The sequence below is a fragment of the Chiloscyllium punctatum genome, chromosome 1 (genome assembly GCF_047496795.1).
Source record: "Chiloscyllium punctatum isolate Juve2018m chromosome 1, sChiPun1.3, whole genome shotgun sequence".
NCBI lineage: Eukaryota > Metazoa > Chordata > Chondrichthyes > Orectolobiformes > Hemiscylliidae > Chiloscyllium > Chiloscyllium punctatum.
The window spans coordinates 98,290,601-98,409,170 of NC_092739.1; the positions used below are offsets into that span (position 1 = coordinate 98,290,601).

At 40.2% G+C, this 118,570-nt stretch overlaps 2 protein-coding genes across 2 annotated transcripts; both read right to left on the bottom strand.

Annotated features, from left to right (window-relative positions):
- Positions 1-10,740: 10,740 nt before the first annotated feature.
- Positions 10,741-24,107, bottom strand: LOC140477617 (granzyme A-like). Its single transcript, XM_072571615.1, has 5 exons — positions 24,047-24,107; positions 20,127-20,289; positions 17,291-17,429; positions 12,924-13,199; positions 10,741-11,038 (listed from the first exon to the last, which is right to left on the bottom strand). The coding sequence occupies exons 1-5, from the start codon at positions 24,105-24,107 to the stop codon at positions 10,856-10,858; spliced, it is 822 nt and encodes a 273-aa protein (XP_072427716.1). The 3' UTR covers positions 10,741-10,855.
- Positions 24,108-43,803: 19,696 nt separating this feature from the next.
- On the bottom strand, positions 43,804-112,302 carry LOC140479280 (transmembrane protease serine 9-like). Its single transcript, XM_072573246.1, has 11 exons — positions 112,239-112,302; positions 112,013-112,157; positions 102,728-102,878; positions 100,633-100,905; positions 97,327-97,519; positions 88,870-88,882; positions 60,846-60,916; positions 53,366-53,528; positions 49,766-49,907; positions 47,906-48,181; positions 43,804-44,071 (listed from the first exon to the last, which is right to left on the bottom strand). The coding sequence occupies exons 1-11, from the start codon at positions 112,300-112,302 to the stop codon at positions 43,859-43,861; spliced, it is 1,704 nt and encodes a 567-aa protein (XP_072429347.1). The 3' UTR covers positions 43,804-43,858.
- Between the last annotated feature and the right edge of the window lie 6,268 nt (positions 112,303-118,570).

Consider the following 118,570-nt stretch of genomic DNA (forward strand, 5'->3'; position numbering starts at 1 on the left):
AGAGTACTGTGGGTCTGCAATTACATGCAGGCCAGACCAGATAAGGATGCCAGATTTCGTTTCCAAAAAGAAATCGGTGAACCTGGTGGGTTTTGTTATGATAATTGGCAGTAGTTACTTGGTTGTTATTTGATTAGCTTTTTGTTCTTGATTGGACTTGATGGGCCGAATAGCCTGCTTCTGCACTGTAGCGATTCTATAATAGCTATGTAAAATATTGAATTGTGATACTTATTGAGGAAGTCTTGCCTTTATTTCTTCTGAAAATTGTATGTTAGATGAATCACAATTTTAAGCTACAATAGTAGGCTGTAGGATGGCCTAAATGGAGACCCACATATTAAAACTTATGTAATATTGAACTAGAAATAGGTGGAAGAATGGCTCTGTTAATAAAACATGATGTGAGTCCAATACAGAGGGATGACCAAAATTCAGGAAATGGGATACAGAAGCAATCTGGGTAGACAAGAGACTGATTAAGGCAAGAGGTCACTCGTGAAAGTTGTGTACAGGTTCCCTAACAGCAACCACACTTTAAGATCATGTACGAGGGAATATAGAATGGTAGGTTGTCAATAGTGTACAGAAATTATCGTGGAAGGTTTTATCCTAAATGCAGACAGAAAATGGGGTAAATGTTGGGGAATGGGTCTGGGTGGGTTGTTCTTCGGAGGGTTGGTGTGGACTTGTTGGGTAGAAGGTGTAAGTAATCTATTCTAATCTAAACACCAAAATTGCCAAAGCATGTTTTGTACACAAAATGTAGTCCAAATTGACCATGGACAATCACCTCTACATTAGTTTACTCTCATTCATTGGTAAAATGATGGAAGAGGTCAGGTGTTAAGTTGCACTTACTCAATGATAACCCACTCACTGACATTCAGTTTGGATTCAACCAGACCTACTCAGCTCCTGACCTCCTTGCAGCATTGATTCAAACCTAGAAAAAAACGCAAAGAGATGAGGTAAAAGTGACTGCCCTTGATGTCAAAATCCCAGCTGATAGATTGTGATTGCAAGGACCTGACAAAACTGGAATTTAATGAGAATCACTTTGCTGGCTGGAGTTATACCTGGCAATTAGGGAAATGGATGTGGTTGTTGGAGGTTGGTCATCTCAGCTCCAGCACACCTCTGCAAGAGTTCTTCAGGGTAATGATCTAGACTCAACCATCTTCTGCTGCTTCATCAATGACCTTCCCTCCATCATATGGTCAGGAGTGGGGATTTTTTCTGTTGATTACATAATGTTCAGCATCATTCAGGATCCTTCAGGTACTGAAGCAGGCCATATTCAAATGCTGCAAGACCTGGTCAACAACAGGCTTGGAATGGTAAATCACAAATAATCTTTTTGTCACAGAATCATCAGCCAGTGACCATCCCCAATGAGACAGAATCATCAGCCATTGCCCATGAATTTTCTTTGGCATTGCCATGGCTGAATTGCCCCACTATTAACTTAGGGGTTCTTACTGAGCAGAAATTGAACTGAACCAGCCATATGAATATTGTGGCTACAAGAGCAGGTCAGTTGCTAGGAATTCTTTAGTGAACAACTCGTCATTTGACCCCCAAAACATGACCACTACCAACAAAGTAGTTATTCAGTCACCTCAAACCATTTTTCGGAAAATTCAAAAGAGAAAAACCTTTAAACAGATGCAGAAAATACTTTATGTCTAGCACTAAAGGAGGGAGATGAGTTGCCTTTATTTGAAAAACCTCGATGCATTTGTTAGCAATGATTTACACTCTCTACAATAACACTTAGTTAAACTGCAACATGATGCGTTGTAGCATGTGGTTTTCAATGCTGCTTGTAGATAAACTTGCCATTTTTTAAGAAACCCACCAAATGTACAATGCCAGCCTTTCTCATGTGTGACTCTTGCAATAAATGTGGTTCAAGATAAAATCTTCTTCACAACATTTGTTGAAGTTTCCACTTTTCATTGCTTTGTTAAAATTTTTTGCGTACCTGTTCACACTTTTAGTACAACAAACTCAGTGATGCCTATAGATCTATACATGGGTTAGCACCTGCAACATCATTGCATTGCAAATCAACTAAGCACATGAGCTAGGATGTTGTTTTAATTTTAATTATAAAGGTAAATCAGGAACTTGGAATATGATTCATGTGGGCACCATTTCTAAACTTACTGCAGTTTCATAACTTCACTTTATCACCTCTAACATATGATCATCATGTCTACACATTGAAATTTGAATGAACTTCAAGTAATCAAGCTGTTGATTAGGTCAAATTTGTTTCTGAATGCATGGTCTCAGCTTCCAGCTTCACAGTATTCTGTAACAGCAGTTTGGGTTGTGCTAAAAATCAGTGATGTGCACACCATGCATACAATGTTGATTTCAGTTGTTGCAGTAGCTGCAATTTGTAAGAATTTAAAGATAATTAGAAAAGAAAATATGCATGCATTTATCTAAGTGTAATGTTCCATTTAAAACAAACATTTTCAATCATATTACTTTTGCACAGAAAGTGAGGAGGACTTTCTCTATTGTAGACAATTATGGAAGCTCAATCATTGTGCACGAATGATATGGAGAGAGTGCAGCAAAGCAGCATTGATGTCGATGGTCAGGATGATCTAACTGAATGGTGTAGCAGGCTCGATGGGCTGAATAATCTCCTCCTGTTTCTATGTTCCTAACTGTAGATGTGTGCAATACTTTGAATAATTGGATTAGAAATATCAGGCTGACTAGAGCAATTATCAAAGGATACTGGAGTTTTCAACCTGACATCACACAAAAGGGGATTGTGCTTGTATAGAATGAGGAAGTGGTGGAGGCTGGTACAATTACAACATTTATAACATCTGGATGGGTATATGAATGGGAAAGGTTTAGAGCAATATCGGCCATGTGCTGGCAAATGGGAATATAGTATTTTAGGATTTTTGGCATGGACGAGTGGGACTGAAGGGTCTGTTTCCGTGCTATGACAGAGAAATGGAACTATTGGTGAGCTGGGAGAAACTATGAAGCTATTCTTATAATTCTACATATCTGCCAGAAGGAAAGCGATCTGTGAAAGTGTTTTGTAAAGCACATTCTTATTGATAATGCAAAATTCATCTATTTCTTAGTTTGATGTATTAGGTTCTAGATAAATGATATTTGTTTTTCATCAGTTTTCATTTGTATGTTACAGTAAAAGTGATAAAACTTGCGATCTTGTTATTGTCTGTTCCTATTGGTGTTGGGAAATGGCGTTCTTTTTCAACATGATTGGTTTCAGTGGGGATTTAGAGCAATACCAATTTGCGTTTTATTATTGGTTCAGGGCATGTGAGCATTGTTGGCCAGGCATTTTTTATCCATCCCTAATTATCCTTTAAATTAGACACCGCCTTGGGGAGGTGACATTTTGGGGTGTTTAATGAGGGAGTGACGGCTATTATAAGGTTCCCTTGCTCCAACTGATGATCCAGGAAGCACATTTCCACCATGGCAGTGATATCATCACTCCTTTTCTAATTGTTCCTGCATTTAGAAACATCAATGCCAGGAAGCAGCCATTAATTGGGACACTAGGCTTGTTCCAACATGGTGGCAGTGGAGTAGTCATACTCGTGCCTTTGTTCTGAGCCAGGGGCCTATCTGCTTCCATCTGCCTTTCTTCTTTCTCTCTCTTTCATTTACTTTTGCTTCTTTTTTTTTCTTGTTTTTTTCCAATTGCTGGCATCAGTCTCACTCCTAGCATATCAGCAGTGGGGGGAGCGAGCCCCTTCCTGGAGTGTCAGCAGTGGGAGCAGTCCCCTTCCCAGAATGTTAGCAGAGGAGGGAGTGGTCCCGTTCCCAGAGTGTCAGTGGTGGGAGCAGTTCCTTTCCCGGAGTGTTAGCAGTGGGAACAGTACCTTTCCTGGAGTGTTTGCAGTGGGAAAGGTCCCTTTATCGGTGTGTTACCAGTGGGAGCAGTCCCTTTCCCGGAGTGTCAGTGGAGGGAGCGGTCCCCTTCCTGCAGTGTCAGCAGTTGGATTGTTCCCTTTCCCGGAGTGTCAGTGGAGGGAGCAGTCCCTTTCCCGGAGTGTCAGCAGTTGGATTGTTCCCTTTCCCGGAGTGTCAGTGGAGGGAGCGGTTCCTTTCCCGGAGTGTTAGCAGTAGGAGCAGTCCCTTTCCCGGAGTGTCAGCAGTGGGAAAGGTCCCTTTATCGGTGTGTTACCAGTGGGAGCAGTCCCTTTCCCGGAGTGTCAGTGGAGGGAGCGGTCCCCTTCCTGCAGTGTCAGCAGTTGGATTGTTCCCTTTCCCGGAGTGTCAGTGGAGGGAGCAGTCCCTTTCCCGGAGTGTCAGCAGTTGGATTGTTCCCTTTCCCGGAGTGTCAGTGGAGGGAGCGGTCCCCTTCCTGCAGTGTCAGCAGTTGGATTGTTCCCTTTCCCGGAGTGTCAGCAGTGGAGGGAGGGTCCCCTTCCCGGAGTGTCAGCATCTGCTATCACATTTTTATGACCCACAACTTGTACAGTTTGTGTATTCAATGTCTGTAACATAAGACTCAACAAAATAATCTCATATTTTTATCTTTAAATCTTTGCAGGAATGTAAGAGGATTGTGATTCATGTTCACAACCGTTTCAGATACGTTGTTCATCACATAAACATTAAAATGTTGTAAGACCAGTACCAGTCTCAACAATTCCTTTTCAATGGTAGAGTATTTTCTCTAGTGAGTGTTGAGTTTCTTTGAAATGTAGCCAATTGGCCATTCAATTCCGTCATCATCTTCCTGTAGTAGTACAGTTCCAACTCCTATATTGCTAGCATCGATTGCAACTTTGAAGGGCTTCAAAAAGTTTGTGTAGCTAAAACTGGTGTGGTGGTTAATACTGCTGTTAAATTCTCAAATACCTCCTGGCATTGTTCTTTCCAGCAAAGTTTTGTGTTTTTCTTCAGTAAATCCGTCAGAGATGCTACCACGCTGCTGAAATTCAAAACAAACTTCTAGTAGGATCCACTTAGTCCCAAACATTGATACACCTCTTTCTTCGTGGTTGTCTGCACATTCCTTGGGGTCAACCTTCCATGACCGATGTTATGTCTCAAGAACATTAACTCTGCCTTCATGAATTCTGTTTTCTTTAAGTTTATCACCAGTTTTGCTTCTTGTATTCATTCAAAGAGCTCTGCCAACTGTACCACGTGATCTTTCCATGACTTGCTAAAGATCACTACATCATCCAGGTAAACTGTACAGTTTGTTAATCCAGCCACAGCTCTGTTCACGAGTCTTTGGATTGTGGTCGGTGCATTCTTCATTCTAAAGGGCATTACCTTGAATTGATATAGCCCAAGTAGGGTTACAAATGCAGAAACCTCTTTCACCTTCTCTGATAAAGGTACTTGCCAATAACCACGTAGTAAGTCCAACTTTGTGATGTAAGTGGCTTGTCCAACTTTCTCTATACAGTTCTCCAATTTTGGCGTTGAGTATGAGTCTGATTTTATTACCGCATTGACCTTCTGATAGTCCACACAAAATCATTGAGTCCCACCAGGTTTGGGAACTAACATGATTGGCGAACTCCACTCAGACTCGGTTTGATGCTATCTTTGTTGAGCACGGATCCACTTCCTTCTCGGCCTGTGTGGCTTTGACAGGATTAATTCTGTAGGGGTGTTGTTTTATCAGAACAGCATTCCCTCGTTTTACCTCATGCACAATAGTATTAGTCCTCCCCATCTTATTCCTGAATATGTCTTTATACTGCTGAAACAAACCTTTCAACTGGATTCTTTGCTCTTCAGACAGATGGTTCACTCCTCAAGCACTTCCTCATTATTTAACGTATTTTTTGATGCACTTCAAACTCCATGACATCTGGATTTGATTCCTCACTCTGTGGGGCAGTAACTAACACCTGTTTCTCCAGTTCCCTGTCTCTATTCATGTTCATGTGACATACCCAATACAGTTGTTTTCTATCTGGCATCTTTACCAGATAGTTTACCTGACTCAACTTTTTCTCAATTAGATTGGGACCACGAAACCTGGCTTTGAAGGGATCTCCTACTACTGTTAACAATACTAACATGTCATCCCCACAGGAAAATGTCTGAATTTTAGAGTTTTTATCTGCCACCTGCTTCATTCCAAGTTGTGCCCTCTTCAGGTAGTGTTTAGCTAATTCACCGACACAATTTAATTTCTCTCTCACATTAGATACATAATCCAAATGTGAGATCTCTGACTTTGGTCCTGTAAATGTTTCTTTAATTAATTTCAAAGGCCGTCTCACTTCACGTCTGAATATTAACTCAAAGCTAATGAACTGAGTAGATTCATTTGGGGCATCTCTAATGGTAAATAATAACTTTTCGGTTACTTCCTTGAAAAACTCAATCAACTTTGTGAGACACTATTTCCCTCGCACGTTGACTGTCGCTAATCATTCCTTGCCTCTCCAAATGGATAAAATATCCCATTTCAGAATCAGTTCCAACAACTTACCTATCACTGAAGTAAGACTTACAGTTCTACAGAAATATTTGCATCCTTGGGTTAAATCTTGCATGTTTTCGACCATTGCGTTAAGCTTCTTGGAGGGATTTCAGGTACAAGGCGTGGTGTGATTTTTGCCAAAAAATACCTTCTGCCCACACCACATTTGAGAAGCTGCTGTGCATTTGGTCAAGGATTGACATGGCTAAATTTCTCTTTTACATGAACACTTGTCACTCTGCAATTACTACACAACACGCTGGATCTGATAGTAGCTACATCACATCCTTACTCCCTCTAGGTCATCACTACCCAGTCCATAAACCCACTGTTGGCCCAGAGCTTGTTATTGTCCAGGAGGGGAATATTCACATACAGGCAATCACTTGGACAATCCCAAACATGAATTACTGTTCACAGAAAGCAAAGGTGAACACAAACAAAATTCCTAGAAGCTGAGTCGCACCCTGACAATTTAAACCAGACTTTAGATACATGACCAGGTAATATTTGACAGAGAGCTGTTGTCTGCTGCACCCAACTCTCATTGACTTGATGAAGGTGTCAATCAGGTTCTGTCTGGTTTGAAATACCCAATGCAGCTGAGTTCAGCCATGGACAAGGTGAGCTTAGTCTATGCCAATCTCCTTGTCCTACTTGGAATACTGCGCCCCTTCCCCGGCTCCTCACTAACTATAACTTTGCTTTGTTGCCTGCTCTAATGGTGCAGGCCACAGTACACCAAGATGGTGCAGCACACTCTGTCCAGACCATACTGGGGGACACCAGCCCCTCCAGACAAGTTCAAGCAGCTCACGGCCCTCAACAGCCCAATACCTTGTTCCTGCATGAACCTGCTTCACCTCAGACCTGTGCTCCTCATCAGTCAGCGAATGGTGTAGTGTGCCATTAGCTATATTTGCTGTGGGTAGCCCTTGACCTCCAGTAACCAGTTTTATGAGGCACCTGGACTTTCAAAACGCTGCAGAGTACTCCAGGATGTAGGAGTCATGGAATCTAGATTAGATTCCCTACAGTGTGGAAACAGGCCCATCGGCCCAACGAGTCCACACCGACCCTCCAAAGAGTAACCCACCCAGACCGACCTCCCTCTGACTAATACACCTAACACTATGGGCCATTTAGCATGGCCAATTCACCTAACCTGCACATCTTTGGACTGTGGGAGGAAACTGGAGCACCCGGAGGAAACCCACACAGACACGGGGAGAATGTGCAAACTCCACACAGACAGTCGCCTCAGGCTGGAATTGAACCTGGGACCCTGGTACTGTGAGGCAGCAGTGCTAACCACTGAGCCACCATGCTGCCCCTAGTAGGGTAGCGGGCACACTCTTCCAGGAAATAGTAACAGGGATGACAGGATCACCTGAACGTTAATGGAATGAAGACCCTTCCATTAATGAATTCTGCAGCATGGTGATAAGCCCTTCTCAGTGCCACGTGTTTAGAGCTGATGGTGCCCAGGACCTGGAGGGATGCCAGCTATATTCCTGAATCCTATTGCCTGGGATACAGCACTGACCTCATCATTGGAAATGCAATGTTCTGGTTGACCTTACACAGATGGCATCAGTCACTGTTCTGATGTACTTATGGGATCCCACACAGATCTCCCATTGCTCCCAGGAAGGGACCAGTCACACGTAGACAGGGAGAGGATGGTCTCCCATTCCTACAGCCCTCTGGTACCACCTCAGCATCCAGCACAGTGTCCTGAGGCATACAGAGCTTGTGTTAGCACTGGATTTCTCCATTTTTAGGAAATAAAATTGTTGCTGGAAACTTCTGGCCCTCACATGCATCTTTCACATCCTGATGGAGCCTGTGTCTGTACCTGATGCTCCTTGTCCTTTGCAGCAGTCCCTTGTTGTTGCTGTATAACCTGTAGGTAGTTAAAAATCACACAACACCAGGTTATAGTCTAACAGGTTTAATTGGAAGCACACTAGCTTTCGGAACGCCGCTCCATCAGGTCATAGTGGAGGACTCAATCCCAACACACAGAATTTATAGCAAAAATTTATAGTGTGATGTAACTGAAATTATACATTGAAAAATTGATTGTCTGTTCAGCCTTTCATCTGTTAGAATACAGTGATAGTTTCACTTCTTTCATGTGTAAATCACAAAACCCTTTTTTTAAAAAGTTGCGTTCTCAGGTTAGCTGTTAACAATAGTGATAGCTAGACAATATATTGAAGGTGTTGGCCTCCTGTGTTCTCTGTCTATGCCATGATGTTTAGATTGATTCTAATCAAAAAAGTGAGATAATGGAGTTTTACATGAATGCATGCAGTTTTTGAGCAAAGAATGGATGAATGGGCACCACACAGCAATCAATAGACAGGAGTATTCCCTCCCAGTTGGGGAACACTTCAGTGGCATAGACAGAGAACACAGGGGCCAACACCTTCAACGTATTGTCTAGCTATCACCATTGTTAACAGCTAACCCGAGAAAGGTTTTGTCATTTACACATGAAAGAAGTGAAACTATCATGGTATTCTAACAGATGAAAGGCTTAAAAGACAATCAATTTTTCAATGTATAATTTCAGCTACATCACACTGTAAATTTTTGCTATAAATTCTGTGTTAGGATTGAGCCCTCCACTACCACCTGATGAAAGAGCAGTGCTCCGAAAGCTAGTGTGCTTCCAGTTAAACCTGTTGGACTATAACCTGGTGTTGTGTGATTTTTAACTTTGTACACCCCAGTCCAACACTGGCATCTCCAAATCATAACCTGTAGGTAAGCACTGAGTACACCATCCAGCCCTACAGTGAGACAAGCTGCTCATGGATAGCCTAGGGCCATGTCCCCACCACCCAGCCATGTTCGGGTTCAGCAAGTGCAGTGCCTTGGTGAAGCTGCCACTCTGGCTGAGTGCTCCCTCAATGTCTCCATTGTTAATGTTCAATCTGAGATCAATTACTTTTCCCTAAGCAAAAGTATTGGCCAAAGGTCACAGAAGTTAGGCCATAATCAGCCATGAACTCATGGAATGGTGGAACAGGTTTGATGGGCTGAATGACCTACTCTTTTTCTTATGTTTCTTTCGAGAAGATAGAGCCCACAGCTCTCCACATCTTGTCTCTCACAGTCCCACATCAGACAATCAACTCTTTACTGAATTCAGTACAGGACTCTCATTATACTTATTATGAAGATGCAGAATCGATCACACAGAATCCCAGGAAACTGTGATCTTACTGAATCCCCTTGCAGGTAGCATTGGCATTTTGTAACGTCATTGCTGCTAACTTTATTATGATTGATGTGCCAAAGTTCAATTTGCATGAACCATGTTGTAAATCTCCTTTGACCACAATCTGACCCCGAAGCACACTTATTCTACAACTGTAACAAATGGACAATGAAGCAATTACAAATGAAATTTAACTGGGCTTTGAAAATCATCGATTTATGTATTTTGTCCCATTAATATCATAGTGCCTAGCAAACATGCACACTCCATTTTTGCCCATCACTGACTCTGCCCATCTTGGTCAATGGTTTAGGTGTGTAGGACCAGCAGAGGGAATCTCTGGCAAAAGAGGCAGAAATCCCTCCAAAAAAAAAGGCACAGCTTAGATTTAGCCAAAATAAAAAACATAAAAATCAGCCCAATGTCTATGATCGACACATTCATGTCTATGTTTGTATGTTGTAATTTGCATTGTCTATCTGTGACCCTCAGTGTGACACAACACAGATGGCCCCATATTCACCAAACCCTGCAAAGTTTTGTTGAATGTTCCCTGCCATCAGTCAATCCCAACTGGTGACAGTGGCTGTTTCTGCTCATTACTTTGGGACTGTAGTTACCTCTGCTGTGAATAACTGTTTCTCTGGTAGCTGTAGGTGTAGGACTGGTAAAGATAGGGAGACACAATAATTGGTGCCAACTTATCTTCCCATCTGGAATCTCATATCACTTATGGTCTTGAGGTCTTCAATGCCTTGTAAGCTTTTGGAGGATTTTTAGCCCCCATATTATGAATCAATTTGCTGATATGTGATGGATGTCAGTTCAAAAGCTCAGAGATTTACAGAATCTATTAGATTCTATCTAATTAAAAACCAGGCCAAACCTATTACTAAAATTTCAATTGAAAACCTCACTTACCTATTTCACTTTGACCCATTTTCACAACTCACAACTCTTGCCTGAGGATTCAGTTAATGAAACGGGATGCATTTTATACTGAGAATTTCACATTTGAGTTTTTTATTATACCTGAATGTGCTACAGGGCATGCAAAGACATGAGTAAAGAGTATGCAGGTCCTTCCTGAAGCAAAGCAATTTAATGACAAGTTGATAAAAGCAAAACCAAGTAGCAGTAAGACTCAACACTCAGTAGAAACCTTCAGCTGTCATATTGGAAGTTTCAACACCAATTATATTTGCAATCCAGTCAAGATATTTCTTTGATATGCGAGTGTAAATCCCAGGCTCTTTGGTGGTTAGATCAGGAGGACCATACGACACAATGCCTTTGTACTTGTTATTACAAATTAAAGGACCACCTGAATCACCCTGGAAAAAGAGAAATGCAAAATACAATAATTAAGTCAAATTGGCTAAATTTGAATCTGATTATATTGCAATATATTCCTGTCATGTTGAACTGTGCTTAGTATGTATGTATACACTAAGCTTTACAACAATGTTAAAACATATACACAATTAAGTGAATAATTGTAATGGATCATGGATACTTCTCACTTCAAACAATCACAGAATCTTACAATACAATAGAGGCCATTTGATTTGATATACCTGTGAATGGGTTATTGGACTCCCATATCCCTGCTTTTCTTTGATAATCGTGTCACTTCCCATCCTCAAACAACAGTCCAACTCCTTTTTAAACGATTTATAGAATCAGCCTCCAGTAACTTTCCAATGTTCCACATATCGATAAATCATTAAATGAAAGAAATTTTCTTCTCCTCTCTTGATTGATTGCTAATCCTTGTGAATCGATGAATTCTTGCTATTGAGCAAAAATGTCACCATGGAGAACAGCTTTAATTTGGTTCCTCTATCAAAGATGTTTTGGACTAGGATGGACACAGTCAAAAATCAAATGACACTGAGTTAGATCCAACAGGCTTATTTGAAGCCACAAGCTTTCAGAGCCCTGGCTCCTTCCTCAACTGCCTAAGGAAGAAGGGGAGCTCAGAAAACCTGTAGTTTCAAATAGACCTGTTGGACTATCACCCAGTGTCTTTTGATTTTGATTTTGTCTTCTATCAAAGCTCTCATTATCTTGAAAACCACGGTGAGGTCACTCTTATGTTCACTGAAGAACATCCTAACTTTAATCTCTCCTCATAACTGAAATGTCTCATCCCTGATGACATCCTGGTTAACCTTTATTCAACATCTTGATCTTTTGCATCATGCCTGAATTTTGGTGCTAGAAATGTCCTCAGTTCTCCTGCAGAATTCTAAACAATGATGATTAATATTTCACCATGATCTCTTTCCTTTTGCATTCTATGCCACTGTTTATAAACAAAAGTAACCCATTTTGTTTTTTAAAAACATTATCAACACATAGGTCCCTTTGCTTATCAACAATTTTCAAAGTCATACCACTTATAGAAAATATTTCTTTCTGTTCTGGTCTTCGCAAAGTGTTCAACTTCACTTTTCTCTGCAGTCTCCATTGAAGTCTATCTGCCATTTCTGTGTCCATTTTAACTTCTTGCCTGTGACCTCCTGAATTCTGGAACCGTCCTTATCATTATTGGTTACAAGTTTTGTATCTCTGAACATTTTATAATGCTACTCCCTACATCTGAGTCGATGTCATGTGAAATGTAACAACAGTAAAGGATCCAAAAATAATCTTGGGGGACCATCACTGCACCCTATGACTTCTCTGAAAAGCATCAAAATAACATTACCGTTCCATATTCAATCCTTTACTTTCCTCTTAATTCCATGGCCTTTTATCATTTTAATAAGTTTTAAGTTGAATGCCTTTTAGAAAGGCTTTCTGTTTTAAACTGTTTTCTTTGCTCAGCTTATTATGTGGGAGATGGCACTTAATACCAGCTTCTTACACAAATTCCAAAAGCTTCATGATTCTTTAACCAGGAAACACAGCTTTAAAGTAAGGAGCTGCTTACTTTAGAGTGGATTGAAGGAAAAGGTTTTTCACCCAGAGGGTATTAGGTATCAGCCATTCACTGTCTAAAATGGTGGCAACATTCAAGGTATTGAAGAAGCATTTAGATGAACACTGAAATGGTATAGCATGCAAAGTTAAGGGTCAGGAATGGTATTAAATTGGATAAATGTTTGATGACTGGCATGCACATGATGGACGGAAGAACTTCTTTCCATTCTGTAAAACTTCAATTAGTTTATTCTTATGACTCTATGATATCAGCTACTACAGTATACTCACTTTGTATGAGTCTTTTTTGTGTTTGCTGTCACCAGCACAGATCATATCCTTAGTTATTACAAGCTCACAATTAGAAGAATGATCCTTAACTTTGCATTCTTTCCTATCTATTACACTTAGCTTCACTTCTTGAAGTGTGTCAGATGGAGGTTGTAATTTTGCTGTTGCTCCCCATCCTGCCACTGTACAGAGAGTTCCAGGTTTCACATCTTCACTGTCATTTTTCGGTAGTGCAAGCAGTTGCACATATTTGTTAAGCTTTGCTTTGCCGGAAAGCTGTGGTACAATATCAATAAATTAGCATTTTATGATTTTCAAAAGGTAAAGAGAGTTTTGTACTATTACTTTATTCCAAAGGAGGAGTGAAATTTTCAAGTTGTAAGAAACCTGCCCTATAATTGTTTTCTCCTTTGGTTTGAACATTCCCATGGTTTGGAGTAGATAGATTATACTATCATTCTTTTTTTAGAAAACTAAACATGGTATGCAGGAATAAGGGAGAAAATAATCAATAGAATTCAATGTCAGTTGAGTTTCAAAAAGATTGTAGGAATTATGAATTGAGTAGAAGTGTGCACAATACCACAAGACCAATGAAAGTATTTAGTTCACAGAACTTTAAAGCCTTTGGCCCCAATTTGGCCCTAAAAAGGTTAGAAGAAACTAATAAAATTCTAGATTTTATCTCACAACGTATAAAATTAAAAACCAAGAGCTAATAATGAGTCAATATAAAACAATAATAAGACTATGATTAGAGAACAGCAGAATTGTGTTGCACACTATGGCAAGTATATTAAGGCTTTAGAGGGGCAACAATGGGGAAGCAAGTGTTACACAACTACCTAGTGCAAGAATCATCACAAAAACTAAATTATTTTTTGAAGTATGAAGGAATTAACAAATGAAGGCACTTCTATTAGATAGATTATTGGGTGGATTATAATAAATGTTGTGAAGGGAGTTATGAGCCGTGAAGGGACCAAACAAAATAGAAGGCAGCAGTCTTTCTAATAATTGAAAGAATAAAAGCTAAACATAAAAAAAAATCAGTAAGCAAGGTTGGTGGAACTTGCTTACAGAGAGCTGTGGAACTGAGAGACAACAGGTTTCACAATTTCAGGTTTAGTTGTTGATGCAGAAAATATTCTGCCCTTCAATATTAAATTGGGTAGGTCGATGAAGAAAAAGACAATGTGGGGATTTGGTCAGAATATACAAATGTGGTTAGGATTGGGTTAGCTTGCACTGAGAAGGACTCTCCTCAAACTACATGGCTGCCAGGGGAGCACAACATTTACACTGCTTTACTGCCTATTATGCTGACTAAATATCTTACAGTTTCTTTAACCTACGGACGGCATGGTGACACAGTGGTTGCCTCACAGTACCAGAGACCCAGGTTCAATTCCCGCCTCAGGTGACTGACTGTATGGAGTTTACACATTCTCCCCGTGTCTGCGTGGGTTTCCTCCGGGTGCTCTGGTTTCCTCCCACTGTCCAAAAATGTGCAGGTTAGGTGAATTAGCCATGCTAAATTGCCCATGGTGAAGGGGTGAAATGTAAGGGAATGGGTCTGGGTTGGTTGCGCTTCGGCTGGTCAGTGTGGACTCGTTAGGCTGAAAGGCCTGTTTCTACACTCTCAGTAATCTAATCTATGCCAATTTATAAAAACTGTCAAAAGCACACAGAAATCAATATAAATGATCAGGTACAAGAATAGCATGAAACTTAAATCAGATCTCTTCTCTAACTCCCTCATCATGTATAAAAATTAAAATTTGAAGCAATCCAACTATCATTTATGTATATTAGCCAGAGAACAATTAACAATTCACAAAATTCATTTAATGATATCTTGAACATTGTAAATTATATTTAGACAATATCAAAATATAAAGAAAATTGTGGAGAAATAAAAAAAGTTACCCAAACACAGTATAGAACATCAGAATTATTTTGGACATTGTTGCATTAGTAATGTTCCTGGAAGCTCTAAATTTTGACACCACATTAAATTTCATGCAATTTGATGATATCATTCCATCTTGGTTGGGGAAATCAGAGAGAATATCTCTGGATCTCAAAGGGGACAGATGTGTCACATAAATCCCATGATAGTCTTAATAATGTCTAACTTGTTCACTAATGTCCTTCAGAGAAGTAAATCTGTCATCTTCACCTGGTCTGGCCTACATGTGTCTCCAGTCAAGCAACGTGGTCAATGACTGCCCTGAAAAATGGCCACTAAATTATATAAATTGCTGAAAAGTCTCAATGAAGAAATTGGACAGACCACTTGGCATCAACCAGGCACTAGAAAAGACTGACAAATGATTGCTGGGCTCAAAAACTCTTTTTTTATCCACTGATGCTGTGAGATCTGCTCAGTTTCATCACTTTCAACTCTTATTTTACTCTCTTAACTGGATTTAAACCAAATAAGGTGTAGACCCATGTAGTCTAGATGGAACACAAACTGTGCATTAGTGAGCAAGTTATTACGGGTGTTGGAGATCCAAAACAAAAACAGGAAGTGCTGGAGAAACTCAACACGCCTGACAGCAAGTAGGAAAGATAAACAGAGTTAACACTTTGAGTCCAGTGACCCTTTTTCAGTTATTCTTGTCTATGTGTGCTAGATAGTGCTCCTGATAGAGCTGACAGACCTACCTGATGACAAAGATGTAGAAATTAAAATGAGAAATAAAAAGTGTGCTTATGACAGGTGTAAGATAGAAAATGCAATTGAAAACCATGAGGAATATGAAAAGTTGAGAAAGCAAATAAAAGGAGCAAAGAGGGATTATGAGAAAAGACTAGCAGCTAACATAAAGTTGAGTCCCATTGCCTTTTATGGCATATGAATATTACAAGAGTGTTTAAAGGAGGAATAGGGCGAATTAGAAATCAAAAAAGATTTATTAATGGTGGCAAGTGGCATGGCTGAGGTATAAAATGAATACTTTTTATTTGTCTTTACAAAAGTGGTGGCGCTGTCCAGGCCAGGGACAGAAGAGAAAACTTTGTCTCGAGAATCATTCAAAGTTAACAATAACATTGACATATATGGTGCTGGCCATAATCTTTTCTTCTTCCCTTGACTTTGGGGGGAGGTTAGAGAAGACTGGGGAACTGTAAATTTTTCAAGAAAGGTTGTAAGGATAATCCCAGCGATTGCAGACAAATCATTTCAACTTTGGTAGAAACAAATATGTAGGATAGAATTGAAAATCACATGGAAAAAAGTGAGTTGATTAGAAAACATTGGCATGAAGTTCTAACAAAATGCTGGAATTTTCTGAAGTGGTAACAGAAAAGGTCATTCATGGAGCTGTTGCTGTTGTGTGCACCACAAATACACAGAGGCATTTGATATGGGACCACACAACAGATTTATGAGTAAAGTTGAAGGTCACAGTATGGTACAGTAGCAACATGAATACAAAATTGACTAAGTAATAGGAAACAGAGACTAATGATCAATGGATATTTTTCTGCTGGAGGAATGTTTGTGATGCAGTTCCACAAGTGCCATTATTGAGATTCTTGTTTCTTTTAGATTAGATTTCCTACAGTGTGGAAACAGGCCCTTCATGCTGTGAGGCAGCAGTGCTAACCACTGAGCCACCATGCCTCCCCAGTGTATTTTCCTAATATATATTCATGATCTGAAGTTTGGCATGTACTGTTCTTCTTGGAGAGGAGGAGGCTGAAAGGAGATTTGATATATGGTTTCAAAATCACGTGTGGACTTGATGGACTGGATAGGAGAAACTGTTCCACTCATAAAGTAAAACAAAGCAGAGGGCATAAATTTGAAGTGATGTGTCAAAGAAGTGAGGGTGATATGAGAAAAATCTTTCTCACACAGTAAGGAGGTAGGGTATAAAATGCACTGTCTGGAAATATGGAGGAAGCATGTCTACTGGAAGCATCCAAATGGATATATAGCATGCAAGGTTATAGGAAAAAGCTGATGTTGGCACGAAGGAATGATGGTCATTTAAGAGCCAGTGCAGGCATGATAGCCTGATGGCCTCTTCCATTCTATAAAAGTTCTGTGTTTCTGTGACATAATCATGTTCAAATTTGATGCCCTTTCAGAGCTGCCAATCTTCATTATCAGTTCTCACGCATGAAAAAATACAGCACAAAACAATTTTTTGTGTGTGTCTGAATCTTAATGTTTGTTGTAACTTAACTGATAAAACTGGCAGACCTCAATTATTTGTATCGATTAAATTAACTCTAAGAATTAGATCACATAAAGCTGTTACTTTTCTATGAAATGAAATGCTTCTTTATCCAGATTAAAAGCTTGAAACACCACAAAAGAATTGGAACAAAATAATTAAAATTCATACTTTAAGTAGCATGATGTCATTGTCTGGAATTATATGGTCAAATTCTGGATGTGCATACTGCTTCTTGACCCGAAGTTTTTGTTGACTTTTCTCATTCTTAAGAGAATGTGCTCCAAGAACAACTTGAAACTGTCTATGCCTGCATTTCATCAGATGGACAGATCATTATACTTCACTTTCATCAAAACAAAACACACTTGAGGCAATCATGAGAAAAGAAACAATTGGGGTTTCAAACAGTATAAAAATGACAAGCTGAACAAAATTGAGCAACGCATTTTATTTACTATTTCTTTCATACTTAAGTCAAAGCTTGAGTGCACACTGCAGAAAAAGACCAGTTGGTTCAATTTGTCTCTGCCAATCTGAACCCAAGTGAATTTGCTATCATCTGCATCTATATCTTTACAATCTTTCTGTACCCCATTATACATTGTGTAGCTCTTGTGTAGCTCTGTGTTCCACCCCAACATACATTGATATTGCATTGAAAGAGCAGCTTAGTCAGTACCCGAAAAGTTGGCATTTTACTTAAATGCTTCATCAGATACTAACTAATTTGTTGAACATTTCCAAAATGTTCAGTTTTTATTTCAGACTTGCAGTAATTACATTTTTCGTTTGTTTAACATATATACAGTATTGTTAAATCTAAAGAAAAAGATACACACAATAGGAAGTGTGGTTTTTATCTAATCGGTAAAAATAAAATTGAAATCAGTTAAAAAATATTCAATGTGGAAATTCCAGCTGAGGTTGGGACAGCATATCTGGCCAGTAACTCTGTACAATTTGGGAGGTAGTTGGTCATTCCTTAGCCTCTGTGTCAGTGGTGTTCTCCCATACCACCAGGTGTACCACCATCAGTGATGTTAGCAATGCTGGATCTGAGGAATTCTCAATGTAGAGAATTCCAGTCTTCACCCACATCCTTCTGTTTCACGCACAGAAAGAAACTTGTCTATTCCAAAGCTCAGCATCAACCCAATACAATAGACAGTAGACAATTGGTGGAGGAGTAGGCCATTCTGCCCTTCGAGCCAGTACCACCATTCATTATGATCATGGCTGATCATCCTCAATCAGTATCCTTAAGAGACCTTGGAGTGCATGTTCATAGCTCCTTGAAAGTGGAGTCACAGGTTGATAGGATAGTGAAGAAGGTGTTTGGTGTGCTTTCCTTTATTGGTCAGAGTATTGAGTACAGGAGTTGGGAGGTCATGTTGCGGCTGTACAGGACATTGGTTAGGCTATTGTTGGAATATTGTATGCAATTCTGGTCTCCTTCCTATTGGAAAGATGTTGTGAAACTTGAAAGGGTTCAGAAAAGATTTACAAGGATGTTGCCAGGGTTGGAGGATTTGAGCTTTTGGGAGAGGCTGAACAGGCTTGAGCTGTTTTCTCTGGAGCATCGGAGGTTGAGGGGTGACCTTATAGAGGTTTACAAAATTATGAGGGGCATGGATAGGATAAATAGACAAAGTCTTTTCCCTGGGGTTAGGGAGTCCAGAACTAGAGGGCATAGGTTTAGGGTGAGAGGGAAAAGATATAAAAGATACCTAAGGGGCAACTTTTTCATGCAGAGGATGGTACATGTATGGAATGAGCTGCCAGAGGAAGTGGTGGAGGCTGGTACAATTGCAACATTTAAAAGGCATTTGGATGGGTATATGAATAGGAAGGGTTTGAAGGGAATTGGGCTGGGTGCTGGCAGGTGGTACTAGATTGGGTTGAGATATCTGGTTGGCATGGACGGGTTGGACCGAAGGGTCTGTTTCCATGCTGTACATCTCTATGACTCTATGACTCTATAATATCCAATATTATTGATTTATTGATTGATTTATTATCACATGTACCAAGGTACAGTGGAAAGCTTTGTTTACGACCAGAAAAAGAAGATAATAATAAGTAAGGATTTAAAAAGACTTCGAGGCATACAGGTTACGTTGCTAGGTTAGATCAGCGTGAGCAAGATCAGCATTGCTTGAGGCTAGAGAGTCTATTCATAGTCTAATAATGGCCAGGAAGAAGCTGTTCCCGAACCTGCTGGTGCATGTGTTTAGGCTTCTGTATCTTCTGCCTGATGGAAGAAGTTGAAGAAGATCATATATGCAGATGCCTAGCTAATTCCTGTTTCTAAAACTACAATCCCAATAAGCATTGCCCAAGTTGAGCTCTATTTTGTACAGTTCTGTCCTGGCCAATTTGCTTACTGTGAAAAAGATTCATTGGTGATTTTGTGATCCCTGCAGCTTATAGTAAGGCTTCAATAACAAGGCCATATTCATGAAAACAGACTCACTGTATTCTTATTGATACACGTTAGTTTGATAAGAGAACTTGACATTGGTGTCATCAAGCTATTATTCATGCAAGTTATACATGCAAGTATGTGCCATGGTCATTTTGTTTAAACAGTAAATTGCTCAGAAGATTATCAAAATAATCACGTTTCTCATAGCTGTGACATGTAAAAACACAGCAAAGTCATTAATAAATTGTTACTAGAATAGTATTTGTTCCTTTTAGATCTATACAATCCTGCAAACCAATGATCGAGCAAGCTTACAAACTGGACAAGTAGAAGGAGACAAAAATATTCTCAAAGGCACAACTGCGAGTTTTCATGAATTTCAGAGGAACAACTTATCAAATAAAACCATGCTCACATTAAAGAGCTATATCATGTTTGCCATCTAGCAATAAGATCATCTATAAAAGTAAACAATTAGAAGTAGTTAATGTGGTCTGGGTGTGGGGGACATACAATTTACAAAGTTGAGTCAATAAACATAATAAGACTTCATTTATAGCCATACACATGACAACTTACAATTTACAATGTGCTGCTGTCAGTATCCATTTGGGACTGATCAAAACCCCTCCACAATGATGTATGTAACACTTTGTTTTACAATTATAACCTTGGATAGAGACCATATAAGGTCTTGAATGGGGTTCAACTTCATGTCCTCCAATAATTTCCACACCATGATCTGTATTTTAAAGAAAGATGTTGTATGGTTATTAAGTTACTGAAATGGGCACTAAATTATTATAGATACATCTTTACATAGGATTCCTCCCATATTCACCTCCAGGATTTGTTCAAATGCGATATGGTTTCATATAATTGTAACATAACTAAAGCATAGTAATCAAATTGAGGTGACAGTAACAGGCTGTGATATCAAGGCAGCATTTGACTGATTGGGGCATCAAGGAACTTTAGTTAAAATTAACATCAGTGTTGTCAGGATAAATTTCTCAACAAGCTGCAGTCATATCTAATGCATAAGCAGATGGTTGTCATTTTTGAAGACATATTGTTTCGGTGCAAGCCATCAATATCAGAGTTCCTCAGGGTAGTGTCTTAGCCCCAACCATCTTCAGTTGTTTTAGTAATGGCATTTCCTCCATGATAAGGTTAGAATTCGAGATTTATAAAAATTTGATAGTGGGATGTTGGCTTAACTCGTTGGGTCAATGTTTATCGCCCATCCCTAGCACAGGTGTTGGGCTGCCTTCTTGAATCCTTCTGAAATCATAATAACACATTCATAATAATCTCTTGTCTCAGTTTTGCGAAATATGATCATTGTCACAATCATGAAATCTGTTCCTGAAATCAAAGGCAAATATTTCGAACCATGGTGACATTATACCACAAAAAATGGTTTATTTCAGGCTTTTTGCTAAAAAGGTCATTCAAAATTATTAAGCACAATATAATGATTAAGAGTGGTTTTGGAAGAGTTCAAAGTGGACTCACCATGTTAATGCTTTTTTATTCACAGGTGCTGCAAAGCTTTCTGTTATTCAGCACTTTCTATTTTTATAACTTAACTTTGTACTCTGTGCCTCAATGTATAAATCTAAAACTACTGTATTCTTGATTAATTATATCTCAACTTGTCCTGTCATCTTCTGTGATTATGCATATAAATCCTTCTGCTCCTGAACTCCCTACAAGAGTTGTACCTTTTATTTAATATTGTCTCTCTGCGTTCGTCTGACCAAAATTAATCATTTCGCAATTCTCTGCATTAGATGTTGACCGCTGCCTTTAAGCCCATTTTACCAACCTATGTTCATCTGAAGTTCTACACTACTTTCCTCTCAGTTCATAATTTTCAAGTTTTGTATCATCCACCAATGTCAATATTGTGACCTGTTCCCCAATGTCTAATGCATTATTTTATATCTGGAAAAACAGGGCTCTGAACATCAACATTGGGGAACTCCATTGCAAACCTCCAGTCCAAAATGCAGTGACCTCCACTTTTTGTCATTTGACTTTTCACAAAACTCTGCAGTGTGATGCCTTATTAAGTGCCTCTTCGAGGTCCTTGTGCATCACATCAACAAGATTACCATCAATCCTCTCCATTACATAATCAAAATCTCAACCAAGTTAGTAAAAAATGATTTGCTCTGTTCCTGGCTTTCCTTAATTAACCTACGTTCCTAAACTGATTGAAGTGAGACAATTCATAAAGTTTGACATTTAAGTGTACACTAATAGTTCAGAGTAGACATTTGTAGCTACAAACGCCTTTTCTACGCAAAATGGAAAATGTAGTCAATTTCCAAAGGAACCTAACTAAGAATGTAACCAATTCTGAGGGAACCCAAAACCATGAATGTCAGTTTGGTAAACTGAACAACCTTATCAGATTGAATCAACAGTCACAGGGTGGTAAGGGAGCAAGTAAGAGACATTGTTAGCAGTGTTGTCTCGCATCTTCTCTCCAGTGGCACGGGCTTCCAAGGTCCATGCATGGCAGGAACTGGATGCCGATCGCCGTACATGTAACTTTGCACTGATTGCTCACACACAGACATGCACCTTAGAAGGGCCATTGATATTAAGACTGACAGTGTTAACAAATATCCGGGAGCTAATGAAAGTATGAAAAGATTATGAGCAGAATCTGATTATTGATAAGGATGTGTGACATAAGTGCTTTTTAAAATTAAATTGTGATGGGATGTGGACATTGCTGGCTGGGTCAGCATTTATTGAACATCCCAAATTAATAACAGGCAGTAAACCAGAGTACTATGAGTCTGCAGTCATATGCAGGCCAGACCAGATAAGGATGAAAGATTTCTTACCCTAAAAAATATTAGAGAACCTGATGAGTTTTTTTTTAATGACAATTGGCAGTAGTTACATGGTCATTATTTGTTTAGTTTTTATTCCAGTTTTCTTTACTGCATTTAAACCCACATCCCAGCACATTACCCCAGGATTCTGGAATTCTAGCCCAGTGACATAAGATCATGAGTGACAAGAAAAATTGTACAAACATTATAATGAAGTGTAAGAAATGTATGAATTAAGGCTGGAAATTGTCAATATGACCAGGGAGACCTTAGTGCATTTTTATTGTGTATATCCCAGCTAAGGTTTATAAAATAAAGCCTGTAATTGTTGAACCCAAACACGAAGTGACTGTTTTGCCTGGAGTATTATTCAAAAAGCTTTTCCAAAGGCAAAGAAAACTGACTAGCCAGTAATTGCTGGGTTGATCTTTATACCTTCTTTGGAACAAGTGTGTAAGACTTGTAATTATAATCCTCTGGAACAGTCCCTGAGTCTAAGGCAGATTTAAAACTATGGTCAGTGCCTCTGTACCTTTTACTCTTCTCTTTCAGTCTCCTGGGATGCATCTCATCTGGACCTGGCATCTTATCAATATTAAATCTAGTCAGCTTATCCAATACATATAAAAGTAGGAAGACCTGGAGCAACTCAACAGATATGGTATCATCTGTGGAGAGAGAAACAGTGAGTGTTTCAAGACCAGCACGACTTTCTTGCTCCAAAGTTAAATCATATTGGCTTTGAAATACTAACTCTGTTTCTCTCTCTACCGATGCGGCTAGACCTGTTGATTTTCTCCAGGCCTTTCTGGTCTATTTCCAATTTCCAGCATCCATGTGTTGTTTTAATTTAAACCTATGCAATACTCCTTCCTTATCAATTTTAAAACTTTCACCCTATTGAGGAAGTTTAGAATAGGATGCTGTATATCATCCTTTATTTTATACAATCTCCCAAAGTTAAATTTGTCTCTATGAACTTCAAATCTGAAATTTCATGAGCATTTGAAATAAATAGACTTGCAGCAATATGGGACCAGAATGAGGAATGGAAGTGGCACAATTGCTATGAGCCAGAGATTCTTTCTGTGAAGCATGATTCAAGTGGACAACAGAAACCACTGTTTGTTTCTGCTCATTATTACGAATGGAATAATGTTGGTAGCAATTTATTTGTATTTCTTAAGATTAAGAAATGAAAGTAAATCAAATTGTCTTGAAGTAGATATCTGCTGCAAAAATACAGAAGCAAAAGACTGCAGATGCTGGAAATATGAATTAAAAATAAAACAACAAAATGTTAGAATAACTCAGCAGGTCCGGAATCATCTGTGGTGAGAAACTGCATTAATGTTCAAGGTCAAGATGCCTTTTAAGTCAGAATTCAGAACGTGAAGAGGTGATTAAAGGTCATCTTAACTTCAAACATTCACTCCAGATAATTAACAAATATTGTCAAGAAGAAATATTAACATGTCAATCATTGAACATTTCGATTAATCTCCAGACACACTTATTGCCACATAAGAATTATTAGAATAAGTTAAATTGTTTGAGACAAACATTTTACCATACAATAATTACTAAAATAAATCTGAATATAAATCTGTGCTAAGTATAAAAGTTGTGGATTTTGCTACTTACAAGTTGGAGATCGGGAAAGAACGATCAAATAAATAAACAGATTGTATTGTAATGATTTCATTGTTGCCTCTTTTGTGGTGACAAATAAAACTCACATTCAATTTATAATGAGCTCAAAGGGATGTGGTTTGTTCCCTTTGATGTCATCTCGAAAAACTTTTTCATTGTGCATCAATTCTGCCTACAGCAAGTCACGTGATACTAGCTGAAGCTGATCAGGTATCGTAGTAAATATTCAGACATTGGTCAGAAGAAATGCATGATTCACTAAAATCATTTATGAAACTTGAAAGGATTAAAAAAGATTTTCAATGATATTGCCAGGGTTGGAGACTTTGAGCTATAGGGAGAGACTGAATAGACTGGGGCTATTTTCCCTTGAACATTGGAGGCTGAGATGTGACCTTCCAGAGGTTTATAAAATCATGAGAGTCATGGATAGGATAAATAGCTAAGGTCTTTCTCCAGGGGTGGGGGAATTGAAAACTTGAGGGCATAGGTTTAAGGTGAGAGGGGAAGGATTTAAAACGGATCTAAGGGGCTGGTGTTTCACATTGAGGAAATCAGAAAATGAGTTAGTCATCTCAAAAGCTGCCAGAGGAAGTGGTGGAGGCTGGTACAAGTACAACATTTAAAAGACATCTGGATGGGTATATGAATAGGAAATGTTAAGAGGGATAAGGGCTAAATGCTGGCAAGTAGGACTGGATTTATTTAGGATATCTGGTCGGCATGGATGAGTTGGACTGAAGGGTCTGTTTCCATGCTGTACAGCTCCATGATTCTATGCCTCTATTTTTGGATATCTAGATCTATCAATTTATATGTAGCATGCATTTTCATTTAAACATTCAGATTACATATATGACATACTTAGAATCAGTTTCATTCTTAACTCAGTTGTGTGAGATTTGAACAAATTAAAGCTTGGTTTGATAAGGGCAAGTAACATTTGTATCACAAAATGACCATAACCAATGACAATAATAAAGTATCTTTACTTGATGTTAAATGATACAGTTGTCATCATTATCTTCCACTGGCAACATCCTGGGAATTACCATTAACCAGAAGCTTAATTGGATCAACTATATAAATATAATGGCTGCAAAAGCAGGAGAGATGTTAGGCCTTTTGAGATGACTAACTCATTTTCTTATTTCCAAAACCCTTTCCACCATCTCAAGACACCAGTCAGGAGAGTGGTGGAATAATCTCCACTTCCCCAGACGAGTGCAATTCCAACAAAACTCAGGTTGTGTGACACCTTCCAGGGTATATCAGTCAGCTTGATTCCTGCTTCCCCATTCACTACGTTAACCACTCGTTCTTGCCACTATTGGTACACATTTGAGAGAGCACTTTCTGTGGGCGTAGTCTGAGAATCAGGGCCAGACCATTCAGGAGACATGTGGAAGCTAGGTCAGTGGTTACATTTAAATCTGAGACACATATCAGATATACTCGAGTAATAGTCGATCTCTTGTAAAAGTCAATGTCCTAATAACCTGGCATTTTCCATGTATCTCATGTAAAAGTCAATCCTAGTTCTTTACAGAAAGCAGATCAATGTTTATGAGTCAATGTGCCAGCCATCATGTCGCGCTCCAGTTGCCAGTGTACCGGTTGTTCTGCTCTGCTCCCAGTCTTCCGGTCGGCTGGCTGCTATGTTCCCCTCCGGGTTTTCAGAATTACCACAATTCATTTCTTTATTCGCTTAGAGATCAAATGGCTTCTGCTAATGATACGCTATGAATTTTGATGGGCATGCATTTTCACTATTCAAAAATGTGATATTTGACCCCGTATATTTAACCTTGAAAAGTAGGCTAAAAATAGACTATCACTCGAGTATATACTTTAAATATTTAATGATCGATGTTATTAAGGGATATGGACCAACAGCCGGTATACGGAGTTAGGCGGCAGATCAGTCATTTTCTCACTGAATGGCAGAACAGGCTCAAGGGCAGAATGACCTACTCCTGTTCCAATGTTCTTTACAGTTGCAGCAGTGTTCATCAGCTACAACATACACTGCAATAATTCAGCAAGGTTACAGAGAGCCGTACAGCACAGAAACAGACCCTTCAGTCCAACCCGTCCACGCCGACCAGATATCCCAACCCAATCTAGTCCCACTTGCCAGCACCCGGCCCAGGTCCCTCCAAACCCTTCCTATTCATATACCCATCCAGATGCCATTTAAATGTTGCAATTGTACCAGTCTCCACACTTCCTCTGGCAGCTCATTCCACACACGTACCACTCTCTGCGTGAAAAAGTTGCCCCTTAGGTCTCTTTTACATCTTTCCCCTCTCACCCTAAATCTATGCCCTTTAGTTCTGGACTCCCCGACCCCAGGGAAAAGACTTTGCCTATTTATCCTATCCATGCCCTTCATAATTTTGTAAACCTCTATAAGGTCACCCCTCAGCCTCCGAAGTCCCAAGGAAAACAGCCCCAGTCTGTTCAGCCTCTCCCTATCGCTCAAATCCTCCAACCCTGGCAACATCCTTGTAAGTCATTTCTGAACCCTTTCAAGTTTCACAACATCCTTCCGATAGGAAGGAGACCAGAATTACACACCATATTCCAACAGTGGCTGAACCAATGTCCTGTACAGCCACAGCATGACCTCCCAACTACTGTACTCAATACTCTGACCAATAAAGGAAAGCATACCAAATGCCTTCTTCACTATCCTAGCGACCTGCAACTCTACTTTCAAGGAGCTATGAACCTGCACTCCAAGGTCTCTTTGTTCAGCAACACTCCCTAGGACCTTACCATTAAGTGTATAAGTCCTTCTAACATTTTCTTTCCCAGAATGCAGCACCTCGCATTTATCTGAATTAAACTCCATCTGCCACTTCTCAGCCCATTGACCCATCTGATCAAGATCCTGTTGTAATCTGAGTTAACCTTCTTTGCTGTCCACTACACCTCCAATTTTGGTGTCATCTGCAAACTTACTAACTGTATCTCTTATGCTCACATCCAAATCATTTATATAAATGATGAAAAGTAGTGGACCCAGCACTGATCCTTGTGGCATTCCACTGGTCACAGGCCTCCAGTCTAAAGAAATAACCCTGTACCACCACCCTCTGTCTTCTACCTTTGAACCAGTTCTGTATCCAAGTGGCTAGTTCTCCCTGTATTCCGTGAGATCTAACCTTGCTAACCAGTCTTCCATGGGGAACCTTGTCGAACGACTTACTGAAGTCTATATAGATCACATCTACTGCTCTGCCCTCATCAAATCTCTTTGTTACTTCTTCAAAAAACTCAATCAAGTTTGTGAGACATGACTTCCTACACACAAAGCCATGTTGACCATCTTTATTCAGTCCTTGCCTTTCCAAATACATGTACATCCTGTCCCTCAGGATTCCCTCCAACAACTTGCCCACCACCAACGTCAGGCTCACTGGTCTATAGTTCCTTGGCTTGTCCTTGCCACCCTTCTTAAACAGTGGCACCACATTAGCCAACCTCCAGTTTTCCAGTACCTCACCTGTGACTATCGATGATACAAATATCTCAGCAAGAGGCCCAGCAATCACTTCCCTGGCTTCCCACATTATCGGGTAAACGCCAGTACTGTAGCTGTACTGGAAGAGGAGCAGAAAGTTCTGGAGCACAAATCGTTGGTGCAATTTCTAGAACATTGTCAGCGCCCATAGAGTTCTAGGGTACACCTGATCAGATCCTGGGGATTTATCCACCTTTATGCTTTTCAAGGCAATCCATCAAAGGTTTTCTGCAGGCTCACGATCATTTGCACATTCTGCTCCAAATTGCATGTCATCCTGACTTGAAAATAAATTGCTAATCCTTCACTGTCAGTGGGCTAAAATCTTCAGTTTCGTTCCCACAGCAGAACTATGGGTGAATTTCCACAACATGAACTTCTGCAATTTGTGAAGCTGGCTCAGCACTGCCATCTCAAAGCAAAATGTACAATGAACCTCTTTATGTTCAAAGTTAAATTAAGACCTAAATTAACAACAATGAGATATTGAAGGAGCTAAGCACCATGAGATGAATTATGACTGAAGTTAAACATTTTAAAAGCTTATGTGAAAACTTTAACAAGTTGAATTTCACTATCATCTTTATGTGCTTTCAGTAGAACAGTTATGCTCACTTATTTCAATTAATGAAACATTTTCAAAGCGAATGCTTTTCTATTAATATGTGGTTTGTGGACGTCATTTGGAAACCACGATTCTGCACGTCTTTAACTGAAACCACAGTCACTCATCTTGGTCAATGAAAGCAATTTGTAGCTTCAGAGCTGATGGATGACCAACTGTCCTATACTCAGTAAATAACTACCCTTTTGCACAGAAGAACCACATACATATTTCCATCAAGAGAGATAGTAATGTTTCCTAGAAATCATTAGACTCTAGGGTTTAATTTTTGCAGCAAGCTACGGAATTCAAGTCATCATACTATCTTTCTTCAGTGAGTTGTTTGATTGTCCACCACCAATTAAGGCTGGATGTGGTATGAATGCAGCACCTATATCTGAGGGTGAGCAATCAAACAACTCGCCGGATGAGGAGACTTCACAAATATCCCAACCTTCAATGACAGCAAGAGCCCAGCACTTCAGTGCAAAAGATAAGGCCAAAACTTTCACAGTGATCATCACCCAGACCAATTCATCTTGGTCTTCTCCAGGTTTCCAGCTTTACAGATACCAGTCTTCCTCCAATTTGATACAATCCACATGATGTCAAGAAATGGCTGGAGACACTGGATACTGCAAAGGCTATGGGCGCTGACAATGTTCTGGCAATAGCACTGAAGACTTGTGCTCTAGAACTTGCTGCTCCTCTTCCAGTACAGCTACAGCACTGGCGTTTACCTGATACTGTGGAAAATTGCCCCTGTATATCTTATACACAAAAAGCAGGACAAATCCAAACTCAGCAATTACCGCCCCATCAGTCTACTCTTGATCATCTGTGAACTGATAGAAGGTATGATCAAAAGTGCTATCAATCAGCACCTGGTCAGCAATAACCTGCACAGTGACACTCAGTTTGGGTTCTGCTGGGACCACTCAGCTCCAGGCTCATTTGAGCTTTGGCTCAAACGTAGACAGAAGAGCTGAATTTGAGACAAGCGGTGAGAGTGACAGCTATTGACATTAAGGCTGCATTGGCCAAATGTAGCATCAACAAGCCCGAGCAAAACTGGAATCAATGGGTATCAGGGGGCAAACTCTCTGCTGGTTGGAGTCATATCTGACACATAGGAAGATGTCCATGGTTTTTGGCGGTCAGTCACCTCAGCTCCAGAACATCCCTGCAAGAGTTTCTCAGGGTAGTATCCGGGGCCCAAACAGCTTCAGCTGCTTCATCAATGATCTTTCCTCCATTATTAAGCCAGAAGTGAGGATGTTCACCATTGATTGCACAACATTCAGCACCATTTGTGACTGTCGGATACTAAAGCAATCCAAGTTCAAATGTAACAACATCTGAACAATATCCAGGCTTGGGCTGACAAGCTGACAAGTGGCGAGTAACATTTGCATCACACAAATGCCAGACTCTGACCTGCACCAACAAGAGACAATCCAAAGACTGCCCTTTGACATTCAATGGTGCAACCATCGTTGAATCCCCTACTATCAACATCCTGAGGTTATCATTGATCAGAAACTCAACTGGACTCATCATACATTAAACATATCGGCTCCAAGAGGAGGTCAGAGGCTAGGAATACAGCAGCGATTCATCACCTCCTGACTCTCCAAAGCCTGTCCATTATCTACAAGGCAAAGTCAGGAATGTGATGAAATATTCTCCACTTGTCTGGATGAGTGCAGTGCCAACAACACTCAAGAAGTTTAACATCATTCAGGAGAAAGCAGTCTTGTGACTGGCACCACATCCACAAGCACCCACTCTCTCCACCACTGACACTCAGTAGCAGCAGTGTGTACTACCCACAAAATATACTGCAGAAATTCATCAAAGATCCTCAGTCAGCACCTTCTAAACCCTTCACAACCACTTCCATCTAGAAGGACAAGGGCAGCAGATAAATGGGAACACCATATCTTCAGGTTCCCCTCCAAGCCACTTGCCATCCTGACTTGGAAATATATCACCATTCCTTCACTGTTTCTGGATCAATATCCTGGAATTCCCTCCCTAAGGGCATTGTGGGTTAATCCACAGCAGGTGGACTGCTGCTGTTCAAGAAGGCAGCTTATCACCACCTTCTCAAAGGTACAGACAGCCAGCAAATGCTGGCCATTCAGCAATGCCTACATTCCACAACTGAATTTTTAAAGTTTTGTAACATAGCATAGGATCCCATCAATAAATACTTTCATTCTAATTTGTTTGGTACTTTTATCATTATTATTGTTATGAACATGTGTTTGTGAATTATTTATTTGTACATATGCATTGCCATTGAGTGTACAAAGATATATATATATATATATATATATATACATATTTTGAACATTTGAAAAGAATATTTCAAAGCAGAGGATATTAGCTATAACATTGCATTTTCAAGGAAAACAAACTGCCAGATAGAGGCTACGAGCATGCAACAAACTCAGGCAGGGGTCACACGTTATTGTTTGTGGGTATAACACAGCTTGGTTTTGAATGCAGACAGTTAGAAAGAACTTACCACAGGGACAACAGTCTCTGTACTCTCATTTTTCTTTAACCCCACGTATTACAGTTTGTTAGTTCAAAACCCACTAGATGACTTCATTATCCGAAGTGGGTTATTAAATGAGAAGACTGATAATTGCCCAGAGGGCAGATAAGAGTCACCCACATTGCTTTGGGTCTGGAGTCAAATATAGGCCAGACCAGGTAAAAATGACAGGTTTCCTTCCCTCAAAGTCATTAGTGAGCCAGATAGGTTTTTCACAACAATTGACAGTGGTTTCATTAGACTCTTAATTTTAGATTCTTTATTGACTTCAGATTCCACCATCTGCTGTGGTGAGATTTAAACCTAGGACCCCAGTATGTCAGCTGAATTTCTGGATTAGCTATGAAGGGCTTATGCCCAAAACATCTCCTGCTCCTCAGATGTTGCCTGACCTGCTGTGCTTTTCCAGCACCACACTCTCGACTCTGATCTCTAGCATCTGCAGTCCTCACTTTCTACTACTTTTTGGATTCACAGTCTAGTGATAATACTACAAAGCCATAGCTCCCCTAAATTACTATAATACCGACCTATATACCATCGACAATAAAATTTGACATTATCACCTTTCTATTTAAATTCAAATGTTGGTGCAGCCAGTGAAGATGTGGCTCAAGGAGAGGAATGTGCTCACTTGTCTTATACCATTAGGGCCTTTCTCTGCTATTTGTTCAATTATTTTTCAGCTATCATTCCATAATATTAGCAGTGTTCTTATATTTTATGCTCTGGCACAAAGTTCTGCAGTAGTGTGATTAATCTGGTAGATATTTTTCTCGCATCAGTCCAAGCCCATTCCTATTAATGTTCCAAGTCTCTTTGAGCAGGATGTGTCTGCAAGGAGGTCACTCAGCATTGGCTGACTCCCTTCATATCACAGAAAGAAAGGAAGACATGCCATGAGGTCAGGGAGGGATGAATGCCACCAGAGTTACTTTTCCTCCCTGACCATTCTGGATGCAAGGTAAAAACAATGACTGCAGATGTTGGAAACCAGATTCTGGATTAGTGGTGCTGGAAGAGCACAGCAGTTCAGGCAGCATCCAAGTTGCTTCGAAATCGACGTTTCGGGCAAAAGCCCTTCATGGATGCAAGGCTATATTCAACCCCAGGAACACGAGCTCTTTACATTAAGCAATAAGTAAGGGTGCCATCAAATGCTTCAACAAATATCAACAACCTTTCACAATCTAACACACCCCTCCTTCACACGAGCATTCTCAAATTCCCTAACTCTCACTTCTCCTTGCCCATCACAATTACCTTCCATTATCACACAGCATCTTCCTCTTTAAATGGAATAAATCTTTGCTGAGAACATCTAACCTTTGACCTATTTCCCCAATCCATTTTAACCTATTCTTATATTCTTGTAACTGCCTTTATTTAATTTTGAGATGTGATTTTATACGAGTTGGCTGAATCTCTTCTGCCCATTTTTTACTCCCAATTGAAGAGAATTTCATTATTTAACCTTATGCTACAATCAATGATCCGACATTCCAAAGATAATTTTGATTAATCTTCTAAATCTTTTGAATCTCAAATTTTATTTATGGTACAATGGATCTAGATCATAATTCTGCTGTGTCTCACCTTTTGGAATTTAACAACATCCAGCAATATCAACTTGTAATTAACTGTAATGAGAGAAAAAAAACAGGCTGAATTTTCCTAGCATCAAAATGCAGTGGGCAAAGATGAGTCAGACAGCAAAATCTGGTGCACAGATGAGTCAGATGGGAAAATTAGATTCACATTATTGAGAAAAATAGTTTTATTTTCCACAAAAGATTTTAATGATGAGACAAGATGAGACTCTCAGCAATGAGTGGCATGAGGCAATTTTTCATACTTTAGTATCTGTTATGGACCAGACCAAATCCCCTGCAAATATATCAAGCAGCTAGCCTAGATCCTAACACTTGTTCTTTTTAAAGGCAAGTATAAGTTACTGTGTTCCAGGTGTAATTTGATTGGTTACTCTACTTGTGAAGCAGCAGTGCTAACCATTGTACCACCAGGGAGTTGTGTTTGATTCCACCCTCAGGTGAGGTCTGTGTGGAGTTTGTCACATTCATCCCATGTCTGCCTCTGTTTCCTCAGCTTGCTCTGGTTTCTTTCCACAGTCCAAAGATGCATGAGTTATGTGGATTAGCCATGGCAAGTTGCCAATACTGTCCAGGGATGTGCAGGCTAGGTTGATTAGCAATGGGGAATACAACGTTATGGGGTGGGGTTGGTCTGGGTGGGTTGCTCTTCAGAGGATCAGATTGGACTTGATGGACTGAATGGCCTGCTTCTGTATTGTAGGGATTCTATGATAGCTATATAAAATATTGAATTGCGATACTTTTGAGGAAACCTTGCCTTTATTTCTTCTGAAAATTGTATGTTAGCTAAACTACAATTTTAAGCTACAATATTAGGCTGCAGGATGACTTAAACTGAGAACTTCATATTAAAATGTATGCAATATTGAGTTAGAAATAGAAGGAAGAGTGACTCTGTTAATTAAACATGATGTGAGCACAATACAGAGGGAAGACAATAATTTAGGAAATGGGATATCAAAGCAATCTGGGTAGAGATGAAACTGATTAAGGCAAGAGGTTACTTGTGAGAGGTGTATGCAGCAACCACATGTTCAGACTACCTACCAAGGAAGATATAATGGGAGATTGTCGATAGTGTGCAGAAATTATCGTGGGACATTTTATCTGAAGTACAGATGGAAAAATCAGTTGGTAGAAAGTAGTCTTGTGAGGGATTCATTGAATGTTTTGGATAATTTCTTAGGCCAGCATGTTATGGCGATAGTTGAGAAGAAGCTATACTAGACCTCGTTTTGGCCAATGAGATATGATTAATCGCTGACCTCATTGTTAAAGTGTGCCTGGGTAACAGCTACCATAATATCATCGATCTTACAAACAATTTAAGGCAGAGAAGTGGTTAGTATTTTGATTTTAAATGGGCAATTAGGTATGAAAGCAGATGTAGTGAAATTGAATTGGCAGTTTACCATAAGGGATATATATGTCAATAGAGTTATAGTGACAAATATTTAATCTAGGATATTCCAGAAACTGTGCAACAGATACATTCTAACAAATAAGAAAAATTCTAAAGGACATCATGTTTAAAAGAAAAAAATCAAAAATAACGTTAAACTCAAATAAAATCTCAAAAGAAAAGAATTGTCAAAGATAAGTGGCAGCTAAGAAGTTTGGACTGAACATGTAAGATAATTAAAAAGTACTACAAGGTTTATAAGGATGGAAAAGTTTGGGTACGAGAGAAATTTGGTCAAAAATATAAAAATAGAGAAGAACTGTTTCTTCAGATATTTAAAAAAAGGAAAGAGTTTAAAACAAGACTTGGTCCTTTCAAAAAAAAGATTCCAGGGAATTAGGAATGCAGGATCAAGAGATAGCAGACAAATTGAATGGATATTTTGCATTGGCTTTCAGTGGAAAGGTTAAGAATGGTATCCTGGAAGTAGCTTTAAGTCAGGAATTCAAAGAGAGGGAGGAACTCAAGAAAATTACAATTATTAGGGAAGTAGTACAAAGTAAATTGTTGGAACCCTGATGGATTTCATCCTAGGGTCTTATAAGGAGGAGCTAGTGAGATTATTAATGCATTGGTTTTAATTTTTCAAAACTCATGAGCTTTGGCATGGTTCCTTTAGACTGGAAAATAGCTAATGTAATTACTTTATTTAAAAAAGGAGGGAAGCAAAAGTAGGAAACTGCAGGCAGTTAGGTTAATATCTGTCACAGGTAAATGGTGGAAGTTGTTATTGAAGATGTTATAACAGGGCATAGGAAAGGTTCAAGGCAATCAGGCAAGCCAACATGGCTTTGGTGAATAATTAGAGTTTAAATAATCTTGTTTAAATCATTAGAGTTCTTTGAAGAAGTAACTTGTGCTGTGGATAAAGGGGAACCAATCAATGTACTTGACTCTCCCAGATGGCATGAGTATGGTGCCACATCAAAGGTTATTGTAGACATTAACATCTCATGGTGTTGTGGGGGTAACATTTTGTTTTGGAAACATGATTGGCTGCTGAATAAAAGCAGAGAGTGGGAATAAAGGAGTCATTATCACACTGGCAGGATGTCACACTGGTGTGCCACAGGATTTGATGCTGGGACCTCAACTATTTACAATGTATACAAATGATTTGGATTAAGGGTCCAATTGCTGATGACAGAAAGATAAAGAGAAAAGTGAGTTACGAAGACCATGTAAGGAATGTACAAAAGGCTATAGATAGTTTAAGTGAATGTGCAAAGATCTGGAAAATGGAGTATAAATTGGAAAAATATGAAATTGTACAATTTGGCAGAAAGAATTAAACCTGAAGATCACAATCTAAGTGGTGAAAGTTTGCAGAGATCTGAGATGAAGAGAGATCTGGGTAATCCTAGTGCATGAATTGCAGGAGGTTAATGTTCAGGGACAGCAAGTAATTGGAAAAGCCAGTAGAATGCTTTGTTTTATTGTGAGGGGAATCGAGTGCAAGAGCAGTCAGGGCATGCTTCAGTTATACAGGACATTGGCAGGACTGCATCAAGAGTATTGTGTGGAGTATTGTTTACCATATTTACAGGAGAATATTAATGCAGTGGAAACAATTCAGAGAATATTTACTAGAATAATAACTGGAAAGAGTGGATTGCCTTATGAGAAAGCCAACAGGTTAGATCTGTCTCCTCTAGAGGTACAAAAGTTGGGTGAATTACTGTAAACATATAATGTCCTGAGGGGGCTTGACTGGGTGGGTGTGGAAAGGATGTTTTCTGATGTGGAAGAATTGAGAACTAAGGACCTTAGTTTAAAAACAAGGGTTTGCCAATTTCAGACTGAGATGAAGATAATTTTCTCTCAGAGAGTTGAGTTTTGAAATTCCTTTCCTCGAAAAGCAATGGCTGCAGAACTGTTGTTTTTACTAAGAGGGGAATGAATTTTTGATTGTCAAGGGAATGAAAGATTACTGGGGTTATGAGGAATGTAGAGTTGAGTTAAAAGATCAGCCATGATCTCATTGAATGGTCTGGCAAGTTTGAAGATGCCCAGTGGTCTATTTTGATTCCTTGCTCGTATTTTAGACGGACGTTCATCTTTGGAAAACAAAAGTTGTGGTTCAATATGATGGGCAATTCAGCATGCCAGAAACAGCACCAGTTATAGCTAAATATGAGGGGACAGATTCCAGTATTGAGCCAATTTGATTCTCATAGCAATAAAAGTCTGAAGACATTGGATAAAGTAAAGACTGTGGGCCCTGACAACATTCTCGAAATCGTACTTAGGATTGGTGCTTCAAAATCAGTTGCGACCATTCCAAGCTGTCCCAATAGTTACAATACATCTCATAAACATGGCAATGTGGACAAATGCATGTTTTGTGTACAAATTAACCATGGACAATCACCTCTACATTAGTTTATTCTCATTCATTGGTAAAACGATGGAAGAGGTCAGCTAATTCAACGATAATCTGCTTACTGACACTCAGTTCAATCCTGAAGAAGGGCTCATGCCCAAAACATCGATTCTCCTGCTCCTTGGATGCTGCCTGACCTGCTGTGCTTTTCCAGCAACACATTTTCAGCTCTGACCTCCAGCATCTGCAGTCCTCACTTTCTCCTTCAGATACTGAAGCAGACCATGTTCAAATGCAGCAAAACCTGGTCAACAACAGGCTTGGACTGCTAAGTCACAAATAACCTTTGTGTCACAGAATCATCAGCCAATGACCATCCCCAATGGAAGAGAAATGAGCTATTGTCCATGAATATTCAATGGCATTGCCCCACTATTAACTTAGGGGTTCTTATTAAGCAGAAATTGAACTGAACCAGCCATATGAATATTGTGGCTACAAGAGGAGGTCAGATGTTAGGAATTCTTTAGTGAACAACTCATCATTTGACTCCCAAAACATGACCACTATCAACAAAGTAGTTATCAGTTATTCAGTCACCTCAAACCATTTTTCAGAATATTCAAAACAGAAAAACCCTTCAACAGATTCAGAAAATACTTTATGTCTGGCACTAAAGGAGGGAAATGAGTTGCGTTTGTTTGAAAAACCTCAATGCACTTGTTAGCAATGTTTTACACTCTCTAAAAATAACAACATGATGCGTTGTAGCATGTGGTTTTCAATGCTGCCTGTCGATAAACTTGCCATTTTTTAAGAAACCCACCAAATGTACAATGCGAGTCTTTCTCATGTGTGCCTCTTGCAATAAATGTGGTTCAAGATAAAATCCTTTTCACAACATTTGTTGAAGTTTCCACTTTTCATTGCTTTGTTAAGATTTTTCTAACTACCTGTTCACACTTTTAGTCCAAAAAAACTCCCTAAATACCAATGAAGCCTATACATCTATACATGGGATAGCACCTTCAAGAGCATTGCAGTGCAAATCAGCCAAGCACTAGAGTTAGGATGTTGATTTCATTTTAATTATAAAGGCAAATAAGGAATTTGGAATATGATTGATTTAGGCACCATTTCTAATCTTATTGCTCATAACTTCACTTTATCACCTCTAACATATGATCATCATGTCTACACATTGAAATTTGAATGAACTTCAAGTAATCAAGCTGTTGATTAGGTCAAATTTGTTTCTGAATGCATGGTCTCAGCTTCCAGCTTCACAGTATTCTGTAACAGCAGTTTGGGCTGTGCTAAAGATCAGTGATGTGCATACCATGCATGCAATGTTGATTTCAGTTGTTGCAGTAGCTGCATTTTGTAAGAATTTAAGGATAATTAGAAAAGAAAATATACAAGCATTTATCTCCATGTAATGTTCCATTTAAAGCAAACATTTTCAATCATATTTCAATTACTTTTGCACAGAAAGTGAGGAGGACTTTCTCTATTGTAGACAATTATGGAAGCTCAATTATTCTGCACGAATGATATGGAGAGAGTGCAGCAAAGCAGCATTGATGTCGATGGTCAGGATGATCTAACTGAATGATGTAGCAGGCTTGATGGGCTGAATAATCTCCTCCTGTTTCTATGTTCCTAACTGTAGATGTGTGCAATACTTTAGATAATAGAGCTGACTGGAGCTATTATCAAAGGATACTGGAGTTTTCAACCTGATATCATGCAAAGGGGGATTCTGCTTGTATGGAATGAGCTGCAAAAGAAAATGGTGAAACCTGGTACAGTTACAACATTTAAAAGGGATCTGGATTAGTATATGAATCACAAGGGTTATGAGGATAATGGCCAAGTGCTGGCAAATGGGACGAGATGAGTTTAGGATATCTGGTCAGCATGGACGAGTTGGATCGAAGAGAAATGAAACTGTTGGTGAAGTGAGAGAAACTATTAAACTATTCTTATAATTCTACATTTCTGCCAGAAGGAAAGCGATCTATGGAAGTGTTTTGTAAAGCACATTTTTATTGTATTAGTTAGCTCATGCAAAATTCATCTATGACTTAGTTTGATGCATTAGGTGTCAGATGAGTGATATTTGTTTTTCATCAATTTTCGTTTGTATGTTACAGTAAAAGTGATAAAACTTGCGATCTTGTTATTATCTGTTTCTATTGGTGTTGGGAAATTGTGTACTTTTTCAACATGCTTGGTTTCAGTGGGGATTTCGAGCAATACCAATTGTGTTTTATTATTCATTCAGGGCATGTGACATTTTGGGGTGTTTAGTGGGGGAGTGACAGCCATTATAAGGTTCCCTTGCTCCAGTTGATGAACCAGGAAGCACATTACCACCATGTCAGTGATGTCATCATTCTTTTGCTAATTATTTGAGACTCTAGGCTTGTTCCAAGATGGTGGCAATGGACTTGTAGCACTTGTGCCTTTGAACTGAGCCCAATGCCCATCTGCTTCCATCTGTCTTTCTTCTTTATCAATTTTGTGTGTTTTTTTTCTTTTTGGTGACATTAATCTCCCTCCTGGCATGTCAGCAGAGGTCTCCTTCCCAGAGTGTCAGCAGTGGAGAGAGCAGTACCCTTCCTCGTGTGTCAGCAGTGGGAGCAGTCCCCTTCCCAGAGTGTCAGCAGAGGGAGAGGTCCCCTTCCCGGAGTGTCAGCAGAGGGAGAGGTCCCCTTCCCAGAGTGTCAGCAGTGGAAACAGTCCCCTTCCCGGAGTGTCAGCACTGAATGCAGTCCCCTTCCCAGAGTGGCAGCGGAGGGAGAGGTCCCCTTCCTGGCGTGTCAGCAGTGGGAACAGTCCCCTTCCCAGAGTGGCAGCAGAGGGAGAGGTCCCCTTCCCAGAGTGTCAGCAGAGGGAGAGGTCCCCTTCCCAGAGTGTCAGCAGAGGGAATAGTCCCCTTCCCGGAGTGTCAGCAGAGGGAGAGGTCCCCTTCCTGGAGTGTCAGCAGTGAATGCAGTCCCCTTCCCAGAGTGGCAGCGGAGGGAGTGGTCCCCTTTCCAGAGTGTGAGCAGTGGGAACGGTCCCCTTCCTGGAGTGTCAGCAGTGGGAGCAGTCCCTTTCCTAGAGTGTGAGCAGTGAATGCGGTCCCCTTCCCAGAGTGGCAGCGGAGGGAGAGATCCCCTTTCCAGAGTGTGAGCAGTGGGAACGGTCCCCTTCCTGGAGTGTCAGCAGTGGGAGCAGTCCCTTTCCTAGAGTGTGAGCAGTGAATGCGGTCCCCTTCCCAGAGTGGCAGCGGAGGGAGAGGTCCCCTTCCTGGAGTGTCAGCAGTGGGAACAGTCCCCTTCCTGGAGCGTCGGCAGCGGAGGAAGTGGTCTCCATCCTGAAGTGACAGTAGTGGTGAGTTCCTTTACTGAAATGGTGATCTGAGGAGGTGGTAGTGGCAGCAAAGTAAGTCAGGAAAAGGCACCAGTGGATTTGGTATGGTGGGTCCAGCAGGGGTTTTTAACCTCGTTCGGGGCCCAGCAGCTTTCGCGATGGCTGCATTGCAGAGGTTTTCTCAGCGCAGACTCATGGTGGCAATGATGTTGGTGGAGGCAAGATGGTGCTGAAGAATGGCGACACAGTTCCAGGCCAAGGCTGGGCCCAGGAACCTAGCAGCAGCATGCCGGGATTAGGATTCCTGAATGTTCTCAGGCTGAGGGATGGACTCTGTAGCTTTATTTTTCTGGCAGCAAGGACTCATGGTGGAGGCGGGGGTGATCTGGGCAATTTCATTTTCTTTGGCTGTTTGTTTTATTTCTGCTATCTGTTTTTTAATCCTGTCTACTAAGATGGTGCCAGAGAATGTCAATTTTGTACACTTTTCACTGTACTCCTGTTTTCTTGCACTCAAGTACACTTGACAATAATATCTAGATTTCAATTGTCTCCCTGGCATCAATTATTTACAGTGGATGAATTGAAGAAAATGCAAGGAACATTTTTTGGTGCCGAGGGAGAATCTAACTTTATGTCAGAGGTCCCAACTTAACTTGACTTTTCCCCAGTTGGGGTCAGATTCACATAAGATATCTTTTTATCAAAAATGAAAATGTTTGGAATTGGGGTCATTCTATTGATTTTTTTCAGGAAATTTGTTGCATGCTAGGCAATAGAGAATACAGGTAATGGGTATCTAATTCAAAAGGCAGAATTTGACTGTGGTGTCCCATAGGAATGTTTTAGTGATCCCTCAGATTTTTTCTGTACTTACCAATGCCTTAGTTGCAATAAGAATTGCATATCCAAGTTTGATTTTGAAAGTTATGAGTTTAATAGATTGAGACTGTGAGGTACACCACAGGACTTGATATTTAATAAAGGAATCTGTGAGGTAAGAGCAAAGAAAGATATATTATTGTATTTTCATCATGGTAGAGCTGAGAGATTTAGAGGTAAATGAAGTGAAATTAGCATAAAAAGGTAATAGGTTCCAAAGTAAGTTCAAAAATTAAACAATGTAGATCTTCGTCTGAAGGGAATGGAACTCCAAGAGCTGCATGTTTTCCTACAATTGAGTAAAGCTCTAGTAAAACTGGAATCGGAACATTGGTTAATACTGGGTACCATGGAAAGGAGGTATTGATCTTGTTACAAAATCGAAAGAGTGTATGGTCACTTTCAGAGAGAGGAGCCTTTTCTGAGCAGACAGATGGTGACAGCACATGGGTCTGTGACTAGCTGACAGGTGCAGAGAGGGCTGAGAATGGACAATACATAACAATCAGCTTGGGGTTGTCATTTGATGTTAAGGCAACTGGATTAGAATTGGACCAATTAACTTAAATTATGCCCAGGATACCAAAAACCAATTAAGTTTGAATTTGATTGTATTGACAACATTGGACCAATGAGAGAGTACCCATCTTGGGGAGTTAACAACAAAGGGTATTTTAAAAATTAGTCAGAGCAAACTGTCCATCGAACAGGAGAGCATATGTTGTCTGAAAAGGGCTTTCAACGTTCTCAAAGAAATCTCTCAGAAGGTATTAAAGGTCCCAAGAAATTTTATACACAGACACTCGCAGTAAAAAAGAAAAAAAATCATAGAAGACGACCTAGGGACAAGATGTCAGATTTGGAAGGATAGAAGAAAACAGCAGATTGTGAAGACTGGAAGCAAGGCAGCATAAAAGACAATATGGATTTTGTGAGATAGGTTAATTTAATGTTTAATGATTGTGTTACTGGAGCCGCATTTTAATGGAATTGGGGGTCAGATAGTGATTAGTTAAGAAAAAGTTTTCTTAATAGGTTTTGGTCGTCTTTACTTTTAGAGTTAGGAAAATAAATTGTTTTTTTTTCTTTCAACAGTGGAAATCAGGGATTTTCTTTCATTTGCTCACACTTTTGGCAGATTATGAGATGAGGTGAGCTTTTCTGGGGTGTTACCTTGGTTAGCAGAGGGGTTTGAACTTTGTGTCATACAAAGTGGTGCAATACAGATTCACCAGGGCAAATAAAGGTTGAGCTATGAGGATATGTTACTAAGACCAGGATCATGTTTCCTTCAGTTTCGGAGAGAAGGAGTGTTCTAATTTAATTATTTAAGATGATTGAATAATTTTTTGGATTAGCGGGAGATAATATCTCTGGTGGAGAAGCCCAGACAAGGAATCAGCGCAATTGGTTCTGGTATAACTTGTGTTTCTTCAGCCCCCACATCCTGTTCTGCCTTTTATCAAGACCATGGCTGATCTGTGACCTAACTCCATATACCCCCCTTGGCCCATATCCCTTAATACATTCATGAAATAATAATCTCTCTCTTTCAGATTTAAAAGCCCTTCCTAACATCTCTCCTAAACAGTTTGGCACTAATTTTTAGTTTACTCCCTAGTTCTAGTTAAATGTGAAGAATAACAACATAAAGGAAATACTGTGGAGTACTTTAACTCGTGACATTGGACCTTAATAAGTAGAGGAGAACAGGAAGACTGGAAGCAGCCACATCACCTTCTATCATTTATGATCTGGACATTTTCAAAGTCCTGTTGGTGCACTGGGGAAATGTTGATTCAAAAATCAAGTGGTAAGACACAGCATCAAGTTCAAAAGCTTTCCATGGTATTTTTATCCAAACTCAAAGAACTTCTTCTTTGGCTGGGTTCTATACAGTAGAAAGCAAGGGCTGTAATTTCTCTCCATAAACCTTAGTGAGTTTTCTCACCTCATTCTGTATGCACCGTGTCTTCATGCTCCAGCTGTGAACTATATCAATCATTGTCAGCCTGGTCTGACATAGCCATCTGTGTCGGTGCACTAACCATGGGCTGGAGCAGTGTACAGCAGTGATGTAAGAAAGTTAATGACCTTTTGTGCATCACCAATGTAATTGGTAGCCTTTGTTATTTTCATTTTGGAAATTGTTGTCATTTCATTTCTGTTCATAGCCTGTACAAATAGCAAACTTCTTATAACTGAGGTGACAATAGCTACTAATGAGAGATTAATGCTTGCAAATAGGTTGCTCACCATTTGGCTAGGTTTGCTGACAATGAGGAGCATTGGTGCTATTCCCTGTGAATGCACATTGATGGATGTGTCTGTGAACGGAGAAGGACTGTGTTTTAGGTAAATTGATTGGGCTGGAGGAGGGGAGGAAGAAATTGGGCCAGGATTTGGGAGAGGAAGAGAATGGAAAAGGCTAGAGAGAGAGGGGTGTGAAAAGAGAGCTAGTGGGGCTGAGGGAAAGGGAGGAAGATTGTGGGGGTGGAGGGGGGTGGTGGAGATGGATGGGACAGATGTGGTTTAGAGAGAACAGATGCTGCTGGGGGAAGTGAAGAGAGACCGGATGGGGCTGAGAGGGGTGATTGAGCTTGCAAGGGGTGGAGAATGTCCTCCGTTTATTCTCTCTCCCTCATCTCCATTCTCTCTACTCATTCTCCCAGTCCCCCCACTCTCTTCCACCTCTCCCTATTCTGTCTCCCTGTCCCATTCTCTTCCTCTCGCAATTATTGTATCTGTTCTCTCCTGCCATATCCACTGTTTCATCCTTTCCTGTTCTCTCTTCCAGCATCCATTCATCCTCCACAGAGTCTGTTCTCTTTTCCCACGTTGTCCATTCTCTTGATCCCCTCCATCAGTTCTTCCCCTCCCCTCTAAGCCTGTTCTCTGGCCCCATTCGATTCCCATTTCAATGTTGAGCCTGTGCTGTGTACATGAGCAGTACTGACTTTTCTGCACAGCACATCGCTATCCAAGGCCTGGAAATGTTTACATGTACTTTGCCAGGTGAGCATCTATGTGCAGTCATTCTAAGGTTATGGCATCACAAAAACCTGCTTCACAGGTTGTCTCTAGTGAGGTTTTTGACTCATTGTTAAAGGCTTGAAGAGGAAATCATATTTCCTTTCTTGACGTCAAGAATCTCATTTTTCCATTCTCCCTATATTACACCAACTGGCTTATTATTTCTCATGTCACTTAGGGCTGAGAAAATTCTTCCCAAGTGTGTCCTGTCTCTCACATTTGAGTTGAAAATCTCACTGGAGCAGCTCAACTCATTTTCAGTTCATAGTCCTCTAAGAGAATTCAGTTAATAAATTGTAATACAGTTCATATTCAGAACACCACATTTCAGGTTTTTATTATATTCTGTCACATGACATTATACAATAAGCTTAAGACAAGGAAAATAGCAGGCTGGTCCTTCTCTGAGTAAAGCACTTCAACACAGATCATTAACGGTAAAACAGAGTGTCGGCGGGACTCTCAACATCCTCAACAGTGGTCATATTGAAAGCTTGCACACCAATTATTTTTGCAATCCAGTCAAGGTATTGCTTTGATATGAGAGTGTAAATCCCAGGCTTTTTGGGATCTGCACATCCTTTGCCATATGACACAATGCCTTTGTACTTCTTGTTGCAAATTAAAGGACCACCTGAATCACCCTGCAAGAAAGAAAATGGAAAAGACAATAATTAAGTAGAATTTGTTGATGTTGCACTATTCAGATTGCAATATTCTCTTGCTGTATTGAACTAAGAAGAGTAGTTATGTGCTTGTTAAAGATTACAAGCATGTAAACACCTGGAACATATTTCAATTCTTTGGGCAGTGCAGGAAATGTCATTTCCCATCATCCCTCCTGTATCCCAGCTATAAGCAATACATACTCACTTTTGAATTTTCTCTAATAATCCGCCCCTACAGTCATAACCTCCTTTGATATTGTGTAGAGATATAAACCACCTGTTCATGACCAAACAAATTTCTAGATATGGGGGAAAAGATGTTTACTTACAAAATCAGAGTTCAGTATAAGGTCTTTCTCCAGGGTCTGTACGACCCTGAACCTTTTCTGTCTGTTCATATCCAATCATACAGCAAACAGCAACTGGTTGGCTCCACAAATATACTCATTCTCAACAATGGGGGAGCCCAGCACATCAATGCAAAAGATATTTGCATCCACCTTCACCGGAAGGGACATGTGGTTGACCCATCTCCAGTCTCCTTTGAAGGTTCCCAACATCACAGTTGCTGGTATCTTCCAATATGATGCACTCCACATGATAACAAGGAATGGCTAAAAATACTGGATACTGGAAAGTCTGTACAATCTGTCAGCCTAAACTCACAAGTTGTGCTTTCTAGTGATAACTGTACGTTATTCTGTCTTGAATGTTTGCTGTCATGCTATATCTTCATCAATGCCTACAACATTGTTAAGGTTTTTATCTGCTACAAATGTTATAATGCTCTTCCTTAAACACTTCAAACAATAAGAGACCTAAAATCATTCTTGGGAAATCTCAGTGTGAACAAAGGCCCAGTCTAAAAAAGTCCATCCACTATTATTCTATACTTCCTGTCAATGAATCAAGTCTGACAATTTTCTCTCTATTACTACAAGTCTTAACTTCTCCACAAGCCTTCTGAAACATTTCAGACTTTCTTCTCTGCTTAAATTGCTATGTTGCTCTTCAATGTGAGGATCACCTAGTCTTAGTTTCAGAGCTAAGTCAGGACAATGCAAAACAACTTCACCTCTGCTGTTCATTGTAAAATCACCATCATGCCTTCTGGCATTGCAAAACAAAATTGCTTAATAATTACCTTCAGCATTAAAAGAGATTTTACCTTTGATCACTTAGTCTTTAAATAAATTTCTTTGAATGAAGGAACATGCATTCTGGTCACCAGTCTTTCATTCTAGTGCTGGCAGTCCAATACAATTATTAGTTGGCAATACATTTAGCCAAAATTTAGAGATTTGTATAATAGTTAAAGGAAGCCAATTTAATTTGGAACAGGGGTACAAAATTATTTTAAAAAGAATGAAATGAAGGGAGGATGATTCTTATATGATTAAGGTATCTTATATTCATAAAGTGGTGGACCATCGATTAGATATTGCTTTATTGTGTTTTTATTTATTCTCAGGTATCAGCTGTTGTTTTAAAATCCATGTATAAGTACCTTGAGAAAGTGAGAGGGGGGTCCACCTGGGATAAATTCAGAATTCAGTAATTGAGGAGTGAAAAGATAATAAAGAAAGAGAAACAAACTGCGAGGCCAATCTAGTTAGGAATACAAAAACTGACAATAAGAGTTTCTCTAAATATATAAAAAGAAGGAGAGAGGTCAAAGTGAACAGAGGCCTGTTAGAAAATGAATCAATGGAGAATGTTTGGGGGAAAACAAGAAAATGGCAGAGCAGTTAAACAGATCAGTCTTCATATTGAAAGATTCTTCAAGCATTCCTCCTTTAGTGCTAAACAATATGGGAAAAAATTAAGTACCATCACTAGAGAAGTAGTATGAGACAAACTAATGAGGCTAAAGGCATATCAGTCCTCTGGCCCTCTTGGCTTGCATCCTAGAATCCAAAAAGAAGTAGCGACAGAGATAGTGGTAGCAATTTTCCAAAAATCATTGTATTTTGGAAAATTACCAGATGATCGGAATATTGCCAATTGTACACCCCTATTTAAAAAAGGAAGGAAGACAAAAAGCAGGTAATTATTGGTTGATTAGCCTAACATCTATTGCTGGAAAAATATTCAAATCAATTATTAGGGAAATAATCATAGTGCATTTGGAAATTCATAATATAATCAAGTAAGTTCAGCATGACTGACTTAATAGAGTTGTTTGAGGAATTCTCAGCCAGAGTGAATAGAGGGGAACCAGGAGATGTTTTGTATTTGGACTTGCAGAAGGCATTAGACAAGGTTAATCACAAAAGGTTAATTTGTAAGAGAAGAGCCCTTGCTGTTGGATGTCATTTACTGGCATGAATAAAGAATTGCCTCAAGTGCAGGAAGCTGCAGATTGGAAAAGAGGACCTTTTTTTCAGGCAAACTTGTAAGCAGTGGGGTTCCTCAGGGATTCTCAGGAATTATAACTGTTTATAATTAATGATGTGGAAATGCTAGTGTTGGACTGGGGTGGACAAAGTCAGAAGTCACATGAAGCCAGGTTATAGTCCAATGGATTTATTTGAAATCACAAACTATCAGAGCGCTGCTCCTTTGTCAGGTGAAATCTTCACCTTGTGATTTCAAATAAAGTTGTTGAACTATAATTTGATGTCATGTGCCTTGGAGGAAGGAAGTGAATGTATTGGAGCCAAACCTGCAAATGACACAAAAATAGGTGGAAAGGCAGGTTGCAAAATGGATACAAATAGCTTACACAGAGAGTTTGATAGAAACATTAAGTGGGCAAATATGTTGGCAAATGGAGTATAATATAGGAAATGTGAAGTTTCTCATTTTGGAAGGGAGAAGAAAAGAGTAGTGTTATTTAAATGGAGAAAAACTGCAGGAAGCTGCAACACAAAGGGACTTGGTGGGTACTTGTTCACAAAACACAGCAAGTTGCAGCAGGCAATTAGGAAGACTAGTGGAATGTTGGCCCTTATTTTAAAGGGTTTGGAATATAAGAGTAGGGAAATCTTACTGCAACTGTGCGAGATGCTGTTAAGACCACATGTGAAGTACTGTGAACACGTTTAGTCTTCTTATTTAAGAAAATATATTATTTCATTGGACTCAGTTCAGACAATATTCACTAGGATGATCCTTAGTATGAAATTTTCTTATGAGCAAAGCTGAAACAAGCTGGGACTCTGCCAACTGGAGTTTAGATGACAGGCAATCTCATGGTAACATAGGATTCTTAAGGGCTTGACAGGGTAGATGCTGAAAGGAAGTTCCCATCATGGGAGAGTCTAGGACCAGAATGCATTGCCTCAGAATAAATGGGTGCTGATTTAACACTGGATAGAAAGAGAATTATCTTCTCTCAGAGGATTGTGAGTCTTCAGAACATCTTGTCATAGAAGGCGGTGGAGGAAGAGTCCTTACGTATATTAAGGCTGAAATAGATTCTTGATTAGCAGGGGAATAAAGGATTATGGGGAAAGGGCAAGAAAGTAGACGTGAGGAACATTGGATCAGCCATGATCCTATTGATTGGCAGAGCAGACCTGAGGAGCTAAATGGCCTACTCCTGTCCTTATTTCTTCTGGTCTTATCATAGTTTTCCTGAAACATGTTTTTGATACAACAGAGTGGTTTCCAAGGTCATGGACTTAGCACTCAAGGGAATTTAAGAGTCAGCCTTGATGATGGAAGATTGGAGTTGCATAGGATAAAAGATACTGGATAAGGATACAAGATTTCCTTCAGTAACTAAAATGAGAAAATCATATAGGATGGTGGAGAAAATACAAAAGCTTCATAGTTATTTTAACTGATACCAACTAGTATACTCACACTGCATGAGTCTCTTTGGGCTTTGCTGTCACCAACACAGATCATGTCCTTGGTTACTACAGGTTTATGATTGTAGTACTCCTTACTGTTGCATATACTCCGATCTATTACTTTCAGCTTCACTTGTTGAAGTGTGTCAGATGGAGACTTGGAGTATATAGATGTTATTCCCCATCCTGCCACCTTGCAGGAAGTTCCAGGTTTCACGTCTGTTTTCTTGTCATTTGGTAGTTTGAGCAAATTGACATATTTGTTGATTTTTGCTTCACTGGACAGCTGCAATAAAATAAGAGCAAATGAATACTTGCATTTTTTGAAATAGAAAGCAGATTTTCTACTTTATTGTATTCCAAAAGAGGGCTGTCATGTTCAAAATGTGAGAAATGTGCTCCTCAAATATTTCTACTTTTGGACCGAATATTGTGCGTCACAAAAACGTGTTGGGTCTTGGCTGTTGGGAGTTGGGATTTCTTGGCAGATGTAAAGGATTTTGGGGTTGAAGTCTTGTGGTGCAGTGATAGCACAAACAACTCTGGGTTCAACTCTGACTTTCAGAATTGATGGTCACCGAAGGTATATTCATAATATGGTCAGGTAGGTGGATCAGGCAATGGTTGGACAGGCACTGTCCACCCTCTGGGATGGGTATCATTGTTTGTCATCTACAACTTGATGGTGATTGTCGTTACCTGCAATTTCACAGCACACCCCAATCGAATTCCTATCATTGACCATCCACTTCACGCTACCCTTGATTTCACCCTCCAATGATTTCAGTGAAGAATACAATCAGACAGAGTACAAAACAAATGGTGGTCCAATCCCGACAGATTAAAATGACTGTATATCTCTGAGGTACTGTGGAGGTAGAACTCTTGTTACCTTCAGTGATCAATGTCAAGTGTGGGGAATGGAGCTGCGTATCGCAAAAATGTGTTGGATCTTGGCTGTTGGGAGTCAGGATATTTTTTGGCAGATGTAAAGGTGTTGGGGTTGAAGTCTTGTGGTGCAGTGATGCACTAACAACTCTGGGTTTCAGTCTCACTTTAGGAATTAATGGTCACTGAAGGTATATTCATAATGTGGTCAGGTAGGTTGATCATTTGTCTGTAAGTACTTCTAATATTCCTGACTGCAGGTTGTAAGTTGCTTGGAATTTTCTAAGCCAGCTATGATGCAGATGGCAACAGCAAACTACTGCAATGCTTTATCAAGCATAATCTAATAAATCACCAAATCCCTCTTAAGGCACAGTATCTGAGCAAGAGAGAATGGAAATGGCAGGAAGGACAAATATTGTTTGATTAGCTTTTGGACATTAGGAAATGTTTATACAGTTTCATTTAAGTGGGATTACATTTATAACTTTAAATTTTAATGTTTTCTTGATCAATAAAGGAAAGATTCTCCAGTGGCTTGATGATTAAATCTTGCTAAGAAGCCTCTGGATCTATGTAAAGGCAGGTGACTTTAGCTGAGGCAGCAGTCAGATTGCTACAGTTCAGCCAGAGTACCCCAGGCAAAAGACAAAAGATACTTGCATCTGATTGCTCACTGAAGACTTCCCATATGGAAAAATGATTACAAGAGTTAGGTTTGACTATGATGCCCCAATAGGCTTAAGCAGCTTATTGAAGTGAAGAATATTCCCCGTGACAACTGTATGCTTGAGTCTCAACTTATAGAAATATTTAAACTCAGAACACCATTAGTGGATTTCACAAGATATTTTGCATAATTTTTGCACAACAAGATTGACCTTATAACGTTGTTACATTTCGCAGAAGCAAAACACTACTGTCTTTCTAAATTACTAATTTTAAATACCACAAACAAAGCAGAAAGAATTGAAATCCATACTTCAAGTAGCATGATGTCATTTTGTTTAGTTCTTCTGTTAAACTGTGGATGGGGATACTGCTTCTTGACCTGAATTTTTTGTTGACTTTTCTCAATCTGTGACAAAGAATGGGCTCCAAGAACAACTTGAACACGTCCCATCCTACATTTCATCAGAAAGGTCGACAATTAATCTTTGCTTCTGTAAGAGCAGGCAATTTTCAGATTTTTGAGAAGAAGAACATTCAGGATTTCAAACGATGATAACAAACTGAACAATGAACTAAACCATACAATTTCCTGTTTCTTTCAGACCTAAATCAAACATTGAATCTATAAGGAAGAAAACATCTACTCAGTTTAGCTGCTGCCAACAAATGGATGGAAATTAATGGAGCTCCATTTTAATGGAATTCTTCTTCAGATACTGACTGATTTGTGTTACATTTTTAACAACTTTACCTCAGGATTTCTGGTAAGGGTCTTTTTCCTTTTTGATCTCCAGTATGAGTGCAGTTATAAAGCAAAATGCTGGTAGATAGAGGAGTGGTTTTTAACTCCAGAATGAATATAAGATGAAAACACATGGTGATAACCTCATTCTCAGGGAGGACCATGCAAAAAACGAACTCTGGCTAAAGGTTCGGTAAAGTTGATGAAGTCAATTAGTCATGCCTTAGTTTCTGTGCTACAAGCACCTCCCACATCATCACAGATGGATCTAAATATCGGCCATGCACGGAATTTATGTTCTACAGAAGATTGGCCAGCTAGGGGGCTATTTCAGTCCAATGGAAAAGAAGGAATCCCTCCCTCTGAAACAGAGCACCAGCACTTTGAAATCAAAGAGATTTCAGTTAAAAAGTCTGTGAAATATTTGTGCAGAGACCAAGTCCCGTCAATAAGCCAAACAGCTCGGAGTCACTTCTCAAAACTGGGGAGATTCTAATCTCTAGTTATACTTTATTCCTTCACACAGATCACTGTTGGCCTACACATGTGGAGCATCATCAGCCCACATATGGCACTGTCGGCTACATTGCTGCATTTCTGGAGTCACTTATCTATCAGAATAGGGTGAAGGCATTAAATTTATTTTCCTAAAGGGCATTAGTGAACAAGACAGTTCTTTAAAAGATGTCCAAGACTAGCTTTCCATTTTTGCAGATTTAGTTTAAAAAAAAACCCTTCTTTGTAAGATGTGAATCCATTTCTGCAGATCGTTAGTTGGGCATCTGGATGAGAAGCTTAGAAGCATTACCATTGTTCTATCATCTCTCCATCGATGAATGTGTGATGTGCTGTTGTCAGCAAATAATGAATTCATACAAGCTATTAACATCTGGAATCCTCCAGACATTTGATTATCCTGCAACTGGTTCAGGATGTTATTACAGTAATCATACTTCAGAAAATATTGACATGTAGTAAATGATTCTGGATTAGTGGTGCTGGAAGAGCACAGCAGTTCAGGCAGCATCCAAGAAGCTTTGAAATCGATGTTTTGGGCAAAAGCCCTTCATCAGGAATAAAGGCAGAGATCCTGAAGCGTGGAGAGATATGCTAGAGGAGGGTGGGGGTGGGGAGAAAGTAGCATAGAGTACAATGGGTGAGTGGGGGAGGGGATGAAGGTGATAGGTCAGGGAGGAGAGGGTGGAGTGGATAGGTGGAAAAGGAGATAGGCAGGTAGGACAAGTCCGGACAAGTCATGGGGACAGTGCTGAGCTGGAAGTTTAGAACTAGGGTGAGGTGGGGGAAGGGGAAATGAGGAAACTGTTGAAGTCCACATTGATGCCCTGGGGTTGAAGTGTTCCGAGGTGGAAGATGAGGCGTTCTTCCTCCAGGTGTCTGGTGGTGAGGGAGCGGCGGTGAAGGAGGCCTAGGACCTCCATGTCCTCGGCTGAGTGGGAGGGGGAGTTGAAATGTTGGGCCACGGGGCGGTGTGGTTGATTGGTGCAGGTGTCCCGGAGATGTTCCCTAAAGCGCTCTGCTAGGAGGCGCCCAGCCTCCCCAATGTAGAGGAGACCGCATCGGGAGCAACGGATACAATAAATGATATTAGTGGATGTGCAGGTAAAACTTTGATGGATGTGGAAGTCACCTTTAGAGCCTTGGATAGAGGTGAGGGAGGAGGTGTGGGCCCAGGTTTTACAGTTCCTGCGGTGGCAGGGGAAAGTGCCAGAATGGGAGGGTGGGTTGTAGGGGAACGTGGACCTGACCAGGTAGTCATGGAGGGAATGGTCTTTGTGGAAGGCGGAAAGGGGTGGGGAGGGAAATATATCCCTGGTGGTGGGGTCTGTTTGGAGGTGGCGGAAATGTCGGTGGATGATTTGGTTTATGTGAAGGTTTGTAGGATGGAAGGTGAGCACCAGGGGCGTTCTGTCCTTGTTAAGGTTGGAGGGGTGGGGTCTGAGGGCGGAGGTGCGGGATGTAGACGAGATGCATTGGAGGGCATCTTTAACCACGTGGGAAGGAAAATTGCGGTCTCTAAAGAAGGAGGCCATCTGGTGTGTTCTGTGGTGGAACTGGTCCTCCTGGGAGCAGATACAGCGGAGGCGGAGAAATTGGGAATATGGGATGGCATTTTTGCAAGAGGTAAGGTGGGAAAAGGTGTAATCCAGGTAGCTGTGGGAGTCGGTGCGTTTGTAAAAAATGTCAGTGTCAAGTCGGTCGTCATTAATGGAGATGGAGAGGTCCAGGAAGGGGAGGGAGGTGTCAGAGATGGTCCAGGTAAATTTAAGGTCAGGGTGGAATGTGTTGGTGAAGTTGATGAATTGCTCAACCTCCTCGCGGAAGCACGAGGTGGCGCCAATGCAGTCATCAATGTAGCAGAGGAAGAGGTGGGGAGTGGTGCTGGTGTATTGTTGGCTACGTAGAGCAGTTGACCTTCCGTAATTACACCGGCACCACTCCCCACCTCTTCCTCCGCTACATTGATGACTGAATTGGCGCCACCTCGTGCTCCCGCGAGGTGGTTGAGCAATTCATCAACTTCACCAACATATTCCACTGGACCTGAAATGTTAACTTTGCTTTCTGTCCAAAGGTACTGCATGACCTGCTGAGTTTCTCCAGTTTTTTTCCATTTTTGACCTAATAAATAGATTAAGTCTAGCCAGACAAGGAATAGGATGCCAGAAAAGCTCTTGAGGACACAGCTGTGAAAATCCCAACAATATATCTATTTGTGTTGGATTCTGATGCCTTAGCTTTGCATGGCTATCATAGAATCATAGAGTCATAGAGATGTACAGCATGGAAACAGACCCTTCGGTCCAACCGTCCATGCCGATCAGATATCCCAACCCAATCTAGTCCCACCTGCCAGCACCAGCAGAAGAAGGATAATAAAAAAAGTCACGTTTGCAACTGCAGAACTATATGGCATTTTCCATCTAACGACCAGACTATCTATGCAATCAAATAGTTAGATGTATTTTTAAAATATCACATCAACCATATGAAGAGAAATAGTTATCAATATCATGGTGCTCTGGGTATCAACAATTATGTGGTGTAACATTTGAAAGTAATTATTTGATGTGGTTAAAGTGTGGGAGTTAAGCTTAGGTTGATAAATACAATACTAAGTCAATTACAGATATACACATGATAACTTACCATTCACAGTGTGCTGCTGTCAGTATCCATTTATTTCTGATCAAAGCCCCTCCACAATTATGCAAATAACTCTTCAGTGTCTTGTTATAAAATTGAATAGATGCCATATAGGGTTTTGAATGGGGTTTAACTTCTTTGCCTCCAATAATTTCTGCACCATTATCTGTATAGAAAACAAATTAAAGATGCTGAATGCCAATTTAATCAGTTGACACATGTACACACAATCTTTGATTAAATGAACATAATTGTCATATAATTTATTGTACAGAAATATTCCAATGAAGGTGAGGTGAGAGTCACCGCACTTAACATTAAAGCAACATTTCGTGTCATAGAGACATAGAGATGTACAGCACGGAAACAGACCCTTCAGCCCAAATCATCCATGCTGACCAGATAACCCAATCTAATCTAGTCCCACTTGCCAGCACTTGGCCCATATCCCTTCAAACTCTTCCTATTGATATACCCATCAGATGCCTTTTAAATGTTGCAATTGTATTAGCCTCCACCACTTCCTCTGGCAGCTCATTCCATACACACACCACCCACTGCATGAAAAGTTGCCCCCTAGGTTCCTTTTATATCTTTCCCCTATAACCCTAAACCTATGCCCTCTAGTTCTGGACTCCCCTACCCCAGGAAAAAAGCTTTGTCTATTTATCCTATCCACGCCCCTCATGATTATATAAATGTCTATGAGATCACCCCAAGGCCTTCGACACTCCAGGGAAAACAGCCCCAGCCTATTCAGCCTCTCCCTATAACTCAAGTCCTCCAAACCTGGCAACATCCTTGTATGTCTTCTGAACCCTTTCAAGTTTCACAACATTCTTCCATTAGGAAGGAAACCAGAATTGCTCACAATTTTCCAAAAGTGGCCTAACCAACGTCCTGTAGAGCCGCAACATGACTTCCCAACTCCTATACTTAATGCTCTGACCAATAAAGGAAAGCATACCAAATGCCTTCTTCACTATCCTATCCACCTGCGACTCTACTTTCAAGGAGCTATGAACCTGCACTCTTTGTTCAGCAACACTTCCTAGGACCCGACTATTAAATGTATAAGTCCTGCTAAGATTTGCTTTCCCAAAAAGAAGCACCTCACATTTATCTGAATTAAACTCCATCTGCCACTCCTATTGGCCCATCTCATCATGATCCTGTTGTAATCTGAGATAACCCTCTTCGCAGTCCACTACACTTCCAATTTTGATGTCATCTACAAACTTACTAACTGTGCCTTTTATGCTTGCATCCAAATCATTTATGTAAATGACAAAAAGTAGAGGACCCAGCGCCGATCCTTGTGGCATTCCACTAGTCAAAGGCCTCCAGTCTGAAAAACAACCCTCCACCACCACTCTCTGTCTTCTACCTTGGAGCCAGGTTTGTATCCAAATGGCTAGTTCTCCCCGTATTCCATGAGATCTAACCTTGCTAATCAGTCTCCCATGGGGAACCTTGTTAAACACTTTACTGAAGTCCATATATGATTTGGAGATGCCGGTGTTGGACTGGGGTGTACAAAGTTAAAAATCACACAACACCAGGTTATAGTCCAACAGGTTTAATTGGAAGCACTAGCTTTCAGAGCGCTGCTCCTTCATGAGGTGGTTGTGGAGGACACAATTGTAAGGCACAGAATTTACAGCAAAAGTTTACAGCATCGTGTAATTTCAGTTACATCACACTGTAAATGTTTGCTGTAAATTCTGTGCCTTACAATTGTGTCCTCCACAACCCCCTGATGAAGGAGCGGTGCTCCGAAAGCTAGTGCTTCCAATTAAACCTGTTGGACTATAACCTGGTGTTGTATGATTTTTAACGAAGTCCATATAGATCATGTCCACAGCTTTGCCCTCATCAATCCTTTGTTGCTTTTTCAAAAAACTCAATCAAGTTTGTGAGACATGATTTCCCACGCACAAAAGCCATGTTGACGATCCCAAATCAGTCTTTGCCTTTCCAAATATGTGTAAATCCTGTCCCTCAGGATTCCCTCCATCAATCTGCCCACCACCAACATCGGTCAATAGTTCACTGGCTTGTCCTTACCACCTTTTCTTAAATAATGGTACCATGTTAGCCAATCTCCAGTCTTCTGGCACCTCATCTGTGACCACTGATGATTCAAATCTCTCAGCAAGGGGCCCAGCAATCACTTCCCTAGCTTCACACAGAGTTCTAGGTTGCACCTGATCAGGTCCTGTGGATTTATCCACCTTTATACATTTCAAGACATCCAGCACTTCCTCCTCTGTAATATGGACATTTTTCAAGATGTCACCATCTATTTCCCCATATTCTATATCTTCCATGTCCTTCTCCACAGTAAACACTGATGCAAAATACTCATTTAGTATTTCCCCCATCTCCTGCCGTTCCACACAAAAGCCACCTTGCTGATCTTTGAGGGGCCCTATTCACTCCGTACTCACCCTTTTGTCCTTAATATATTTGTAAAATCCCTCTGGATTCTCCTTTGCCCTATTTGCCAAAAAGCTATCTCATGTTCTCTTTTTTCACCTCCTGATTTCCCTCTTAAGTATATTCCTCCTGCCTTTATACTCTTCTAAGGATTCACTAGATCTCTTCTGTCTGTACCTGACTATGCTTCCTTCTTTTTCTTAACCAAATCTTCAATTTCTCTAGTCATCCAGCATTCCCTACACCTACTGGCTTTGCCTTTCACCCTGACAGGAATATATCTCTCTGCACTCTCTTTATCTCATTTCTGAAGGCTTCCCATTTTCCTTTACCTATGAACATCTGCCCCCCAATCAGCTTTTGAAAGTTCTTACTTAATGCCGTCAAAATTAGCCTCCCTCCAATTTAGAACTTAAACTTTTAGATCTGGTCTATCTTTTTCCATCACTATTTTCAAATTAATAGAATTATGGTCTATTAGTTTGAAAATAGTGATGGAAAAGGATAGACCAGATCTAACAACTGAAGTTCTAAATGTTGATCACAGAAAGGAAATTGGTTGTACTGTTAGAGGATGATCACTTTAATTCAAGGATATCACTGCAGGAGCAACTAAGGACAGTATTCTAGGCCAAACCATTTTCAGCTGCTGCATTAATGACCTACCCTCCGTTGTAAGATTAGAAGTGGAGATATTTACTGGTGGTTGCACAGTGTTTAGTTCTGACTTCAACTTCTCAAATAATTAAGCCATCTGTGCCCACATAGAGTAAGATGTGAATCATATCCAGGCTTTCAATTGTGTCTAGGTTCTTGCTGTGGGAAGTGAGTGCAGAAATATAAAGATAAAAGGGTATGTCTGGGAAGGTGGTACAGGTGGGAAGGTTTTAGATTGCTGGGACACTGAGACAGGCTCTCGGTCAACTCCACAAGCTCGACAGTTTGCATCTGAACAGATCTGGGACTGGGTTCCTTCAGTGGCATTATGCTATTGCCGTTCAAGAGGTTTCAAGTGAACTCAGCAGAGGTATGGGAATGAGTGGAGGATTTTAGGGAGTAATACCAGGATGCATGAAATGCAGAGAAAGGTAGATACACTAAAATAGAAATCAGGAAGTTAGCTAATGGAGTTGGAGTAAAGGAGAATCGACTGACATTTAAATCAAGGTTACAGTGCACGCAGGTCAACAGGCTGACATAGTGAATAATATTGGCATTACAGACAGTTTGACGTGAGACTATGATGATGTGGCAGTAACAGACACCTGGCATAAAGAAGGCCAGATTTGTCTGTTGAATATTGCTGGGTATAAGGTGTCAGAAATTCAGGAAAGGAAAGAAATTGAGTTATTTTTGCTTAAGGAATGTTTTGCAGTGCCGGAGAAAGATGTTTCACAAGGTTGAAAGACAGGGAGAAAGTGAGGACTGCAGATGCTGGAAATCAGAGCTGAAAAATGTGTTGCTGGAAAAGCACAGACAGGTTTGATTTAGTTAGAGCTAAGGAATGAGAAGGGTGTATTGTTATTGGTTTATCAGGACCACCAGCCAGTGAGACTGAACTGGAGAAACAAGGAAATTACAAAGAGATATAAACACCATAGAGTAGTTATAATGGGGGACTTTATCCTATCCATGCCTCTCATGATTTTATAAACCTCTATAAAATCACCCCTCAGCCTTTGACATTCCAGGAAAAACTACCCCAGCCTATTCAGCCTGTCCCTGTAGCTCAAATCCTGACAACATCCTTGTAAATCTTTTCTGAACTTTTTCAAGTTTCACAACATTCTTCCGATAGGAAGGAGGCCAGAATTGCTCGCAGTATTCCAAAGGTGGACTAACCCAACTCCTAACAGCCACAACATGCCCTCCCAACTCTTATACTCAATGTTCTGACCTATAAAGGAAAGCACACAAATGTCTTTTTCACTATCTTACCTATCTGCAACTCAACTTTCAAGGAGCAATGAACCTGCACTCCAAGGCCTTGTTATTCAGCAACACTCCCTAGGGCCTTACCATTAAGTGTATAAGTCCTGCTTTCCCAAAATGCAACACCTCACATTTATCTAAATTGAATGCCATCTGCCACTCCTCAGTCATTGGCCCAGCTGATCAAGATCCCATTGTAATCTGTGGTAAACTTCTTTGCTGTCCACTACACCTCCAATTTTGGTGTCTTCTGCAAACTTACTAACTATACCTCCTATGTTCACATCTAAATCATTTATCTAAATGATGAAACATAGTGGATTCAGCATGGATCTTGTGGCACACTACTGGTCATGGGACTGCAGTCTGAAAAGCAACCTCCACCACCACCCTCTGTCTTCTATCTTTGAGCCAGTTCTGTATCCAAATGGCTAGTTCTCCCTGTATTCCATGAGATCTAACCTTGAGGAGAATGTCTACAGCAGTGTATATCCAATCTAATGAGAAAGGGGGCACTGCTAGACCTGGTTCTTGGGAATGAGGTGGGCCAAGAAGACTAAGTGACAGCGAGGGAACATTTAAGAGACAGTAATCATTGTATTACAAGGGTTAGAATGACAATAGAAAATGATATCGGTCAATCCAGAATAAGAAGAATCAACTGGCAAACTTCAATTGGGCAATAACAGAAATGGTCAGATAGACTGAAAGAAAAGGTCAGCAGCGGTTGCTGATGTAGCTAAACAATGGGCTAGAGTGGAGATGGTTTGGGCCCAGTCAAGATATACAGGGCAAAGTGAAACAAATAAATCCAGAGCTCTCTGGATATCAAAGAAAAAAAAGTGTGCTTAATCCAGGTGTCAAGTTGAAGTGCAATTGAGAACCAAATGCTCAGAAGGGAGGTGAAGAAACAAATATGAGATGCAAAGAGCAATTATGATAAAAGTCTGACAGCTGATAGAAATCAAAATTGCAAAGTGTTCAATAAGCATATCAATAGACATAGATATAGAAGTGATTTAATTACTCCATCTCCAAAGCCTTCTGAGGCTGAGTTCTAAAGTCACAAATACTATGAAAAAGAACTTTCTCCTCATCTCTGTCCTAAAAGGTAATTTTAAAACCATGTCATCTAGTTCTGCGTTGACTCATGAGAGAAAATAGTCTTTCTACCTCAACTTTTTCATAACTAGTAAGAATTTTAATATACTTCCATCAATTAACCTCTTAATATTCTGAACCCCAGTGGAAACAAGCCCCACCTGTCCAACCCAACCTCATAAGACAATCCATTCATTCCAATATACATTATTTCTGAAATTGAATAGTGTACAAGTAACTGGAAGTTGGAGTAAGCAATTCAACCCTTCAAGCCTACTCCTCCATTTAATATGATCATGGTTGATCTTATCTCAGCCTCAACTCCATTTTCTTGCCTGCTCCCCACAACTAATTGACCCATTTCTAATTAAAAATCTATCTCGTCCTTAAATTTATTCTGTGTCCCAGTATTGCCCACAGTCTGGGGTAGTGAATTCTATAAATTCATGGCCCTTTGAAAGAAGTAATTTCCCCATACCTCTTTATCACTTTACTAATTAAAAATCTGTTTCCTCCTTAAATTTGTTCAGTGACCGTGTGTCCACCATCCTCTAAGGTAGTGAATTGCAAAGTTTCATAACTTTTGAGAGAATTAATTCTTTCTCATCTTTGTTTTAAACCTGCTATCCCTTAATTGAAAACTATGACATTGCTTTAGATTGTCCCACAAGGGGAACATTTAGTCCCTATCTACTTTGTTTATCTCTTGTTGCATCTTACATGCCTAACTTAGCTCATCTCTCATTCTGCTAAACTCGGGCGAGTATAAGCTACATTGCTCAATCTCACCTCATAACACATGCTTTTCAGGGGTGGAATTAATCACCTGAACCTTCTCAGGACTGCATTCAATGCAACTAAATTCTTCCTCAAGTAAAGAGACCAAAATAATAAATCAAATCAAATCAATCAGATCAAAAGTGTACACAGTACTCCAGCTACAGTCTTACTAATGCTTTGTATAACTGCAACACTTCTCTCCTTTTCATCCATTCCTTTAGCAATCAATAAGTGCCAAGATTCCTAACCTATCCATCGTCCATTTGTAAATGTCTTATATCTTTGTTGCAACTTACTTTCCCCTCTATTTTAGAGTCATCTGCAAATCTGGCTACAGTTCACATTCTATCTCTGTATTCAATGGGAGGCAATGACCAAGTAGTATCATAGCAGGACTATTAATCCAGAAACCTAGCCAATGTTCTGGGCACCAATGTTTAAATCCTGCCACAGCAGATGATGGCATTTAAATTTAATAAAGGTCTCACAATTAAGAGTCTAATGATGACAAAGAATCCATAGTTGATTATTAGGGGGAAAACATATCTGGTTCACTATTACCTTTCAAAGAAGGAAAATGCCATCCTTACTAGTTTAGACGGCATGTGACTCCAGACCAAAGCAATGTGGTTGACTCATAACTGCCTTCTAGGATGGATAATAAACACTGGCCTAGCCGGTGACCCCCCCTCATCCACTAATGAATGAAAAAAGAGTCCAAGACATTAATGTAGACTGTAGATAGCTGTGGCCTGAGGACCAAAGGTTATGTAACCCAGTGGTTACATCTTGACAACTAGAAAATAAGTGCCCATTTATTCTGACTATTGTTCATTAGTCCTCTGTCTAAGCTAATAAATTACTCCAATCTCATCTTGTAAGTTAATATTTTGTATGGCACCTTATCAAAAAGGTCTGGCATTGTCACTCAGATCTATCTGACAATTCGAGAAAAGAACAGATTTATACTCTTTACAAGTTGTTTTTGATTTGTTGTATTGGTTCAAAAGTATTCTATAATTCCTAAATACCTTAAAAAATACATGGGTCAAACACGGAGTAAAAATGAATCCAGAAAGAGATAACAATAATGTCTTGCTACATCAGAAATTGAGAATGCTGGCTAATCATGACAAAATGCTAAAGGTACACTGATTACTATTTAAACATTATAACAATAAATCTTATTGTCAATGTGCTAAGTATAAAAGTTGCTTATTTTGTTACTTACATGTTGGAGATAGGGAGGAAATAACCAAAGAAACGAATAACGTATGTTGCAATGATTTCATTGTCGCCTCTCTAATGCCAAGTGAAGATCTCGATTAATTTATAATAAACTCAGAGGGATGTGGTTTGTTCACTTTGATGTCATCTTTATGATGTTGACCTCATACTATTTTAAATTTATTTCATTTATGAGAAACCTTGAGACCGCACTCAAAGCTTACCAGGGTGTTGTTATAATTACTGAGACATTAACAAGTAGAACTTGTTGGAAACTGATAGCTCTTCTCAGTTTTGGAATTTCTCATTTTCAACTTAATTTGAATAGTTCAGTGAAGTGTTTCGGATTAAATATGTCACATTTATTGGGAATCCATAAGTCAGGCAAATTAAATAATGCAATAAGTGGAAGCTGACTAAAACTGAGAAAATATTAACAGAATGTAACACTTTCATGTGGTTTACCATCAAACAGAGGCAACCCAAGAAGAAAGAATATCATAGAACAGTTTCTGTTGTATTCTTCTGGGCCTTAGTGTCAAATTTTTATTTGTGTGCATTGATGTGAGAGCAAAACAATGCTAAATATTTGGTCAGGGAACAAATGACAAAATCTATAGCCAAATTAATAGCAAGCTGTGCTGTTTTCTGTGGTGAGTTAGCTGCCATGAACTTTGCGGAATGGCTTTTTAATATAACATCTCTTAGACTCTCTATCTGATTGCCACACAATAACTCCTATTGGAATTTACACATGAAGGGATGGTGGATAAGGACAGAATTGTAGAAATATCAGAAGCTAGTTCTTGGAACTTTAAATGGATGAGGGCTAAACTAGTTAGAAGCAGTAAAATTTATTAACTATTAAACTACATACAGGAGCATGACAAAGCAGGATTTCACTAGAACCTTCTTCCCTCAGGGCTTGCACCATCTAACAACAGTAATGAGACAAGTTGAATATTAGCATCTAGCTATCAATCCTATATACTACACTGATCCCAAGTTTGTTGACAAACTGACAATAGGGTCATAGAGTTATAGAGCTGTACAGCAAGAAACAGACCATTTAGTCCAACTCGTCCATGCTGAACAGATATCCTAACCTAATCTAGTCCCATTTGCCAGCATTTGGCCCATATCCCTCTAAACACTTCCTATTCACATATCCATCCAGATGCTTTTAAATATTGTAATTGTATCAGCCTCCACCACTTCCTCTGGCAGATCATGCCATGCATGCATCACCTCCTGTGTGAAAACATTGCCCCTTAGATCCCTTTTATATCTCACCTTAAACCTATGCCTCCCCCTTTCCACCCTGGGAAATTCACCCTTTCCATGGATATTCTCCCTTTCAGGGTCCCTCATGATTTTATAGACCTCTGCAAGGTCACCCCTCAGCCTCCGATACTCCACGGAAAACAGCCCTAGCCAATTCAGCCACTCCCTATAGCTCAAATCCTTCAATCCTGGCAACATTCTTGTAAATATTTTCTGAAACCTTTGTAGATTAACAACATCCTTCTGAGAGGAGATACCACTATTGCATGCAATATTCAAAAATGGCCTAACCAATGTCCTGTACAGCTGCACCACGATCTCCCAACTCCTACAATTAGGACAGATAGGACAGGTGAAGTCCACATTGATACCCTGGGGTTGAAGCCCGGGGCATCAATGTGGACTTCACCAGTTTCCTCATTTCCCCTCCCCCCACCTTACCTCAGTTCCAACCTTCCAGCTCAGCACCATCCCCATGACCTGTTCTACCTGCTAATCTCCCTTCCCACCTATCCACTCCAGCCTCCCTTCTGACCTATCACCTCCATCCCCACCTCCATTCGCCTATTATACTCTTTGCTACCTTCCCCCCCAGCCCCACCCCGCCCATTTGTCTCTCCACCCTGGAGTCTTCCTGCCTCTATTCCTGATGAAGGGCTTTTGCCCGAAACATCGATTTTTCCTGCACCTCGGATGCTGCCTGACCTGGTGTTCTTTTCCAGCACCACTCTGGTCTAAACTCTGGTCTCCAGCATCTGCAGTCCTCACGTTTGCCTAGTAGAATAGGTGGAGGCAATGCAAATGAACATTATATCTTCAGAATTACCTTTCACTAAATCTCTTCAATATATATGTATCTCTTTTTTTTATTTGTTAGAGGTGGGAGTTACTGGCCAGTATTTATTGCCCATCCCTATTTGTCTTTGAAAAAGTTCTTGAGCTGCTAAGTCCATTTGCTGTGGGCTGACCCACAATGCCATTAGAATGGGAATTCCAATATTACATGTAGCTTACATTACATTTATCACTACCTATCTTTCCAAACTTTTGTGTTCACAAGAACAATTAACATGGACACACAGCACACAGTCTCTTCAAACTGAGAAGGATGGTATGTCACTTACTTGAAGATTGTTGAATCTGGTTCAGAGCTGTGGATTATTTCTCTGCAGGAAGATCTTTATTCTCTCAGAAGTCTTCATAGACCTTGCTGTATATCCATTGCTTTATTTAGAGAATATTTCATCTCGTGAATTTCTCTCTTGGAGGAACACTTCCTAATAAACTCAGGTGGTTACCCCATAACATAAACTGGGAACCTTTTATCTTGTGACTGTCATTTTTGAAACACAGTCTTTTTGTTGAAATATGTACTTTCTTCCTCTCAGTATCCTGAATTTCTGGACCAGACTATAGCTTTCTAATTAAAAGAGGTTGCCTATTTTTAACACCATCCTGGACATTTAGAGCAAGCTATTTCTTCTTCTTGACCATATCCTGAATCTGTGAATGTTGATCCAGCTATCATGAATTGTTCTCAGTTTATCTAGATCAAATTATTGAGCAGGTGGGACACCTTCACTCACCTTTTGTTGTTGCTTCTCTGGTAAAATGTTTGTTTGCAATGTTGAGTCATATTACTGAAAGATTACTGCTTAGCCAGCACTCTCTGTCTCTGGTAGCAGATCTTCTGTTTTCTGAAGAAGAGCAGTGTAAGGTTCCTCACTGGGTTCAAATGGGTCGTTCTTTACTTTCTTCTTCTCAGAATTCACTTCTGACCAATTTCACTGATCTTTGTCAATTGCAGATGAGAAACCAATTTTCCAGGTTTATGATCTACAATTTTAGATTTCCCTATGAGGTATGAGACCATCAATCTGTTTTGAGATACCTGATCACCGCATTGTTGACTGACTCTACACCCAGCAATACCAAACTGTGCCCAATCTATCATTGGCAATGCATCTTTCTGACATGACGCTGAATAAACTAGACTTTGTCATACATTAGTAAGATTGTGAAATGTTGTTGGTGCTCAGAGCATATGTTCTTGACCGAAGATCTAGATTTTTGGTTTGACTATCCTATAACACAAAAAGATAACACAGGTTTGGTTATGCCTTTGTTCTTGTTGAATTTGGTTTGCTGGTCCCTGTTTCCTCTCAGGCATGTAATAGTATAGTATGAAGTCTTATGAGCCAGAGAACACTGATAAAATGTGAATGGCAAAAAACCCAACTGCAAAATGAGGAAGAAACTATTTTAAGCAGTGAATGGTTTGGATCTGGGATAGTTTGATTCAGAGTGTTGTGGATGCCAATTCAAGCATCCTTGAATGAGAGAATTTTCCAAGACAAAGAAATGCAGGTCTAGGGTTTAAAAATGGGAAGTGGGAGAAGTGAATGCCTGTTACAGAGTGAGAGCAAAGACATGATGAAAAGAATAGCGTCCGTGGTGCAGTCACCATTCTGTGAAACTCAATTTAAATGCTAATTGTCTGAATGGTGGTGAGTCGATTTGATTAGGAGCAAGCTAACCTGAACTTGAGGTGTTGTTGAAGTGATGAAAATTCCAACAGAAAGCTGTGGATTAATATAGAATCTATTTTCGCTACAGGTTTGGCTCATCTTGTGTTCCTGAATATTTCAAGACGCCCAGCTTGTTCGTTTCTCAGTTTTACTGGTTTTGTACTTCTCTTTTGTTCCCTCTATGATAATGAAACAATCACGAAGATTGCAGAGTCATACCACAGCTCTATTTAAAACATGCTGCAGTCAAGTAATGTGATTAAACACACGTACCAACAAATTCAAGAACAACTTCTTCCCCGCTGTTGTTAGACTTCTGAAGGAACCACTCACATCTTAAATGTAATGTTGATCTCACTCTTTGTGTACCTTCTCTGCAGCTGTAACATTGTATTCTTTGCTCTGTTCTATTGACTTAAAGCACCTTATATGATATGATCTGCCTGTACTGTGCACAAAACAAAACTTTTCACTGTAGCTATGTATCTATGACAATGATAAATCAAATCAAATCAAAGGACCTGGCACTAAGCAATAATCACCCCCTCAAATTTTACTTTTCAACACAGTGAATAATAGGTGAAAGGAATGCACTGCCTGAAGTGTGGTGGGAACAGGGTCAACTGAAGCATTCAAAATATTAGATGATCAATTAAATAGAAATGATGTGCAAGGTTTTGGGAGAAGGCAGGAAACTGTCAATGTCATAATGCTTAAAGAACCAGTGTAAAAAGAATGGGCTGAATGTCCCATTTCTGCACCACCACGATGATGTCCTTCTGTGAAATTTAACCGACAGAATTGACCCACTAGCACTGAGTGAGCTTTGCATAGTGAGATGTATTGTGATGAATGAAGGGAAACATTTCAAAAGGTTATATGGAGATATGAAATAGTTGCATTCCATCATAATCTTCAGGTTTCTACAGAAAAGCAGATATGCTCATTTTTGTTTCAATGAATAAAACACTAAGAAAGGGAAATGTTTCTCCACTCATATGTGTCATCCGGACATGTCTTGGAAGGAGTGACTCTGCAAATCATTGACTAAGACCATAATCATTTGTCATTGTCAACAAGAACAATTTATTGCATCAAAGCTGGTTCACAAATAACTCTCAGTAAATAACGATCCTTTTTCTCACCCAGAAAAACCACAGACTGGTTCCATCAAGAGAGACAACAATTTTTTTTGTATGAGTCATTTGTCTCAAGGGTTACCATTTACAGAAAGCTCTGACATTGAGTCATTTTACTCTCTTTCTAAGTTCTGTTCACTCTGGTTGAATGCCACAGCAACATGCTTCTATTCTACTTTATCCAGTCAGTTAAGTAATTATTAGAGACAATTATTTTTGTTCTTATTTCATTCCTTTTAAAGTGGCTTATATAAGTATAGAAGCAATGGAGATAACATTGCAGTCTGGGTTGTAGGGCACCTGTTAGAGAGAAAGATAAGAGTTCAATGAAGAGTGCAAGAGCACATGGCAAGATCAGCATTAAACATGCCTAAAAATGAGATGTCAGCCTGGTGAAGAAGTGGGAGAACTATTTGCATGCCAAACAGTGGAATTAACTCACAGTAGACAAAGTTAATTAATCCTCTCATCAACTGATCAGATCTAAACTCTGAATGTCCTGCCACATCCAGTCATGAATGGTGATGGACAGATAAACAATGAGCAGGAAATGGAGGCTCCAGAAATGTCCCCATTCTCACTGAGAGGGCAGACCAGGAGGAGTTCAGTGTGTGAGAAAGGGCTAAATTCTTTGCTTTCATCTTAAACCATAAATGCCAATTGAATGACCCATCTTAGCCTTCTCCTGAGGTCCAAAGTCTGGGCTTGGGTGTATATGTGTGGTGCCTATGGAGCATGCTCTGAGATGTTTATGCCAGCTTTCCAAATATAGAAATCATGTGAAGCAATCTAGTTTTCTTGCTGAGTTTTTCCAGTGTCTAGCTTGTTCGTCGGATTTGGTAAGCTGGGAGACTGTATATCAGTTAGGCAGGTTGTCGCATTAACAAGGAATTTAACAAGCAATAATTACTGTGAAGTGATGTCCCTCCACTGTCCAGTGAGAATCTTACCATGCCACTCTGAAAAACTTGAAAGATGGAGTGAGATGTTCTCAATGTTGAAATGCACGAATTAGAGGTGCTGGTGTTGGACTGGGATAGACAAATTTAAAAATCACACAATGCCAGGTTATCATCCAACAGGTTTATTTGGAAGCACTAGCTTTCGGAGTGCCGCTCCTTCAACAGGTGGTTGTGGAGAATAAGATCATGATCGCAGACTTTATAGCCAAAGGAGTCTAGTGTCATGGAGATGTGATACATTAAACAATTTTAAATCAAGTCTTTCATCTTTTAGAATGGGATATACTGACATCTGTTCTTTGATATCTAAGTCCCAGAACTTCTTTTAAATTATGTTCTCAAGATGGCTCATGATTTGGAGATGCCAGTGTTGGACCGGGGTGGACAAAGTTAAAAATCACACAACACCAGGTTATAGTCCAACAGGTTGAATTGGAAGCACTAGCTTTCGGAGCACCACTCCTTCATCAGGTGGTTGTGGAGGACACAATCGTAAGGCACAGAATTTACAGCAAAAATTTACAGTGTGATGTAACTGAAATTATACATTGAAAAATGCCTCCTATTTCAGGAAGGATGTACTGGTCCCAGAGCGGAGGAGGTTCATGAGATTGGTCCCAGGAATGAAAAACTTAACATATGAGGAATGTTTGTGGGCTCTGGGTCTATACTCGACGAAGTTTAGAAGGATGAGGGGGTATCTAATAGAAATAGAGAGAACACTGAATGTCCTGGACAGAGTAGATGTTGGAGGATGTTTCAATTTTTAGGAGACACTAGGTCCTGAGGCACAGACTTAGAATAAAGGGAAACTTTTAGAATGGAAACAAGGAGAAACTTCTAAAGCCAAAGTGGTGAATCTAAGGAATTCATTGCCACAGAAAGCTGTGGAGGTAGGTCATTAAGTATGCTTAATACTGAGGTAGATAGGTTCTTGAATCTCAGTGGATCAAGGGTTATGGGGAGGAGATGGAAATGAGAAACTTATCAGCTATAATTTAATGGCAGAGCATACTCGATGGGCTGAATGGCCTAGTTTTTGCTCCTATGTCTTATGGACTTAGGGAGAAAGAGAGAGAAAAAAAGCAGAAAGAGAGAGAGTTTGAACATCAGAAGTTGACAATTAGAGAAAAGTTGACTTAAAAGAGCAGAGGCGGAGCTAGAAGGCAAGCTTAGTGAGGGCAGTAATGATGGGCACACCTATCGTAAACAAAGGTCCAATGGGGATCTTGTTTAAGTATATCCAAACATTGCCTAAGTTCAACGAGAAGGATGTAGAACCCTTTTACATTTCATTTGAAGAAGTGGCTAAAGAAATGAACTGGCTGGTGACCATGTCGGTAAGTTGGTAGGTAGAGCCAGTGAGGTATTTACGCCACTATCAGAGGGGGTGTCTGGGGAGTATGAGGAGTTGAAGAAAGTCATTGTAAGTGATTATGATCTTGTACGAGAAGTCTAGAGACAATATTTCTAAAATCTAAGGAGGGACCCTGGTCAAATGTACATTGAATTTGAAAGGATCAAACAAAGTAATTTTGATAAGTGGATGCAGGCACTGAAAATACATCAAACAAATGATGCTCTTAAAGAGCCGATTATTTTGGAGGAGTTCAAAAATTCACTTGCTGAATAATGAGAGCTCATGTGGAAGAGCAGAGAGTTAAAATGGCAAGGTTAGCAGCAGAAATGGCCAATGATTATGAGCTAGTTCATCAATCAACGTTTGGCTTTTGACATCAATTTCAGTCTGTGAGGGATAGAAATTTGGGGAAAAAAAGAGCTTCTCAGGTGATAAGGGAAAAGGAAATCTCACTGAAGATAGTAAAGAATGTTTACTAGAGGGTTAAAAGGAAATCCATGACAGGAACAGAAAAGTAAAAAAAAATTCAAGTGTTTTCACTGCATGAAGTTGCAGTGTTGATGGTTTACAGAAAGTGTCAGGAACACAGATGTGGGAAACAGGATAAGCCAATGAGTTTTGTTGAAGTGGTAAAGGAAAACACAGTGGAAGTTAAAAAGTTGCACCAGAATGTACAACCCGATCAGATATTGGTTGAGAGGAATGTGCCAAATCTCTCTTTAAAGAATTTACTTGCGAGGGTAAGGTTTACTCATGTATGCGAGGAGGAGCAGGTAAAGAAATTAAAAATTTTAAGAGATATGGGAGTATGTCAATCTTTGATAGTGAGAGATGAGGAGATACGTAATTCAGAAAGAGTATTGCCAGAAAAAGTGGTAATATGTGGGAATTCATTGTGAGAAGAGCAGTTTTCCATTATGAGCAGTGTCACCATTATGGTGATAAATTTAGAGCATGGAGCAGTACTTGGAACTATGATGTTGTGGCCATTGCAGAGACTTGGATACCACAGGGGCAGGAATGGTCATTGGATATTCCAGGCTTTAGATATTTCAAATGGAATGGGGTAGGGAGGTACAAAGAGGTGGTAAAAGAGTGGCATTGCTAATCAGGGATAGTATCATAGCTGCTCGTTGGATACTGCCTGAACTGCTGTGTTCTTCCAGCACCACTAATCCAGAATAGTATCACAGCAGCAGAGAGAGAGGTCGTTAAGGAGGGTTTGTCTCCTGATTCATTATGGGTGGAAGTCCGAAACAGGAAAGGAGCAGTCACTTTATTGGGAGTTTTCTGCAGATCCCCTCAATAGCAACAGAGACACGGAGGAGCAGATTGGGAGGCAGATTTTGGAAAGATACAGGGTAATTGTCATGGGTGACTTCAACTTCCCTAATATTGATTTGAACCTCTTTAGTTCAAAAAGTATGAATGGAGCAGTTTTTGTCAGGTGTTTCCAGAAAGGATTTTTGACTCAATTTGTACATAGGCCAAATAGAGAAGAGGCCATACTGGATTTGGTGCTTGCCAATGAACCATGCCAGGATAGCTCTTTGCTCTGGGCTCCAGCTTTGACTCACCTCCCACAAGATGAGAAATGGGCAGATGTTCATCAAGTTGTACTACTGATTGTATCAAGTCATATTATAGACAGGAGGTGGTGTGGATAGCACATGAATTACAAGTAGGAGGTCATTTGAGAATAAGGAAAAGTCAAGCTAAAATGCAAAAACATTTTTGCATAAGGATATGGTTGAATTTTGCTGGATATATCTATCATACGTGTCAGATAATTGGTAAACCTCAAGCAAAGATAAAACGAGTACTCTTAGTACCTCTTACTGCATTTCAGAAATCTTTTCCAAGAATCCTAATTGGTTGCATAGGATACACAACCTAAGATAAAATGTGGGAATCAGTATTTGCTGACCATAATTGATGTATCCACTAGATTTCCAGAGGTCATTCCATTATGCAGTATTGTTGCTAAAAGAATTGTGGAAGAGTTACTCAATTCTTTTACTAGATATGGGCTATCCACAGAGATACAATCAGAACAAGGATCTAATTTTATTTCAAAATTATTCAAAGAAGTTATGGATAATTTAGCAATAAACAATTTAATACCATTGTGTACCATTCAGAATTGCAGAGAACATTAGAACAGCGGTACAAAGCCTTAACGGCCATGTTGACAGCTTATAGTTAAGACTATACAAAGAATTAGGGTAAAGGAATTCAGTTCATACTTTTTGCAATTAGGGATGCACCAAATGAATCTACCAAATTCAGTCAATTTTAATTAGTTCTTGTGCATGAGGTGAGGGGTCAACTGAAATTAATTAAGGAGAAATTGGTGAGTCAGAGTTCAGAGACCACATATTTGGATTATGTGTCAAATTTTATGGAAAGATTAAATAGAGCAGGTGAGTTAGCTAGACAGGATTTAAAGCATTCCTGATGAAGGGCTCCTGCTTGAAACGTAGATTTTCCTGCTCCTTGGATGCTGTCTGACCTGCTGTGCTTTTCCAGCACCACACTAATCTTGACTCTGATCTCCAGTATCTGCAGTCCTCACTTTTGCCTCGCATTTAAAAGTAGCACTGCATATGATGAAACAGGAAGCAGGCAAGAAATTAAAAAATCACAATTTTGCAAGTGGAGATAAAATATTAATGTTACTTCTAATGGTAGATAATCTTTTAAAAGCAAGATTTAGTGGACCTAAGCAAATCAAAAGATAATTGAATGAGGTGAATTATTTGATAATAATGCCAGTCAGAAAGAAATCTCACAAAGTGTGTTATGTGAATATGCTCAAAAAATATTTTGGGAAGGAAAGCCAAAAGATAATATGTTACTTGTTACCATATAGAGTGAAGAATCAAGTTTTGATGATTCTGAACTGGACATTCCTCAAATTAAATTGGACAATGAGAAAGTTTTCAAAACTTGGGTTAAATTACTGAGTTACCCTCCAGAGGAACATCAAAATGACTTGAAAGAGTTATTGCTATTGCATGTGGAGTTATGTGGAAATAAGCTGGGAAATACTAGCTTATGTAGATATAGGAAATGCTGTTCCAGTTAAGCAACATTTGGATTTAACCCTCTAAAGTTGACACAGGTTCAAACAGAGATTGAACGCATGTTTAAAGACAATATAATTGAAGTGAGTTGCAGTGAACGGAGTTCACCCATAATAATGGTGCCAAAACCACATGGTGCACAACAGTTATGTGTGGATTGCAAAGTCAATGCAGTTGCAAAATCTGATTCTTATCCCATGCCACATTTGGAAGACTATATTGAAAGGTGGGACAAGCAACTTAGAAATAGAAGTTGGACTTAGAGGATACTTTGAGGACCTTTACCTTGAGGAGTGAAAACAATTTTGGGTGTCTTGACACCGAATGGACTGTGCCAATTTGAAGTCATGCCATTTGGTATGGAAAATGCACCAGCCACATTTCAAAACCTTGCCAATCAAATCATTTCAGGATTAACCAATTGTGCGATTCTTCTTGATGAGTTAGTGATTTTTAGTCACATGTGGAAGGAACATTTATTGGATTCTATTGGAATTGTTTGATTGACTTTGGGAGGTGGGCTTGGTGATAAACCTGGCTAAGAGTGAGTTTGAAAAAGCACAAGTCACATTCCTGGACAATGTTATTGGACGTGGACAGATAACCCCATGGGATGTGAAAACAAAGGTTATTGAGGTGCTTCCAATACCATTGACATTTCCAACACCATTACACGTAGGGACACTAGCCACTATGTACACGGCAGGTACTCATGTGATTCGGCCAACTCGGTGTATCTCATACGCTGCTGGCAAGGATGCCCTGAGGCATGGTACATTGGTGAAACCGAGCAGAGGCTACAGCAAAGGATGAATGGACACTGCACAACAATGAACAGACAGGAGTGTTCCCTTCCAGTTGGAGAACACTTCAGCGGGACATTTGACCTCGGACCTTTGGGTGACCATCCTCCAAGGCGGACTTCGGGACAGGCAACAAGGCAAAGTGGCCGAGCAGAGGCTGATAGCCAAGTTTGGTACCCACAGGGATGGCATCAACTAGGACCTTTGGTTCATGTCACATACAGATGAAACCACTGCACTACACACTCTCTCTTTCTTTCACTCTCACTGCACACATACATGCACTCTCTCACTCCCACAGACCCATACACTCACGCAGACACAAGCTCTCTCTTATACGCTCACACATGCACACCCATACTTACACCTACACACGCACCCTCTCGCAGACTTATACCCATCTACACTCACACTCTCACACATACACATGCACGCACTCTTTCACTGACATTCATAGCCCCCAACTCACACATACCCACATACACACACAGACATATAAATTTGTGGAGGGAATTTGTACTTGCTCAAAAACTGCAAGGATCCATGTAAGATTCTGTAAATTCCTTTTTTAAGAAATAGAATCAGTCTGAACATTGGGGCACAGACAGCCTCACACACGCATGTTACACCTTCAATGCATTATCTGAGCCGATGTGGCACCTATTGTTAAAGTTCACTTGAGAATGTAACTTCAAAAAAAGGTTCTGGGATTTGCATATGAAAGAACTGAAACCAAGATCATCATTCTAAAACATGAGAGACTTACCAAACAATCTAGGTCTTTTTCAAATATAATTTCAGTTACATCTCCCTGTAAACTTTTGCTATAAATTCTGTGTCCTACAATCTTATTCTCCACAACCACCTGTTGAAGGAGCAGCGCTCCGAAAGCTAGTGCTTCCAAATAAACCTGTTGGACTGTAACCTGGTGTTGTGTGATTTTTAACTTTGGACACCCTAGTCCAACACCGGCATCTCCAAATCATCGACGGAGAGGGCAGTACTACAATTCCTGTGAGTGAGTGGTTTTGATTAGAAGTTCATACTGAATTTTAGCAGTGTGGTTGGTTTTGATTAGAAGTTCATACTGAATTTTAGCAGTGTGGTTGCTCCAGTGACCGATTTATCAAAGAAGTGCAGAAGAGTTCAGTGGACTGCAAACTGTCAGAAGGCATTTGACAGTCTGAAAGCTGTGTTAACCACTGCACTAGTGCTAGCCCCACCTAATTACGCAAAGGCATTCAGGGTGACTATACATGAGTGGTATGGGTGTTGGTGCTGTACCAAGAAGAGAAAAAGAAGATAGAAAGACCTTCTGGGTAATTTTCTCCAGAAAATTGAATCATCATCGATGGAAATATTCCATGATTGAAAAGGAAACCTTATGCTTGGTGTAGGTATTACACATTCCAACTTTTATATTTCCAGTAATGTGTCTGAGACAGTTTATACACTGAACATAACCCCTTAAAGATTTTGGAGAAATTTAAGGGCAAACATTCCAGACTGTTTAGGTGGAGCTTATAATAGCAGCCATTCAATTTGAAAATTATACACGTGGCAGGACGAGAGAAAGTAATTGCCAATGCATTGTTGTGACTTTGATGAAAAAGGCTTTGAAAAGAAATGGACGGAAATAGACTGTAGTAGTGAGTGTTTGCATGCTTAGAATCAATGTAATCTATATATATTGGAGTGTGGTGTAGGATGAAGAATTTTAAAAAATGAACTATCTTTGCATACTGGTGGTGCTTTTCTTAGGGGCAAAAAAAAGGGGTGTTTTTTTTCTGGTTTCTTTTAGGAGAGAGATGTGGGGACATCTGATGAGCAATCATACAGTCATTGAGAGTTACAGCATGGAATCAGACCCTTCGGTCCAACTCGTCCGCTCTGACCAGATATCCTAACCTAATCTAGTCCTATTTGCCAGCACTTGGCCCATATCTCTCTAAGCCCTTCCTATTCATATACCTATCCAGATGCCTTTTTAAATGTTGCAATTGTACCAGCCTCCACTACTTCCTCTGGCAGCTCATTCCATACATGGACCACCCTCCGTGTGAAAAGGTTGCCTGTAAGGTCCCTTTTAAATCTTTCCCCAGTCACCCTAAACCTATGCCCTCCAGCTGTGAGAAGATAAACAATTTGGGAGGCATTTTTTAAAAATTGGAACAATAGAAGCAACCTGAGTGTTTGTGGTCAAGCTTTCACAGATTCAGGATTTTTAGTTAGCTTTCAGCAGTTATTGCTGATGTTTCATTCTGTAAGGGGTCAATATTGCCTGTGGCATTCCTCTTCATTTTTGTATATTTAAAGACACTCTTGGTGTCCATCTTGATATCACTTGCAAATTTACCCTCAAAATTTATTTTCTCCCTCTTACTTAATTTTTCAGATTAGTTTTCATTAGTTTTCAAAATTTTCCCAATCCTCCAGCTGACCACTAATTTTATCACATCATCAAGTTTTTTTTACTTCAATCTGATGCTGTCTTAACCTCCCTGGTTCACCACGGTTGAATTCTCCCTTCCAAGAATCCTTCTTCCTCACTGGGACATATCTTTGCTATGAGCCCTGAATTATTTTCTTAAATGTCTATCATTACTCCTCTACAGTCTTTGCTGCTCAACTCCTTTCCCAGTTTGCTCAGCCAGCTCTGCCCTCATACATCTGTAATTGCCCTTATTTTAATGTTAGCACAGTTGTTTCTGAGGCTTCTTCTCTACCTTTCTCTGTGTGAGTAATACGTAGTGCACTGAAAACTGAACTGTTAACTCAATGAACGACCTGACTACCCAATGGATGGTCATGCATCACTCTGAGGCTGACAGCAATGTGATCTCATCAATGGAAATGGAATGAACTGTGTGAAAGTCATTGCACTCTTGTGGTTTGGAGTCTTGATGCACAAGGTTTTGTTTTTCCCACCCACAATCTCTGAGTAGAAATGCATAGCCTGAATCTTCCTGACTGTGTGCGAATATGTGTATGCTTGGCTTTAAAGGGGGTACAGTTTCATTTTACACAGTCGTCGTTAATGTCCCATTTTGCCACATGTTTAAGACGTGTGGGTGAAACCTGGTAGGAGTCTCTTTTTTGTGATAGTAGCAATGCAAACGTAATGCAATCTAACCATCTCATTGATTCAGTTAGATATTTCTACTTTCAGGATTTCTCATGGATTAGTGGAGTTGATAATGAGCACAATCATCCCAGCAAAACCCTAACACAGGCAATTGGCATAAACCCAATAAACTCTTTCTGTGCTATTATCATACTACAATTCTATTTTGTGATGTGACATCCTCAACAAGCATAAAGAATGTTTCCAAGTAGCTTTTCTTTTCCCTTACTGGCCTCTTACTGTCTGTGCAGAGGGTTAGGAAGTGTTTGGCCACAACATTTCAACCATCAGGAGTGTGGAGCAGACTTGATACACCAGCTAGTCGTAGTCTGTTTATCAATTTTGTATTTTTGTAAAAATGATACCTCCTACAGCACTGAACTTCTTCAGCACTATATTACCTTGTTGTCTCAGGTCTTGGAGCAGAGTTTGACTGCACATCAAAGATGAGTTTACAACTGACTCTGATAAGCTGATACTTGAAATCCATAGAACACAGGATATGATTGTTTATTTATTGAAACATAGAAGAGCTGAATATTTATTCTGGACGGGATAAATTTTATTTTGTTACTTAAACAAAGTACCTGCACATGTTTGCCAATTCAACAACATGCATGTGATTATTCTCCATTTTTCTGACACATGCATGTGAACACTATAAATTCTATTTCATAATTTGATTGCGGGATAAATATGTACAGACTCCTATTTTGAATTTAGTTACAGCACATTAATTTCAAGTAATCTCAATAAATGGAAATTCACAAAAGTAATTGCCAATTTATTTGCTACGCAAACTACATTGACCCATAGAAGGTAAAAATAAGACATAAAATTCATTATAGCCTAAACATTTTATAAGGTTCAAGTTGTTATTTCCTGAATCCATTCAATGTACTCCTTTGTGAGCCTTGTATAAATCCAGGCTTTTTGGCAAGTCCACATTTTTTCCTGTAAGACACAATTCCTCGGAACTTATTCTTACATATTAGTGGTCCACCTGAGTCCCCCTGAAACACCAAACAAAATCTGTTATTCTGAAACTGGAAGGCCTTATTTGGAAGCACTAGTTTTCGGAGTGTTGCTTCTTCATCAGGCGGTTGTCAGTACCAGTTAGAACTTGCTTATTTTTTTGAGATTGTAAAGAGAAACAACAAGAAATTGAAAATTGGATATGGATTTCACAGCCATAAATTCTCATCAGTGAGAAGAAGGGCATAATTAGATCTCAATTTCATCCAAAATGTAGGGGAGGTTAAACAACAACAAGTCAATGTTTATTGAAACATTTTTTTGTATTTCATTGCTCATAGCAGAACCTAAATAAAAACTGAAACCTCTGATGTTAGGTATGTTGGTATAAGTATTTTGTATCAGGTTACTCTACCACTTCCAACGACCTGCATCTCATGGCTTCTCTGCCACTTGCCCCCCAACAAGTACCAATGACCTCTATGGCTTTCACATCCCAACATGAACCTCAAACACCTCATCTTGTCTTGCTATTCGAAGGGTTTCTTTCATAAGGCCCCATACACCTGGTTCATCTGAGTTTCTTTGTTGTGCCAATGTTAGAAACAACACTATTCAGTGGCCTTCCCTTTTCATAAAATACTGCTTTTAACATCAGTGAGCTGGAAGGGAGAAGAGCTGGGGTGATAAAGGAATGAGAATGTCTTAACACGCTTGTTGCTTTCAGGTAGATTGTGAGGAGGATCTATACTGGCTAGCAGCAGCTCAAAAAAAAACATTAGAAGTATTGCATCTTCTGGGCAATTAGACCAAAGGTTCCAAATGATGGGTCCTGGTGGAACCATCAGTGTGAGCTTCAGCTGAGCCCACTTCAGCTCATTTCAACATCTAGATTTGAGTTCAAGCAAGCTCCTCAGAAGTTGCAATGTATACATCAACTCAATAGTAAGTAACCTGTTGAATTGCACAAGATGCATTGGTTATAAGCAACAAACCTACTTTACTAACTAAAATAATAAATCCTAATTGTTCTGTTCAGACATTGCAATTACTTTTTAAACAATATGAAATGTGATGTGAGACAGGATAGGAACTTCTTCCAGAATGATGTTGTAGCTATAGACTTAAACCAAAAGAGAAAATGCTGGAAAATCTCAGCAGGTCTAGCAGCATCTGTAAGGAGAGAAAAGAGCTGACGTTTTTAGTCTAACTGACCCTTTGTCAAAACTAAACAAAAGGAGAAATAGGGAGGTATTTATACTCGGCTGAGAGAAGGTGAGTCATGGCTCCAGACGCAAAGGTAGCAATAAAGAGGTGATTTCAGTTTTGAGACACTCAAAGCTACCCCTCGCTGCTTACTTTTGCATTGTCACTTTAACAGAGCCTTAGACTCCTGCAAGCATGAGGAAATTCAGAGGGGTCAGGGTGGGGTGGGGGGTTTGGGGTTAGAATAAACATATCTCTTCGACAATTTGAGACTTGGGCCCAACATCAAGTCAAATTAGAACATGTCTACTTTTCCTTTGTTACTGGAAATGTTAATGGATAGAGTTTCTTCTGCTAGTTTGTACCAGAACTTATGTAGCCTTACTAATGGCCCTTAGAGGGAATGTTGATGATTACAGCTAAATAGTGCCTAAATGTGAAATGTTTACATTTTGTCCATTTGCAAAGAGCAGGAATGTTCATCCTGGCTCTACAAGCCAACTGCCAGCTGCTGTCAGCCCAGGGCACCTTCCCTCTAAACGTTGTCCACCTCACAGCTTCCACCTAAGCACTGTTGATATCATTGAAGCCATGGTGTGGCTTACAATAGAAATTATGCAAACACTGAATTTACCCTATAGGGTAATTAGTCAGGACTATTGAAATCTGTTCTAATGTTGCACAATGCAGCAAAATGTTCTTTGACAGAATTTTCTCAACTTACATTTACCTATTAACCAAGAATTTTGGTTATTTTTTACATCCCAGATACTTACTGAGTCAGAATCCTTTGCTCTCTTTTCATCACCAGCACATAGTACACTTTCTGTTATCACAGGATGGTAGGTGTAATACTGTGCACACAGCGTCCTGTCCATGACAGTTACATTCACTTGCGGCAATGTGTCTGAAATCTTCTCAGTTGTAACTGGGGTGAGCCCCAACCTGCAACATTACATCTTTGCAATGTCTCCATCTTTGACATCCATTCCAGTGTTATGACTTGGAGGTGCCAGTGTTGGACTGGGGTGAAAAGTCAAAAATCATGCAACACCAGGTTGTAGTGCAACAGGTTTATTTTGAAGCACTAGCTTTTGGAGCACCGGTCCTTCATCACATGATTGCGAAGATTAAGATCATGCTCACAGAATTTATAGCCAAAGGAGACCAGTGTCATGGAGATGTGATACAGTAAATGATCTTAGATTAAAACTTTAATCTTTTTGACTGGGCTATGCTGGTTTCTGTTCTTTGATATGTAAATCCCAGAACTTCTTTTAAATTGCATTCTCAAGAGAGCTCAGCTTTTTAAACAATAGGTGTGAACTCTGTCCATGTCCCAATGCTATGTCAGACTGACAAACCCTCCGCATAGCTTTACAGAGGTATACATGATTCATGCAGTTTTTGAGCAAAATAATATGTAATTCAGCAAGAACAAATTCACCCCACAAACTTATATGTGTGCACACAGATTAAATGTGTATGTGCGTGTGGGTCTGAGTGCACGTGATAGTGTGTGCAAGCTTGGGTAAGTGAGTGCATGAGTGTGATGGGGGCACGTGTGTGTGTGTGTGTGTGTGTGTGTGTGTGTGTGTGTGTGTGTGTGTGTGTGTGTGTGTGTGTGTGCTGCAGTGGGTCACCTGTAGTGCGACATGAACCCAAGGTCCCAATTGAGGCCATTCCCATGTGTATCGAACTTTGCTATCAGTCTCTGCTCAGCCACTTTGTGTTGTAGCCTGTCCTGAAGTTTGCCTTGGAGGATAGTCACCAGAGGGTCTGAGGCTGAATATCCTGAACTGCTGAAGTGTTGCCCGACTGGGAGGATTCACCCCTGTCTGATGATTGTTTTGTGGTGTCCATTCATTTGTTGTTGTAGTATCTGCTCGGTCTCACCATTGTACCATACCTCAGGCATCCTTGTCTGCAGCGTATGAGATAGACCATGTTGGCCGAATCACATGAGTGCTCGCTGCGTACATGATGGGAGGTGTCCCCATGTGTAATGGTGTTACCCGTGTCAGCAACACTATGACAACATATGAATGGACACCACACAACAATCACCAGGCACAACCACCTGATGAAGGAGCAGCGCTCTGAAACCTAGTGCTTCCAAATAAACCTGTTGGACCATAACCTGGTGTGTGAATTTTAACTTATTCCAGTGTTAGGTGGGCTCAGGACGTTCACAAACTTGTTCAGAGTTGCTTTGCCATTGAACTGGAATTACATTTGAGTATATTCAAAAATAATTCAGTTTTTAATCACAGTGTTTACTATAGATGGCTGTTGTATTTGCAAAGACAGGCAGTTGTTGAGTCTGTTCTGAGCAGCTGGGTGTTGTGTTTTTCTGCAATTTCTTTTTAAGAAAAGAAATTAAATGTTATACAGATTAACCAAGGCAGGGGTTTTTCAGAATGTATACCTGGTTCTCCAGTGTGGCAGGCAGGCAAGAGGCAATCATTATCATCAACTATATATAAAGTTATAGAGTCATACTTCGGTCCAACTCATCCATGCCGGCCAGATAGTCTATGTTAATCTAGTCCCATTTGCCAGCATTTGGCACATATCCCTATAAACCCTTCCTATTCATGTACCTATCCAGATGCCTCTTAAATGTTGTAATCGTACCAGTCTCCACCATTTCCTCAGGCAGCTCATTCTGTACGCACACAACTCTGTGAGTAAACATTTCCCCTTGGTCCCTTTTATATCTTTCACCTCTCACCATAAACCTCTGCCCTCTAATTTTGGACTCCTCCACCCCAGGTAAAAGACCTTCCCTCTTTACCCTATCCATGGCCCTCATGATTTTATGAACTTCTACTTCTACCTCAGCCTCCGATGCTCCAGGGAAAATAGCTCCAGCCTATTCAGCCTCCCCCATACTTAAACCCTTCAACTTGGCAACATCCTGATAAATGTTTTCTGAACCCTTTCTAATTTCACAATATCCTTCCTATAGGAGGGAGACCAGAATTGCTTGCAATATTCCACAAGTGGCCAAACCAATGTCCTGTACAGCTGCAACATGACCTCCCAACTCCTATACCCAATGCACCGATCAATAAAGACAAGTATATCAAATGCCTTCTTCACTAAACTATCTACTGTGACTCCACTTTTAAGGAACTATGAACCTGCACTCCAAGATCTCTTTGTCCAGCAACACTCCCCAGGACCTTACCATTAAGTGTACAAGTCCAGCTCTGATTTGCCTTCCCAAAATGCAGCATTTATCTAAATTAAACTCCATCTGCCACTCCTTGTGTATCTGATCAAGATCCCATTGTACTCTGAGGTAACCTTCTTCACTGCCTGCCACACCTACAATTTTGGTAATATTGTGTAGAAAATGTAGAGAATCACCAGGAGATGCAAAGAGTTCCTCAAGAAGTAAGTCTTTTATTTGCAAACAAAAAAACCATGACACTGAGAAACCAGAGTCTCGAATGCCCCCGAACCTCAGGGTCCATGGACTTTTAGATTTTTTTAATCATGTTTCTGTTAGTTTATCAGCATATCAACTATATTAATCAAAGTACCTCACTCTAGCTCCACAATAAACCAGTGATGTTAGTTCCCATTATCTCTTTACTTGTACATTCTACTTAATGTTATTCTAATGTCATGGTTAGATATTTAGTTCTAATTTTTGCAATGATGGTCTTTCATTCCAGACCCTACTTAATATTTTCCTAATGTCATGATTAGATATTTATTATCAGCTCTGCTACAGTGATCGTCCATTCCAGGCATGATAGATATTTAGCTTTCCATCTATTACAGTAGTCTCCTGTCTCAAGCTGACTCTAATAGCTACTAATTAGATATTTTAATGTCATGTCCCAAATATTTATGATCCCAATCCTGTCATAATAACACTTAACAGAGAAACTTGCTGTATTACTTGTGTTATCTCATCTCGCCATAGTGACCTTTCAGCCTTAACCTTACTTTGCTAAATGGTGTAAGAGCTATGCTTATCCCATCCTGCCTTCCACAGACCACAGACTGCCAGTGGTCTTCATGCTTTAACCCTTCCCATGCTTTCATGTTCTTTGTTTTCCATACTATCATCTGCAAACTTACTAACCATACCTCCTATGTTCACTTCCAAATCATTTATATAAATAATATATATTGGCATAAGCAAAGACATTGGGCGGCACGATGACTCAGTGGTTAGCACTGCTGTCTCACAGATCTAGGCTTAATTCCAGCCTTGAGAGACTGTCTGTGTGGAGTTTACACATTCTCCCTGTGTCTGCGTGGGTTTCCACCCGGTTCTTCGGTTTCCTTGCACAGGCCAAAGATAAGCAGGTTAGATGGATTGGCCGTGCTAATTTATCCATAGTGTCCAGGGATATGTAGGGTGGGTGCCTTAGACATGGGAAATGCAGGGCTATGGAGATAATGTAGGGGATGCGTCTAGGTGAGATGCTTTTCAGAGGCTCAGTGTGGATTCGTTGGGCCGAATGGCCTGTTTCCACACCGTAGGGATTCTACAAAATTGACATCCAAACCATGTTCCTGAAACAAAATGTAGGCTAAGTTTGAGAAATGCTGAAACTCCAGCATCTGCAGTCCTCACTTTCTCCTAAGTTTAAGAAACAACTTGCATAGCCCTGAATGTACATCATTACCAGTCTGCCTCTATTCAGGAAAGCCAAGACTCCTGGCACCCTGATCCTTAAATAGGCTGCACCAGATTTCCAGAAAAAAAGTTACATTTATTAAAGATACTTCCTAGAGTGAGCAAGCAGGAGCAACAGAAATATATCTCCTGGATCTCCTGGAGCTGCTGTTAACCATGCTCACCCCATATCCCTACAAATTCCTGAATGACCTTGTTTCCTCTCTTACATAAATGTTCCTTATCTTTTTATCCTAGCCACTTCTCAACATCCACTTCCCATTCAATGACCGGTCTGAGGCTATTGAAGGTCACACCAGAAATTCAACAGCTTTTCATGGGCCGGCTGCTTTAGGATATTCAAGCTCACAGCCTTAGAATTCTTACAGGGTGGAAGCAAGCCATTCAACCCCTTGCCCGAAGAGGATCTCAGCCCACCCCCCTACCCTACCCCTGTAATCCTGCATTTCCCATGGCTAATCCACCTAGCCTTCATATCCCTAGACATTATGGAACAATTTAGTGTGGCCAATATGCCTAGCCTACACATCCTTGTGACTGTGAGAGAAAACCAGAGCATCTGGAAGAAACCATGCAGACACAGCGAGAATGTGCACATTTCACCCATTTGCCCTAAGATGGAATCAAACCTGGGTCCCTGGCGCTGTGAGACAGCAATGCTAACCACTTAGCCACCATGCCACCCATCTTATTTACGCTTGGCCTGATGAAGGGCTTATGTGTGAAATGTTGATTCTCCTGCTTTTTGGATGCTGCCTGTGCTTTCCTAGCACCATACTTTTCGACTGTGATCTCCAGCATCTGCAGTCCTCACTTTCTCCAGCTGGTGGGCCGCAAGTTGGGGTGCAGGGATGGTCCCCTGTCCCAGACTGTGCTTACATAATTTCTGGTCTTTACAATGAGAAATATGTTGCAAAAACATTTTTACCTGAAGAAGCATGATGTCATTTTTATACAATTTTGAGTTGTGCAAGCTGTGCAGGATCATCCTTTTGACAGTGAATACTTGTTGTTTCTTTGCTTCTTTTGAAAGTGAGTGAAGCCCAAGAACAGCATGAATCTTTTTCAGTGGACTGATTTCATTGTAAAAGCTACAAAAATATCAGATAAGTTATTTTTAATAACATTTTCTGCAATCAGATGGTACTGGAAGATGGATGACTGAATCAAACAGTATCAAAGACACTTATGAAGATTAATTGTTGTCATTTTCATTTGAGTGGAAATTACATTGTAAATTATTAATAGTTAAATATTAATTACATTCCTTTGTAAGTGTTTTGCCCTCTGTTTATTGCATGAATTTACTTGGATTAATACCTTTGTTCAAACTACAGGCAAAGGAAACTTGTGCACACTTGTACCTTTCTAACATGTCTCTATGTGAGTTATTGCTCACTGATCTAATATATGCTTGTGGTGAATTTTGAATCCTTGCTCTGTTGAATAATGCAATAACGAGATGTGAAAATATTGCAATCTAAATGCATAAAAAATGCACCTATTCTCAGTAGCAGCAGAGAAAATGCACTTCAGAAATTCATCAAGGCTGCTTAGATAGACCGTTCCAAACCTACAACCACTTCCACCCAGGTAGACAAGAATGGCAGATACATGGGACCATCGCCATCTGCAAGTTCTCCTTCAAGCCACTCACCATCCTAACTTTGAATATATCATCACTCCTTCAGTGTCACTAGAATTCCCTCCTTAATATCATTGTGAATCTAGAGCAAATGAACTGCAGCAGTTCAAGAAGTCAGCTCACCAACACCTTCTAAGGGCAACAAAGGATAGGCAATAAATGTTGACCCGGCTGGCGGCCCAGTAATGCTAACATATCCTCTAGCTTTGCAAGATTCTGTTTCCCCTATCCAAACCTTTCTCCCCCTTTAATTAGTTTAAAGCCGTCTCTACTGCTCTAGTTTTTCCACTCCCCGGACAGTGGTCCAAGCATGATCAAATGAAGTCCATCCCACCAGAACAGCTCTCTTCTACCCCAGTACTGATGGTGCCAGTGTCCCACAAACTGAAAGCCATTCCACCACACCAATCTTAGAACCATTTAACTCCTTGACCTTGTTTACCCTCTGCAAGTTTTCCTGTGGCTCAGGTAGTAATCCAGAACTTGGATGTTCAGCTTTTTGATTTTGCTCTAAACTACTCAAATTCTTTCATCAAAACCTCCTTTCTAGTCCTATCAACTTTGTTATTAGTAATGGAGACAGTGACAACTGGATCCCTCCCTCTGACTCCAATTTCATCTCCAGCTCCATGGTAGATGTCCTTAGCCCTGGCACAATGCAAGCAACATAGTCTTAAGGACTTTCATTTACAGTTGCAGAGAAAAATATCTGTCCACCTAATCGAACAGACCCCTACCACAATGATATTCCTATTTCCTTCCTCCACTGAATTGCTTCCTGCATCGCAGTGTCATTATCAGTTTGCCCCTTCTCCCTGTAGTCCCAACTTGCATTCACACAGCTCTTGAGTGCAACCTCCTGGATTGTTATATCTGTCTCACTAGCAGGCATGCAATTCTGTCCCTGATTCTATCCCTTCTGTCTGCCTGAAACAATCTGGCCAGATAACTACCCCCTTCCCCAATGTGGCCCGAGGTCTGCAGCTCAGACTCACTCACTCCGTATTGTCTCACTTCAGCATAGTCCTCCCTCACATTGGACATGCTCCTTACAGATTATGCAGCGTAAAAATTTCTTCTCATATGTGAGTCTGTTTTAATTGTTCACTTTATTGTGTAGTATAGATGTAATGGAATCAAATCTAAACTATTCCACAATAGTTTTCTCGATTGCGTAAGGTTATTGAAGAATATGTACAAGTGCAGTTCTGAACAAACCATGATTTGGACAAGCCAGTTTTGGACTGGGGTGGACAAAGTTAAAAATCACACAACACCAGGTTCTAGTCCAACATGTTTATTTGGAAGCACTAGCTTTCAGAGTGCTGCTCCTTCATTAGTAGAGGTTCCCTAGGCAGTTCACATTTTTATTTATGAAACAAATAGTGGGGTGGCACGGTGGCACAGTGGTTAGCACTGTTGCCTCACAGCACCAGAGACCTGAGTTCAATGCCCGTCTCGGGCAACTGTCTGTGTGAAGTTTGCACATTCTCCTAGTGTCTGCATAGGTTTCCTCCGGGTGCTCTGGTTTCCTCTCACAGTCCAAAGATGTGCAGGTTAGGTGTATTGGCCATGCTAAATTGCCCGTAGTGTTAGGTGAAGGGATAATGTAGGGGAATGGGTCTGGGTGGGTTGCTCTTTGGATGGTCGGTGTGGACTTGTTGGGCCGAAGGGCCTGTTTCCACACTGTAAGTAATCTAATCAAATGTAGTCACTAATGCAGTGGGACATTAGAAAGGTTGGCCAAAAGCTTGGCGACAGACTTGTGCTTTAAGGCACATGTTGAAGGAGAATAGAAATGATGAGGTGTTTTGTGAGGGGATTCTTGAACAGTTGAAGGCATGGCTGTCAATGATAGAGCAGAGATGATGCTAGAAGCCAGAATTGGAGGGAAGCAAAGATCTCACACATTTGTAGGACTGAAGAGGTTACAAAGGGCTGGACAAAATTTCATTAGCAAGAAGGAGAGTTTGAAACTTAAGGCATTGCTGCAGGCGTGGATGGTTGGTGGCAAGATCCTTTAACCATAATTTAATACCGACAAAGCATAGACAATTTCATAAAGCAATCTCAACCATCAGCTACACTTTACTTCTTCATCAATTTCTGATGGGTTAGTTGAAGAACAGTAGCACTGGCAAACTAAGGATTTAAAATCCTACTCCAGGGAAACAGTTTTGAGGAAGGGTCAGTCAACCTGAAATGTTAATTCTGATTTCTCTCCACTGATGCTGCCAGACCTGCTGAGCTGTTTTGCTCCATTGAACCAAGCATCTTTAAATTAGAAATTTTGAGGATGTCTCACAGCCAATTCTAGAAATAAGTACTCATGTGCCTATAAAAGTGATCTTTCTAAAGAACATTTACAAGTATTTTCATGATTGAAGTTTTAAGAACAATATTGATACAATTACCGAAACTGCTCCCATGTCCATCTGTTCTACTCTTCACCTGAGATTATGCATTCGGTCTGTCTATAATTCCTCAAGGTTACATTTACTGGTAATCTCTTTCAAATTCATGGGTTTACCTGAAGCACTGGTGCTATCCTTCTCCTTGGTGTCACATGAAGTGACCTTACAGCTGCTAAAACCACTTACTTGCATCTCCAGAACACTGCCTGAATTCACCACTGTCTCAGTTCATCTATGACAGAAACATTAAGCTGTTCCTTATTACCACCAGCATTGACTATTTTGATGCCCTACTCATCAAATCTCCAGTCCTACATTATACCTTTCATGAACATAAGGCCTGCTGTCTGAGTCCTCATTCACACCAATTCCCATTTATTCATCACCTCATGCTTGTTGGTCAGTCAAGCGATCCATTGACATTAAAATAGTCATTCTTGTTTGTCAAGTCCCTTCAAGATCTAACTGCTCTCTATTTCAGTAATCTTCTCCAGCCCCAAAATCGTCTGAGAAACCTGCTTATCTAATTCAGGCCCGTTCAGTATCCCCAGTTTTATTATGTTCCATTATTGGGGACCATGCCTTCAGCTGTTTGGCCCTAAGCTCTGGAACTGCTGTCTGTTAATCTTGGTCTACTCATTTAACATGCACCATCCAGCCTACCTATCGTCTGAGTTAAGGACAAGTCAACACCTTCTCAGGGGCAGTTAGGGATGGGAATAAATGCTGGTCAACCCAGTGATGCCAACGTCCCATGAGCGAATAAAAAAAAGCTGACCTTGGGTTAAGATATGTCCCTCAATATTAAATTTTACTTTATGATGCTCCTGTGAAGTATTTTAGGATATTTTCTTTCATTCAGGGTATTTATAAATGGAGTTGCTTTTGCACTATTTTGGAGATATCCTCATTGCACTTGTCAGCAGATACTGCTCAGACTTTTTCTAAACTGGTTAAGGTTTTTGGTGAGAATTTCCTCCTGCTCCCAAGATTGAAAGTAGAGAGGAGTGGTTGATGGTTTGTGCATATCATTATGTGATGGGATAATCCCAGAGAATCAATGGGACTTCTCCTGTCCTTTAGCTTAGACATATCATTAGAATGTAGCTTGTAATATTATTGCCACGGCCCGCTTGCTTTTCAAAAAAAGAAACAGTGTTGTAACTTACGCTTGGCAGTGCACGGCCATCAGCACCAACTAGTTTTAATTAAAGTTTCTCGACAAAAGTTTTCTTTTCAAGCTGGATAGACATCATATAAGGTTTTGAATGAGGTGCCACTTCCTGGCTTCCGATAATTTTCATGCAGCTGTTTAGATGGGTGATAATGGAAAATATATAAACAATACATATTCTCTGGGGGAGGAAAGAGCTGCTGACTCTTTAGAATTTTAAAATAATCAAAGGTCGAAAATTAAAGACATTTTAAGGAAAGAAGAAAATGCAAAAGGACATTGATTTAAAGGGATATGGAAACAAAGTAAGGGTGATGTGAGAGGGTATAGAACGTTTGGTGGAATTAGGTTAGATTGAGGCATTTAAGAAAATATTGGATTGTTTGGATAAAAATGGTGTGCAAGGCTATGGGGGAAAAGGCACTAAGTTATAAAGTTGGTGCAGTCCCAATGGGCTGAATGGCTGAATGTGCCATACCAATTCTGTGATTGTGTGAAACGGCATTTTGCTTGTATGTAATTTTATTTAACTTCTTCATTGCACTGGCAACAGGCATTTCTAGAGTCACTCACACAGGACAGAATTCTCTGTGCCCAGCTAATACATTTAGAAAGGCCGACAGTGGAATTTAATTCATGGTCTGGAACCGAGTTTGTACTGGTTAGCGGGACATGTGCACTAGTAACGCTTCAGCAGACTGAAATTACATTTTCAGCTGCAACTTCAGAAACCCGAAGCATTTGAGTTCACAAACCAGGTTATTTCTATGAGGCATTTGACTGACAGCGTTGACAGCATTCTCCAAACCTCGGTGAATACCAACTTCTTCTGTTACATCACATTCATCAACAAGTTGTTTATTCGCACATATGCTTAGAGTTTGAAGGTGGAGGACACTCCCTGTTAACCAGCTCATGAGAATCGGCCATGTGGCCAATGTAGTTAAATTTTTACAGTTAAGGCTGAAGGTAGACTGGACCCATTATCGGGCCAAGCCAGGCCAAGCAGCCACACAGCTCAGCACCCCTGCCCAGTACCATGCAAATGGATGCAGCTTAAAAGGGGCCTCTACATAGAAGGGGGATCATCCTATAAAGGGAATATATTTAAAGGGGCTTTAACTTAAAGATTAGGTAGAAATGTTGGCTAGTAGGACTTGTTTTTGGGAGCACCGGAGGGATCCTAGGCAATAAAAGGAGCAAACTTTGATTCAAAGGGGGAGAGTAACAGTCATATGGGAATTGGTGCCACAAAGGGTGGGAATTGAACATTAAGGAGAGGAACACAAAGCATTTAACTAAATTGCTGCGGAGAGGAAAGAATCATGCAACTGAATAGGGAGGTTATAGAGATGAGGCTGGCTGTAGGAATCTCATAGGAGTGAGATCATGGGGATGAGCAGGAATATCCAGGGAGATAGTGAAAGGGCCCATTGCCAAAGGAGAGGTTGAAGAAGTATTGAGGTCAAGAGACAAAAGGAGAAGGCCATCAAAAGTACTGGGGAAGCAAGTCTATTCTGAAGTTTAAAGGGTGAAAGATCTGAAGGAGAAATTCGCAACAACAATGTTTTCTGGTAACATTTTCCAAGATAATGGACTCACTTTGACTGTGCAGAGCAAGAGGGAAGGGCCATCAATCTGTTTGCATGTTAGAAAAAAACACACCCGCTAAGGCAACCTAAACAAGAAGTGAAAAAACAGACTGGCTTGTGCAATTGGTTTTGTCATTTGCGCAACAAGGATTCGGTCACTGCCCACCAAAGTCTTAATGCTGTAAACAGTTACCTCCCAAGCAGATACCAATATACACTAACGTTTGACAATAGAGCATCTAACAAGCACCATTAGTGCTGATGGTGCTGGGGAGGCTTATAGCTCATTGAAGCTACAGGACAATTAGGAGGCCTGTGCATGTGAAAGTTCACAAAATGGTGATTATACCAGAATATAGAGTACATATTGCAGGGTTGCCTTAAGGGGATAATCACAAGGCAAAAATCACCACATATATGAAAAGCAAAAGAAAGATAACAGAGGCATATAGTTTAAACACACCATGGAAACACCAGTCGTGGCCACCAAGGTTGCTGCTCACCACGTTGAAGTGACTGTAGAGCAAGTTTTTCCCAAACACATGAGCAGCCTGATAAAGGTCCCAAGTTTAGACTGTCTATATCAAAACCTCAAATGGAAATTTTTCATTTCGTGCCTGATATTTCTTCATAGATAAATGCTCACATGCCACACCTGATTAACCTAACAGAGTGGCTGGCTTAGTTTGGTAAGAACCAAAATGAGAAGAAGGGGCAAGCAGAATAAGAGACAAGAGCCTTGGGCCCTGCAACTGTGTGAACTAACCCATTGAGAAATAATGGATTGGAACTACTAGGAAATGGGTGAGAAGCAGTGCCACAGGCGTCTTCAACAGTTACTCTGCCATGTCCTTTCAGGCAGCTGCTTGGCAAGGGAGGAAGCATTATGGCTGTGAGGTGAAAGATCACAATAGCCTTGAATTTCCTTCGGACTGGCTCTTCTTCAAGCTCAACTGAGCACTTGACCAATGCTGATCCCAAGCCTACTCTGGGCAAATCACCCACCAAGGTGAATGAATATGTGCCTTGAAAGTTGGTGAGGAAAGCTTTGATGATGCTTCCTCTGAGGTTCCTGACTCTTCCTCTTCAGAGATATAAAGAGCAAAGAACTCTGTGCTTTGTGGAATTGGCAAAGCTTAGGTGAGGGACTGGGGTGCCCCTTATGTAGACTATGTTCTGGAGTAGGATCTGGAGGCTGTAGATTCAAGCATAAATATCTCTAAGTGCTATGGGACACCATCCTTACCAAGGTTTCATTAACACATTAAATAAAAGCAAAATATTATGGATGCTGGAAATCTGAAATAAAATTATGAAAATGTTTGAGAAATTCAATCGGTCTGGCAGCATCTGTAAAAAGAGAAGCAAAGTTAATGTTTTGACTTGTGTATAAATTGTGGTATTGACTCTATTTCTCTCTCCAAACAATTAGAGTTTCTCCAGAATTTTCAGTTTTTAATTCACGAACATATTGATGTTTGATGTGCAGCTGGTAGAAGCTGTTTGATGGCTGCACATTTCCAATCTCCCTTTCAGCACAGGCCCATTTGCCTTGCTCATCTACCTCCTTCTAGATTTTGGTCAGGACCCTTATGTCAGACATCATTAAACACCTCCCCACCCCCCTCACCCTCCACAAACCACCTGTGGTTGTTCATGCTGGTTGTGCATGTTTTTCTCCTGAAGAAGACAAACATTAAGAAACATGAGTACTTTGCCTACATTGATAGATACAGATGGAGATGTGAATCCCCAGAGCTGTGATTGTCTGTTTGTGATACCCATGATGGAGAGAATGTGATATGGGGAGGTTTGCCTCCATTTGCAAAAGGTGGGCAGCACAGTGGCTCAATGGTTAGCACTGCTGCCTCACAGTGCCAGGTACCTGGGTTCGGACAACTGTCTGTGTGGAGTTTGCACATTCTCACTATGTCTACGTGGGTTTCTGCTGGGTGCTCTGGTTTCCTCTCTCAATCCAAAGAAGTGCAGGTCAGGTGAATTGGCCATGCTAAATTGCCCATAGTGTTAGGTGCATTAGTCAGGGGTAAATATAGGGTAGGTGAATGGGTCTTGGTGGGTTACTCTTCAGAGGGTCGGTGTGGACTTGTTGGCCCAAATGACCTGCTTCCATACAGTAGGGAATCTAATCTTAACAGGCTCTGAGTGAAAGGTGGCCCAATGTGGCCAAAGAGTTGGGACCTACGGATGTGTGCGCCCAATAGCCTTGTGAAGTTCTCAATCAAAAGATACATTCTGTTATTGTGTTCTTGCTCCATGCAAGCATTTGGTGAGGAGCTGTCAGATGTGCAGATTACCCTTGTTGTGCTGAGCGGTCAGTAAGTTGGTGGTGCAGGAGCTGCTAAATGTGAGAGTTCCTTTTTGGTTTCAATTGTGAACCCTATCAGATGTGTGAAAAGCAGAAGCACTCTGGTGTAAGTAGTGCTACATTGGTAGCTGCAATGAAATGACACATTGACCATATATGAGGTACCTGATGGAGATATCTGGCACCCAATCTTGCCTTCTGCAGTGTCAAACTGACTATTGCAAACTGACACTCACAGGAGCAAGAGGTATTGAGGGATAATGGGACTGACTCTGGTGTTGCACAGCAGACCAGCCATCCTTTTGTGGCAGTGTATCCAGGCTCTACTCCAGTTTCTAGGTACTGGTCTCTGCAGCTACCACTGTTTAGACTCCTTCAGTGACCCGAGATGACCTCTTGTTGCCATCTGTGGGAAACACACGCATTCTCACACTGAAGGAGCATCCCAAGGGCAGCATCATTGAAGAGTGGGGCATTTTCACAACATGTCACAGACATCTCCAGCATGCTTTGGGGTGATGAGTGAAAGTCCTCAGATGACCTTTCATATTTCTGCAGTTGAGGCTAGAGTAAAGTCTGGGTGCACTTTGAAAAATTACATCCTGATGCCGAAATCTGGGAAGTCCTATTAGGGACCAGAACCTTTAGAATTCAAATTAGAATCCCTACAATGTGGAAGCAGGGTCTTTGGCCCAACACGTAAATACCGACCTTCCAAAGAGTAACCCATCCAGACCCACTCCCCTACCCTATATTTACCCTTGATTAAAGCACTTAACCTACACATCTCTGAAAACTATGGGCAATTTAATATGGCCAATTCACCTAACCTGCACACCTTTGGATTGTGGGAGGAAACCGGAGCACCATGCAGACACAGGATAAATGAACTCCATTCAGACATTCGCCTGAGGCTGAAATCAAACCCAGGTGCCTGGTGCTGTGATCCAGCAGTGCTAACCACTGAGCCACCATGCCACCCCAACCTCCTATCTATAGGTCAGTACAATTTGGCATTTTATCTGCGCTTCAACATGTAATGAATGTAATTACAAAAGAAGACCTTCCTCACTCCTCCTTCCTACCCATCCCCTGCTCCTCAGCCAGCTCCTCCCACAGGTTCACAAAATATAACTCAGCTTGTAATATAGAACTAATTTGCATATCAGAGATCAGGTGTCCTGCACACAAGAATGTGACTGAACATTTGAACTTTTACGAAATGTTCAATTTTCCAGGGTTATTCTATAAATTACATGGGACAGTAACACAGTGGCTATATCATATTAATAATGCAGAGACCGTGGCTACAGCTCTGTCAAACAGGTTCATAGAGCATAGAACATTACAACACAGTATAGACCCTTCGGCCCTCGATGTTGCGCCGACCTGCCATACCAATCTGAAGCCCATCTAACCTACACTATTCCATGTACGTCCATATGCTTGTCCAATGACAATTTAAATGTACTTAAAGTTGGCGAATCTACTGCTATTGCAGGCTAAGCATTCCATACCCTTACTATTCTCTGAGTAAATAAACTACTTCGGACATTTGTCCTATATCTATCACCCCTCAATTTAAAGCTATGCCCCCTCGTGCTCTCCGTCACCATACTTGGAAATCAAATCATGGCATCTGGTGGCATTTAACGTCAATTAGTCAACCTGTAATGTGAAGCTAATGGTAATGTTATTGTAAAAATGCAAAATTTTCACTAACGCCCTTCAGAGATAGAAATCTACCATCCTCATCTGGCCTGACCTAATGTGAGTACACACCTATAGACCCACAGCAATGTGGTTGACTCTTAACTGCCCTGTGAAATGGCCAAGCAAGCCAATCAGTTCCTGACTAGTAAGGGATTGGCAACAAATGCTGGCCTTGGCCACCTTCCCTGGAAATAAGTCAAACTAAGTCACGATTGTCAATTCCTAAACTCAAACTTTAATGAACTCAGTAAAATATACTCAGCAGGGTAAAAATCGACATTAGTTACATTAACATCAAAATCAAAACTTCATATGTTTGACAATTTAATTAATTACCATAAATATATAAGTAGAATAGACAAATCCTCAAAAACATTATCTGATTAAAGTAATTCTAGGTTTGTAGATTTGTATCAATTCCCCTTCACCAACTAACTGACCATGGAGAAATACCCAGACTAGCTCAAAAAGCTAGATTTACACTTTACAAACAATGCTCCAGCTCATTGCAATTGTGCCACCCTAAGGCTGTGGGCATCAAAGACTGGGCCAGTATTTATTACCCTTTTTAAAATTTATTCCCTATCCTATATGGCATCAAACGGTTTGCTAAACGATAAAATACTTTCAGTTTGGTACATTAACAGCTAACTACAAGACATATTGGGCAGTAAAATAAAATGAAAAACCCATTACTTCAGTGCAAAATATGTTATGAACTGCCTATTATGTAATCTCTTAGATTTTAGAAATATTATACCAACCATACACTATGCTAATGTATACTTTAAATGAAACAAATGGGTAAAATTTTGGAAATTCTCAGCACTTTATATGAATTTACCTTATTTGTGATTTTCATAAGGTTCACACTTAGGAAGGTAATTACAAATATTCAAATATGCAAAAAATACAAATGTGTAATTTGTATTATGACAAATAGAACCAAATCTTCCAAACAGAGTTGAGAATGACATTTCCACCTCTAAGTGTTTGAGTGAAGACTAAGTGAGTGAGTACGCTCTTTATTGTTAACCTCTTTAAAGGATGTGGTCAGTCACTCGTATGCTAATGATCTTGAACATGTCTCAAAAGTCATGGTTCCTTGATATCTAATGTGTGTAAAACATCAATCCTGAAATTAACTCCAAAAGTAAACGACATAATGAATATAATCCACATTGTACATCAATGAAAAGGTAGAAGTACTTCTTATCAGTGCAAAGTGCATTACATGACTGTCTATTACCAAATTTATTCGAAGATCATAATTATTGCAACCAACTGAATGCAGTGTATACATCCACAGTGTGAGAACCTGGTTATTTGGGAATATTAGAAAGGAACTGGGAACAAATAAATCAAAGCAAAATATTCATCCCAACAAATCCAGACTCTTTGATAATCATACCAATATTTAACAAAAAATGAGAAAACTAATGTTGGATGAACAATATCAAAAATATTTATATATTTCAATTAGTTGATTTCTCATGAAGTGTATAACAGATTTCATGAGATTGGGAACTTGTCTTTTGTAATATACTGATACTGTATATGTCCAATTTAGATATGGGCGTAGTCATCTTGTCCCATTTATTCCATCTCTTTCTCAATTCAGAATTGAGTTTATCATCAAGGTTTTGTGCTGTTTGGGCAGTAAAATGACTTAGCAGATTCATTGCCAAAAAAAGAAGCTGTCTAATTTTAATTTCCACTCATTGCAATGTGTATTAGCCTCAATGAAGCCTCAGATTTGATTAAAAGTAGTCAAATAACCACCGAGAGCAACTCAGGAGAATTTGTGGAGAAAAGAGACTGTGGAGTAATGCCCTAAAGTTTCCCATTTTTGGTTGTGTTTTTCTGAGACTGTTTCATGACAATTGTTTACTATGACCCATGCTGACCTTTCTCACACAATCTTCCATTCTTCATCTCTGGTGCCATACCACCAACCTCAGTCAGCCTGGCCTGAGACAATAGCATGGGTGAAATGCAAGGCACAGCAGGGCAGGAAGAATGTTAATGATCTTCTGCACTTCTCAAGAGAAAATGACACTATTTGTCTGCTACCTCACACTCACAGGGCCATCACTCTCTCTAAGTCTCTCCTCACAGAAGGCTCATGAAGGCTCACCACCAATGCTCATGAACTACAACTCACTATTGCATGTAATATTGCAGATAACTGGACTGATTGCACCTGACCTGCAGCATTGAGGTTGGCCAAACTCCTGAACTGGAATAGAATGAAGCCTGTGACTGACTGCAATGGTTGTCTTTGACTGACCACGTTGCCCCTCCACCCCAGTAAGGACTGGTCCCTTTTCACTTTCATGCGTGGGCATTGGCTTGAAGCACATGCAGTATGTTTGTTGATTAGCTGCTAGCAGATGAGGTCGGTGTGATGATGGTAATGTAGCAAGGTGCCAATGAGCAAAATCTCTGCTCCCTTGACAGTTTAACACTCTAAACTATAACAATTTGCTGCCTCTTCCAGTACATTAAAAGAAATGCAAGCCAAAAACACTGGCAGCCTTGAAGGAAGTGCAGAGTTAATAAGTGTGAAGAAATGAGCCATTAGATGCATCCTGAGTGAATTCATAAGATGCTGGTGTGACCCTGTGTGCAAAATGACCCAGCGGAAGCAAGCAACTCATAACAGCCACTGAGTTTCAAAGTGAAATCTTGAAGGGCTAAAATGTTGTGTGAATTGTTCTGTAAGCAACCATGATGATCTAATAAGGCTGGTGGTTTGGCAATACCCACTTGCATGGTCAAAGGGTGGAAGAGGAGTTTGTTGACTAAGCATGCAGAGAGCTTGTGGTGATGATGGGGTTAACTGAAGGCCCAGGAAAGCAGGTGATGTACTGCTGCCTCCAGGTAACCACTCTGACTTTCATATTGGGAATTGCACTTCAGTTTTTAGGGAATGAGAGGAGAATTTTCAGCATAGAACTGAGCTGAATTTAGCTAATAATGGAATCTGGGAATAAGATAGTTGTTCACGCATTTGTGAAATTCTGAACTTGCCATTTACTATTAAAAGGAAGATTGAAATCTTTTTCTTGATGCAGAGAATCTAAGTTTTCCATTTTTGCTGCATTTTCCCAACTTCCCTGCCATTGCCCACACTACTCAAGGCAATGGAAAATTCCACCCAGCATTTTGACCTGAAATATTAACCCTGTTACTTTTCACAGATTCTGTGGAGAAATGCTGTTTATTTCCAGCACATATTATTTTTATTGTAGATTTCCAGCTTCTGCAGTATCTTTCTCTTGTATTGGCGTGATTTGTACAGTGTTTACTCCTTTAGACTTCAGCACCTGTTTGGAATGGAAGCAAGAGAAGGACCATAGGAAAAGGTTAGATCTTTTGTCATGGCATTTTTGCTTGGTATCTTATAAACATATCTTCCTTTGAAATATATTTGAAAGATTTATGAGGCCAATTCAAATTGCCAAATAGAAATGGCTAGGCTAATAATGGAGACCATTATCCTTCCACAATGCTGGCTCATTCTTTGCTATCACTGCAATTTTAGGCAATAGGCTGCTTACATGTAGATCAAAGAGATGTCCGATGCTCTAATCAGCATGATCTAGCTTTTCCATTCTCATTGAGCAATGCCACTCTACTAATTACTGTCTCCTAAATCTTAAGATATATTTTTGATGGCCTGCAAAATACTGCATGAGATTGTTTCTTTCAAGTTAAATAAATGAGCATTTATTGGGTCCTTTATTTGTAGAAAGAAGAGTACATTTTCCTTCACATTTCATCTGATGCTTTTGAACTTCTCATTTTCTGCCCAGTTCTACAAACTGCAGTGGTTCATTGAAATGATTGCATCTATCTAGTTTGCATGTGGCATTTTATAGGTGGACCATCTCTGGAACTGTACAGAATGACCCTCCTTTGTTACCCATCTTGCAGTAACATATCCAATGTGACCTTATTAAAAGTGGGATGCTTTGACTACACCCTTATTGCACGTTAACCGCAAGTGGAACAACTGTAGTAAAACTCTTTGAGTTAACAGCCCTTTAAAAGTTTTGATGATTGTGAATCTTTTGAATTCTCTACCCTGAATTCTGTGGAAGCCCAGTCTTTCAGTATGTTTCATGCAGTGACTGATTGGTAATCAGAAGTCTGTGATGTAAAGGACTATGCAGATAGCGCGAGTAAAAGCCATTAACAATTTAATTAACTATGATGGTATTAAATGGCCAGGCAGGCTCAATGGTTCATTCCTGTTCCTTTGGTTCTGTGTTCCTGCTATCCTATATTTATATCAGATGGAATCAACAGGCTATACCAAAAATATCAAAATTAGTGGAATACAATAGTTTAATTATTCAAAATGCTGTACATATCAACTGTTCTGAAGCATTTTCTGATACAATTTTTAGAATTCATCTACAACAATATATAAAACACAATAAAAAAAAACCCAGCTGCTCAGGAAAGCCATTGCAAATTATCCACAGCTTTGATTTTTTGTCAGGTTATAGTTTTTAATTCTGGTAAGTTTTTTGATCCAGTTGAGGTATTTCTTGGATAAACGAGTGTATATGCCAGGCTTGGTAGGTTCTCCACATTCTTTGCCAGCTGAAACAATGCCCTTGTACTCAGCAGCCTTGTTTTGCATCATACATATTAATGGCCCACCAGAATCTCCCTGCAACAAATATACATAATGCGATTGATTAAGAATACATCTGAAAAGTATTTAATCCGACTGACATGGATGTGTCAAAAGTAAAATAACATGTAGATGCTGGAAATTTGAAATTAAAACAGAAAGGCAGTATTTGGAGAAAAAAAAATTAAAGGCAGAATTGAATTGTTGGCAGTGGGCCTATCTACCTATCTGGTGTCAATCTCACCAGAACTATTCTGGAGACCCCCACAACCTGATCTACTGCAAATCAGGAACTTTCCTGGTTCAGGCAGTGTTCTCAATATCTTTGGTGGGGGGATTCGTTTCTCAGCTTGAAGAGCTGCTGGCCAATCACTGACTGGTTCTACATTACTGGAGAGTGCTGCCAGCAGTTTACCTTCTGTTGACGACTTGCCCTCTGCCATGATCGGCCATCTTGCCACATCTTCCACTGGCCAGCCTATGCCATGTCCCGATTCAACCTCACCAGCCAAAACAAACCTTCCACTGCATCCTGTTCTTGATTCAGTGGGTAATTCCCACATCGATGTCCAGCTTGAGCCTTCTGCCGCTGCACTTTCAGCCGAGAAGTGACTTTCTATTAACTTTCCTCAATGCCAATTGGGAAATGGGAGAACAAAATTATAAAGAGGTCTGACCTTTTCCTTTATCAGGACCTTGCCTGGATTCTGTGGGATTCCTCAAACTACCAAGATGGCTCCATAAATATTTGAGACAGTACATCAATTCTTTATGATCATAATTATTGTGTATTAAATTAAAACAGGTGTAGATTTATTTCTTTAGTATATGAGCAGGTAGAGTTGGATCTGCAATGGAGAGGTGGGTGTCTGGATATTTCCCATCTCGACCTGCCACTTCCAAAGAAAGTGTTAGAAATCAGATTTCTGATGTGGAGGTACTGGGATGGAGCTGGAGGTGTGGGAAGATGGGTGGAAGAGAGGAGGTAGCAGTGCTAACTGAAGCCAGGCCTGCCAATATTGGAAAGAGGTTTGAGCTACTTACAAGGGTTGTTTGATGCCAAAATAGTCTATTCAAACGACCCACATTGGTGGTCTGAGACTTTGTCCCATTTGTAATAATGACACCAATGCAAAGAACATTAAAGTCCCTACAGTGTAGAAAGAGGCGTATGGCCCATCAAGTCTGCACTGACCCTCTGAAAAACATCCCATCCGGACTCAAATCCCACCCCATTCCCACAACCCAACATTTAACATGGTTATCCCAACTAGCGTCCATTCCACCCTTGGGCAACTGTCTGTGTGGAGCTTGCACGTTGTCCCCATGTCTGCCGGGTTTCTGCTGGATGCTCTGGTTTTCTCCCACAGTCCAAAGATGTGTACGTTATGTGGATTGACCATGCTAAATTACTCATAGTATTTTAGGAATGTACAGGCTCGATGGGTTTGCTATGTGAAAACCTTCAGGGTTATAAGGATAGTGTAGGGAGAATGGGTCTGCTGTTTGGAGGATCGGCGTGGATCAATCGAGCTGAACTGCCTGTTTCCACACTGTAGGGATTCTATTCTAACTTGCACATTCCTGGCCAATACAGGACAATTTAGTTTTGCCAATCCACCTAACCTGAACATTTTTGGACAGTGGGAGGAAACCAGAGTACCCAGCAGAAACCCACATAGACACATGAAGAACATGCAAACTCCAAGCAGACAGTTACCATGAACTGAACCTTGGTCCTTGGTGCTGTGAGGTAACAGTGCTAACCACTGAGCCACTATATCGCTATCCTTCCTCTTCCCCCTTCATAGTTGGCACAGACATGGTGGGCTTAAGGGTCTGTTCCTTGCTGTGCTATTCCAAGTTCTAATCCACTAGCTATTCCTCGCCCGCTCCCATCATACCAATTCATGGCCTCTCATGGCCCGCCTATACCTTCCTGGCCCCTCACCAATGAGCCCTATTGTAACATAAGATGATGAAAAATCTTTTTCAAAGCAATCATTTATTGATAGCTTCCTGAAGAGAAAAAGCAACTCTCACTCTGTCCAGAGAAAATCTAGTCCAGCGTATGAATTGGACACAATACAGGTGGCCACGTTTGGTACTTTAAATCCGGCATGTAAATTTTTATCTTTATGTTTAGAATGGAATAAATTCTAAGAAGTTTTATTTTGAAACACATCCATATCAAGGCATTCTTTAAATTCATGACGCATTGTTCAACACCATAATGAGCTGGGTTTTGTGGTTAGCTATTTATTATCTTGAGACTTTCCATATGACCTTTCCATTGGCTTTGCATTGGAATTTGCATTTACCTGGGGACCTAGACTTGTGTGAATAATGCAAGCAATATCTCTTTATCCAATCAGAATGAAGAATTTTCAGTAGACAGTGACAAATCACAGCCACAAAGTGGCAGTTAGAATATTGAATTTAATGTCAAATTAGTCACAGAAAACAAAATAAAGACAAAAAGGAAAGATTAGATGAAGGAGTAGAAATAAGGGAGATGAAAAGAAAGATAAATTTCTTTTTTTTTAATCCAGTATTAATTCAAATCTGAAGAAATGAGACTCTAACTCTGGTTAACTAATTTCCAGTTCTAGTTGGCTGACAGTTATTCAGATTTATCACTCCAGTAAAAGGATGATTTTGGAATGGACAAGATGTAGCTTGTTTGATGGGTTTAGTTTGTATCTTTTAGACAAGTGCAGGAACCTCACATAATTTAATCAATTGGAATGGGCAGTTAAGATACTGCATTTGATAGGGTAGAGCATTCTTGGATAGCAGCTCCTAATCTTTCAAATACAATCGCTAAACATTGCTCTCTATGTTAATAATAGTGAAAAACTCCAGCTAATAAAATCTTTACTTAAAAAAAACAACTAACAGTCTGTCTTTGATTAATTTTACGCTTGAACAAAGGACAAAGCAAAAATAAACAGTAGATATTAGATTTCAATTCTTTTCATGGGTATTCATTGTTGCATAAGGTTGCATTGCTGCTCTGTGAGGATATCATTCATTAATTTGGAACCTCCTTTACAACACTATTTAACAGCTCATTGACAACATGTATAACCACTTCTGCACATTGAAACTCTAAGTGTTTCATCTTAATTTGGAGAACTGCAACTTACTGCACATGAATCCTTTCGAGCTTTATTATCTCCAGCACATAGCATGTCCTTTGTTATGGTAGGATCATGGCCGTAGTATGCTTTGCTGTTGCAAACTTTCCTGTCAATGACGGTTATGTCTACTTCCCTGAGGGTATCTGATGCTTTCAAGACATTTGGGTCAGTTGATCCCCATCCTGCAACAGTACAAACTGTTCCTGCTTTGACATCTTCTGTTGATTCAGGCAGCTTTAGGCTTTTCACATACTTGTTCAAATTAGCTTTAGTAGCCAACTGTTCCAAAGTAAAATAGAAAATAAACTGGATTATTAGATTTAGCACAAACATCATTGTTCAACTATGACACTTTAAACTGAATTTGTTTTTATACAATTAAATCTTTTAAGATTTTGAGAGCTTCACTATATGATCACAATCGAATAGGATTCTCCTTTTTTTAACTGTACTTCCTAATACTGGGTTTTAAATTAGGGATTTCAGAATTTTTCAGCTACTACAAAAAGAAATTGATTTTGGACCATAGTTATGTGTCTACATGACCATGGCTATGCCTGTATGCTGCCATGTTTCATTAAAATTTATTTGAAAGCATTAAATATAGCTATTCAAAAGAATGTGCAAAATCTAATTGAATTTCTAGTTTGTCATCAAAAACAGATCCAAAAAATTAAGAAGTTAAGGCAGACAAATAATTCATATTAAATACTACCAGACTGGAGACATATTCCCTGCAAATTATTTTGACTGCATACAGGGCAAACCATAAATATTGGTCTTCAATTTTTTTATGTGTATTTATGATGAATAAGGCTGTATTCTCCTCAATACTAACAAAAGGTGACTAGACTCGAAAAGTTAACTCAACATGTCTTTCCACAGATGCTGCCAAACTTGCTGAATTTCTCCAGCAATTTCTGTTTTGGCTGCAGATCTCCAGCATCTGCAGTACTTTATTTTATTATATTGTTTTGCTGCTCTGTCTGGAATATCACTCAAATTTGACACTCCCTTTAAAGCACTATTTATCACCTAACCAATAAGTACAATCACCCTGCTTCCATTATTTTCTCTGACCCTTTGCAACATTATATAATATTGTAAACTTATCAACTTTTAAAACATTAAATCAATGCCCAAATCTGTGGAAACCGAGTGAAAATTGGAAATGATTATAAATGACAGCCAGCATCAGAATTTCCACTGCACTCTCATCAATCTGTAGCAACAGATTATGAAAAGATTGCCAAAAATCTCTTGAACCTTCTTTGATTCCTATTAGTTTGTAGCATTGTTCCTTAGCATAAATGACAAAATTGTCAGATTTTTGGTATTTGCACATTTTAAATGCAAACAGGCAAAATTATCTCGGGGACTATCTATCGCAAAAATAAAAAGTTTTCAGGATAGATAACATGTTACATAAGCACACCATTCAAACATTGATATGTTTGAAATATTAATAATTTTCTTTAACACTTTCACACTGCTCTGATGTGAATTTTCAGCATTTTCAGTTTCAGCTCAAGTATTTTATTACTCTAACGCGGAAAAGTCATGTTGAACATGAAATGTTAACTCTCTCCATAGCTGCTACCAGACCTGCTGGGTTTCTCCAATGCATTGCGCTTTTAATTTCAGTTCTTTGCCTTCATTACTTTTGTTTGTGCATTTTTATGAAGAACATGTGCCAGTAGGTGGCAGTCTAATAAAACAGTAACCTTTTATTATGAAGTTTGTTTCTGCAGAATTTCACATCCTTTCTGCCTCTGAGTTCATTGCTGAAATGGTAGTGTGCTTTTGAGATGTGGGTAGGGTGGGGTGACACTGTAAATTCCAGCAATCAGAAATTTCTATTTTAAATTTCTACTCTAAACATCTCCCTTTTTTACTTGGTTTAGATGATAGGTTCTGTACCATTTTGGACATAGAATTTGTATGCCAATAAACTTACACACATCTATTCTGTTTTTACTGCTCTTGCCCCCCCCCCCCCCCCCACCTCCAGTATAGGCCAACACTATAGTTCCAGCTTGATAGTTCTAACCCTTAGCCCACTGTGAAGTATCCTTCAGTCCTCTGGCCAAGTATTTGGTACCTGAAGCAGCATGATGTCATTTTTGGCAGTTTGCATATCAAACTTGGGGTGAGGAAATGCCTTTTTCACATTAATTGTCTTTTTCCATTTTTGCTTCTTAGAAAGCGAATGAGCTCCAAGGACCACTTGAAACTGGGTCATTTGACCATGCCTGTAATTGGAAAACGTAGTTCAAGTTTAAAGAAAACATTTTATTAAAATAAAGTCCAGTTCTGTTGTATAAGTTTACTTTTGATTATCTCCATCGGCATAAAGTAGCATTATCTTACTAGAGAATATTATAATGAGGCAATACGTAGAGGCAACCATCGTGAATCTGCCGATAAACTAATGATGTGAAAATGTAGTCTAACCACATGAAATAACCATGTGAAATAATCCCAAAGTTAATTAAGGCCATTCATCTTATATGAATTTCATTCTTATTAAGGTAAGTTACAAGTTTTGGAGAATAGAAAACCTTTCATTCTGGACAGCTTTTGTTAACAGTAAATACTACTCGGCCTGTTATACTGAAGACTGAAAATTGTATGGGGGTCCTATCATATATGCTAATCCAGAAAATTTGAAATACAACTGATCCATCAGCTTCAGAAAGCAGATTTAAAATAGTCTGGCCATAATTCTCTGATAGGTTCTAACTCTGAAAGTGTGATGTAATGCCAGCCAGTTTTGGTCCCCACACCTCAGGAAGGACATACTGGCACTGGAACATGTCCAGCGGAGATTCACACGGATGATCCCTGGAATGGTAGGTCTAACATATGAGGAAAGGCTGAGGATCCTGGGATTGTATTCATTGGAGTTTCGAAGATTAAGGGGAGACTTAATAGAGACGTACAAGATAATACATGGCTTGGAAAGGGTGGATGCTAGGAAATTGTTTCCTTTAGGTGAGGAGACTAGGACCCGTGGACACAGCCTTAGAATTAGAGGGGGTAAATTCAGAACAGAAATACGGAGACATTTCTTCAGCCAGAGAGTGGTGGGCCTGTGGAATTCATTGCCGCAGAGTGCAGTGAAGGCCGGAACGCTAAATGTCTTCAAGGCAGAGATTGATAGATTCTTGTTGTCTCGAGGAATTAAGGGCTACGGGAAGAATGCGGGTAAGTGGAGTTGAAGCGCCCAGCAGCCATGATTGAATGGCGGAGTGGACTCGATGGGCCGAATGGCCTTACTTCCACTCCTATGTCTTATGGTCTTATGGTCTTATAGCTGCTGGTTTACTCAATATCTGATCTAATGAATATTAGAAAACTGTGGTTACAATTTTGGGATTATCTTCATTTCTTGTAGAGCTTCAAGTATTACTACCAGTTGCTAAATATGTTTGTTTAAAACAATTGTTATGTGGTGGTCACTGTGACATGGAACCATTCTCCTCCCTGGTTTCTGTCCAGTTTACAGAGGCTTCTTTTCTGAATCTTCCCCTTTTCAAGTTTCAGACTGACATTGTGCAGAGTCAACTCTGTGCACCTACACAATGCAGTGGCATGCTATGATCATTCCTGACCTCAGTACACACTAGAATTGCAAATAGAATCTGTAAAATTCACAGATAACACTGGGTCTGGAGCATTGTCTCAAAAAACAGTTGGTATGCATGATTTCTGCTCAGATTGATTTATACAAATAAGGTCAAAGTCTCGAAGCTGCAGAAAAAGGGGAGAATTATGGTGTTTTGAACGATTTAAGGATGGAAGATGAAAAAAGTACTCAGAAGAAACAGTTTAGAAAAATAATATGCTCTAAGTTTATTAAGAAAATATTATCAAGAAGAGGCAGGGAAATGAGAGAACAATGCAATAGGGAAAACCAGGCAGAAAAAGAAGCTAAAATATGAGCTGTGTGCTGAATATTTTTAATCAGTTGAAGAGGAGATATGTGATACATGATCTGGCAAATGAAAATGATTTTACAAATTAACTATCCAATTAGTAGCAAGATTGTCTGGGTTTCCCATCTAACCTTCTTTTCTAGGCAGATTCATGGAATGACTGATTCTGCCTAACTTTTCAAACTTGGCAAGCATTAAAAGCTAGTGGAAAGGATGCAAAAAAGACTTAGAAGATGTTACCCAGTCTGAAAGGTTAGAGCTATGAGGAGAAGCTGGGCCTTCTTTCCCTGGAGGGTAGGAGGCTGAGGGGTGGCCTTATAGAGGTTTATAAAATCATGAGGGGCATAGAGAAGATGAATGGCTACGATCTTCTTCTCCAGGGAAGTCCGAAACCAGAGGCCTTAGGTCTAAGGTGAGAGGGGAAAGATTTTAAAAGGGACCTGAGGAACAACCAGAGAGTAGAGTGTATATAGAATGAGCTACCAGAGAAAGTGGTGGAAGCAGTTACAATTACAACATTTAAAAGACATTTTTATGGGTACGGGCTTGACTCTACGACACCCTCCAACACCAACATGTTCTTCCTTAGATAGGGCATCGAACATTACTCGCAATATTCCAAATGTGGTTTGACCAGAACTTTGTACTGCTGCAGGAGTACATGTTTGCTCTTGTATTCTAGCCCGAGTTAAATGAATGCTAACATTGCATTTGTCTTTCTAACTATCAACTGAACCTGCATGTTAACCTTCAGATAATCTTGAACCAGAATTCCTTAGGTCCTTCGTGCTTCAGATTTCTGAAGCTTTTCCTCATTTAAAAAAAAAACGACATCTCTGTTCTTCCGACCAAAGTACATAACCTCACAAATTCCCACATTTCATTCTATCTGCCACTTCTTTACCCACACTCCGAGCTTGTTCATTTTCTTCTGTAGCCCCAAAGAATTCCAATAGATTTGTCAGGCATGCTGAGTCAGTCTGGCTTGTTGAAGCCTGACTGAATCAGCTCTAAACTATTCTAAACTATTACCCCTGGTTCTGGACTCCACCACTACTGGGAATATCCTTCCTATATCAAACCTGTCTAGTCCTCATAAAAGCCTTCCAGGAGCTGCAGTTGGAGACACTTCCTGCACACACGCTGGTCCCGGGCACTGGAAATGTAACCAGCTTCCCACATAATCCAGGAGGAGCACACTGGGACTTTGAGCTCTCTTACCCATGACTCACTCCTTAATGTTATCACTTATACTTTAAGTTAAACCTTTAAGTTAAACCTTTTGAATGATACTTATTGTCAAATTAAATCAATTTCCCTCGGGCCATTCTTTCCTGTTCCTTGGTACTATAGGATCTAATCTTTTGACTATAAACTACAAAAAGACTTTAGAAGCAATAAAAATTCTAAATGTTTACCTGATCTCATCTAATACTTCCCGATCATCTCTCTCGCTTGAACAAAGAGCAAAGAAATTTACGGTACAGGAACAGTCTATTTGGCCCTCTAAGCTTGCAATGATGCAAATCCTCTATCTAAACCTGTCGCCTTTTTTCTACGAATCTGTATCTCTCTGCTCCCTGCTCATTCACTTATCTGTCTAGATACTTCTTAAATGATGCTATCATACCCTCCTCTGCCACCTCCGTTGGCAACAGCTTCCAAGCACCCACCACCCTCTGCGTGAAGAATGTTTCACACATATCTCCCTTCAACTTTTCCCCTCTCACCTTGAACTAGTGACCCCTAGTATTTGAGTCCCCCATTCTGGGAAAAAGCTTTTTGCTATACACTCTGCTATACCTGTCATGATTTTGTAGACCTCAGTCAGGTTCCCCCTCAACCGTCATCTTTCTAATGAAAGTAATCCTAATCTACTCAACCTCTCTTCATAGCTAGCACCCTCCATACCAAGCAACATCGTGGTGTACCTCCTCTGCACTCTCTCCAAAGCATCCACATCTTTTTGTTAATGTGGTGACCAGAACTGTACGTGGTATTCCAAACATGGCTGAACCAAAGCATGGTTCGGCCATGTAACATGACCTGCCAAATCCTGTACTCAGTACCCCGTCCGATGAAGGAAAGCATGCCGGATGCCTTCTTGGCCACTCAACTGATCTGTGTTGCCACCTATAAGGAACAATGGACCTGAACACCCAGATCTCTCTGCCCATCAATTTTCTCCAGGACTTTTCCATTTACTGTATAGTTCTCTCTTGAATTGGATCTTGCAAAATGCATCATCTTGCATTTGTCTGGATTGAACTCCATCTGCCATTTCTCCGCCCAACTCTCCAATCTGTCTATATTCTGATGTATTCTCTGACAATGCCCTTCACTATCTGCTACTCCACCAATCTTTGTGTCAACTGAAAACTTGCTAATCAGATCACCTATACTTTCCTCCAGATCATTTATGTATATCACAAACAACACTCGTCCCAGCACGGATCCCTGTGGAACACCACTGGTCACAGTTCTCCATTTTGAGAAACTCCCTTCTACTACTACTCTCTGTCTCCCGTTGCCCAGCCAGTTCCTTATCCATTTAGCTACTACACCCTGGACCCCATGCGACTTTACTTTCTCCATCAGAGAAAGGTGATGATGGGGAACCTTATCAAACACCTTACTGAAGTCCATGAGTTATTTTGAGAACCCCTTTAGCCCCCTTAATTCCATGTTTCAGATTGCTCCTATACCTCCTCCCAATGTTCTTCCAAAGCTTCGTCTGTCTTCTTTTTCCTCTTAGCTAGTCTCACAATTTCACTTGTCATTCATGGTTCCTTAATCTTGCCATTTCTCCTTATTTTCACAGGAACATTTCTCTGCTACACTCTAATCAAACTCTCTTTAAAAGACTCCCACATATCAAATGTGGATTTCCCTTCAAACAGCTGCTCACAATTTACATTCCCCAGCTCCTGCCGAATTTTGGTAGAGTTTGCCTCTCCCAATTTAGTACTCTTCCTTTCGGACCACTCTCGTCTCTGCACATGAGTATTCTAAAACTTACAGAATTGTGATCACTATTCCCAAAGTAATCTCCTACTGAAACTTCAACCACCTGTCCGGGCTCATTCCCCAACACCAGATCCAGTATGGTCCCTTCCCAAGTTGAACTATTTACATACTGCTCCAGAAAACCCTCCTGGATGCATCTTACAAATTCTGCTCCATCTAGACCTAGTGAATCCCAGGCCAAGTTGGGAAAACTAAAATCTCCTATCACCACCACTCTGTTGCTCCTACATCTTTCCATAATCTGTTTACATATTTGTACCTCTATCTCACATCCACTGTTGGGAGGCCTTTAGTACAGCCCCAACATTGTTACCGCATCCTTCCTATTTCTGACCACTGCCCAAAAGTACCTCACTGCTCAAGTCCTCCTCAGTGCCCACCTTCAGTACAGCTGTGATCTCCTCTGCTCCCACGATAGGGTAAGACTACTTCAGTTTTCCTGTGACATCACTGTTCTTCTTTATTTCAAAGATATAATCTTTACACATGTACATAATAACTAGTGTAGCTCAGTGCCAACAATTCCAACAAACCTAATACATTTCTTACTTCTACAGGACTATATTTGTATGTATTTGAGGCAAGTGAGGGTCTGATAACTGAACTAAGCCCCTATTGTACTTCAGCAGAAAGACCTTGGATGGTAGTCTTTCCCTATTGTGAATACTGGCAGCGTTCCAATCTCAAATGCATCCCTCAGCACGTAATTCTGGACCTTGGGATGTGCTAGTCTGCAACACTCAGTTGAGGTCAAGTCCTTGCTCTGGAAGACCAACAAGTTTCAGGCAGACCAAAGAGTGTCTTTCTCTGAGTTGATGGCCCTCTAGGCACAGTTGATGTTTGTCTCAGTGTGTGTGTGTCCTGGAACAGCCCGTGGAACGTAAGTCTTGCATCGTGGTGCTGCTCGGGACTGGTCTCAACAAAAATCACTGAATCTCTCTCCAGACCTTCTTTGCAAAGGCACGTTCCAGCAGGAGGTATGTGACAGAATCTACCCACCCGCAGCCACATTGAGGGCAGCATGCGTTGGCACAGGCAGTCCGGGCATGCATGAAGAATCTGATGGGCAGTGCATTTCTCACCACCAGCCAAGTGATGTCTTGGTGCTTGTTGGAAAATTCTGGTTTTGAGGCATTCTGCTAATTGACTTTGACAGTCTGTTCAGGGAACAACCTGATTCACCCTCTCCTTTTCCTGCAGAGTCTCAAGGATGCTGCATGCTGACCACTTCCTGATGGACTTAGGGTCAAAGGTGTTTTTCCTTGATATTTCCTTTAGATTTGATTTGATTTATTATCATCAAGTGCTGAGATACAGTGAAAGTTATTGTTTTGCATGCTGTCCAGAAAAATCATACCTTAGATAAGTATGTCAGGGTAACAAAAGAGAATGCAGAATATAATGTTACAGCTACAGAGAAGGTGCAGAGAAAGATCAACTCTACTATATAAGAGGTTTGTTCATAAGTCTGATAACAGCAGGCAAGAAGCTGTTCTTGTATCTGTTGGTACATGTTTTCAAATCTTTGATTCTTCTGCCCAATGGCAGAGTGTATAACCAGGGTAGGAGAGGTTTTTGATGATGTTGGTTGCTTTGCAGAGGCAGCAAGAAGTGTAGATGGAGTCAATGGAAGGAAGGCTGGATTTCGTGATGCATTGGACTGCATTCATAACTCTCTGTAATTTCTTGCGGTCTTGGGTAGAGCAGTTGCGATACCAAGCTCTGATACACCCAGATAGGATGCTTTCTACAGTGCATCTATAAAAATTGGTAAGAGTAATTTTAAATATGCCAAATTTCTTCTTCAGCAGGATGGGCTAGGACAGATTGTTGGTGATATTTATTCCTAGGAACTTGAAGCTCTCGATCAGCTCAACCTCAGCACCATTGGTACAGACAGGCACATGTCCTCCACTTTGCTTCCTGAAGTTGATGACCAGCTCCTTCATTTTGCTGACTTTGAGTGAGAGATTATTGTCTTTACATCACTAAGCTCTCTCTCTTCCTGTACTCTGTCTCATAATTATTTAAGATCCAACCCACTGCTGTTGTGTCATCAGCAGATTTTGCCAATGAAGTTAGAGCTGAATTTGGCCACACAGTAGTGAGTGTATAAGAAGTATAGTTAAGGTTGAGTACACAGCCTTGAGGGGCCTGGTCTTGAGGATTATTATGGAGAAGGTGTTGTCGCCTTTCCTTACTGATTACCATGTGTGGATCAGGAGGTTGTATATTTGGTTGCAGAGGGGGGAGGCAGTGTTCTTAGGTCTCAGACTTTGGAGGATAGGTGATATGGTACGATGCACCTACTTGGATCATTCACTGATGCTGAGGCCAGACCCAGCCTTCACAACAGTGGGAAAGATAGAACCTCAGAGTGTCATGACGCCTGGTGTTTGTAAACCAAATTTTAAGCATAGCTTGCTGCAGTTATACACAAAGATTGCCATTGGGATGATGGAGGCATTAGATGTGTCCTTCCACTTGTCCAAACTGTTTCTTCCCAATTAGCAGGACACTGCACCAGAATGCTTCTCCATGACACTGACAGCAAGGATACTCTTCCCAGAATGCTTCACTATGATGCCAATGGTGAGGGCACCTTTCTCAGTATGTAATCAGGAGTGATCATGAGCCAACAGGGGTGTCATCATAGAACATAGAACATAGAACATAGAACAATACAGCACAGAACAGGCCCTTCGGCCCACGATGTTATGCCGAACATTTGTCCTAGCTTAAGCACCTATCCATGTACCTATCCAATTGCCGCTTAAAGGTCACCAATGATTCTGACTCTGCCACTCCCACAGGCAGCGCATTCCATGCCCCCAATACTCTCTGGGTAAAGAACCTACCTCTGACATCCCCCTATACCTTCCACCCTTCACCTTAAATTTATGTCCCCTTGTAACACTCTGTTGTACCCGGGGAAAATGTCTCTGACTGTCTACTCTATCTATTCCCCTGATCATCTTATAAACCTCTATCAAGTCACCCCTCATCCTTCGCCGTTCCAATGAGAAAAGGCCTAGCACTCTCAACCTATCCTCGTACGACCTACTCTCCATTCCAGGCAACATCCTGGTAAATCTCCTCTGCACCCTCTCCAAAGCTTCCACATCTTTCCTAAAATGAGGCAACCAGAACTGCACACAGTATTCCAAATGTGGCCTTACCAAGGTCCTATACAGCTGCAACATCACTTCACGACTCTTGAATTCAATCCCTCTGCTAATGAACGCTAAAACACCATAGGCCTTCTTACAAGCTCTATCCACCTGAGTGGCAACTTTCAAAGAGCTATGAACATAGACCCCAAGATCCCTCTGCTCCTCCACCTTACTAAGAACCCTACCGTTAACCCTGTATTCCGCAAATACATGTAGCATGACTATATATTGTCACAAATTCTGTACTAACATTCCTCACTGTGAGGCAATCCAATTCATTGTGTTTTTCTGAGCAAATCCTGAGAAGTAGTCAAAACATAAGGAAGATGGTATGATAACTGTTTGGAATATATATTCCAATCTGTTCCAATGCTGGAGAGCAGCAGCAACAAGAACATGCCAAACCAAACATGCCTTGCTTTGTCTCCACTCTTTTAGAGTGTAGCCAGCTCAGTGAATATTGCTTATTTATATTTTAGCATAGCTCTTGATGCATGAAACAGGGGAGATTAATTCACAAGCTTGAAAGACACAACATAGATAGACTTAGTCATAGTCATTGAAGTCTCACAGCATAGAAAAAAGGCCCCTTGGCCCATTGAGTTCTTCAGAAATGGATTGAAAATTGATTGCAACAGAGGCAAGTTCTACGTAGAGCTTGAAAAACATGTAAGGTAGTAAGTAATGGTTACTCAGATATCAAGATTGGCAATGTTGCAATGTACAAAATACATAAGCAACTTGAAAAGTAAGATCTGGGATCAAAGTTCTCTAATTTTTCACATCTGCAAATAACTGCAGACACAAAACAACTGATCAGATGCAGAAGTGCCTAAATAATCTAGGATTCATACCAAACAATACTAGCAATTTTTAATAAAAACTGCCAACTTTTTTGTGATCACAGACCTTCAGATAATAACAGTACAGTGATCCAAGAAAACGTCCATGATATGTACAAAACAATTCTTCCCAGAAAACTAGAGGGTTGAGCGCATGAGCTACTAAGCTAAGGCTAATAATGCATCACTTGATTAATGCCCAATCATGTGTCCAATTGGGAACCCTGCCTCATTGGTTGTCATATTAAAACAAACATTTTCAGTGATTTTTGCCAAAATGTCAGATAAAAAATTCCAGACACTACCCTTCCCTGGTCATGTGTGATCCACAGGTAGTGTTAAGTCTTAATACTCCCTTGAAAATAATATTCACATAATACAGAATAAAGAAAATATATCAACTTACATTTTACAGTGTGCTGCAGTCAGTACCCATCTTGGTGAGATCAGAGCTCCTCCACATATATGTTGTTTGTACATCTGGATCGATGCCATGTATGGTCTAGAATGAGGTTTAACCTCATGGCCTCCAATAATTTCTGTGCAAACATCTACAAAAAAAGTTAATTAATAATTACTTAATGGAATAGAATGACTGAATAATATTACTAGTGAACTTGTCAGATACTTACAGCCATGCAGAGTCAAAAGCAATATTTTAAAAGTTAGTAACTTCACATGAAACGGATTGAGCATTTTGTACACGTTGGCCATGGAAACAGATTGATAAAATAGTCTGCTGGTCTTTGCATAAGGAAGTGGTTTCACTAAAGTATAAAGCAATACATTGAATCCTTTCCAACACCTCTGCTATTTGTGCAGACGTAGCTGCAATGAAAGTTGTTATGTTGTTGCATACAGCCAAAGTTTTAAAAGGAAATTAAATCAGGATGTGCACATTGCTGGTAAGACTCGTATTTGTTGACCATGACTAACCTACTTTGAACTGGTTGGTCCACAACAGAGGACAGTTAAGGATCAACCATATTGTTGTCAGTCTGGAGTCAAATGTAGGCCAGGCCAGATTTCCTTCCCTAATGGACACTATTGAAACGTATAGGTTTCTACGACATTCAACAATGGATACAAAGTTGCCATTAGTTATGCTGTTTCTTTTTAAATTCCAAATTTTTTATTGAACTTGAATTTGACTACGTACCTATGCAGGATTTGAACTCACGTCTCCATTGCATTGGCCTGGAAGTCTGCGTTACCAGTGCAGTGATATCGATGCAGCACTGCAATCATCTCAAAACAATAATACCACTGTCTCTTTAAATATCAATGACATCAACCTTGATATCTTGCCTTGCAACTTATTCAGTAATACAAGTTTTAATAAAGACACTTAGCAACCAGGAGCAGAATTAGGCCATTTGACACTTTAAGCCTGTTTTTCTATTCATTATGATCATGGTTGATTCCCCATCTCCACGGTATATTACTTTTTCTCCCTAACTCCCATTGATGCCTTCAAAATATAAAAAATTATCTATCCCATTCTCAAATATATTCAGTGATTTAGTTTATACAGCCTTCTGTGGAAAAGAATTCCACAGATTCATGAGCTCTTGAATGAGAAAGCTGCGCTGTTCCTTGCAGTACCACAGTAGCCACTGCCTATCACTCAGAAAATGATACATTTATTTCCACTCCCTGCTTCCTGTTTGTCAACCAATTCTTGATCCATGCTAATATATAACCCCATATCCCATGTTCTGTAATTTTGCCCACTAAACTCTAATGAGGAAACTTCAAAAGCCTTCTGGTTGTCCGATACCAATTGTTTTAGTTACATCCTCAAAGATCTCTAGATTTGTTCAATGTAAATTGATTTTCATAAGGTCATATTGGCTTTGTCCAATCCCATAAATGTTTTCCAAATGTTCTGTTATCACCTCCTTTGTAATAGACTCTAGCCTTTTCCACATTACTTATATTAGGCTACTGGTCTGTGATGCTCTGTTGTCTCCCTCCCTCTCTTTTTAAATAATAAAGTTACATTTTTCTATCCTCCAGTCTGTAGAAAATGGTCCAGAGTCTATAGAATTTTGGAAGGTGACCATCAAATATTTCCAGGATCACTTCCTTTAGTACTCTGGGATGTATATTATTAGATTCTGGTGACTTGTCACCATTATTTCCCCAGCACTGTTTTTTTTACTAACACTAATTTCCTTCAATTCCACTCCCCTCACTAGACTGTTAATTCTCAAGCATTTTGGCAAGGTGACTTGTGACCTTTTTTGTGTTTGAATTCTGCCAGGGACACTCAGCTCCTGACCTCATTACAGCTTTGGTTCAAACATGGACAAAAGAGCTGAATTCCAGAGGTGGGGTGAGAATGACAGCCCTTGACATCAAGGCAGCATTCAACAAAGTGTGGTATCAAGAAACCCAAACAAAAGTGGGATCAATGGGTATAGGGAGAAAACTCTCCACTGGTTGGAGTCATACCTGATGGTTGTGGTTATTAGAGGTCAGTCATCACAGCTCCAGGATACCTCTGCAGGAGTTCTAGGCACCACCAACATCAGCTACTTCATCAATGACCTTCCCTTAATCTTAAGGTCAGAAGTGGGGATGTTCACATATTTGCACAATGTTGTTATGCACTAGACCAGACTCCCTCAAAATATGTTCAGAAGGTAGCCTAGACTGTAATGTTAGCTTATTTTAAAGGGAGATATAAAATGCCATGTTCCAGATGCAATGCAACTGGTCAAAGGACTTGACATTAAACAAAGCACAATTTATTTAAACACTGGACACAATAACTATTACTAATTAGCTGTTTCAATCTAGTAACATCCCATAAATAGACCCTTTTGCGAAAAGATAAATTCAGACACAGATTCTCACTTGCAGTTCTCCAGTCCAGGAGGAAAAAATATCAAGAGAAAATTCAGAGAGAGTAGTAGCAGGAGACATTCACTGAAGCTTCCAACTCTGTTGAGACCCCAACAGCTTCTGACACGACCCAGAAACCCTGATCTGTGATAGCTGGCCAAAACCATTCCGGCTGTTCAACAAGAACCAGGGCCTTCCAAGCTGTTTATATTACCCTAGACTGCTTGGCATCTCTGTCTTCCAACCTCTCTTCGAGAAAACCAGGACAAAATAACCTCTTTAAAGCCACAACACTGTCACAATGCTCTGTACCATTCACAACTCCTCAGATACTGAAGCAATCCATTTCAAATGCAACAAGATCTGGAACTATTTAGGCTTCGGCTGGCAAGTGGCAAGTAACATTCATGCCACACAAATGCCAGGCAGTGCCCATCTCTAATAAAAGACAATCTAATCACCACCCCTTGAAATTTAATGGCGTTACCATCACTGAATCTCCATGAACATAATTTGAAGTTACCATCGACTCATCACATTAAATTCACCAATTAGACTCACCACATAAATACAGTAGCTAAGAGAGCAGATCAGAGTCTACAAATTCAGTATTGCAATGACTCATTCCTGACTCTCCAAAACCTGTCCATCATCCACAAGGCACAAGTCAGGACTGTGATGGAATACTCCCCACTTGCCTGGATGAGTGCAGCCCCAACAACACTCAAGGAGCTTGACAGCATCCAGGACAAAGCAGCCGCTTGATTGGCACGACATGTACAAGTATTCACTCCCTCCATCAACAATGCTCAGGAGCAGCAGTATGTACGATCTAGAAGATATACTGCAGAACTTCACCAGATCCTTAGACAGCACCTCCCTAACCTACTTCAATCAAGAAGGACAAAGGCAGCAAATACACCATCTGCAAATTCACCTCCAAAACACTCACCATCCTGATTTGGAAACATAGTGCCATCCCTTCACTGATGCTGGGGTTCAATTCCTGGAATTCCTTCCATAGCAACATTTTGGTTCAACCCACAGCATCTGGACTGCAGCAGTTCAAGAAGGCAGCTTTTCTTCTCAAGAGCAATTAGGGACGAGCCAGTGACACCCAATTCCCATTAGTGATTTTTTTTAAAAGTGCTCCATTTTTCTGCTGTTTCTTTGTTCTCTATTATGATTTATTTGTCTTCTGATTGTAAGGGACCTACATTTGTGACTACCCATCTTTTTCTCTTCGCATATATCCTGAAGCTTTTATGGCTGATTTCTATGTTCCCTGCAAATTTACTTTCATATTCTGTTTTCCCTCTTGATTAAACTTTTTTGCTGGATTCTAAAAGCTCCCAATCCTAAGGCTTACTGAGTTTCTGACAATTTTACATGTTTCCACTTTGGATCGAATGCTATCGCTAATTTCTTTTGTAAGTTATGATTGGGCCACCTTTCTTCTTTTAATTTTGTGCCAGTCAAGAATGAAGAATTGTTGTAATTCACGCACACTTTCTTTAAATATTGTTGCCTATCTGCCATCAACCCCTTTAGTAAGGTTCCCCAATCCATCCTTGCCAATTTGTGCCTCATACCCTCATAGTTTCCTTTATTGAATTCAGGACCCTAATTTTGGATTTGATTATTTCACTCTCCATCTTAATGAGTCATATTATGGCTGCTTTTCATTAAGGGACCCAGCACAACAAAGTTGTTAATTAATTCCTGTTCTCTGGTTTACCCATCAATATGTTGTTGGAAAAGCACAGCCAATCAGGCACTCCCAAGGAGCAGGAGAGTCGGCATATTGAACATGAACTCCTCATCAATATATTGGTCTAAAAGCAAATAAGTTGCACACTGCAGGAGATCCTCCTCCATGATATCATCGCTAGTTTGGTTTGTCCAAACGGTGGCTCAGCAGTTAGCACTGCTGCCTCACAGCACTAGGGTCCCAGGTTCAGTTCCAGCCTCTGTGTGGAGTTCGCACATTCTCCCTGTGTTTGTGTGGGTTTCCTCCAGGTGCTCTGGTTTCCTCCCACAGTCCAAAGATATGCAGCTCAGGTGAATTGGCCATGCTAAATTGTCCAATAGTGTTAGGTGCATTAGTCAGAGGGAAATGGGTCTGGGTGAGTTACTCTTCGGAGGGTTGGTGTGGACTGGTTGGGCTGAAGGGCCTGTTTCCACACTGTACCAAATCTAATCTTTAAAAAAAAAGCCTAGTGTCACCCACAAGTCCTGAGAACACTCTGTCTATAATTACTGCCATAGTGTAGGAAAATTGGACAGCATGTCACAACGACAACACTGAGATTATGGCCAAAGAATCAGCTTGTTTCTTCAATGAATGAGGAAGAGAGGTTAGCCACTCTCCTAACTTTCTTTGCAACAGTGCCATAGAATTGTTTATATTCACCTGAGAGAGCATATCAGTGTAATGCCAGCTCTGATACTGCAGGGTTCCATTGCTCCAGTGCAACACTAAAGTATCAGTCCAGATTTTATTTTCTGCTGAAGTCCCTGGAGTGAGACTTGAACTCATAATGTTCTGACTCAGAAGCAGCTAAGCCACTATTGATGCAATTAAGAACATCCTGTTTTGTTATTTCTCTTTCTCTTGGAGTTTGGAAACTAAGGTGAATGAAAGTTAGCCAGTTTGAGGCCAGGTCATAAGCCTGACAATGAAAATTTCAAACTACTACGCTCGATATTTATAACCAACCTATTCACAGATGTTGTTCCACATCTGCGGAACAAGTTGGACTTGAACTGTTGGTGCAGAGGTAGAGCACTACCGCTATGCCACAAGAGCCTAGAGCTGCTGTGGTGGACTTGGTAATCCAGTGCGTCTGCTAACAGATCTGCAGCTGCAGGCTGGCATGTATTAGCATGAACAGTTAACCTGATTCATCAATGAAATGTGGAGTGATCAATCTGTCACTGGGTGCTAGAATATTTTCAATTTGGCTCCAGGTAACACTGCAAAACAATGGCCAACTAACAAATTAAAAACCCTGGAACATGTGATAGGTCTGTGGAGAGAAAAAAAAGCAGTTAATAGCTGGCACCTCACTGACTGACTGAAAATTTGAGAGCAGTCCAGGCTCCTCTTGTCCCAGAAGTCAGGCAACCTGCTATCTCACCCAGTTTGTGCTTCTCAGCCAGATTTCTGGGAGGTGGTGAGGGTTGGGGACCGGAAAACTTGCTTCCAACATTTTGTGTCGAAGAACGTTTTTAGTTAGAGATTTAGCTCAAGGTCATTAATTTGAAAAAAATTATGCCCAATTATGACTCTAAGCTCGTGGATATAATTAAGTTTGACCCTGTTTCACAGGTGCTGCTATATAAATACTGAGCATTTCCCAAATTTTCTATTTTGGTTTCAGATTTTTAGCACCTGCTTTTTGAAGAAACAGGCCTCCTTTGCTGGAAAAATGGCAAATATCTTACCAGTGCTCTGAGCATGTGCAGTCCGTCAGGCAATTCAAATTTTTACACTCCCTAAAACCTATTTCTTTAACCAAGATTTTTGTCATCCACCCTGATATCATCTTTGTTTGGTTTTATAATGCCTGAGTGTATCACCTTTAAGGTTTTCCTTAAAGCCGTTACACAAATACAAGCTTTTTTTTAAAGTTCACATAAGCTAAATCTTCCTTGATTTACATATTTAACCACATTACTAATATAATCCATAGTGATGCTGTCCTGAATTGTGTCACTGTGAGATTCTACACCTACTTCATGTTTCACAGTACCTTTCTGAGACAGAATCCAGCAATCACACCACAGGACAAAATATAGGTAAGTTATAGCATTTGTGGGATTTTATGCAGCTGGTACTATTGTTTGGACACTTAGATCGTATCATTTCTTAAACTGACTTTAGCACCTGGCTAACCATAGCCCTTAGAATCGTTGGAAATTAGTCAAGTCAAAATGTGGGTGATAGTCTGACTTATATGTTCCTCAATCTGTTGGACACTTGTGCAGCAGCAAATGTTTTGATGTATACCTTTAATGGAAATTTTGCAATTCTTGTAATGAGCAGTTTAACTGTAGCAACTGAAAAGTATCAGGCTCTACAGACTGTCCACTTTGTTGCAGACTGTAGAGC

Coding starts and splice junctions, on each gene's coding strand:
- LOC140479280 (XM_072573246.1), bottom strand. CDS start 112,302: ATGCTCAATCCGTTTCATGTGAAGTTACTAACTTTTAAAATATTGCTT. Junction 100,906..102,727: donor ATGACATCATGCTGCTTCAG/GTACCAAATACT, acceptor ACTTTGGAACAG/TTGGCTACTAAAGCTAATTT. Junction 44,072..47,905: donor CCCAAAGAGACTCATGCAGT/GTGAGTATACTA, acceptor TCTTTCTTGCAG/GGTGATTCAGGTGGTCCTTT.
- LOC140477617 (XM_072571615.1), bottom strand. CDS start 24,107: ATGAAATCATTACAATACAATCTGTTTATTTATTTGATCGTTCTTTCC. Junction 20,290..24,046: donor TCTTTCCCGATCTCCAACTT/GTAAGTAGCAAA, acceptor TTTAAAATACAG/ATCATGGTGTGGAAATTATT. Junction 13,200..17,290: donor ATGACATCATGCTACTTAAA/GTATGAATTTTA, acceptor ATTGTACCACAG/CTTTCCGGCAAAGCAAAGCT.